Source organism: Anopheles ziemanni, chromosome 3 (genome assembly GCF_943734765.1).
Source record: "Anopheles ziemanni chromosome 3, idAnoZiCoDA_A2_x.2, whole genome shotgun sequence".
Lineage (NCBI taxonomy): Eukaryota > Metazoa > Arthropoda > Insecta > Diptera > Culicidae > Anopheles > Anopheles ziemanni.
In genome coordinates, this window is record NC_080706.1 from 82,267,868 (window position 1) to 82,374,885 (window position 107,018).

Genomic DNA, 107,018 nt, shown 5'->3' on the forward strand with positions numbered 1-107,018 from the left:
TATTGCATGGTGTGAGAACGGGAAAACTATAGAGCTCTCCGTTTTACAGCGTCTAATATCGTTGTTCCGTTTCTTCTCGCCTGGCGCCTAGTGAGATGCACTGAATGCATTATTGTGATTTCACTTTGATTTCATTCTGCTATGTTTTTCCCAACATTTATCCCGTTACAATTTCTAAGGAAATTTTACTTATTTTTTAAATGGACCCCGAATTCTAAAAGCATCAATCGCAAACAAGTATTTAAACGTGTAATCGGCAATATTCAAATAGTCTACAACACGAAAAAATCGTTTTCGATCGAGTAAAACAAACGTACTACATGTGCACCAGATAGCTGTGGAGTTGAGCCGGTTAGTACTCGACTCAAAAGGGAGTTTATTAATGTTTTTCCTTATATTATTACAATTTGAATTCCCACTAGAAACAGCGATTTGTCCCATCTAGCCATTTATGTTTTTTTTATATTAACAAGTTACATGTTTTTCAATGTAAGTAAAAAGGTTAACTAATGATTACGTACAACGGTTGAAACACTGGAACGAATCGACCGCTTTGTAAGAGGGCTAGCGATTTTACTTGTGTCTTCATTCTTAGTAACCTTAATGAGATTATTCTAACCATACCAGTTTTGCTAGTAAAAAACGAAAGAACAATCAACTAAGTAAGAAAACTGGTTCAATAGGTATAGAGGCTCATAATCAGCCTCAGCACGTACTTCTATCCAATTAATCCGATGGAATCGTGCTGCCAATTTTCATGCATTTTGCCCAAACCCAAATGTTCGGTTTCTTTCATATGATATGTTTGAAAAATTCATTCGATCATTCGATGATTCATTCGATGGAAGTACTTCTTAGGACTTAGCTAGGAGCGTCTAAAAGGAGGTATAACGTATAGGTTTCGCAAGGAGTAAACATATCCTTGCTTGTTTTATTGGACATAGCAATGAAAGATAGAAATTTTATTAAAGGTTCAAATATGTTGTTAATTTGCACGATTTAAAATAAATTTGCAACTGCATAACTTGGTTGTGTATTATATCATTCTGTTATAATGATTTTTTTGAAGGCCTCGTCACATATGATGCCAAAAATCCTCCTAAGTATCTTCCTCTCGAACTTGGCTAAGGGGATTTCGTCAGATTTGGTCACAGTCCATGTCTCGGAGGCGTATGTGAGCACTGGTACTATGTATGTCCGGTATAGTCCCAGCTTCGACTGTCTTGACAGCTATCGTGAGTGGAAGAGTTTTCTCAGACTGTAATATGACCTGATCATCACTGGGAGCTGCTAAGTTATGAGTTGTGTAATTAGGTAGGGGTTTACGTTTTATATGTTATTTTGTGGTGTATAAAATAGGTTACTTTAGATAGTTAAGAGGAATAGGGATGATATTGGCGAGGTGAGTATTGTTCAACCAACGACTTTAGTGGTGTATCTTATATCACTTTGAGCGTTGGGGAAATTTGAGAAGGCAAATATTGCAAATGAATAGCAAGAATTACATGAAGGTTATGGAATTACTTTAAAAATATTTCACTCGCCTGTTTTGCCCTAAAAAGTTGACTATTCAGCAAAATAATGCGGCAGTCCGTACTGGTAAAGTAATGAAAGATTGTTTCAATTACAGTAAAGTCAATCTCTTAGGCTCGCCAGCTCCTTCATCGGCATAGGGCATGCTATATCTATATAAAATTCAATCTTAATAAACTAAGAAAATTAACCGTGACATACCCAGCGTGAAAAGATGCATTGTGCTGATGTTTCTATTTTTTGATATAGTTTTATGATTCATGTGATTATTATAGTGAACCTTCAAATTTAAACCGAGGAGTTAACGATGTTGGCCCCTGCGCAACTAAGTGGCAACTGATAAGCATTATCAGCTGAGTCAGGATGGAAGTTTCGGAAGAAATTATGCGACTAATAAGAAAAAGCTCTTACACCAACTTTGACACTTTCTTTAATGTATACCGGGGCTATGCCAAGCTTAAGATTGATTACAATGTATTGAGTGTGTAGAATAATTTCCTATTCCGAACGGTACAACATGTTACGACCTAAAAATCAATTTAATCCTCACGAAAATTTTAAAATCATTAAAAACACCACCGCGTCCACGATGAAACCAACAATCATAGCTTTATAGGTTGATAGAAAGACCTTACCGGTGATAAACACGATCACAAACTGAACCCCGCCTAGCGTGCATCTTATCAGCCCGACAGAGGCTACAACACATTTCGGGGAATTCCCTGCATGATGTTACTTTTCGTACAAGGCTGAACACCCAAGCGACTTGAACTTTGAACACCCAAGGGACTTGAACACTTAACATTGCGATAGTTAATCGGTCCCAATTTTCGCAAGGACCCAATCCATGTAGTGCGATATGCTCATCGCTGTACTCGTTCTATTGTAGTGAATTCCACATTTGGGGCCCGAAGTGACCACACCGACCACGTACATCTTCTTATCATATAGCCACACAAGAGGAGCACCGGAGTCACCATTGCACACATCATGCCCTGCTGTCACACCAAGCGTACACATAGTTTTTGAGTTCACAGAGTTTTCACATTCACTCCCAGCAATGACATTCAGCCTGACTGCTCTTCTAGTGTGGGATAGTACATCTGGGTTGAGAAAGGAAAATTTCATAACAAGAATTCCATCAATTTTAGCGCCTCTGGACGACTTACCGCCACCAATGTCACCCCAACCGAATGAAAGTAGACTAACACCAGTTCCATCGTCTGTTCTCGTCGTATTTAATGTCTGTTCGTCGTATGCAATGTTATGAGGCAGACAGATTGGTTCTATTGCGCGGGCAGTCGTGTTCAACGGTTGATCAAACCGAATGATAGCAATGTCATTATTCTTTTCATTGCTGATATACTCATCGTGGATGATAAACTCGCTTGGTTTCCGCAGCAGACACGTATCCTCCTGTAGGCATTTGTCCTTCTTTTGCAAATCATATATCCCAAAGTACATGGTGACCCTGGAAATGATCGATCGATATAATCGGCGCAGAAGCAGGACTTCTCTATCAATTCTAACTTACTCATCCTTTAGCTTATTGTCCAGACAGTGCGCTGCCGTCAGCACGTGACGATCAGTGATCACCGACCCCACGCACCGGTCGCTACCTTTAGATCCCAAGTCCAAGAACACCGACCATCTATGGACAAGTCCCCGGTCCTCCACTCCACCCCGAACCTGATAGGTGAGCTTAGGTAGCCCTCCACATGAAGAAGGGAGTACATCGGGCTTGACAGTCGTCGTTGGAGTAGGTGTTGGAAGGGGGAATGCCGGCGATGCACAACATACCTTAAACAATAACAAAACATCAAACCATGAGCAAGCACTACACGACTACGCAAGCTTCACTCGGATAAGAAAACACCAATACTAACCAACGAGTCTGTGTTGGCTGTTTCTATGGAGCTTTCGCAACATTTCAAGTGGGCCAACAATTTTTGATAATCCTTCGAATACATTGTACCGGTACTGTTCGCTAAAGCGTACATTTCAGGACATTCTTCTAACGGAACACAACGTCCTGAATGGGAGTTTATCGTCGAGCACGGTTCATTCCTTAAGCTCGTACATTGCGCACACACCATCGACAATACAAAAATACATGCAATTGGTGGACCAACGTGCATTGCTACGTAAATGAAACGATCTATGGTTAGACCTATTTCAAACACATTCGAACTCAGACTGAACTTTTTGTCGGAGCCGCTTTAGAACTTACCCGGTTTAATCAGTAACTTTGGCGCAAACCACAACCAGTACCACACACTGATTCACGCATTATCAAATAAACTGCGATTGGATGAATATTTCTGTGTGATCGACTCACTGAAACAAATACTAACACACAGCAAAACAATCCTTATAAAGTGCTTTGTTCATTAATGTACGGATTCTCTTCATAAGATTCTGTATGAAAGTGTATATTGGAAAATAAAGTTCAAACATAGAATAAATGCTGTTCTATGTGCGAATTATATTTTATGGAATCTTTTTCTATAAATCTTGGTTGTGAGAGAAAGAAACCCAGACTTCCACAACATGAGTACCACAATCACTTTCAAAATGGGCTTATCGTCGAGTATACGGCGAGTACAACTATAATTTGGGAAAACCCAGCCGATAAACGTATTTCTCATATGTTCGGGTTTGCAGTTCATTTTCAATACACTAAGGGGTTTGGAATTTAGCTTACAACGCTAAATTCAACAGCCATTATTGTCCATGTACATGTGCAGTGATACTCAGACTTTCAATGTATTATTCTCGAACAACAAACAAAATTTGGATCAAACTGCGAACGGCTCTCAAAATTAACCCTGATCGTGAAACCTTGTAAAAGTTTAGCTATTCGTTTTCGGATTCTGTCCGTTAATTTTTGAAGGTTATCTATTTTGATTTAGGTTGCATAACCAGCACGCGAAAAACATTCTTTTTGTATTTGTCAAGGAACTTTAGACTATTCCGCTTAAGCAATAGTTGGCAATAGTTTCCAATAGATATAAGCCTCCAATTTCCCCAGGGCCATGTTTTCCACGCCTAGAGCAATGGACTCGGTGCAGTGCAAACTTAAGCGACTCAGAATCGATCCGACAGCTGACTTATCTGACACCACTATCACCTAAAAACCCGTGAGCGGACTTGCGGCATGCACGCAATCCTAGAAGTGCGATATACTCGGTTTTTAAGGTTGCATTCCACACATGGCACCAGAACTTACCACACCGACCAAGTACATGCGTTTATTATACAGCCACACAAGAAGAGCGCCGGAGTTTCCATCCTGTCCATTTATCACACCAAGCGTATACGTAGCCTTGGAGTTGATAAAAGCCTCGCATTCGTCACGAACATCCCAGCTAATTGCTCAGATAATTAGTTGCCGTAAGGACGTGATGATCTGTGATCAACGAGCCTACGCAGCGGACTCGCCTACCAGTACCTAAGTCCAAGAACACCGACCATCTATGAACAAGTGTGTCCATAGAGCAGAGTTCAAATTTTCTTAGCAAACCAAGGCAAAGCTTTCAAAAATTATACGTGACATACCCAGCGTGAAAAGATACATTGTGCTGATGTTTCTTCGTGTTCTATGCGGGATTACTCGATACATTATTGTTGTTACTGTGAATACTATTGCGATAAACGGCAACTGAGAAGCATTATCTAATACGAGTATTGAGAAAACACTCTTACTCCAACATGGACGCTTGCTTTAAGCTATAGTAGGGCTATGCCATGCCTAAGATTGGTTTCACTGTATTGCTCGGGAAGAATAAGTTCCTGTACCAAGCGGTAAAACATTGTATGACCGAAAAATCAGCCAAATTTAACCTTTTGATATAGTCACACAAGATGAGCACCGGAGTCACATGCCATGCAGTAAATCTCCAGTTTGTAGACTACAGGCACCTTATATCTAGGGGTATTCGTGGGAGCCGCTTTAGAGTTCAGCCGATCCAAACAGTAAACTTGGGATAATGTAGCAAACGAGGCAACCTCATGCACGACTCACCATAAACTGATGCATTATCAGCCATGGATTGTCTATAAAACATCGACTAAATAAATATTAATGTTGAATCGACGCAATGAAATAAATGCCAACACTAACACACAAACAAAAACAACACGACCACCACAAAGTCCCTCGATGACCACTGGTGGAGCGATTCATCAATAGCACAGCCGAGAGCAAGAAGCATCGCTTCGAGGAGTCGGATGAACAACTGATGGAGCAGCTACCTCAATCGGGGGAATCACCGATCTATAACACACCGTCTTTCGGTCACAGAAACTCTCTTCGTGTCACATAAAAAAAAAGTTGATGATGTGCTCCCACTATATTTGGACGAAGTCACTAGTCCCATCAAACATCAGAGACAAAACAAAGCAGCTGGTAGTAATGGGTTGGTAGCGGAACTATTCAAGATAGGTTCGGTAGAGCTTGCCGTCAGTATTCACCAGCTAATTGTGAAAATTTGGGATCAGGAAAGGATACCGGAGGATTGGAAGCTGGGTGTCATTAACCTAGTGTACAAGAAGCTTGACAGAATGGATTCGAGCCATCACAGTCCTTAATGCTGCCTCTAACATCCTATCCCAAATTCTTTGCAAACCCACTCCCTTTGCTACAGATTTCATCGAAAGCTACCTAGCTGGGTTTGTTGGAGGCAAATTCACCACCGACCAGATTTACACTCTACGGCAGATCGTCCAGAAGTGCTGAGAGCACCAGATCCCGATCCACCACCTCTTCATTGACTTCAAGGCGGCCAACGATATCATAGACAGGAAGGAGTTATGGAAGAGCATACGCAGACCATGATCATAGCTTTCCCCAAAAAGCTTGTACGGCTGGAGGCCACAATGGAGGAGGTGCTGTGTGAGGTAAGGATTTCGAACATACTATCAGATCCGTTGGAATCTCACCGGGATCTGAGGCAAGGTGATGATTGGGTTGATGATTGATTAATGAAAGGTACCTGCTCGACGGTGGCTGCGGAGCAATGTATCAGTGGACGGCGACGATCTTGAGGTATTGTAGAAGTTTTGCTACCTCGGCACTGTCGTAACTTCGGATAACAACGTGAGTCGTGAAATCCGGAGGCGCATTGTTCAGCGAAATCGTGCCTACTATGGGCTACACAAACTCCTGAGGTCCAGATGGCTTCTCCTACGCAAGAACTGTGCCATATACCGCACGCTGATAAGACCGGTCGTTCTCTGTGGGAATGAATTCTGGACCCTGTTCACGGACCGAAGATCCAACGAGCCCTGCACGACTAAGAGGCAACTATAAAGTATTATCTGCTAAACCAGGATGGAAGCTTCGGAAGAAAAAATACGTGTAATGAGGTAAAAAATATTCGTTTTTCATGTGGTATGTTTTTATGGTGGGCAAATCTTTGTGCCTCCTTCAAATCGTCCACGATTGTTTTTTTTTCTTTTTTAATAGGAGTTTCCCGTTGACAAAATATTTTGAACACTGGAAACTGATTACTAATCGAGCTGAATTTTACTCAAAATCCAATCCGTGTATTGCTGCACATTGGTGGAAACGACCGGAAACTTATTGCTGATCGCTCCAACGCCATAGCTGATGACACCGATCAAGAACCACCTCCCGCCCTTATGGTACATCAGAGGACCGCCGGAATAACCCGCGTAGGCATCGTGCCCCGAAATAGTAACGGTACAGATATTGCGCTCCGAAACATCAGCTATATCGGGTTGTCTCGAGGGCATATTGCTGAAACGCTCCAGGCAGTCTTCGAGGGAAATACGTTGCAAAGTTACCCAGAGCTTTGTGGTGCTCAATACTCCTGTGAACAAAAACAAAAACATCGCAGACCAAAGGGTTAGTCGTAAATAGCTTAGTGTTTAGATTGATCTGACTTACCTTCTGCGTTGTATCCCCAGCCGAAACATCGGAGCGCGTGTCCGACGGACGCAACCTCGTCGTTAACAGGGTCCATCGGTACACAGATTGGTTGTGGCAAGCTCTTACTCCCAAAAGGAACGCTTTCGTTGAGGCGCAGCAGGGCTATGTCATGGACGAGACTAGTTTCACTGTAATTCTCGTGCACTACTACTTCCTGAACGAAACTAGGTTCCACGTTGGTCAGGAGTTTCCCAGATGAGTCCTTTGACACGTTATATGCATTTACGAAAAGCGTATATTCAGCCGGGCTGCGCCAGAGAACCGGGAGTAAAACGAGAGTTAGATTTTCTTTTCCCACAGCTCAGTGTTTCGGATGAACCTACTTCTGGTCTGGGGCGCAGTGAGCTGCAGTGAGGACGTACTCGTGTGTAATCAAGCTTCCAACACACCTAAACTTCTTTCGCTTGCCGATCGCAATAAATACTCCGAACGAGGTGGTTAACGAAGATGCCCCCTGGAAGTCGTTTCCATTATCTAAACGATTTTGAAGGCACAACCCGTCGGAATACGGGGATTTCTCGGGGCTTGGAGTATGGATTATTGCTGGTGGAGCAGTCGTGGTGGACACTAGGACAATCTCAGAATTTGCACAGCAGAATAGCTAAAGGGGAGAAAACTGGTGATTTTCTAAATAATATAAGTTGTTTGTGCAGCAGTAATCACATACCCCTGTTGAACAGGCATTGGAAGCACTTATTAATTCATTTATATCTCTCGGACTGAGAACGGAGGCATCTGTTAGTGACTTTATTCGCGGGCAGATTTTATCAATAACACAGCGACCAGCTGTTCCGAATGACGTTATGCACGATTGTTCTTGAGATGCACTGTTCGCCATTGCCATAAGCACAAACAAACACACCAACATACACATCCATTTATGTACAGCTGCGTGCAACATGTTGATAGTAATTGGATCTCAAGGATTATGGGCAATATAATTCCTTAGAATCCGCACTTCTACTGACCCTGTAAGGTTTATCGGGATAGGCAACCGGAAGGTATAATATTATACGTTGGTTTTGCACCGGCCACTCCGCCTTTGATCACTTAAAATCACATCATATACTAAACCCTTGCGCAGTGGAACTGAACCTTATGTTTACTCCTGTGTGTATGCTGACCGTGTTGAAGCCCTGTTTCAATTGGGTGTATGTTGTACACCCCACAGCTTTTGAGTGAGCGGTCGTGTCTTTGAATTACACGACCACAAACACATTCCCGGTAAGCACGTTTCTTATCAGCTCTACACGGTAGAGCAAAGTCGGATTTCAAGGAATTCCCTGCGTGCCGTACATTTATTTTCGGAAAACATTTGGGCTCAACGCTGTGGTAGTCAATCTGTCAGTGATGCTGAGAGTGTTATCAATTTAACGCATTGCATTGTGGTAAACATGAGCTATTCGTCGATCGACGAGTTCTACCACAAGCCAAATAAATGTAACGAGTCATCAGCATAGTTCCATGTAGTGTACCCATGTAGCAATAATCGATGAGCTGAACATTTAAACGAAGAGCTGAACGCCAAAGCATGGATTCGGAATTGGACTTGTTTGGCGAGCGACCGTGGGTAGTTTCGGATTGAGCTTCGGCAGGACAAGACCGGTCAGCGATTGTAGCGCCACATAAGCCCAAGAACATTTATCATCGGTAATCCATAGCAGCGCTTCCTTCGATCAAACACCACCAATCGTATCGCTTAATGATATAAATAAATAAAAAAAAAATAATAATAATAAATAAATAAATAAATAAATAAATAAATAAATAAATAAATGAATAAATAAATTAATTAATAAATTAATTAATTAATTAATTAATAAATTAATTAATTATTTAATAAACAAACAAATAAATAAAAAAATCAATAAATTAATTAATTAATTAATAAATACATAAATAAATAAGCTATTAGACGAGGACTTTATCTGTCATAGTCCATTCTTTATGTCATTCCTCTTACGAGGACATACCTTCCTCAAAATCGGAATCGGGCACGAAGTGGCGATTTATTTACTTTTTGCACTGTTGTTTGTAACAGATTTTGTTCATTACTCTAGGATGAACAATATGCTGCATTCAAACATGAAAATGATCAAATAACTGTAAAACCCATTTTGTGGAACTTTGAGTTATTACACGAGCGGGTATAATTTTTATGTCAAACGCCCTGCCACAGCCTACTTTGACAGTAAAAGTCTGGGCAAAGATGGCAGATAAAATCCTTGTCTAATAAGGGCATTTGAAGTGGATTTTTACTGCCTGGAAATTTGCAAGGATCTTGCTTGGAAATCGTGATCCGTCCGAGAGTCATTAATGCGTTGCATCATCGGTTTATGGCAGTGACTTGGGTGGAAGCACGCGCCATTGATTTTATTTTATTTTTTTCTTTTTGTTTTAGGTTTGATTAGTTCTTACGTTTTGGTCTAATCCTTATTACTTCATTGGCTTACATCCAATGTGGTCGCATACTTTTGCCATCTTGAACGTAGGGATCAATCATCTTTGATCTATTACCGCTCAGAAGTTCAACGACCGGCCGAAGGGATGTTGTTTAACATCATTCACTTCTCTGGAGACCCTTTGCAGAGGTGGCTTGAATGGAAGGTGGAAATTGAACCGGGGCGAAGTTTTGCTCACTAGAAGAAGATGTTTTATTCCATCGCCAAATCGTATCGCCGCCCTTTATTCCACGAAGAGATCTCCCTTTTTTCTCGATCTAACGCGGTGCCAGCATGTCCCGGTTGAATCTGGGTGCGATTGCCAACGTTGATCCTCCAAAACTCCGACATGGATCAGCCGGGGCGTGGGCATCCTCCAGCGAGGTGCCGATCTCACGAACGATGGTCTCGCTTTGATTGTATGAAAGTATGTGCGTGAGAGTGTGTGTTTGTGTCTGTGTGTGGCCTATCTGCTATGACCGATCGCACCCATTCGCCCGGGGGTGCACGTAAGGATGGTTCCGTTTGTTTGTTTATTTCGTTAGTACAACCCGATCCATCTTTCATCCCATCATCGGAGGTAAGATACGGGACCTACACTGGCGCTCCAGCTCGAAGTTGCAGCCTACATTAACCGATTATCGGAAACCACTCTTGTTGCACACTTGCTCGCCTCGCCTGAGTCCCAGGTCCGGGGTGCTGGAACCGATCATCGGATCTTATCCCTCGTTTTAATGTGACTTTGCAAAGTTCATCTTCCGAGGACAGGAACGGGTAACGCAATTCATTAAAGAAGAGGCAGAGCTGGGGAAATGGACACACATGGCTTCGATGGACCGATCATTGTAGTCGTGTATTACTTTGCAATATCCCACTTCCATCGGGTACAAGCCAGCATTGCCAGAGGATCTATTATGTCTATTGGAGATCTTATCTAGTCGTGGGTGCGCTCGTCGTCTTCGTGGACAAGTTTATTCGCATTCGTTTGCTTTAAATACTTTTTGGCACAAGTTGTTCTCACTTATCTTCAAGCAAATAATTTCTTTTGATTACTTCAAATACCATAAGTACCACAATAATTTTCACCAAAGATAGGAACCCTTCTCTCGAGCGATCAGACGGAGCACATTCAACGACGCGAATAAAATCCTCCAACAGCCGTTCTTTCTCGATGGCTAGGGCACCTGATTTGAAAGTTCCGACTCGATTGCCTCAGGCTGTGCCTATATTTCCTTTTTTTCCTTCATTTAAACCAATCTCAAAAAGTGGGTGGAGACTGCAGATATGCACGATCGAAACCCGATCGAGTAGTGTGGGCAAATAAAACTGGAAGACTCAACAGAAAAAAAACGAAACCCGATCGGTTGGTATAATCTTCCGATCGCTTGGATTTTCTTCAGGCTGCGCAGAAGGCAAAAAGCGAAAAGGTGAACTACAGACACGTGGAACTGTTGACAATTTGGGATATGTGGGTAACTAACATATTCGTAAAAAATTCACACTTATCTTTGTAAAAATGTAATAATATAAAAAACAACAAAATTATGTTTGAACGCTGCAGGTAAAATATGCAAATTTATGCTTTTCTCTGTGAAAGATAACGTTGTTGGTGTTTTTGAAACCATATCTTTACAGACATCGAACGAAAATAAGATAAACTGCACCCACAAAAAAATCAGATCTAATATAGTATCCAATATGTTGCTGGTGTAAGGGCACCTGCAAGAAAAGTCCGACCCAAAGGCCCGTGAACCGATTGCGTGCTACTAATCGGCGCCCTGCTTTTTGTTGTATTTGCGCAACTTTGTTGGCCGCACGTAAACTCGCACGAAGGCACTGCAGCGCATAGGAATGTCGCTTTTGCACGCACGGGAAGCTGTACAAAGCCCTACAGCATCGACCTGGTCGGCTCCCCGGATTTATGGTGGCTTTCGTACCCTCCTTCCGTACGCTAATTAAGCGCAAACAGCCATCAAATTATCCCCACCTGGTCTGGGCTGGGCTAGACTCGCTCGGTTCGTGGGCTAGGATGGATCGGTGAAACAGAAAAACTGATATGCAACCCAATCCAACAATCCTACCAAACGCGTATGCCCTCACACTCTCGCAGAGCAAGTACATGTGACCTGAATTTGAAACGGTAACCAAATTTTCTAACCGTTGTTACGCTACCGAAACACATCGACCGGATAATAATCCTTGGGATTTTCGGTGCTGCGCGTTAGGTAATGTTTAAACGACGTTGTCTAGACCACAAAAGAAAACTCCTCGCATAAAACTCCTACGTAAAAGAAACAAAGTGTTTTAAAGAGGGTCTTTGGATTGTTTGATTAGCGTATTATTTGAGTTGAAGTTGATTTTGGATTATATTTGACTTACTCTATTTTAAATCAACCGATTTGTATGACCGAGTATAACTAGATTTTCAAATTGTGTCACGAATCTGCGTTGATGTTTTCGTTGTTTACGATGCCATATTTTGTTTTTTTACCTGTCTCAATCTATCTAAACTTTCTATATTTATTGGTTTACACTGTTGTAGAATCTCCGAATTGTGCTATTGAATAATATTTTCCATGATTGTAAATTCATCCTTGATTCAAAAACGCTACGTCTATCATTTATTATTCCAGTCCATTTATTTCTTCACACAATAAATCTTAAATGGAACATGCAATATACAAGATGTCCTTATCTTTACTTGACATTGTTTAAACATTTTTAACATTCCAGCATAATACATCAACGATCATTAAATCTATATAATAACTTCTTGATGATAAATTTCTCTCTAACCCTTCGAATTGTTCCACTTCTTAAGTCATTAGCATCGGTATTTTTTTAAATCTCTCATCGAAAAAACACACATGGAGGACCTTAGAGGTGCATCCATAACCGAGAGGCTGGCGGGTAGCAACATTACCGAATACCATTAGCGTAAACGTTACCAATTTTTCCCGTGGAAAAGTACCCCCGAAAGTGAAACTCCCTTCACCACGCGCAGACTTCACACCGGGGCATTTCTCCGGCAAATGGTTCGTTGCCGACGCTGACGACATGTGCGAGACCCGGTGCAGTGCGCGGCGCAGTGGGTTCCGGAGCGGAAAATTATGCTGAATGTCTGTTCTCAAACAAAAACATACACAACATAAAACATCCCCAGTTGCGCAAGAGAACCTCCAGCGACACTTCCAACGACATCGCAGGAGCACGTTGGCCCCGAAAGTGAAATCGGCCACGCGACATTGCGTTACTCTCGCGATGTACCTACCTAGTAATTTCTAATAATAAAACGAGTAATGACACCGCCTTATAAACGTCCTAGCAGCAATTGGTTGGACAATTGGCACTATTAGTAGCAAACAAGATGGGATATATTTATCGAATTTGTTTGAATAAAGCTTTGCTAAGTTAAAACTCGTCTTCACCTTAATATTGAAATGAGTCATGGGGTCCGGCCTAATAAATATCATATCTTCAATCTTAACGCTTTCCCAGCAAAAATTTGCAATAAGGTATGGTATATGAAATGAAAGCGATATTTGAAAATATTTTCAAGAGCAAAAGATATATAGATACCACCACGATAAATAGTTGGAATAATATACAAAGTTGGAATAAAGTACAAATTTAATGAAAGTTCGCCATCCAGGAGTTAAACAAAACAAAAAGAGAAATTAATGTGAATGATTTTCAATTCCTCACAATAATAAAATATGTTACTGTAATTCGTGAAAGGAGCAACCCTTTAGAAAATATATAAAAGCCAATAAGCATTGGAACGCAAATTTCCTCACGATTTAATCGACTCTTACTGAATCAAAACCACCTCCTGGGGCGTACAAAATGGATGGTTTCGATGAAAAACATCGGATCCGTTGAAGCTAGCATCCAACAAACCAATTAAATACAAGAAAAACCATGCTTGGGAAGCATTCCAATTATGAATTAAATTAATTGTCGAAGAATAAGCCCCGTCTTTCTAGCCGGGCCTGTTGGAATGAAGTTTTGGTGTATCCCGTAGCGCCAACAGAAGGAATTTACCCAAGGAACTGACGTGCGATAACGATGTTCCAATCGAAATCACCAAATTGATGCCATTGAGTGAAGGAATACATCGAGCTGCTCAGCAGACGGGAAGACGCCGTGTTCTTCGGAACCTCGGAGGAGGTCCTTTAACAAATGGAACGTTAAAAAAGGACATTTACACGGTCCTGCATGCCGAGCAGTTCTCACGGATCAAAGCGAATGCAAAAGACTGTCTTCGCGGCTCACTCCGTGCCATTCGACAATCGCGTCCTGGCGAGGACTCCAGCCGCGACAATCGCGAACTCTCCGTGGCATCACTCTTTCAAGTTGTATCCGTGGACCGGTCACGACTGCGTCACGAAACGTCAAACGATGTCCTTGGCGAAGGGAAACTTGGGAAGTAGAAGTTCCCCAGCCCGAGCGGACGTGAACAAGCCCTCGTCCCTCGGTGGGAATTCGATATATTAATTTTGCGTGTGAGTATCGAAGGCCAAAGACCACACCGAGCGCACGTAAACAGGGCTGGACGCCGTACGGAAAGGACAAAAAAAAGTTACGCTCGATGTGAACCGGCAAACGTAAACATAACCTCAACTGCATTGCATCGATTGATCGAAAGCATATCGTTCGATATCGTGAGCAAAACTGAGCGAACAGAAAACGAGGACCTCCCCGGTGCGTGAACGTCTTCCTGTGAAAGAAAAGGGGGAAAATGCGAAAACGCACCAGATCCGTACGGTTATTCTGGAGCGCAACCAAGGACGACGGGAAATCGATCGAATCTTGAAACGTTTCCCCTCGGACGGAAGCAAGTACGGATCCGCCGTCGGACTGCATCGGATGCACAGCAGGAGCCAGAGGGCTCATGAACTGGAACAAACTTAAGGCGGTTGCGTCACTTCCCATTCGGTGAGGGTCTGAAAAGGAAGCAGAATAAGCCAAACCCGCGTTGATGCTCGAGCTGGATCGATCGGTGCGCTGCTCTCCGTTCGCTACAGGACAGTGCGGGAAATCGATGGCACCGGACTCCCGGACCGACGTAAGACCGATTTCCCCCGGTGGACGGGAAAAGCAAAAGCAAAACCCCCGGTCACACACACACACGGGGACAATAGAATTTATTTTGCCCAAATGTCAACCGGGGCGATACGTCAAAGTCCTCAAGAAGTGAAACTTGAGAATCAACCCGAGTCATCGAGGACTTGGTGGTTAGATAAGCTTTAGAACTAGAACTCTCGACCTCGAACGCAAGGATCCTTGTTCGGGATCAAACCACCGCCAAGTGACCTTTCTCAGTTTTCATTTCTTCGGCGCATAGGTTGGTGCCTTGTTGGTGGGCAAAATTTTTGCGGTTAATGTTTGGGGTCCCGCATGTCGAACTTGAAGACATGAGTTTAATGGTCATACAAAGGAAGTACTGCCAGGGGATGGAAAAGATGAGGATGAGATGAGGAAACGATTTACTAGAAATCAACAAGAAGGGAATAGTAGGGATTTATTGGATTTTAATTTTTTCCCATTTAATTTCTAAACATGTTACAGTCATCTCCTTCAAGGAGTGAAAGGAACTTGAAATTTGCCTTTAATGCGATATAATTTGTTTCATTGGTAAGTCAAGTGGTGGTAAAAAAATGAACTATCGAAATTTTGCGCAATCATATTCCATAGACCGGATCCTTTGTGTACCGGGTGCCCATGTATTGATGGTATTGATTAACCATTTTCACATCAACGGAAAGATTTATCACAACACGTATTTGTTACTTATTTAAACTCTACGCCTCTTCAATATAATTTTTGTTACCTTTTCTTGATGTTCTACAACAAAAGTACGATAATTTTGAAATACATCCAGTACATATGTTTCGGGGTACATCCATCTATAGTTCTCTAATTTTTAATAATCTTCGCTGTCAGCATTCCTCGACGACTAATGAAGGCGTTCGTTGTCCATGTTTGACTTCTATCATAATCGCCGTTCCATCCCTTAATTAATTGACGTAATCACGTAACAACTCTACATTCTTGTTCGAATTCCACCTAGCTCTGAAAAAGATGTACAACTAGAAATCTAACACTAGTAACCGTTTCACCAGCGTTTTTCGTTCTATTTCTGGTGGTGGAATTGATGGCAGACATCTTGACTGGGACTTGCACTAATTGCAAAATTCTTCTTGCAAGCAGGCCTCCCAGCTTGGGAAAAAATGAAGCTCGCTCGAAACGCCGCCCGTCTTCAGATCCATATTGAGCGTATCACGGAACGGTGTCGACCTAAATTCTCCGAATGGGAAGTTGGAAGTATAAGGCTAGCAAAAATAAATAAATCCAACTCCGAAGAAATTACCACCCGGTAAGTGTTGCACTTGGTCTCGCCATCATCATCATCATCATCAGTGTGGTCATCTTCGATCTTTCCCGTCGGAAACGGAACCGGGTGGACAATTCGAATTCCGATCACGCCGCTTGATCGGCATTATTGACCGCGCGTTTAAGAGAAAGGGGTTCAGGAGGGTGGGAGTCTGGAAGGTAGCCACGACCATGGACACACCTCATTCGGTCCAGGGCCGATCCTTCCGTAGATGGACGACTCATCAGGAAGGGGGATTTATATTTTTTTCCCTGCACTTTGTCTGACCGCCAGGATGGTGATTAATCGTCGGTGAACGAAATTCCTGTGCGCTTCGACATCCAAAGCAACCGATCGATGATTAACGCCGCCCGATCGGGGCTTAATTCCTCTTTGCTATGTTGGATTAACACATGGTGGGGTGAGTGGAAAGGGATTGGTGAAAGCAGAATCAACAGAAACCATTGGACGTCTGGAGCGTGCCGGTATTTTTGCTTCGTTATAAATTAATTTAGCAAATATCGTTAATTGGGTGTGGAATAGTTAAGCACAGTGTAGAAACGCTCAATATACTGTGAAAGTGTGTGATTTAGACGGCCAGTCAGATTGTCTAGCAAACTCTTTGAAGAGATTTATGAGATGACTATTAATGTTTGTGAAGGCTTTATCGATATCAAGCTAACAAAATTGTGATTTGAATGAAATTATATTTTTGTGAATAGTTAGTTAAATATTACCAGCGTAAATTAAGTTTTTATCTTAAACACTTGAAAACCCATTTTATTCATCTGGAAAACTCTGCAGACTAAAATATTGTTGATTTTTTCATCACTTTCCATTACAATATCAAACATATTGAGCTTTGATATCAAAGCTGTGCTCAAGAATGAGCTTAGTAAAACCAATTATATTTTTTGTAAAAACTTCTCACTTGAAGTATAACAATAGTTGTAAACTTGTAGTAATTTTATTCCAACAGAAACATTTATCGAAATGTTGGTGTGGAAAGTACTTTTACAATAAAAAATAATAAAACATTAATTTAAATAATAACATGTTGAATATTATAAAACAAAATAATAGACTTCAAATGGTCTTATTGCTGAACTTGCACAAATAAAAAGCTTAATCTGAATAATGATATGACACAAATAATGAATTTAAAATGCAATAATCGTGTATGTATTAAAATTGCTTACAGTAACAATCAACAGGTTTGTACAACTAATCTTCCATGAACTCAAAATTAATAGTTTAAATTAAAAACAGACAGAAGTTATTTTAAATTCTGACTCTATCAACCAAACGTGATACGAAAATTATTTTAATTTAGCAGACTTGGAAAGAGAGAAGGTTCCTTAAAAGAGTATAACTTTCAACAAAATAATCTAAATCATCTCGTAAACAATGTATGCATAAACATCATACAACAATTATATCACTGATAAAACAAAAACTAACTACAAACTCGTGAACAACAAAATAGATGGTTTTATAAATCTTTAAACCAACATTTTCAAAAGATGTGCATTTCCTGCCGCCGTTCGTTAAGTTCTTGCAGACCACAGCCGGAGTAAAGATTACTGCCAGAAGATAGCGCTAAAGTAAATTGTTCATCTTGAGCTGGACCTATCGTTGGATTGACCAAGGACCACCGAGTGCGTGGGTGGCGTGGAGTTCGTTTGATCGCATCCCTTCGAGCCTCAACCAGGCTCACCAATCGGACTGCCCTAACGGAATCGATTACGCTATCTATCCATGGGGAAGGCAAAAAGACCCAACCCAAACCATGCACTTGAAAAACACCAGCCCGTTCTTTCCTGAGTCGGGCGGACGCTCGATTATCACCGTCAGTGCATCGGATATAAAATAATTACTTTGTTTACTCGAGCCCATCGAACCCGTGGCCCACGTCGCCCACTAAACGACTCTATCTCGGTCGACCGGTCTGCCGGGGTCGAGTTTTGGCTGGAAATCAATCGCTCATCGAACTCATCCGTCCGGTCCGGAACATGGTATGCTCGATATTCAACCGACATTTGAGAAGCCGCAGGAGAAGAACGCCGTCTCCGCCGAGAAACGCCCCGTTTGCAATGCAGAGTGGGTTGGTTTTGCAGCGCATCGGTTCTGAACCCTTGACTAGCTTTGCGCAAACCAAATCACTTTAAGACCGAAAACACATTTTACATTTTGTTTCTCGAGAGTGAAAATAATTCGCTGTGCATAAATACTACAGCACTGATGTTCAAAAACAGACACTTTTCTTAAGGGTTCATCCTATAGTTAATTGATTCGTCATTGAAGGGTTATAATACACCAACGATAACGAAGATGAGCACGCGCATTACCATGGCTCACCATAAACCAAGGGCTACCCTCTACCTCAACTTGTCCACACTTTCCTATCAACCCGGTGGTCGTCCTGGCCTACGCCTGGCGCCTGATGCCGGAAGATGGCGATAAGAAAGACGCCAGCAAATCGCCTCTCGACCCGCAGGAGAGGAAAAGAAATGGTCGAAAAAATCCTTCCTCACCATCCAGCCATAGCGCACCGGTAAAAAAACCGCTGGAGGAAAGATGAGCAGAAATTAATCTAGATAAATTACTTATAGCACTGCGAGGGAAAGCACAAGTTACCGAAACTTCCTCCCCGCGGCGAGAAAAGATATAAGCGTTGGTAGATGCAGCTAAAATTTAATAAAATCTGCCATCGAAAGTAAGAAAGAATGTTGTCGCACTGTATGCATTTTTTGCACATGACGAAACTCAAGGTTTTTGTGTCGCTCTGAATTATCGACTCACGGTAATGGAAATGAAAGGAAAAGAGAAAGTCTTCATTATACTGACCATAGCTATACATACATTTAATCCTGACTTTTCACAGGTCGTATTTCGAGGATGTGTTGTTTGAAAATGATAAAATAAGCACCACTGTCCTGCTTCAAAGTTCTACGATTTATACATTACGAAAAACTAAACATTTTCTCAGGAGGTAAAAATTTCGACAGGCATGTGATTTATTCGTATGTTCATATTATCATTTCTTCCGTACGTATAGCTGTGATGTCATAAAAATGTAAACTGCGGAAACATTTGTAAAAATAGTGTGTCAATTTATTAGCAGGAGGGAATCAAATTCCACAAAAGTTTATCAAACTTATCGTTGAAATTTTTTGTAAGGTCCGAAACTGCGTCATTGTAAATCAAACTCATCATTTTGCTAGTTGTTCAACGTTTCAGAACGGTACAAAAAAAAATTGACAGTGGAATAAAAATGAAGTCAAAGGAAATCCAACTCAATAATTTATCTCCCGTCACGACGCTCAAAGGAAGAAAATCCTCAATAAATCTCACCCAAAGGCCCCTTCATAGCAAGCCAGCAAATGGGACGGTTGCGAAGAGGTAGCACGTGAAAGGAAGCGATCGATGCATCTCATCATCATCGAAGATCGGAATCGCTTTGAATCCGTGAAATTTGAATCGTCCTGCTGGTTGCATGTCGTAAACTGTCAAAGCGACTACCGGACGGTCAAGAAACAGTTCTCGCTCCCTGTTAACGTCCTTTTGTTTTATTATTCCTGCGGTTGGCAAAAGAGTCCCCCCAAAAATCAAAGCCTTCCGAATACCGCTTTGATGAATGGGTTGAGTGTTGGAATGAAACGTTTATCATCCTACGATACCAACCGCAGATCGAGCACCGTTCCCGGTGGTTTGGTGCATTTTGTCGGAATTTGTTCGAACGCTATTGAACATCGATCTCCAGCGGATCAGGAATCGAGTTCAAAAATAAACCGCAAAGAAAAATATTACCGCCGTGCATATTCACCAGGCGCGGTTGACTTGTCGTAGTCTCAACGAAAGGCTAAAAGCAAATCCCATAAAGTTTTCTAAGGGTCGGTGGGTCTTTCAGGGTTCCTGCCTGCGCTGTCTTGTGGATGAATTGTTTTGTTTGAGGTTTTCATACTATGCATATCAATGCGTATAGCAAAACATTAAAAAGGCAAATATAACATGGTATGAAAGTGTTTATTTTGTAGTGCGAGTATCGCTACTTTATTGTACGTGTGCTTGTTAACCAAGTGCACCTGCTGTTTGTTGAGAGTTGTAGTAAATGTACTCCGGTCAAAGAACCCCCTGTCTTACGTTGAAAAAAGGTTTACCTTTTCTAGAAGTTATCGATCATTGTACATTGAATTTTTATTTCAAAACAATATTTGCTTTGAAATGCAAACGTACCAATAAGAGGTAGATTTTAGAGACCATCATCAAGTAGTTTTAATTGATTGCAATGCATTAAGAGGCAGCTTTACTTTCATGGGTGAAATACACTGCAGGTTGAATTATTTGGGCACCCTGCAGCGCAGAATATAAATGCAAGTGACAAAATTCACATTGGAGATGAAGTAAGTTTGCATTTGAAACGCAAAAATGTAACTAAAAACATAACTTACAGGGTTTTTGGAAATTTAAAAAATCTCAACTGCGAGAACTGTACAAAATTGATGTGCAAAATAGGCCTAAAATCTAACAAATAACAAACAAAACGTAATTTAGTCAAATATGAAAATTTCCTTGAGTTTGTTATTTTTTTTAATTTTAGCGCAACAAAATTGATATTTGAAAAATCGAACCCGTAGCATGTAAATTGTATTGAGAATAGGCGGGATGTTTAACGAAAACCAAACAATAAATCATTAACCAAATTTGAGTTGCTCAGGTTCCTTTTCAGATCGAAAGTTCCCAATTCACCTGATCAACCATCTCCGGATTGAAGAGTAAACCAAAACGTTTACATTTTAAGATTCATCGATTCTACTTGTTCTACTTGATTTCGGCTTTGCCTTTACCCCCATTCGGGTTTGTCGTCGCTGGTGAGTTAAATTAAAGCAACATATTATTTTTGCTCAGCTTGTTCGTTGCTTCTGGTTCTCCAGCAAATTTCTAGTATAATTTCATTCAGTGCTGCAAATGTGGTAAGAAAAGAAACGACAATTTTTGCGACAATGTTTCAAACATTCATTTGCCTAAAGCTGCCCCGCATCATCCCCTAACAGTAATAATAGAAATAGTAGTTCTAAAAGCGATACAAAACTGCCTCGGAAATGCATCCCCATGCGTTGTACAGTGGGAATGCGTTTCCGCGTCCATGTCAACCTATTTCATTTGCGCACCATCTATATCTTCTGTACTAACAAGCGTTCATGTCTTTTTATTGTACCTATTTTCATACCTACTGCTCCTCTTACGTCGCCCTATCTGAAATTTCTGGCAGGATAACGTTTCGTTCGTTCGTGCCTGGAGGGCTTCGATTCTGCTCCCTGCTAGTTCCCATACCTCCCACACCTGTGCCACGGTTTCCTTTCCCTAGTCTGGTCACAGTCATCGCCTACCGCTATTGTTAACATCGAATGTTGTTAAGTGCATCTGGTTGTGTTTGTTAAGTTTGTATAAAACAGCTAACATCGGTTAAAAACTAGGAAAGCACATCCATCTAAATAAGTCCACTCCGGGCGAACCACAGTGCCACGAAAGATAACCAACCACCCGGTCGCCCGGTGGTTCGTTCCGCCTCGAACGTCCTTCGTTGCGGTACGGGATTTCGTTAATGGACACCATTGCTGGTCTACGTTTTTCCCATCGTAGGAACAAACGTCCACTGCAGCCGGCCCGCTGAGCTTTCGTGAGTGTATTTGTGTATGTGTGGGTGTGCGGATGTGCTCGAATGTTTCGGTTTCTCTAACGGAACTGTCCTGCAGTCGTCGTCGAGCCGTGCGTCTTTCGTCGTACTGTTCATCTATGCATCCACCGCTCTAGTTCAGGCGCTCGAAGCTCACGATGAATCCTTTGGCCGCTAGCACACCGCGACACTTAATGTGAACCTGGTAGCGGGACGTCCAGCCAGCACAGTAACTGCCGAGTTCCAGGTCATTCAGAACATCTCGGGGTAAAAGTTCTAGAAAAAAGAAGATGAGATTGATTATACACGTCGGTTAGCTTTATTTTGTAAAACTAACTCACCTTGCGGGTCACTGTGCGTGAGGAGTTGAATCTCGTTCTGATTGCAGTACACTTGCAGTTCGGGCGGTACGACGCAGCACGCGGCCAGATTAATTTGAGCGATCGATGGATGTACCGTCGAGGCGTCGTACAACTCCTTCAACGAATCGGCGTCCAGATCGGCAATGCCCAGCTGGCCAATCTTCCCATCGCTTGCGTAACGCTCCAGGATGGCCCACAGCTTCTTGAGGTTACCGACCGCATTGTCGCTACCGACGGCCCACTCGATGACGCCCTCCTTCACTTCGACCTCCTGCTCTTCGTCCCCCGCTACATCACCATTGCCATTTGTGCCCGCGACACCAGTTGGATGGTACGCCAGTATCAGGTTGTCCAGGTAGGACACATTCAGCGTGGTGAACAGCTTCTCTACCGCCTCGGTTAGCGCCGGTTCCGAGAACCGGTTGAGGAAAATTTTCGCCCCGATCTTAATGTCCGCTCGCGGATGTTCGCGCACCTTCTCGAGCAGATCGTTGTTCCGGCGAGTGATCAGACGGCGGTGCTGGTCGTTTTTAGTACTTTCCGCCGGCTGCAATTCAACCACTTCCGCTTCGCCGAACGTTGACCGGAGGCAGTCGGTGAGCTGGAGAAGAAAAGGCCGGAGGACGGAAAGGGAGACATAGTTAAAATCTATCGAAAAAATATGCCCTGGCAAAGGGCCCAAACATGTCGGCCCTGTGTCAATCCCGGTGATGGAAGGTTGCCGGGGAAATTTATGTTTTATAAATAAACCGTAGGACACCTTAAAGAGAGATGCATTAGGCATGCATGCACGTGCTTTGGAGCGAAGCGCGCCAACTAGAACGACGGATGAGCGACAACCTTTTTTTCCCGCCCCGATCGAGCTATTAGTTGAAGCATGTGACTTCCCTTGATCGTATGGTTGCGTTATGTTGCCAAAGGGAAACGCCGCAAAATTGTTTTACGTCCCTGGACACTAAAAGGTTAAGCACCGATTGATCAATATCGAAAGTTATTTAAAAAATCCTCCAACTGGTCGGCGCAAAAGAAGTGTAAGAAAATCTACACGTACTTTGCGCTGACTGTGACTGACGCATGATATTTCACAACGACAAAACATTGCGCCATACGTGTATTTAAACCTTCGTTCGGAAACGCAAAGATCAAATATCAAATTGTCAGATGTAAGAAAAAGGGCACACGGTTCGAACCCAACCGGCAACCTAAATTGCAGCATAAGCAACAGATTTACCCGTCATTGCCGTTTTGCCACAAAACACGCCCCAGAACGGAGAGGTTCTACCAACGGTAATTGCTTTACATAAGAGTGGTGTAGGTTGTTTTTTTCATATTCAAAACCGATGCAATCAGCCTTAAACGATGGTTGAACTATTAACGAACAGTAAAGAGAAATAAATAAGTGCAAAATGCTTTAACCCGTAGACCGTATGTCGAATACAGCTACAATGTTGATCAACAAAACATTTTTCATAAGAAACCTTCAGTACATTTTTAACTTGGCGACATAAGACGGCAGTTCTAGTGTCTCCAAGAAACACATTACTTGCGAGACCTTGATTTAGATCGCCTCCTAACAACGCATCTAACCTCTGTCCGACCGCGAGCTGACCTCAACGCTGTTATCGCACACTGCTTAAAGAAACCATCTACAGAATTGGACCGGGTAGAATAGAATAAAAAAAAACAGCGGAATAATTTAGTGTACAAGCAAAGCACTCACGACCCAGTTAGGCCGAGGGTTGCGTTTTACACCACGCAAAAATTACTCATTTGGGAATTTCTTTTATTTTTACATCCTTCCGAAGCAACGGAACAGTAAGCCGACTTCTTCGTGCTGCCGTATAATTAGTACGCAGCGTTGCATTAGGAAAACAATATGTGAAGAAAAGTGGATACGGCACATGGCGACCACAACACGTCCCGTCGTCCCATGTCTTGCGTGTGCGAGATGCTGTCAATCTCGGAACGAAACAAAACACCGTATTTTTTTCGTTTCTCCTCACGGTAGTCCCCGGCACCAGGGGACATATTTTTCTTCACCCAATCATCTACTCAAGCATCAGTAAAAGTTAACCCTTCAAGGCCAACATAAATGCACTCAAAACATGTTCAAGTTTAAGTTTTTTTTATAGAACCAAAATTTCAGGACTTGTAGAAGATTTAGACAAACGTTGCACTCAATTTAGTTTTGACGTTTCATGTATCTAGATTTTCTTAAATTTGTTCGTTTACTAATCGAAAACCAGAAAGATTTATCGATTCTTCGATATGATTTTAATTTATAGAAAAAAAACGTAAAAAAATTCTAATTTTTAAGTAGCACTATAATTCGATCACGGTAAAACATGATTATCTAAGACATCACCGTTCTTATTGAACAAGACATTAAAATAAAATACAAAAGGCATAAAAATATTACACATTAAATGAATAGATTAACGTATTTTTCTCATTCCCCACTCAATTTATCACAACCTTTGTCACTAACGACAATAGATACGGAAATGCAATATAATCATTTTGTAGCATGACGACACATGCCGAAAAGATTACATTCAATACACACTCAGAATTTACCAGAACGGTTGCGGTTACGCTCATAATCCGGTCATCACTCGGTCCCCCACCGGGTGCATTACGTACAAGAGATGGTGGCTTACAAGTTGATGTCATTTTTAAATGGTACGATTATTTTTTTACCCGTTCCACCCTCTTATCATACCATTCTTCCTTATCTGAGTGTCCCGTTGTGCGATGGCACCATTCGACCGCCTCCGGTGGTACCATTTCCTTGTCTCATTGGAGGAGTGCAAATAGTCTACCACCGGAATGCATCGTCACGTTCCATGTAACTATAGAAATTGGCGACACGTGACGAACGCTAGATATCACCGGTGGAGGCGGTAGAGCTACAATGCTAGAATATTCTTTCACTGTCTCATGAAAATGTTTAACGCAGAGAAAAGTCTTTATCGATCCGTAATTTCTGGTTTTAGGTCGTTAGAAGGAACTAATGTGAGATACATAAAACTGTTGGTAGTTTGAAAAGCCCGCTAGGGTAAATAATCCAACCCGAGGATATTTATATGAAGTACACCATCCGTCCGATGCAAACAGCGTATTGTTCATGCTTGAGATTGCAGAATGAGAGCAGGTGCAAACATTGCAACGATGTAGATTGCTTGGTGTGGCATGTGCATATCATATTCATGAGCTTTACAGCTGAAGCAGGAGTGTGCTGCTCCATTTTAGACAATCCCATTTTTTCTCGTCATAGTAATTGGAACAAAATAATAGAAGTAATTTTTTCAGAACCTGTATCTATACAGTTTCGTTTCAAAATGGTTGGTAAATAAATGTCTCCTGGTACAAACGTGGTAAAGAATGGGCTTTGAGAACAAAAATGATTCTGTACTGCGGTACGAGAAAGATCCAAACTGTTCCCTTACATCCTTTGTACCATAACGGAAGCCTTGTGGTGACGTCCGGTGCAACCGGAAATTGATGCCAACCCTTGTGTTTTAGTAGAAGCATTCCTGGGAAAATAGTGCGACCATTCTGGAGAATGCAAGCATACATTCATTTTTAATGCCTGCTTTGATTCATATGCATTTTTTTAAGGTAACATCCCTTGTATTTTCCACATGACATGATGACGTCGCAAACAGCGATGACGACATGCCCGGCACCGACGAGGACGCCACAGTCATTCTATAGGACCATTAGAAATGGTTGGCAACGTGACATCATCGGTAGGGTTTCGAAAATCTGCAAGTCACGGTGAATCCATGGTTTCACCACTTTTCAACGGTTGTGCAATGGAGAACATCACAGACACAAAAACAACCATTGACCTTGATCGGTTGCGATTTCCTTTCTCGCCCAACCATGATTCTCTTGAAATAAAAAAAAACATGTGTAGTGTAATCGAACCCGAAATACCCACTAGAATAAACATCGATAAATCGAATCGTTTCAATACCACAAGTTCAAGCGGAACGAATGAGCTCACGATCTATTTCTTTCGCGCGATTATCAGGCGCCTCTGATGGCCATGATTTCATATCAGGGACTCGAATATTTCCATTCCTTCAAGTGTGTATCTTCACACCAAATGGAAAACGCAGATCGTTGTGAAAACGGGAATAATGTTATAGCAATATGCCACACTTCTTTTATAACTCATCAATGTCAAATCAATCAGTCAGTACTAATGATCATTGTACAAGCGTATCGATTGGACCTATTTCTGTAAATAACACAAACATTCCCGAGCTCTAATTGAAATGTAAATGTTTACAACGTTCAATCGTGAAATCAGTACTGAAATCAATGACCGAATGTGTTGGTGAAGAACGCGTGTGGTGTGGTAGCTTTAATTTATTTGTATTACAAACATTACTTGTTACAGTGATAACGATGAAACCTGGAGGAACAACAAAATGACTTAAATGTTTATCTCTTCTAAACTCACCTCATCGGTTGGTTTTTGGCCAGCTTTTTTGCGTAGTTCGCTCACATTCAACACGTTACCGGTGCTGACGATCACGTTCACGTCCTTCAGCAAGTGGGACAACATGTTGCACGTCTGCTGAACTTGGTTCTAGGGGTTAATTTTGTAATTTCCTTCCTTCCCGATGGGGAAAACCCGATGTATCAGAGGTACGAAACCGTAGAATGATTGCGAGGAGCCGTTCGTTCCTCGTATGTTAGTAGCAAGCAGTTATCAGCTAGACAAATCTATCATTCATTGATTTCCTCGCGACCGTGAAGCCAAAAACCACTAACTGATGGATGTGTGTTCTCGGTTGGCCTTGACCGATGATCGCTTTCCGAATACCAAGAACAGCTGTCCGACCACTTTGGCGGACGATGTTGATTGCACACACGCTTCCCCGGACTTGCGCTACAGCGCGATAGTACTTCCGATAAGGTGCTACGAGCACAAATAGAAACACAGGCGGGATCCGGGATGGTAAATCATAAAACAATGAGGAGCTGTTTGAGGTGAGGAGTGATTTACACAGTAAAAATGATGTTCAATTGTAACAACTAGCTTTAACACTAGGATCTGCGACGTTCGTGCGTTGTGCCCGTTTTATATGCAACCTCGTGACTGACCCGGCCTCGACGGTGGTTTAACAAACACTGCTGGGAAATGACATGTCAACTAGTGTTGGCAGAATCAGGATTCGGAAGATTTGAAGATTCGATCCCTAGACGGATTCCAAAGATTCGAATCCCATTTGACGGATTCTAAAGATTCGAATCCCATCTGGCAGATTCGATTAGGATTCGAATCAGATTTGATTGGTTTGGGACTCCATATTGATGCGATTCTGACTTGTTCCTAAACTGTTTGAATCGACTCACAATGATTTGAGTCGAATTAGTCACATAACTAGTCGATCTAGAGACAATGTAATTGATTTAAGTTTACTCAAATCGAACGCTGGGTAGAATGTCCAATGGACATCGATTGAGTTTTTTACGCGATTTACAAGTTGGGCTCTAGAAAAACTCTTGGAACCTATTTTTTACAAAGAAATACAGTAGAATGTCGATTATCCGAGTTGTTCTAACCAACCAAACCCATTTCTTCAGGACCAGACCATTTTTACCGGATTCTGAATCGGGGATTCAGATTAGGATACACAATTTCCAGACCGACATTGATTTGTTTACATGATGATGATGATGATGATGATGATGATGATGATGATGATAATGATGAGTCTCACCGCTTACCCCTATATAGGTTTGAGAGGGACGAAAGTATCTTGCGATATTAAATATAAATCATTAAACGAGAGGGAGCATTGGGGCATTTATCTCCAGAACAATCGCATCCAACTCTGCTCCATTCATGCAACGGTCACCATCGATTGCACAAGGGGGTGCATCTTAGATTTCCCAACTGGCAAAAGGGGGCCATTTTTCGGAGTAGGGCAGGTATTTTCGCTCAGTTTTGGTTAACACCGCCAGCTATCAATGGTTGATAATGTGGTGAAACCCACCAGTACTGCTTAAGGTCAACAGCGCTGACAATTGGACGTCGATGCAAGCTCTAACACCCTTGGGCGTCGATGCAAAATCCAACAGCTGCACTTTTCTACCAATCAATATATCATATATATCAAAACAATAAAACAAACAAAAATATTTTCCTGCATGAAAATAATTATTATGGGAACGAAAAGATATCCTGAACTCAGCTCATATAATCTATTACGAATGGGTATACGGTTTTTGCGCGTATAGTCAAAAATAGGTATTATGAACGCACAGTCACGGCAAAAGCGTTCTCTTTTGAGGCGTCCCGCAAGTATAAAGAGAGTTGTTTTACCCTTCTTTTCAGAAGTCGGTTTACGCCTAGATTGCATAGGAAATCTGCTGCAAAAGAAGGGGTAAAAGAATTCTGAAAAGAAAAGCGGGCAGTTCTGAAGCGAATTCTTTTACCCCAAAATAACACCAAAATTTCTCGTTGGGTATCCACTGCTTGGACTGTTCCGACTGTTTCTTGGATTGGGATTTGGATTTGGGGATTTGGTTTACCCACCACTAGAATAAAGCTGCAGCGCGCCAAAGTGATTACTATCCCCACCTTGGGACTAGGTGTGCTGCCCAAGATTGCCAAAACGAAGCAACACTTGCCAGTCGAACGAACATTGCTTGGCTTAAGTAACCTTGGTACGATTGAATAAAATGACAATCGACCAAACTCGTCGAACGTGTGTATCCAAATCGATGGAGCCATTACTTTCTGATAAAATAAAAATTAAAACAGTCCCAACAACTCAGATTGGGATGATTCAAAACACGGCGGTGGATGCAATAAAGGTATTGTAAATAATCTAAGATGCCTTTTAAATTTGTGAACATACAACTCACCTTCGTTAAGCTTGCGACAGTAACGGCACCAACACATTGAAAAATAAAAGCAGCGATTGGATATCAACGTTCAATTCTGCTTTTCGAACTGTAGATCAATCGAGGCACTCCGTAGCGGTCGATCTCTTCGGACCTCAGTTGTTAGCCGCGAACAAAGCAGAAGTATTGTTTCGTGTATGTTTTTTTTCTGACGCTTTGTGTTGGATTATTTGGTGAAGCTGCAAAAAAACGGAAAAACTTAATTCCTACATTGGAGCATTTTATTGGGTCGTGTGGCATAAGTTGGGCATCAACACTGAGACGAGTAAAATACAATGGCGACTGCTAGCATCGTTAAACTGCCGGATCTGATAAACAGATGGATCGAAGTACAGAAGAAAAGCTGTAGTTTGGAGCGCACGGAGGTAAGCTGAAAATATAATAAAGTGTTGAAATTTAAAACTATGATCGTGAACTCTGGTCGTTTTTTCTACGTTTGTGCTGGAACAAATCTTTGATCGCTGCGACAATGCATCTGATTAGTATTCCCTCACTGTGCTGTGCTTCCCTATAAGGAGACAGGTGTATAATGTCTTTACCAAATAACTGTTTCATGCTTTCCATTTTCAGCCACTAGACATTGACGCAATCAACTTGACGCTCTTGCTCAAATCGATGGGGCTGAGATTGCAGTACCTGGATTTTGAAGCCGACAAAGGCAGCACCGACAACTTGACGGTCACCATCAAGTGCAACCGATCCGGCATGCGGGCGGACCTGTCGTATGAGCTGGTTAACTGCAGCTGTCCGGAGAAAACAGATTGCGAAAGCTCCTTCTGGGAAGTGCAGGCAACTGGGCCGCAAGTTTTCTCAAAGTTTAAGAACAACACTTCCTCCAACCTGCTGCCGGACGTTTCAGAAAGCTGCGCGCTTGTCTCGAAGGCGATGCTATCGAATTTGCTTGACTTTTACCAGTCCAGCATTCGCCAAGTGAAGGAGGGAAAGGAGCAAGCAATGCTGCATTCTCCTCTTAAATCGCCCCGTGGGAAGGTATGCGTCACTAGTCCAGGTTTAACGGTGCAAAGTCCATTTTCAACACCACCGGCGGAGGGAAAATGTCTGTCGAGAATCGAAGCTACCAAAGAGTGCGGTTTTTCGAACCAAATTGATAAAATACCGCAATTGGACGTTGCAGAATGCAGCGACAAGCAGCAGCAGCAGCAGCAGAAAGATACCGAATCGAAAAACGAACCTACTCCGAGGAGGAGCGCGTCCTGTGGATTGTCAGAAGGACAATCTGAAGCAAAATCAAATTCCTCCGCCGAAAGTGTCGGCATTAACAATAAGACTCATGAAATAGCACACTCAGAATGTAACTCAGAAAAGCCCGTTGTGGAGGCTGCCCAAAGCCCCGAGCATACTAGCGTTCCGGACGAGAAAGCTTACGAAGCCATGAAAACCCTCGTCACTTCGAGTCCAAATGAAAAACGAGTTCACTCTACTCCTACTCAACTCGAACAGCAGCATGATCGTGATCTTAATGTAATTAACTATTTGAAGCAGGCGCGCTCGCAGATCGATATGGCACTGCTGCTGATGAAACTGAACACTACGCAGGACATTACTGATGGTTCGGCAATTACGATCACGCCGCAGCATACGACGGCAATTTCAAGAAAATCACTATTAACACCCAAATTTCTTCAGCCCCGATCTAGCTCCTTACTGAGCATCGAAAGACGACGCCCACCGGTGGACATCGGTGCAAAAAAGAAATCTTCCTCTAACAGCTCACTTAGTTCCACGGCCAAATCATCGATCAGTGGTAACTCGGGAGGTCGGGCCGATACGCCTAGGCCGTCGATCGCACAAGTTAAATCAGTTGCCACGCTTCGTAAAACCGTCTCCATGCCGCACTCGGGAGCTCTGGGATCGGCAGGACAACTACCTCCGACTGCTAGCAAAAAATCGACCGCGAGCACGCTAGGTACTCTTGCCGCTCAGCGTAAACTCCTTCAGCCAAGCACTCCAACTTCGACAGGCAGACAAATTCCTAAACCACCAATATCTGCTCGACCAATGTCTAGCTTGGCTTCCGGACTGATTCAACGTTCATCAAGCGCTTCAAATATAACGAAAAAGTAGTACCAGTTGTGTTCAACCGTTTTCAGTTTGTTGGCGGTGTAATGAATTACATAAAAAAATAATCAACTCTGTAATTTCGTAACGAATAAATATTTCTCTCACAATCCAAAGCTTATTTTAAATAGGTCAGAATTGTAAAATAAAAAATCATTTATGCAAATAACAATTATAGACCTCGCTCTTATTCACTACAAGCAGTCGATATTAACGCCATTTTTTTCAACCTCGAACATATGAAAAACGACGTTTTATGAAACAAAAAGTAAAAGGAGGTTTTCTTTAATTTTTCTTTATACAGTCTCTTACAGGTAAAATTTTGAGTAGTCACCAGCAATTTTTTAAGTTTTTTCAGAATTTTCGTTGTTGTTTAGTGCAGAAATTTTTTTACTTTTCATTTACTTTTCTGCTAAAAACGGTGCAAACAAACGATGCTAGTTTAAAGTTTTTGCCAAGGTTTTTTTAATCAAGCGCTACGTTATGTTGAAGCTTTGTTGGACAAATCTTGTTTGTTTGGTTAGATAGTTTTGTTGTTCTTTTTGTTGTTTAACGAACGAAAAGAATGTCAAAAAAGAATTGGCGCTAGACAGACCGGCTGTTCAGTGATAAAAGTAACCCCATAAATTCGTGCGCTTCAGATAGCGTAGCGCGTGGATATAAGATCTCAACAAAACGTTCCATAAGCGACAGGTTTTTGGTAGCAAAATGCCGAAAAACAAGAAAGCAAGTTCATCCGATTCCGAGTCGGGCCCAGCGGATGTAAGCACATGCACTTGAATTGATCTCATTGAGAATAGAAACGATAGCATTTTCGTTCGAATTTACTTGCAGCCTACTCCAGCGAAGAAAGTCAAACCTACCAATGAGTCCAAGGAAGAAGCCGAAGAGGGCTTCCCACTAAATGACAAGCGGCGGGTGACGGTCAACGAGTTCAAGGGTCGGGTGTACGTCAATATTCGCGAGTATTACGAAAAGGATGGTAAAATGTTTCCCGGCAAGAAAGGAATCAGTTTGACCGTGCCCGAATGGAAGAAACTGCTAGAACATGCCGATGCCATCAACGATAAGACGAAGAAGTTCTAGACTGGTCGTTGGATAAGAGCACCGTTTGCTTTCATTCTGACAAACATGTTTGTTTTGTTAATAAATACCCTCTCAGGGCAACAGGTGTTGTAAGTTGTCTTCATTCATTTATTTTGTACATCCACTGTATGCTAAATACTATCTTTCTAAATAATTCGTTTCAGCCTCGATTCATGCAGGTTACATGATGTCCATTGGTAAGATAAACGCAGTATATCCATAAAAGAAATGGATTTGACGTTGATACAGTTTTCGGTAAGTCTAGCAGAGTGTTAATTTCGATTATGCGCATTAATACCCCTGATACCGCGATACGATATTAACCGATTGTAATCTTGGAATACATGGCCACTAGCCCGCAAATGATAAGAATAATGATAAAGGGCAACCATGTCTTAAGAAAACCACGCACCCCTACATATTTGCCTCTGAAGAACATCCAGAACGCTAAAACCACCATGTTCCAGTTGGTGTACTCTTTGTATCGCATCAGGGCGAGTGCCATTCCGACGTGCGAGTGACAGTTGTCGCAAAACAGATTGTGCATCCGGGCACCATACGTTGCCGACGCTTTGATCACCGACTCGTCCCAGTTTTGTGAACCACCGAAAGCGTTTGAGGGATGAAGTCGCAAATATCGTGTCGGTCGTCCGAAGCCCATGTTGTCCTCGGACACGTAGTACGGTCCAGCGAAATCTCGTATTACACCGTTCGACATTGCAATTCCCATGTGGCCGATGAACGGGAAGAACCACGTGAGCACTGGTATCGGTGTCCATACGATACAGTACGGATATTTGTCTTCAGCAAAGTTGATTGAGGGCAAAACCATCCCGGTGGATCCTCGGGAGAGGGTTTCCGAGGTGTCACTGTCCAGGGACATATCTTGGTTGCAGCTCAGAGTCGGACCTTTTGTGGGCTGTAAAATAAAGCGCGAATGATGGTGTTAAAATGTATGTTAAAAATGGTGGAATTTTAAGATTCTACTACCTATATTTCGTCAACCAATACCGTATCGATAGAAAAGGGAATGAGATACAAAACAGAATTTGTTTATGTTCGTTTTGCAAATTTTCATCCACAATTGACGTTTCGATAGCGTCGTGTAAACAGGAAGGTTGGTTTCTTCATCGATTAAAATCGGGAGTCGCCATAAATTTATTAACGACAATTTAACGCGATCATCGATTAACATATTCGTAGGCCTATTCGAATTGTCGGTTGGTGCAGCTTAGTGCATATGAGAGCACACCAAAACAAAATTGAATACTTTAATGAAACATAATTGTGTTAAACAATATTCTTTGAATTATTCACTACAAAGCTGTTTAGTTTATTTCTTTATTTTTCTCTCACCCCTGCTGAAATGTGTATGTGAATGATTATCCAAAAAAGTAGTTCAAGTAAGATGACTCATCAAGGCTTTGATATAAAAATATTGACAGAATTGCTCAAGTTTTTAAATGAGTGCCTTTTACCCAATGTTACGAGTGGTTTCGAGTTGCCAATTGTAAGTATCGAGGCCCAACAATTGTAGTAATCAATAAAGCTCCACGAATAGATTAGCTCACATTGCTTATATACTATACTCGAGCTCATAGCGAATGTAATGGTTTTTTGGATCGTTGGCAACTCGTGGGTAGCAGGCGACGATCGCATCCTGTGCTTCGATATATAGCGAATTGTAAATCTTCCAATAGACATCGCGTACCTTTCGAGATGGATGGAACAGTCCCTGGAGCGTGTACTGAAGGATCCTTGTAGGGCCAATTGCAACCAGCAACCCTCCAACCGCTTCTCTGAACGCTTGCACCATATGCGGTGACGTTTCAAAGATGTTAGGCCACACATAGTTGAGCAGGTGGTTTAAGACGTCGTCGCATCCGAATCCGTACACACCAAGTGCCATGTGCTTGATGGTGGTACAGGCAGTCTGCCGATGTACCAGATCGCGTTCCATCAGTGCCTGTTCGAGCAACGGACAAACGGTATAGATGTAGTCCTTGGCCGTCTCGCCGATGTACTCGAAAAGGAAGGAGAGCGACTTCAGTACGCCGTTCTGCACGTTCAGTTCCGGCACGCGGTACTCGTTCATCAGTAACGGCAGCACGGTGAATGGTTGGCATATTTCGGCGACGATGGCAATAGCCACGGTTGTGCAAACGCGATTCTGACGCTCCTGCACTTTGAGGTTGTTGAGCAGCGTCACCAGAACGTCGTGTGGCCCGATTGCTTTCGTGATGTACCCAAACGTGTTGACTGCGGCACGCCGAATCGCCTTCTTGTGTGCCTTGAATAGGTCCAGCAGATCAAAGCAGGTGCGCATCCACTGGCGAGCCGAAACGTACTCCGCCCCGCGATCGGCGATACGTCCAACCAGATAGACGCAATTCTCCTGTACCTTCTCGTGGCGGTTCTTCAGGATCGGTGTGAGTCGTGGCAGCAGATCGTTGATCGGTGGCGTCATGTTCGACATGCCTATTAAATTCACGATTTCCTTCAGAGCGCCCAGAATCGATCCGAGAACCTCCGGGTACTCCTCTCCGAGGGATTCGTACAGCACCTTTCCGAGATGGCTCATTTGCTTATCTTCTTCGCACGTCTTCATCACGCCGGCGATTCGCGATATCATATCGGCGGCCAGCTTGCGCACTTTGACTGATTTGTTGTTCAGCAGCCAGAGGATAATGCCACAAATCTGCGGCAGGTACGGCTTAACCCGTTTGCCCAAGAGGTTCACGATCGTTTCGAATCCGTTTAGCATCACCACGTCCTCGGTCGTTTGCTCCTGAATCGCGTACAGGGTGCCATCGATAAGCTGCTCCTCCAAATGTGAATCAAGGTCAGCCGCACCAATTTCGGCTATTATCCTTGTGATCGTCTCCATCGCCATCTTTCGATACTGCTCGTTATCGTCCTTGAGATCGTTCACTATACGGTCGATTACCTTTGATGCACCGACCTTATTCGCGATCTCCACCGTCGTGTCAACTAGTTGGAGGTAGCTGCGGCGAGCGAGCGCCATCCGATGCTTCTTCCAGAAGTGTTCGAAGAAATGCGACAAGATTTCCTCGTTGATATACTGCGCATCGACACCGTCAGTGGCGCAGCACTGTTTCACCACCTTCAGGACGATTATTTTCACCTCCTCATCAGGCGATTGGAACTCGCGGATAAGAATGGGTATCACTTCGCGTGTGTAATAGTTCGCGTACTCAGCGTCCATTAGCGATATGAGATAGCCGATCACCTTCAAAAATGCCGCCAAACCCTTGCCACTCTCCTTTCGGATGCCTCTCCACAGCGGTTTCAGCACCGAATCGAATGACTCGATGCCGTACGGGGTGGCCGCTTCGGCGAGCGCCGACAATGCCAGCGCCGTGATGATGCGCACCTTCGGCTGCTTATCCACCAACCCATGCTCTATAATCTCGACCAAGGACTTCAGGTGGGGCAAGATGGCACAGCCCATCATGATGGCCATCTGCTGCACGATCCTCATACCGGTGTGACACGCTTGCCACGAATTCTTGCTCTTGCACACCGCCTTAAGAAAGGGCAGCAGCGAGGTAATACCGCATGCAGTGGCGACCACCGCGAAGGCGCGAGCCGTTGTGTTGCGCACATACTCGTCGATGTTGTCGATATCGGGACGCATGGTGGATATCATCGTCGCCAGACCTGCCGCCTTCGCCAGGTTGGAGATGATCTCGCGGCCCACGACGCGCGTGTAGTAGTCCTCGTCGATGAGCAGTGGCTCGATTACGACCAATATCTTGTGCACGTAGGGGCGCACCAGGTCGTCCAGCTTGTACAGAACGCGGTCTATTACTTTCACCAAGTAGTGGCGCTCCTGGTCCTCCAGGGTGGGGTTCATCAGCATCGGCAGAATCTGGTTGAATAATGGTCCGGCCCCAAACTCGCGCGCCTTGTCCGTTATCTGCCGTAGAGCGACCTTGCGAATAGGTGCTATTCCGTTCTTGATCTTCAGCAGCAGCTTTATGATCTTGCGCTCCTTCTGCTCTTGGAGCGTCAGTGTCTCCTCGTCTACCTCGAAAAGCAGTTTATCGAAGTGCTGTTCGTCCTCTGGCTTAATGTACGGTAGATTGCCTTTTGGCTGGTTGTCTATGAACTTGGCCGATTTGTTCTCGGTCTGAATAAAAAACCCGGTCAGCGTCGGTGTAGTAATAAGGTGGCGTTCCGGCGGAATGTAGCCAAAAGGTGGTGGCAAAATCTTGTAGTCTTCCGGGAACATCAAATCCAGCTCCTCGTCGGTGAAGGGCCAATTTCGTTCATCGATTTCCTTCTCCCAGCGATACACCTGCAACTGCTCGACCGTCATAGCTGCTAGGTGGCCAGGCGTCGGCGTTGCCATCGTCATCGCTTGGTCTCCCACTGGAGTAGAGCCGCCTGGTGTAAGAAGCGGCGTCGCGTACGCTCTGGGTGTCATCGCCAACGTAGACCTCATTGTGGAGGGTGTCTCGTCCCAACGTGAGGAGCGTTTTGAGGTGGGGGTAGTACCTTCCAGCAGTTCAGCTCCCTCCCCGCTCATGCGTTCAGCACGGGGTGTTTTACCCCACGAATGTTCGGCCGTTTCGCGCTCCGTTTTTGGGGTCTCTTCCCAACGGCTTTTTTTGCGACGGCTCGTGGGGTTCTCGGTAGACGTCTTCTGATCAGCAGCCGCAGCCACTACGTTCGCATGTACCGGAGTCGCATCCCAGACGCGCACCTCCTGCGTCCCACTCTTGTGTTCCGGCGTTTCATCCCAACGATGCCATGCAGGTGTTTTCTGTAAAAAGAAAAAAGTTATATAAGTATTCATATCTAGTAAACATTTTCTAAATGCGTCATGAGCCTCTTTTTTCACTACCAAAGTTTGAAAATCGTGGTTTTTCTGCATTTTCCAACAAAAGCTTGTTATTTCTATCTTTGTAGCTGTTCATTTGAGAACATGTATTTACATTCTAAAATGTAGAATAATATATCTATATTCTTAAAATGAACCTTTTCTGGATACTGAAATTGAAAAAAAATTGAATTCGTTTTAAACTGACGAAATCTCACGTATTCAAAATATTTTTTTAAAATACCCTTTTAAATTTTTTAACTTTGGCATGCCTTAAAAATGATAATAAGGCTTCTTTTTAGTTAAGTATCAATTTTTTTATGTGATTACCATTTAATGATAATCACTCATTAACATACACAAATTTTGATTTTTGCTAAAATGTTCGCCTCTTATCCCACCGTGCGTGGGTTCGAATCCTAACCGAGACCGAAACTTACCCTGTACAAGAGGACTGACTATCCGCGTACTTAAAAGAAAATAAAGTCTAATAAGCCATTAACGGATAGGCATGACCGAACGATCGGAACGGACGATCGTTTAGCCAACAAATAGAAGAAAATCCGGCTCGGTGAAAGGAAGAATATCTGGTACAAACTATATATTAGTGACGGCTGAAGACATCCATCTTCAAGAAATAAATACTTAACGACGATTGTTTCAAAAATGCCACCCAATCACCTAAATAAACTTACCTCGATTTCCCATGTCGCCGATATCGGCATAGAAGACTCCTTTTGCGGTATCGAATGCTCCTCCAACGCCTGATCCAACTGCGAATGTTGCTTATGAGGTCCTTTTGAACTAATTTTAAGCGTCCCGTCCTTCACTTTCTCTTGGATCTTCCTACGGAGCTGGCAAACGGTAAGCGAAAGGGAGTGTGGAATTAATTGAACTATAGATTTATCGTCCGAGTGCAAATATACCATACCTGTTCTTCTTCGCCTTTCATGATCTGCTCGCGCCTAATTTCCATATATGTTCGGCTTCCGACATCAAGCGTTTCTCCACCTGATAAAATCGAGGAAAAATCATAAGAATTTTAGAATCAGGTTTTCTAGTGTTCGCTCTTGCCCGCCAATATGTACCATTTGCAAACGGATCAACTCTCTCAGGCGAAATAACCAGACGTCGACGCTTCTGGTGGTATTCATCTTTACTTTCCGCTACCGTGGGTCTTCTGCGGTCTGCAAATGGGTCGTAGTCTTCGGCCTGCAAAAAAAATACGAGCAGCAGCGTGTATATACTTGTTTCCTGAAAATGCGTTTTGAGAAATAGAGAATGTCTTCTTACTTGTGCTGCAATTTCGTTGAGCAACGCCGGTGGAGCCGTAAGACCTTTGGCACCGTTATTCTTTCCAACTGCTAGTAGCTCGTCCTCTTCGTCGTCAATATCGTAATTCGGAGTGATCGATGGGACGTATTCGTCATAGTTGTTCTCTTTATAAAGATCCATCGCGTATAAATAGTTCTGTGCAGTTTCGTTAGCGAACTCCAAATGTTACTTCTGAAAATCTGAAGCGGAACACTGGAAACTGGTGAAAGATGTTGAAACTAGCACGATTTTTTGTTTATAGTAACAGGTTAAAATGCTATTGCACAAGCATTTGCCGTGTACCGCATTGAGCCGCCAAGTCGGCTCTATAAACTTTCATGCGGATTTGAAATATTTAAACTTATTTGAAACCGTTCGTTATGGTTTCTATCATTTGATAAAGGGTAGGTGGTATTAATATGCTTCAGTTTTTGCAGTTTTAATGTGTTATTGGAAATGTTGTGAAAACGGTTTTGTTATTATCGGTCCGTCAATTGCATTAAAAATTTTGAACAATAAGAAAAATACATTAGAATGAAATTTGTTTTAAAATCTATAAAACTACAAAAATTGTCTATCCAAAAAAAAAAAAATGCTTCTCCTGTTGATGATTCATATGGCTTTAGTCACACGAAGATGAAGACGGTCGGAAAGAATTCCCCACACAACAACCTTCACTGCACTCTTTTTCGTTGTCACGCACAGCCAAGCCGTGCTCGGCATGCGGATGGTTCCCAAACTAGCTTCTTCAACGCATTAAATTACAGCTCACCCTGCAAGTTGTATTGTAGACCTACAGTAGGAATTATTTTGATGAATTATCAATTCATCACAATGGCGAGAAAGGACACGATCGGCATAATATGGAACCGGCGTGGAGGTCAAGTTCTGCAAGTGGAGTTTGAGTTTGCCTGTTTGCTTGTGCAACACGACGCTGGCTGCAACTCGCAAACGGAACAGACCAACAGTAGTCTCCCGAGGTGGAAAGGAAATTAATTTTTCCTTTTTTCCAATTGAACACGATCGTATTATGATTAGAACGATAAAGTTTTATGTGAACCAAAAAAATGTTATTTTCGACGGAAAATTGGTTCTCGTAGATGATGATCTACGTGCGAGGGTAGCACCGAGTGGATATAAGTGGCGAGCATGCATATATTACTTTTATGGTGCTGTTGCACGTGATCTGCGCACATCCACCTTCCAACGATCAATGGTACTACCAGTCAAGTGTCGCCAGACGCACCCAAGGTGCATATTAAGCAGGAAGATATTGATTCGTCCACCACCGCGGTGTTTGAGTGAATCTTCGGACGAGTTCTTCCGAGCGACATTGAACGTCGGGTGCACACTGACCTACCCTCACCGATCGTCAGCTGATTGTATATGAATTTTTAAAATATAAAAGTCTAGTTGCCACCCAGAACGACCATCAGTCTTCGCCGGAACGTAACGTGAGCTGCAATCGGCATCGGAATGAATCGTTACTGCTTTCTGATAGTACTGCTTGTCGCCACGGCGGCAGCCCAGTACCCTGCATCCGGTTGGCGTCCGGAAGGGGCACAGTTCCGTCTTCCGGCAGAATACGGCGCTCCGTTGCTGCTTTTCCAACCACAGCCGCAACGAGTTCAGGTTCAAATCACTCGTGAAGATGTCCGTTTTGCCGGCCAGCAAGTTGCAGAAGAACAACCAAGCACCACCACCCCCACAACCACCACAACCACTACCACCGTGGAGCCCGTGACCCAATCTAACCCTTCCACGACCGCCACAACCGAGCAGGTAAATGCTTGTTGAATGTTTTCTATCCCTTTACTAACCGGATCGCCGCGGTGTTTGCTCCTCAGCCTGAATTGGACCCACTGAAGATTCAGGGTTTGCCGTCCGATCAACCAAGGGACTTCCAGCAACGTGCAAATCTTCGCCAACAGCCCGCCGCCATTCGTCAGCTCCCGACAAACTTTGGCCAACGTCAGTTCTTCCCTATTAGTGGCCAGCTGCGTGTCCTTCCCCCCGTCGGTACCAACGTATTTCAACAGCAGCAGCAAGTTGTCCAACCTCAGACCGTAGAGCAGCCGCAACAACAGGCCACTCCCGCTGAAACTTACGGACCACCGGAACAGGAACCAGAACAGCTCCCTGTTACAACCGAGCAACCGGACGTACAGCAAGAGGATGGCGAAGATGATTACGACGGCGATGAAGAACGCGGCCCAGTAGTTGCTGTTGCTAATGCCTTCTCCGGACAATACTATATCCTGGCGCCAGATAACACCCTGCAGCGTGTCGTGTACAGCACCATGCAAACAGATGAAGACCGTCTGGTGAATGGGTTTTCGGCTCAGCTGAAATACTCGCCAGTCGATCCGATTCGCGATCCGGTTTACACCTACAACGAACAGGGACAGTTGATTCGAATCTACAAGAAGTGAAAACGCAGCAGCTTATTTAGCAGTTGTATGATTTGGTTCTCTTGCGATTCGTCGATTTTCTGATATTATGTTAGGTCCCAAATTAACCTAGTGGCATATTTGTACATAAAACCTTCCGCAAAATTGTTGTATTTGTTACATCGTCGTTAATGTCTTGAAATAAAACATTACTATTCGCATACAAAGATTAACGAAAAATAGGTTCCCTGAACCGGCACTTTGAGCTCGATGCTATAAATTCTCTTTGCATTCGATTGATTCGCCAGGACTAGTAGTACTCGAAACTGTAATATAAACCACAAATGTCAAACAACTATCAAACCAAACATCGTCGCCCATGTGTACCTTCGTTCGCAGTTGATTTTGCCGGTGTTTGGCTCGTTTTTAAATCGTTTCCTGTCTTGCTGCCAGGTTTTCGTTGGAGTTGCGACAATGGAATCTAAAAAGGCACTTTCCGAGCAGGAACGGCTCGAGTTAGCCGCACGGCTGGATAAAGATCTTGACGCTTTCATCAGCTCACTGGAGAAAAGACGTTACACGGAAGGATGGCCGGAAGACCGCTGGGAGGAAGAAATGGCCAAGCATCCGTTTTTCATGAAAAAATCTCCCGAACCGGGCGAGAAGTTGAGCCCGCTGATGGAAGGGCTGGCGCAACTGAAGTACGATCCCGAGGAAAACACGGAGCAGGAGCTGGCGGACACTTACAAAGAGGATGGCAAGTTTTACATGCAACATCGTAAGTTCCGGCTCGCTGTAATGAGCTACACAGAAGCGCTGCGCTATAAAGTTGGTGATGCGTCTTACAAAGCGACATTGTACAATAACCGGAGCGCTGCTAACTACATGCTACACAACTATCGTTCCTCTCTGCAAGACGCACAGAAGGCTGTGGATCTTAAATCGGATTACGATAAGGCGCGATGGCGAGCGGCACAGTGTGCTTCGGCATTGGATCGATTTGAATTGTGCGTGGAATTATGTGACACGATACTGCAGCGGGATCCAACGAACGGCCAGGCTATCGAGCTACGGAAATCATGCCTTTCCCGCAAATCGGCAAAACAGCGGAATGAACGTAAAGAAGCACGACAGGAGCGAGAAAAGGAAGACCAATGGAACCGCACCGTTGCCGAGCTTCGCAAACGGTCGGTAAAGTTTGAGGAACGCAACGCCCTGGAGGATGAGCGCAAACTAAAACCACGACTAGCACCGTTGGAAGATTTTACGGTATCCTGCGACAAAGATGGTATCCTCTACTGGCCAGTTGTTTTCTGCTATCCCGAGTTCCAAACGACAGATTTCCAGCAACAGCTTTCCGAAGACACCACGTAAGGCAATTCTACTGTTCTAGTATACCCAATCTTTACTGTTATTTCTATACTTTTTCAGAATGATCAGCGTCCTAGAGCAACTTTTCGAGGAAGCACTAGATTGCGACAGGCAAGGCTTATACCGACCAAACAAAGTGAACGTTTACTACGAAAACAGGATACTTGGATTTGCATACCTTGTCGATACGAAGAAGACGATCAAACAGATCCTGACGGAAAAAACCTTCGTCGTTTATCAGGGAACACTAACGTTTTACATTGTGGTGAAGGGTTCTGAACAGGAACAAGCATTTGTCAACCAAACAAGGATACCAGTCAAAATAGAATACTAGAACATGTAGCGTTTCGCTCGTTTCGGAATGGAAATTAAATAAAAAAAAGACGATACAACCTGGTTCATCATTAATGAATTACACAATGTTTTTGCTTTTATTCGTATTTTTTTGTTTCTTTTAATATATTTATATATATAATATATGCGCTTTTATGATTACTTTGAAGAAACGATTAATCAAAGGAAATAAAAAGAAATACAAAATCGATGCTTTCTAGTAAAATCACAATGAAAGATAGCAGAACCGTTAAAGGTGTACGAAACAATAAAAGAAAGCACTACTGTTTCTGGTGAGTAATGTTGCGATTTGCTTCCTTTTCGGCCATACAGGAACTACCTACAGTAATCGAACAAGATGTGGGGGATGTGCGCGGCAAATGTTTAGAAAAAGTTAACTGTTATATGTTAAGTGAATTGTAGTGGAACAAACATAATTTAGTTCCAGATGGAGATGTTGAAGACGTGATAGAAAAGTGAAATGGTAATAGTCTTGAATGGCTGGTAAATAAATAACGGCCAATGGAATACACCTTTGTTTGCGTTGGAATCTTGGCTAATCCTAAAGGCAAAGGATGGACACGCTATGAAACGAACTACGGTGAATGGGTTAATTAACGAATAACAGGAACAAAGTGCTTCCAGAAACTAAACTGGTGTGATACACGTGTCTCATGTGACACACGCAAAAGTAGTTTGCATGAAATTTCACAGCATCTTCTTGTCGATAACACCGCTAGCGATCATTTTCCTTATCATCTTGGTCACTCTACCACGATCAAAGCCGACGATGATCGTGGACGAAGTGTGTCGCTTTCTTCTGGTTTTTATCCTTCTGGAAAGATTTTAAACCCTTTTGTTTCAGTTCGCTACGATATCTCTCATTTTTTTTTGCTTTCGCTCTGTTTTCCTAAGGTTTCGCCATTTTAATTGTTTGGTGTGTGTTTAAATGTTGTTATTGAAATGTTATTGTTTTAGCTCCGAAAACGAAACGTTTTTTTCTATTTTGTGTTTTAATAAGTATTAATTTTTCTAACGTTTTCTCGCACACCTGTTTCGTTTAGTGATTGTTACTTTTTACGCAGGTCTTTTCTTTTAAATTTCTGATATTTCTGGGTTTGGGGGTTCAGCTTCACAGGAACACATTCGTTTAAATTCTATTGTTGTTTTATCCGAGGAGACCTCGGAAATAGAAAGAAAAGGCTTTCTGAGGACATGACTCTTCTTCATGTGTCTGTGAATAATTGAATACTACAGAGATTTCCCTTTTTCTGCAGAAACAATACTTCAAACTTTATATAACAACGAATTCTTGTATATGTTCCTTATGTGCCATTTGCAATGCTGGACGTTTGTCCATACCGTGCATGGATTTCTTATATCGTTCGTGTCCTGAACCGGATAAAGCGCCGAATTCATAACATCCTACTATTGTTTTGGCAAATGCTCCTTCTTTTCGTATAGCGAACCGTTTGCTTCTATCTTAGATGTCAGCTTTGTTATTTGAGAGTATGCCGTTGCATGATCTTGTTTGTTATTCATTTTACTTTCTAACAAAAGTATTTGACTTCCTTCCTCTATTTCTTTCTTTCTTTTCATGCTTAATATTGAGACCAAAGGGATGCTTTTCCCCGCCAATAGAGTTTCCTTTTCTTTCTTTTGTCTGTGAAGAAATCCTCCACTAACTAGAGCCGTCGCGAGTGTCGTCTTTGTCTGGGTGTCAGATGTTTTTTTACATTTTAACTTTAATTATAAAATATCACAATGGTACATTTTTCCTCGCCTCTCGAGTTCATTCAGCGTTTCTAGCGTTTTCACAAAAATATATTTACTTTAATATGTTAATACCCTCCTCGGAAGAAACGTGTGACAATGACCTTTGATGGCGTTTCATTGCCAGCTAGTGGGTGGCAAGCGGATTCTTTCCTTCTATTACTTTCTCTCTACGCCTTTCTTTCTGCTCTGCTTGCTGCCTCCACCAAAAAATATCACCAGCGAAATTTGTTGTTTCATCTTCGATCAGCAATTTGATGTATAATTCTTTTGTTGATGCCATATTTCCAATCATTTTTCGATAGGTTACGTTGTTGCTGAACGCATTTGTTTCAGTACAGCATCAACTTTAAATACTTCATTCCCCTCTTATTGTTTTTTTTTAATTTGCTGAATCTTTGGGGAACACATTTCAGTTAAACACATATTCCCTTTTCAAACGCCACTTTCCAGTCTCAAATTTAGGAAAGTAGTACCTTGTTCCTGTCAGCTGCTGTTCTTTTCTTCTAAACCCAATGAGATCAACGGGATGTGTGAGTTATTTCTAGTAGAATATTTTTGGGCTCAGCTTTTTGACGGTCACCAAACCGACCATCATTCGCTGAACGGCATCAAATTCGGCGTCAGTTCGTACTATTCTTCTGTTTCTTGGCATCCTAGCAAAGTAACATGTTTAACCTTTCTCGCTTGTAACTGTCCCCCGTCTTCCGTTTGCTGCTATTCGTGTTGTGCAATTCTTGCTGCGCTAGCATCTTATGTTTCTTTTTGTGAAAACCTTATTCGCTTGTTTCTGTTCCCCAGAGACCTTTCTGAAAGCCGAAAGAACACTTCTGCTTGTTCTGGAGCAGAGGATCGGTTCTTTCACCGCTTTCGCATTAAATGTATTATTGGCGATATCTTACTGTTTGTTATGCATGTAAAATACATCGTAACTCACTCTATTTTTCTGCTGGCATTTTTTCTCAGCAGACCATTAAGACACACATACGCACCCGCCGCATGCTTCCACATGAAACACTGATTGGTTCTCTTTAGTATTTTTGCTCCAATTTCTTGTGTTTTCAGATAGTTCTTTGCACGGTAATTTTATGTTGTCATGTTCTTTAATCCTGAACAACTAAGACCTGCATTGTTTGACGGTTCTTGAACGTATTTGTTTATGGTGCAGCATAGAAGATAAAACAATTGCTACTTGAAAAAACACGCTTTGAAAAATGTTAATATTACTAGAAGTGACATTTTGTTTTCCTTCATTAGTCATTCGATCGATAGGCAGCACAAACCAGAATCGTAGAAGTTCATAAAGTTTTCCAATCAATCAACGGATACGGATGTATGTCCGGGGGTTTATGTTTTGCGTTCTCTTCAAGGGATCGTTGCGAGTAACAGGTATTACGCATATCAACTATGACAGTTTCATCAAACGGCTTCCTTTTCACACGTTTGTCCACTTTTATCACAATCGAAGGAATTGCGGTAAATTTTATTGTTGAATACCGGACTTGCTCTATTAGGGTATTATCGTGCCAGTGGTTGTATTTTGTCCACTTAAAATCAGTCATATAATTTCCCCGCGTTGGAGGTGAATTATAGCTTGAAGACGTGTTAATACCTGTTATCCCAATTTCGTAAGGAGCGTCAGCAACGAACTGCGCCAGTGTGTGGTCTCGATGATAAATATTTTCTTTTGACATTCTTTTTAGTTTAGTTGCTATGTAGTTCCAGATAAAAAAGATACTTAAATCCTAATCAAAATTCCCCTAAAACCCTAGGCATGCAATCGATTATTTTGTAGCAAAAGATGTCACATGTTCGGGACAAGAACATTTTCCAACACCCCTCTCTATTTCTGCTGCTCCCTCTTTGCGGTTTTTCACTCTGATACCAAAACGCGAGTTTCAAAAGCGGCACAACATTCGCCTTCTGCCTCTGCCAGCATCATTGGATTTTGTGTGTAAATCGTGCTTTGGCATGGCCTTTTCAGTTGGTTTTTATTATTTTATCCTTTTTGTCGACGTCCTCGACCGATCGTTGCTGTTTTGAAAATGTGCAAACTAAAGAAAAAGAATCATGCCAATTCGAAAAAACGTTAATAGTGACATCATCGGGATTATGATAGTAAAATTTGCCCGGTTACCATTTTTTTGCAAGGCTAAGACATTAAGTTTCATTTTTGTTTACGTTATCTTCAATTAGCGCAACATTATCTTATTCTTATTAATGTTATTATTATTAATGCAGCAAGTTGTAAAATTACTCCATCACCTGCTTGGATTTGTGTCGATCCTTTTAATAACTCTTTTTGTAAAGATTAATAAACTGAAGCTCGAAGCAAACGAGTCGACCAGATTTTACATATCCTGTACGCACTCGGTTGTATATTATGGGATTGGAATGGAAGGAACAAATTTAAGAAATTGTACGTTCAAAACCTCTTGTGTGATTCGTGAACATTTTTCCAATACGGCCTGACATTTTTGTTTTGGAAACTGAACCATGGACCATACCCTAATCTACACGTTGCAGGTTTATTCATGAACGAGATGATCTTGCTTCGAGCGCAAATACAAAGATAGACAATTAGTTGCTTTGCCTTCTATTCCCATTTTTATGTGGTGGAAAAAGGTTACATCGACTTATCTATTTTATCGTGAACTTTATGCTTAATATAACATTGTTTCTTCATAGCGCACACAAACACACTTATGCTTAGTAGTTAGTATAGGTAGATAAAAATTGATGAAATAAGAAAAGTAACAAATTTATCATACGACAATTTCATTCTACTTTCTTCGATTCTCTGTTGTTTTGCTCCATTTTTCTGGTTCACACATGTTTTGTTTCTCGCCAACACGTGTTTTATTTTGCTTTAAAATTTCTTCAAATGGTTTTTTGTTTTTGTTTAGCTCCTGTTTTGTTTTTGTCATGCTTTGCACATGTGTAACAAGATACCTTCGAAGCGATAATACTATTACACTTGGGTATGGTTTTGTTTGTTGCTTCCCACTTCCCTGTTCCCTATAACTCTCTCGTTATCATTTTCAGTGGTTTTGCGTTTTGAACTAGGACTTTTTAACTCACGCGATAAAAAGCTTCATGTTTTCGGGATAAAATAAGCATTTTGTAGCTATCTTAACATCGTTCCGTGGCTTAAACAGTGTGTTTCAGCAGACTAAGTAACGGAATATAGGAAACGGTGGCGACTGCAGGTAATGTTTACTCTGTTTAAACATATGAAAATACTGGTTATCACTTAGCACTACGCCGTATGCATCTGTCTCAGTGGGGAGGAGACATTTTAACATTCCATGGTTTTGATGCTATTACCCCACGTATGATATAAGTGAGATTGTTATCCTACTACCAGTTCTTCTCATAAACGATCGAGACTGCCGTACTCTGAACGTTGTCAGATTTTTGCATCTTTCTTATTGTTTCGGTTTTGCATGATGGAGAAACCCATGAGTTCTTTTACGTTTCGACCATGCAATGTTTCATTCTGGTTATAAGACAAACTCACCAATGCAAAAATGTATTCATTCCATTTTCCTATTTTACTTCTGCATTTTCAGTGTGTGAAACAAAGGTGAGCATTACGCTTTGTCCACCTGCGTTCGCTTCTAAGTGAGTTTGCGTTGATTATTCTACCCCAAATAATTGCTGAATATGCCCTGTATTAATATTCGTAATGAATCTACGATTCCTGCAAGTAGTGAGCTCACGACTTTCGGTAGTTTTATTACAGTGAATTTGATTTTTTCCGATCGCAATAATTATTAAAACGATGAAACTAAACATAAAACTAAATGTTTCTATGCAAGGGAGAGAAAAATATGTATTGAGCGAAACGTAACTTTATTAGTGGAATAAACATAAGGATAAAAAAGGTCGTTATCCTTGATTTCGTGGCAGACTCTAGCATCACATCCGACAAAAGAACTCGGCCGATGTAAGAACTGACGTTGGCGAATTTTGTCACCATTATGTATGGTTCTTCCATACATGTCCCGCGGCTGGTGCGATGTAAGCTCGCGTGCGCCTCCCCTTCGTTTTGTTCTTTACCTACGCGTTACACTTTGGTGGGATTGTTTCGTGCTTTAGTCGTGAATTTCTCTCCTAAGCAATCAGTCTGTGAGAAATTGTCAGTTGGACACAAAAGAATTCTCCGATGCCGAAAATAAATGGCGGGATGGGATGTGCATTAAAAGGCAAGTTTACTCAAACTGAAAATAACTAACTAAAAACTATGTATGTTTTGTGCCTAATTTGCATTCGAAGGATAAACTTAAAGGCGTAATACAAATCATGTACGGCAGAGGCCGGCCTGAAAGCAATAGCGACAAACTCATTGCACTCATGTTATTTGTCGTGTTTGGCCAGGAAAAACGTACCTCATAAAAAGCATTACCTTTCTCCTACATGGGGTTTCTTTTCTAGGAGAGCTTTGTTCTAAGGAACGCGAGATTCGATCACAGTTTACAGAAGGCATTTCTTACTTATTGGTGGTAATGTTGCCCCGTGTTGTCACCTTCTCCTTTCTAATAACCTTTGCAGGTTTCATAAATAATTTGTCCCTTTTGTTTCTTTGCATCATTTCACTTGCGACATCACCACCATTTTCCGTGCATTCCAGACAAGAGATACTTTGTAATGCATCTTTGGCTGAAAACCAAATGTTGTTTAGTAATACTTTACTTTCACTTTAGCGGGCCTGAAGGATCCAGAGAGCCAAAGTAGAATATCACGTTAATGCTGCCCATGGTGCTTTTTCTATTACTAGTCCCAGTTCGACCTGACTAGAGTAATATTCGTCACAAATGAATGCCACTACGCCATGCGCTGACACCAAAGCATAGTTTGATCATAATGCAAACGGTGTCAATTGGTTGTAAAACAAAGAAAAATCGCAGCAACGGGAACGAATGGAAAACTACGATTAGAGAATGAATGCTTGAAAACAAAAACGTTGAACGATTGACCACTCTTCTCTCCCGTCACGCAAACGCGACGAGAAAAATGATCTATATTTCCCCTTCCTGCTTCAAGGGCCAATCATCAACACGAGCAGGTACACACTGACTATAAGGAAGGTTCAAATATCGTTTGCTTACTACAACTGATGGCAACAACATCGGAGTGTGCGGGGGAATGTATTCATTTTCTTTTGCATATTTTTGTTTAGTGTTGCAGCAAGGAAATCGTTTCCCTGACTTCTTTATTATTTTTAAGCATCTGATCTTTCTTTAAACTTTACCACGCTTATCAGAGGGATGATGAGATATTTTTAAAGAGTCTAATTTTACTCAAACTTTCCTCCAGTTGGAGAATATTGTTGAAGCGTAAGTTTGTGTGCTTTCAAAGCCTGCAGGCCAGGCCTATGAAATGACTTACTTTTTCGATTTTGTATGTTCACATAAGCTGTTTAGCTTTATGCGGGAGATTCAGTTCGTAAACAAATAGTAACCGCAATCGTATCCCGGGTACGGTGTGATAACGGGGAAAAGAGTAAACTAACTAGATTTATGTTTTGGCAATCCGAAACCATCTCATCCCATCATTATAGCCGAGAGTAATTGGTGTCGGCTCATTTTTCCCCAAATAAAAATGCGCGTATGCATACGGCGGCAACATGGTCCACATCCAAATCTACACCATCCGGTCACCAAGGACCGCCGCCGGACAACGGAGAAGAGTAGTGAGAGAGAGTGAGTGTGAATAAGTGGCAAGAACCAACAAAGTAACACCCTTCTTTCAACTTCTTTTGGCCACCTGCAGTAAAAGGGGGAACGGCGGTTCGACTTAAAATGCTTTTCCACTAAAACAATCAGCTTTTGGACGTTTTTGTTCGAGAGTTACGTTGTATATTTTCGTTTTTTCTGCTATTTGTTCCTGACTTCTCTTGAAATGATCTAATCGTCGGTCATATGTTTCAAAGCGTTCGCTTTTCTCTGGTCGCGAGCCTCTTTTCCGCTGTTCGTAGAAATTCGAATGAGCTTTCGTATGGATAAATTGTTTTCTATACTACCGACATGACCATATAAACAAAAAAAACTGGTGTACGTGACCGCACACCTGACAGAGATCCACCACACAAAAACTTTTTTTTCTCTCCCTCTGTGCGGCGCTGTCTCTATAATCATGCCTTGTTATACGTTTAAATGGGGATTATTATACTTTGTTGATAAGAAGGAAAACACGAAATTCAAACTAACCTAAGTAAATCTTCTCTGTAATTTACGGTCCCAAGAAAAAAAAACGATTACAATGTATCTGTGTATACGATCTTTGATCAGAAGAATCAGCAACGCAAGCTTCGTATCTTCCCGCATATCGGCCGGTCTGTCTGCCTTTGGGAGACTGGGCTACGGTAGAGTTTAAATTAAGGTAGCTAAACTATGGCTCTACCACAGATGTGTCAAAGCCCAATCAAAGAAAACTTAAGTTGGGGACCCTCCATCAGTTTTCTTACGGTGCGTTTTTGGGATTCGCTCCGGCCTTGGTGCTGATGTTTTTTTTAAACAGAGAAGAACATTGTTCGTGAATCTTTTACAGGAAAAAAATAAAGATTCAACATACATGGTTGTTGCGTCGAAAGAAATATTCGATTCGATGTGGGTATTAATAATAGTAGTAGTAGTAGTAGTAGAGATAGATAAATTAGGAAGATGCTAAAAACTAACCTTGCTTTCTCTCTCCGATCGTGTATGGATGTTGTGTGTGAAGATGTTCTTCTAGTACTCGTTTCGTAGGCTCGCTCTACTGCTGGACCGGCGGAACAACCGGGGCCGCCTGTGCCTGTGGTGGTGGTGGTGGAGCCGTGGCCGCCGGGTACGGATAGTACGTGGCGGTGGCCGCCGTTATCGGATAGGAGGCCTGATACTGCAGACCGCCGGTCGGATCGAATCCGGTAAAGCCGGCCGGCGCTGCTGTTGGGATGGTTTGGCCGGCGGCGGCTGCGGCTGCGGCCAGCTGCGGATATTGATGGTTCGGATTGCCCGGTCCGGCAGCGTAGCTATTGTTGTACTGCTTCGGTGGGTACGTTCCGCGTCCGTTGTTCGGTTTCGGTGTACCGTCCATGTTGAACTGGCCGCCGTTCGGGTTGTACCGGCCACCGGGCTGGGAGCCGGGTTGCATACCGACCGGGCCTCCCTGGTGTGCCTTGTTCTGGTAGTATCGCATACCACCGCCCGGAGCAGCCGCAGCCGCGGCCACAGCGCCAGCTCCGCCAGCAAACAAGGTGGCCGTGTAGTCGTCATACTGGCCCGGGTAGATATTCTTCGGATGGTAGGCGCGCATCTGCGCCTGTTGCGGCTCGTACATCTGTTGACCGGAGGCGACGGCTGCCGCTGCTGCGGCGGCCGCGGCCTGCGGGGACTGTGGCGAGTGCGACTGGTAGCCACCAGGGCCGCCCATCATCGCCGGTCCACTTGGGCCCTTGTTCCAGTTGTTCTCACCGCGGTACATACCACCGTCGCGGTATTTGTTCGGTGGTCCACCGAACTTGTTACCGCCACCCATCATGCCGCCGTTCTGCATGCCACCACCGTACTTTGGGGGTCCACCGAATCCACCACCACCGTTGAAAGGCGGGCGACGCTGGTAGCTGTTCATGCCACCACCGTTTCCGTAGCTGCCGCGCGTCGAGTAGCGCAGTCGACCACCTTTTCCGCCCGGGGCCGACTTGGCCATCTCAATCAGCTCTACCGTCGGCTGCTGGCCAGCCTCTTCCAGAACCCCGAGCAGCTCTCGTGCCTGGCGTCCGTTGTTTGGTGTGAAGAATGTGTACGCAGTGCCGTACTGCGAACAGCGTCCCGTGCGCCCAATACGATGAATGTAGTCCTCCGATGAGTTCGGGTAGTCAAAGTTGATGACGTACTTGACGTCCTCCACGTCGAGACCGCGTGCTGCCACGTCCGTCGCCACCAGGATCGTGCTCTTGCCGTGTCGGAAGTCTTGCAGCACGTAGTCCCGCTCCGATTGGCTCTTGTCACCGTGGATCGACGTCGCCCCATAACCGTCACGCACAATGTTCTTCAGCAAGTCCTCGACCTTCTTCTTCGTCTCGACAAAAATGATGATCTTGTTCGAAGCGTCTGAGGTGGCGATCTCCTTGAGCAGCTTCAACAGCTTGCTCTCCTTCTCGTTTTCCTCGCACACGTCCACGATCTGGTGGATGTTGTGGTTCGCCGCGAGGCTCAACGATCCGATGTTGATTTGGATGTATTCACGCAGGAAGTCTTCGGCCAGCGTTTGCACCTCCTTCGGCCACGTTGCGGACCACATCAGTACCTGACGGTCCGGCCGAATTTGTTCGACGATCTTGCGGATTTGGGGCTCAAAGCCCATGTCCAGCATGCGATCCGCTTCGTCCAGTACGAGGTACGTGCATCGGCGTAGGTTGGTAATGCCACGCTCAAGGAAATCGATCAACCGTCCCGGAGTAGCAATGACTACTTCAACACCGCGTTCCAAATCGCGAACCTTTTGTGGGAGAAAAACGGAAACGAAAAATTTACAAAAGTGCAATCCTTTGATAAGGATGTTAAATCAATCTTATTTTTTAAGGTGGGGCATAATATGAATAAAACAAACCAATCAGCTTCGTAACGATCTTTAAATTTCTCGACTTGTAGAATCGCGTTACATTAAAGGCAATGTTTTAAATGTTTGATCATATAAAAAAATTGAACTTTTTCCCTCAATTGAAACGAGTTCAATTGGTATAAGAGTGTAATCCAATAACTGAACCATTTAGTTCCACTTTTGAAAGTGAAATTAATCAAAATCAGAAAAGGAACCAGGTGGATACTTCTCTGCTATATGAAGATTTGAAATGTTGTGTATTCTACGCATTAATTAATATTAGTTTAAAAAGTAAAACAAAGTGTGACTTGCTGCGATGTAAATTGCGTCCGAGGAACTTAATGTTAAGCTTAATCTTCCGAAGCATAGGAAAAATTAATAAACTATTCGAATGATAGATGTTAGAGATTAACGAAACTCACCTGTGGTCCTTTCAGCGCTCCTCCGAAAATGCAAGTGTATCGAATGTTCGGCTTCGAGTGATTACCAAAGTCCCGCACCACGGTCTGAATCTGCTGAGCAAGTTCGCGTGTTGGTGCAAGAACCAGCACGATCGGACCTTCACCGCGGCTCAGCGGCTTTTGGTGGGAGATATGGACCAAGCCTGGTAGCATATACGCCAACGTCTTGCCAGAACCCGTCTGTGCGATACCAACCATATCGCGTCCACTCAGGGCAATTGGCCAGCCTTGCGACTGGATGGCGGTTGGCCGTGGGAAACCTTGCTTCTTGATTTCGTTCATCACGTACTCCGGGAAGTTGCCCTCCTCAAAGTTCTGACACGGATGCGGCACATTGTTGCCCATGACCGTGATCTGCATCTGTTCGCGGAACGCCTGCACCTCCTCCGTCGAACGGCCCATCACGACCGGGTGTGGCACGTAGAAGTCCTTTTGGAACGGTTCCAAGTTTTCCCACATTGGCTTCATCAGGTTCTGTCCCGGGTACTTGGCCTTCAGCGACTGAATCTTTGCTCGGTCGTCTTTGTTGAAGCCGTTGTAGTCCGAACGCGGCCCGAAACCATTACGGTTACCCATGCCGCCACCATATCCGCCACCCATGCCCGGGTTCGAGTTATGGTACTTCTTCGGTCCACCGAATGTGTCGAACGGCTTATCGTCGCCGTACGGCTTGCTACCACCGGGACCGTACATTTTCGGGCCACCAAAGTCCTTCTTCGGCATCATGCCACCGGGCTGGCCTCCAAACACTCGACCAGCAGCGCCACCAAACTTGTTAAATCCTCCCGGGCCACCACCGTTGACCGCATTCTGCTGGTACATTGGCTTGGGGCCACCGAACGCGTTCGCGTTGAACGGCGGAATCGACGGTGGTCCTTGTTTGTTCATAAAGTGCGGAGGCTTGCTACCCGGCTGACCGACGTAGAAGTCGTTCTTTTCCGGGCGAGGCCCACGGAATCCACCCTGGTGCGGTTGTGCTGTGCCTTGGAATTGCATGATTTCTTTTTTCCCTTCTTTGATGGCCTGACTTACTTTATAAAAAATCAGAAACTTCCTCAAAAGGTACTATTTGCGAAAATCTAGCTTTTATGCAGCGAACAAATTCTAATGCTGTTCGCTTTACTTGTGCGCAATCGATTATTAGGTTGTGGTGCTCTGCTTTGGGGCCGTCGTTCTTCTTCCTAGTTTTTCCTTCCTACTCTCTGCCGTCTCTGCAACTAATGTACTGCAATGGCGACATGTTGGAAAAGCGAACCCTAAGCACGGTGAAAAAATTTTCAACTCCGGTTATACTCACATAAAACTTCTTCGATGAGGTTTCCGCACGCTAATTCGATAGTTTTATGTATGGGCTCTCGTTTAAACACCGTTTCGCTGCACGGGACACTGGAAAATTGCAAATATTCCAATTTTTCGTTTCACACCATACTACGGAACACCTTTACGACTCGAAGAGAGAAAGCAGAGAAATCAAAGTTGCTGGATCAGAAGGTTAGCTTGTCGGTACTACCGCTTGACAGTCAAAGTTTGACGTTTCCATCGCATCATACTTGATTCGAATCGTCCGTTGTAACAGAGTACCGGAAAACAGCGTCCGCAATAAAAACGAGTAAATTGGTTCATCATATGTTTTTGTGTATTACAAAACATTGTTTCATAAAAATAAGTTCGAGGAACATAGCTTCACACCTTGATCTTCGAACTGAGAATTTGCCACGATTGACAGCAATGGAAGCACGTATGCAGCCGTATCGCCTACCCAAAACATAGGTACGCAGCCAGCTGACTGCTGCCAGAAAAGTCAACAACAAAAAAGTGCGATGATCGCATTGTCGGTAAGTTGTTGGCATCGACCGATGAAAGTTTGCAGCTCATCCACCGAAAAGTTCCGGAAAGTAAACAGCCTATGATGCAAACAAATCGTACCCATTAAAATCCCACGATTGGCATGCTGGGGGTGAATTTGGTAAACAAATAAACAGTATCTAGAAGGTTTACTACGAATAGTACATCTTTCGCAATAGTTTGTGTTCCGGCAGGGCACTCCTTCCCGGAGCGCCCGAGTGTTTTGTACCATTTTTCTCCCGGGTGGAGGATAGTTGAGCATTTTGTCTGTGCGCTGCTGTAACATGGTCGTTCATCGAGCAGCATGGCTGTTGCTATGCCACCGAAGTCAGGTGACTTATTATTGCTCGAATCATCCTAAACCCGTGGCAGGCATTGAACTAATTCGATCTTCTCGTTGCATGCTTCTTACGAACACCACAGCTGCATCTAGCGCCAATGAGAAATTTTTCACTCGGCTGCTCAAAGATGCACGCGTGGCTGGATGGCGTTCCTGCTGGGCAAAAGTTGCACACGACAGGCATGAGCTATGGCCAAAGAAATTTCTCCGTGTCACGCATCGTCGATCGCAATCAGTCGAAAACAACTGACGATATACCGGAAAAGGCTGAAGGTGAGCGTGTGAAAACGGTTACACCAACGGAGCAGCAATCAACCCTAGAAATCGATACGAAGCATGGCAAGTTACTGGTCAAAACAACGATGGCCGATTCAAAATTGCAGGAAATTGTCATCGAAAAACCAAAAATTGAGTCAACAGACAATGCCACGACAGCCGCGGGAGCATCGTTGCTAGCTGGATCAAACAAAACTGAGCTTTCCTCGGGTCTACCCTCGACACTACCGGTGTCACTTACCGAAGCGGAGCTGAAGGAACAGTTGGCGGAAAAAAATCGTCAGCTAGCTAAGAAACGTATTCGGGTCGATTTTTCCCGTTCTTCGCTCGAACGAAACTTCATCACTCCGGTGCGGGCCTTGTCCGACTTCCTGCTGAAGCCATCCGACCTGGAAACGTTACCAAAAACAAAACGGAGATCTCCGTACGAGCAGGAACCGCCAATCACGGTTTACTGGCGGAAGGATGTCGAGGCTAAGGCGATAGAAGTGTGGGGTTCTCGGGAGAATCTGTTGAAGGAATGCCTGAAGCGGGAAATCGAGAAAAAGATGCACCAGCAAAGTGAGTTTCACGATTTGGCGTATCTTCACAGTGTTGGTATTGAATAGAATTAAAGTTCCGCTTATTGTCTGTTTTTGCAGATATTTTTACCGTAAAACGTCGACTACGGGACTACCGTCGGGAGATTGGAAGCCGCACCAATGTCGTCGATTCCGAGCCGGGACTGTTTGGAAAGTCGGGCAAAGTGGTCCTGACGGCCATTGCAATGTAAATGCTCTCCCGATAGCACGCGTTAAATGTTCCAATTCTAAATCTCCCTTTATTAATATTCGCTCAAAACAGTAACGCAACGAATTGTTTGTTCAAATTTGGCGCCTGGCTGTACACCGGCTCACACAGTATGTTTGCGGAAACGATCCACTCGCTGGCGGACACGATCAATCAGCTCATACTAGCGTACGGCATCCACAAGTCCACCCAAATTGCCGACTCAAACCATCCGTACGGGTACGCCAATATGAAGTACGTTTCGTCGCTCATTTCTGGAGTCGGAATCTTCTGTGTCGGAACAGGCTTATCGTTCTACCACGGCATCATGGGACTGGTTGATCCGCATCCGATCGATGATTTCTTCTGGGCGTTCTTTATCCTCGGCGGCTCACTGGTGTCGGAGGGTGCTACCCTTTTGGTAGCGATCAACAGTTGCCGGAGCGGTGCGAAGGCCCTCGGCATGAGCTTTAGGGATTACGGTAGCATCACTAAAGCTATTCCAATTGTTTTGTTTGTAATGCCTTTCTTTCGATGATCGTTTACAGTCGTACGTGGGCAGGATCCATGTGTGAACGTTGTACTTACGGAAGATGCCGCTGCGGTCATGAGTGTGGTGCTGGCCGCGAGCTGCATGGGTCTTTCGACCTACACAGGGTCGCCCATACCGGATGCGGTGGGATCACTGCTTGTCGGCTGTATGCTAGGCGGGGTCGCATCCTTCATCATCTATACGAACGTGGCAGCCCTGGTCGGCCGCTCGATTCGGCAGGAGAATCTCGACAAAATTAATGCCGAGCTGGAGAGCGACATTATGATCCGGGCGATCCATGACGTGAAAGGAATCGACATGGGAAACTCGTTGGTTAGATATAAGGTAAGCAACATTTCCGGGATCCAATGTTGTGGGTGGCTAATGTATCGTTTGCATCGTTCCAGGCGGAAATGGATTTCGATGGGCGTGAGTTGACGCGAGTGTATTTGGATAAGCAGGACTTGAACACGCTTCTAGAGGAGGTTCGTACGTTCCAGACGATCGACGAACTAGAAGCGTTTCTACTGAAACATGGCGAAAACATTGTCGATCTTATGGGTGGTGAAATCGATCGGATCGAAATGAAGCTAAGGGTAAGGAAGAGCCAAGAAGCAGGCCCATCCATCCGTTCCTTCTATCTTCTAGAGCTAACAGGATTATTTTCTTTTCATTCGCAGAAGAAGTTTCCCGAAATAAGACACTGTGATTTGGAAATATTGTAAGCTATAAAAAAGTCGTTTGCTTCCACAATGCATACTTGTGATCACGGCACATTCGCGGCCGTGGCACCATAAAGTCGTCATACGGTAAGGTTAACTGAAAACTGTCCAAGAGCACACGCTGCTCATAGGTGTGTAGGTTGAGGTACAACTTTATGGAAAAACCACGATAATGAAATAGATAAAGTTTTTAACGACGTTCAATTTCGTCGTTCGTTTTTAGACAATATTGTGCTACATTTCTAGAGTGAATAAATGCAAAGCAAGATAAACCGATATATTAAAGTCTTACTAACGTCAGCACTAATCCTAAAAAAGAACGGAATGTAACGACCGAACCCTTACAGGCACAACCACAACAGACTTTTAATATTTTTCGAAACATCATTAACCCAAGAGCTTATATAAGCTTTAATGAAAAACCTGATGGGTTTAAAAACGATTCAATTCATTTATTTATATATATTTTAGCCAATGAAAATAAGAATCGCGATAAAATGTATGTATACTATGATTCTATTAAAAAAAAGAGCCTAACAAGTAATTTTGTCGGTAAAAGTTGTGTATTTTCTACCAAAGGCAAAAACATTTTTTTTTCATTACGGCTTTTTTGATCACTTTTATTTCAAAACTCCATACCTTAAATATCGTAAAATTTCAATTCTTTCATTTTGCTCATAGTTTCAATGCAATATACTTGTCCTTTTTTGAGTCTTACCGTTAACGTGTGCCTTTAAGGGTTGAATATTGTCCTAGTCACGAGATTGCCGATGGAACCAACGAACCGAATACTCTTAATCATTATTTTGTACGTTTATCTTTTTGTGTTACACTCACGAATTTTTACTTGATAAAACTAAACGTTCTTTTCTAATCCAAGCTGTAGCACCTTAGAAAACGAATTCACTAATTGCATCAACACGTGGCAAAGGTTTCTATGTTGTTGAAAAGAGAATACTTTAATGTTCTTTAAGGTTTACTTAAAATAGGCCGGCACGCGGTCACCAAAATTGGTGTCAGTATTAAACGATTGTTGCTTTGTGAAATAAAATGAATTCCCTATCGTCAAGTCTTCCGATATATCCTAATTATCGCACAATGGCACTTGTTTGAAGGCTAGAATGCAAGTGATCAAAAATGCGCGACTCGTTTGTTCTATTTCACTTCAGAACACTTACATTTTACAGACTTTTAAATGTTAAACGTAGTTCTATACGTCATGGTTCGTCATATTCAAAGCGGACAACTTCCGGTTCTAATTCGTCACCAAAGTTGTGCCACGTATAGTTCCAGTGCTGTGGCTCGCCGCGTGGATCATCCTCGAGATTTGCCGGTGGAACCGCGGTGCTATTGTACGCCAGCAACCGTGCCAATAGGCTCTGAACGATGTCTGGATGTTCGTCAGCGAGATTGTTGTACTCGCACGGATCGCTTTCCAGATCGAACAAGCATACACCCTCCATAGGCTTACACTCGTTTTCCATGTTGGCCCCATAGCCACACGCGACGGTTGCGGCACGCCGTAGATGGATAATTTTTTTCTTCGACGGCATACCATCGTACGCTGTCAATATACGGCCCACGGGACTGTTCAGTACGGCGTCGATCTGGTAGGCAGATTCCTCCCGAGTACCTGACGGTCCGTACCATCCGTCCCAGCTGCCGTTGTAGTGCGAACCCTTCAGGAGCTTCCATTTGCCAATCCTTAGGGCCGCACTGCCCCAGATGTCGTCTATGTTGTGCAGTATTTCGATACGCCCTGTCGGCTCACCACTGCTCAGCTCGTTCCATACACTGATACCGTCGAGCTCGTCCGGCAGCTCACTGTTGAGAGATAAGGAGAAAAAGCGCATGACCCCATTAACCAATGTCCCGATACGATGCATCCTAGATTCCAACCGAATCATGTATCGTTTTACCTAACATTGCCCCCAGCGGCTTCGTACAACGTTGGAAGCCAATCGACCACCTGCATCGTTTGATGTGACACGCGGCTCACGTTGCTCAGCAAGGGACTCCAGATAAAGCCGGCTCCACGCACACCACCCTCCCAGAGTGTATTCTTGACGCCCCTCAGGGGCCAGTTGGATGCGGCATTACTGTTGAATCCGTCCGCGGGCCCTCCATTATCGGTGCTGAACACGATGATCGAGTTCTCCAGCATGTCGCGGGATTTCAGTGCCTCGACCAAACTACCCACCGTCCGATCCAACTCGACCATCATGGCGGCGTACTTGCGCCGGGCATAGTTTTCGATTTTCCCCAGCTCCATGACGGTGCTGTCCGGTGCCGGAAGGAAATCGTACGGGTTCGCCGAATGTACGGCCGCATGCGAGACGTAAAGGAACAACGGTTCACTGGTGTTGTGGTTCTCCACTATCCGCACGGACTCGGAGCTTATCACGTGCGTGGTGTACTGTCCATGCAAATCGTACGCCACGTCATAGCCCCGGCGCATGTCGAGTCCCCAGTGCCCATGCTCCACGGCCGTGTGGTCGTTCATATGATGATGCCCGGTCCAGAATCCCGTGTGGCTATCGAACCCGCGCTGCAGAGGCGTATACCGAAGCTGATAATGCCCGAGGTGCCATTTGCCGACGATGTGATTAGTATACCTTTTGGAAAACGAGAATCATCGAAAGGAATTTTTGTGGACTATTTAACTCGACAAGGGGAGGACTATTTAACTCGTCAGCATTTACCCCAGATTTTTCAGGTACTCGGGAAGCAGTGTCTCCGACAGGGGCAATCCTCTCGGTTCCATCGCGTACAGTACGGTATGTTGCATACCGGTATGAATCGGATACTTCCCAGTCATCAGTGCCGAACGCGAGGGCGTACAGATAGGATTGACGTAGTACCCGTTGAGAATAATGCCCGCGTACGCCAGTGCGTCCAGGTTGGGCGTGGGAATCTGCGACGATCCATGAAATCCGACATCGTTCCAGCCCATATCGTCGGCCAAAATAAAAATTATATTGGGTGATTGACCGCTGCTGCTGCTGTTGCTGCTGTTATTTTCCGACGCTTGCACTATTTGTGATGATAAATGATTGAGGATAATGAACAACAGGGTGGTGTAAAAAGTGCACGATTTACGGTGCCACCATACTGGCGACGATCCACTGAGCATTTGTCTCCACGCCATGTGTTCCATGTTGAATCGCGAAGAGGAAGTGACGGATCGCGCGGGAAAACCACGATAGATTAATTCGGTTCGTTATCTTCGGCACCCACTTCGACGCCACGGAATGCAAGCCCTTCCGAAGTTATAGTTTTCACTAACTGAACAATTCTCGACTGAGAACTGAAGTGCAAACCGGTTTCGATCCTTGGGACCGTTGAACTGGAACAATCTCTATCTCCACTTTTTCGTTGCCAAATTACATTCTCACTTTGCCGTCCGTTTGCGGCCAACGGGACGACCAAAATCACCGAAACTCGTTCCTCTCGGCACTGATGGACTGGTTTCGTCCGCGGACCGATTGATACTGAACTGTTGATCACCTCCCCCCGAAGTGCCGTGCCGGGTGTAGCAAACCTTGAACGACAAACGAACGCGTGATTAACCAACTATCATGCTGGAGCACCCCTCCATGTGGTTCACATAATGTCTACGTTACCGAGCCGTCGGCAAACGACAGGATACTACATGCTAGCCATTTACAGTGTGTACACAGCGGCGTACGCTAGGCAAAAAGGGGAGAAAGAAGAGACAACAATCGCTGGCGTTGTTTGCATATAACTTTTTTTTGTTTTGGTAATTACGTTATGTAGTGTGAAATTCGAGAGTTGAATTGTATCAGCAAAGTGAAGATAATTATTGTTGATCATCATCATACAAAGTGAAGAAAAGTTCAGAACATGTTTTTGTCATTCCCAGGAAACTAAAAACATGCATGGTGCGTTAAAATTGGGAAAAAAGGTGCCACAGCAAATAAGTGCATAACGTTTAAAATATACCACGTTGGGTTATTTAATTTGCTGAAGCAACGTTGGCCTTGAAAATTTGAATTTTGTTTTACTGTCAGCTGTTTTTGACATTTGATTCCCGGTGCTTTCTTTGTTTATGTCAGTAGACGCGCGTGAAAATGTTGGTCAGACGGGTTTTACCATTTGTTGTACCATCTCGAAGGAAATCAAGTTTAATTCCATTTACCCGTACGCTATCAACGGAAGTCAAGGTTGGTTTCTGGGTAGGAGAAAGTTATGCCAGACTCATCCTTGTCCTTAATTACATATTTCGTAGGCCACATCATGGCCAAGAAAGGTGTTTTCTGGAGTGCAACCGACCGGTGCACTGCACATCGGAAACTACCTTGGCGCAGTGAAACGCTGGGTGGAGCTGCAAGAAGCCGGTGAAGATGTCACCTACTGCATCGTGGATTTGCACTCGATGACTATTCCGCCGGTAAGCGTTTGGTGTGCGTTTTGAGGATGGTGCTGCGGTGACTATTCTCGGCCTTATTTTTATTTGTAGGACCCTGACACGTTACGTCACAATACACTGCAAATGACGGCCACGCTGCTAGCGTGCGGAATCGATCCCAACCGGGCAACCCTGTTTCTGCAGTCGGCCGTCCCACAGCATGCCGAACTGTCCTGGATTCTTGGGTGCCTCACGACGATGGCTCGGCTGACGCATCTTCCCCAGTACAAAGAAAAATCGGCCAACATGAAGGAAATCCCTTTGGGACTATACCTGTACCCGGTGTTGCAGGCGGCAGACATCATGCTGTACAAAGCAACCCACGTACCAGTGGGCGAGGATCAGATTCAGCAGCTGCAACTCGCCCAATCACTTGCCCGTGCGTTTAACAACAAGTACGGCAAAACGTTTCCACTATGCGAAACGCTCGTAAACGCCGGCAGTCGGTTGAAGTCTTTACGTGATCCTTCGAAAAAGATGTCCAAATCCGATCCCGATCCGAAGAGTTGCATTATGCTCATGGACCCGCCGGACGTGGTACTGCAGAAGGTTAAAAAGTCGGTCACCGATTTCAAGTCGGAGGTCACGTTTGACCCAGAGGAACGACCGGGTGTGTCGAACCTCGTTACAATACATTCGATGGTGAGTGGCAAAAGTACGGATGAGTTATGCCAGGAGGCAGTGGGCAAAAATACCGGTCAGTATAAGCTGGCGGTGGCGGAAGCATTGATTGAACACTTGCGACCCATTCGGGAGCGTATTGAACAGTATTCCCGTGACGGCGCTTATCTGTCCAGTGTTATTGAGGAAGGTAGCGAGCGGGCGAGAGCAACCGCGGAACGAACGATCGATGAGGTAAAGGAAAAGATTGGGGTAAACTGTTTCAATGTAGGACGGTTACGTTGGCATGTACGGCGTGAAAATAAGTAAATTAGGCAGTATCCTAGTTAATGATATCCAATAAAGTCCATGGAATATGTAATAAAACGGATGTTGTGAGTTTTAAATATTTCTATACGTTAGTTTTTACACCTTCTATAATGGTGCTCAAACTGGTTGGATAACTCTGCTGCTGTTAACTGTGCAACCATCGCATTCGTGCACGGCGCATTCGTTCATTTAAATTTAGAATAGACCGACTATTAAATAGAAACAGTTTAAATAAACTAATTTAAAGCTTTGATATTTTTCGTTAAAAACTTGCTACGACCAATTGACAATCCCACTCATCAAAGCACGCTTACTATTCTTAGCAACAAACAGTTTTGGTTGGAACTTCGGTCTTGTAGTGAAAAAAGGCTAAACACAAAAAATCTAAGCTAAATTATTAATCGAAGAAAAAACCCATACCATGGCCCAATCGAAAGCGATAGCAAAATTCTGGATCGCCACAAGTAATCAGATCGAGCACGTGCTGTCTCATGAAAGGCTTGTGCAAACGGTCGAGCCAACTAAAGACGTACGGGTAGTTCACCGGCTTGTGTCCGATTTGTATTGTCGCTATGTGGGTCTGTGCCGAAGTCTGGATCGGTGCTTTGATCAAACGTTGCAGGTGCAAAAACGGCAAGTCATTAAGGGTCTACTGGAAGCCGCCAATGTACGAATGCTCGAACTCAGGACGAAGCTACAGGATATAGAGCTCAGCGAGTTTGTCTACGTAGATGGGGCGCTACAGGAGCTTCATTTGATTCCGGACGATGTTGAGGCCGTTCGTCCGTGCTATATGTCCGCCAAGCGGCCAGTGGAATTACAATCGTTGATCGATTCGCGAAGATTGAAAAAGATCGATGGAGGGAATAGCGACGAGGAGGACAGTGAGCTGAGTGAGAGTGACCAGGACGTGGAAGAAGAGCCTGAAAACCCCATGCGACCGGCGGTGAAGCGTGATCGAAGGAAGGAACGGATTCAGGTTGCACTGGCACTAATTTTGGCGCATGAAAAAGCTCGCCAAGCGAGGGTGCGGCAGACTAACTTTCGTCTCCATCCCGATCGATACTACCCGAAACCAATTGACGAAGAGATCGAGGATATTGAGTACGATTTTTCCTTTCGACCGGGCCAGCAAATGCTCTATCCCGTCAAGCGTACCGTATATAATTGGGATTTTCAAATGAAGCAGAAAAATGTGGTCAACTTTGCGTATTACACACCTCCGGGGTACCAACCTCCGATCACAACCGAACTTGCTGCAAAGGATACTGGTTTTAAGAAGGCTTCAAAGATGCCTCAGGTGGGCGCGCTCGAAGAATGGGCTGAAAGTAATCGTCTAGAAACAGACAAACGGCAACGTTTGAATGATGCTGCAGCCACAATCCAACGCTGTTGGCGTCGGTATCACACTAAAAAGGTAGCAAAAAGGGCACGCTATGAAAGGTCAAAATTCCTAGGATTGTTTGACGCACTTGAGCCAATCGAAACCAATTCTACCACCGTCGACGAGATCCGTACAGCTCGAAGCGAAAGGAAGCAAGAGTTCGATCAGGCGTTTCTTGAAGCAATCGCGGACGAAAAGGCAAGAATTCTGCGCACACGTGGGGCAGCTCTGCTGGAGGATATTGGTGACGCCGTCAGGGCTTGGTTTCGTCAGTGGTACGACGAGGCCCATGCGTTTGATGTAATACCGGAGCTTTTTGAGGGTGGGACGGTACTTATCGTGCGCGGGGAAACTCTCACCCCGTTAGAGTACCTCGAGCAGGAGCGCCAAAAGCAGTTAGACAAGTTAAAGTCTGCCGAGCAGCGAAAGAAGGAGGCCGAAGCGGCAAAAGCCGCCAAGGAACGGGAACATTCGAAGAGACGCGAGGAAAAAGAACGTTTGAAGGAGCTGGCCCGGGAGAAACGTGCCCGTGAGAAAAAGGAGGGCAAAACATACGATTTCACTGAACCGGAGTTTGTGAGCAATGCTTACGGTAGGGTACCTAAAAGGGAAAAAAGTCTTCTTCCGTGCAAGTCAACAGCGGACATACTCAAATGGGAATCGTTTTTCCTTTTCAGTAACGCTGGAAGAAACGATTCGTCGATATCGGAGGGACTGGGAGTTCATCAACGAGCTCGAGGAGAACTGTGACGACTTACCCATAATGGAATGGATTACATTGGAAAAAATGGCCGAAGTTCATCAGGAACTGCACCACGAAGTCCACGCGTTACTTAAAGCGGAACGAGAGCTGCTTCAAATGGCCTTATGCAAGGACGAACGGAAAAAGTACAAACCACCGAAAGCCAAAAAACCACCACGTGCGAAAAGTAAAGGTAAGTCAAAGCGAAAGGAACCCCCAATGGATACCGCAGAATGTCGTACCGTAGAGTCGATGTTCGATGAACTGGTGGACAGGAATGTCCTAAAATCTTATCGCTCGCGAACGCTCGAGGATTTTGTTGGCGACATCAGCTATTGTGCCTTCGAACGACGCAATCGGTTGGAACAGGATCCATTCCCGGGAATGGGAGAGGTTCGAACAATTCTGCGTTCTTATCTATACGGCATGGGTCCACTGTTGGTACCGAAACCGAAATCAATATGTCTCCTTGGCCCCAGTGGATACGGAAAAACATTGCTTTTGGAAGCGATTTGTCACGAGACCGGATCCGTCCTGTTTGATCTGGGCGTGGATACGTGTGGTCCCATTCCACCATCAGAAGTTCCGGCCTTCTTGCAGCTTGTACTCGCGGTCGCCCGCCTTGTTCAACCGTCAGTGATCGCGATCGAAGGCATACATCGAGCGTTCTACAAAAAAATCCCAACGCACGAGGAGCAAACCGATCCAGGAAAACTTGGAAAGCACTTGTTCAAGCTGATCGTAAAGCAACTAAAGCCGGAAGATAAGATCCTGCTCGTTGCCACGTCCGACGCCCCGTGGCTAGCGAAGGTGGCCCCATTGAAGAAATGTTTCGAAAAGTTCCTACTTCTACCACGACCGGACTACGGTTCGACGGTGTTACTTTGGCAATACGCACTGCGCCGCTTTGGGGTTGGGGTTCCGCGAGACATTGATCTTTCGGCGTTGGCTACCGTTACGCGGGGCTGCTACTCGGCCGGGCACATTTTGCACTGTACCAAGGAAGTGCTGACGATTCGTCGGCGCATGCAGTTCGGACGCAAACCGCTGGAGGTAGCTGAACTACTGGAACATTTGCTAGAATCTACGGGAGTGTGCCCAGTCAGTGAGAAAGAGTACGAGAAGTACGTCAAGTGGCACAGCAAGGTGGACAAGCTAGCGAAAATGCGAACCAAATTAACACGCGAACGACAGCAGCTGGCCGAGCAGACCAAAGCGAAAGAAACTGGCACAAAAAAATAATGGATCGTGATACTCTTTATTTCTTGCCACTCATAATTCGCTGACCGGGTTTAAAAGCTTCTTTTGTGTTTCTTAATTGGTAGGTTTAGACAAAAATAAAGAAAAAAAAACAGAACAAATGTAAATATGATAGAAACCAAACACGACCTACATAATAAATTGAATGCTTGTTCTCGCTGGCACGTAACACACCTGACCGACAGGCTGCTGAGCATTTACAGGTAGACCAGGAAATCTTTCTGGCCAGTGACCGATTCGGCAAACAGTCTGCCACTCTCCGTCGGTGCGCCAAATGCGATTTCCTCGGAGCGCATCACGTACCCGAAGATGTAGTGCCGTTTGATGGCCGTCAGGAGCGTCCGACCGACCCCGAGTCGTCGATATTTGGGTGAAACCCAAATCCGTGATATACCACATCTGTGGGAAAGTAAATACGGAACGAGTTGTTTGAGTACATACATAAACGTTACGGAGTCAAAAGTTAGGGAGCATCACGGGGCACTTACTTGGCGGGATAGAACTCGGTCGAATAGCAATCGATTGGGGCGCCGTGCAGTCCGTCGATGGTGATCATCCGGTTGGCATACTGCAGCGGCTGGACCACGCAAACACCGAGCACCGTCGAACGAGCAATGGCCAGATATACGCAGCCACCCTCCGGGAGTTCACCGTACGTGGCGAATCCCAACTCAGTATCCACTACCTCCAGGATAGATTGTACCTTCGCGAGCCACTGCCGGCTATCAACCTGCGATACCACTATGATTCGGCCCGTAACGTCCCATTCTGGGACCTGCGTTACGATGTGTTCGTTGGACCAACCGGCAAACGTGAGTTTCGCATGGGAGCGATGGAAATTGTCATGGATTAGCTCCTCCTCTGGTTCGTGTCTTGAGTAGGTGAGGCCACATTCCGTGCACTGCACCGCACCGTACGCTCGCTGACCAGCATCGAGTTGATACTGGTCCACACCGGTCCCGTGCCGTTGTTGTTGTTTGTGTGCGCGATCCTGCTGCCGTAGGGCATGAAACACGTCCATCTGGGGCGGATCACTCGTGGAAGATTGCTTCTCCTGTTGCCACAGATCCTTCACTCGGTCACGGTAAAAGATGGGATAATACATCGTGCTGCTTTCGTTGGTTGTGGTGGTGGTGGTGGTGGTGTTCGTCGTTTGCAAAGTATCTTCCATGATCCACTGGGTTTGGGTAATCTGCGGCACTAATTTAGGAAGCATTCAGTATAGCAAACAAAATAACAATACAGTGGCTACCCAGAAAACTAGGTTCGTCGTAATAAATTAATATAAATACTGCTGAGTGGGTGAGGTCCTCAGTTTGCGTTAAGCCTGAAGTTTTTTTTTACATTTTTCGCATAAATTGTTTGGTAAAAGATCTTAAACACAACAAGTTTTCGATAAAACAATCACCAAAACTGGGTAGATTTATGTGCCATCAACAATCCAGCACTAAGTGTACGGAGTATCGTCCCAGCAGGTTATCTCTAACTCCGTATTGAGTAATGCGTGAATTGATCTGGACCAGGCACAAGCAAAAGAATGTCCTTTTATGCGCCAACATAGATCGCAATATGGCGTTTCTTATCTAATGTTTATGACCGCGTGTTTCAAACAGCCATTGTAACAAACGGTGAGACAAAGTCCCAGGGTATTGTGTGTGTCAGCGAACGTTATGTACCAAAACAAAAATTGAGTCCATTTCATGTTTTGGGGAGTATGAACAATTTTTTAACCTTCGCAGCTATTCTACATGGACTACAGGTCACGATGAGGACATCGTTAATAAATGTCGTACAATCTGCTGACTGGGGGTCCGCGACAGCCGAGCGGTAGCGCCGGTAAGAAAATCGGCCCATGCAAGATGCAAGATGATGAATATATATTTTCAAATCAAAAGATGGCAAAATAATCCATGCACTGCATACAAATATTTTATGACACAGATTTGTTATAAAAACACAGTTTTGAGAAAAACAATAGTAAAACAAGACGGATGTTATACATACGGTATACCCACAATAAGCCGATCTTATAAAAAAGAATGATCGTGCAATTGAAGAATGTTGATTTTCGAATGAGTTCGCTATAGAAGCTCAATCCGAAAGCAGGTCTTGCGAGCATAAGGATTGAAAAATGCAATAAACAAATGGAAATGGTGTGTTGAGTGAAGTATTAGAAATGTGAAACCAGAGGTCTTAATAGCAAAAATAATTTAAATACATATTTTCATGTATTTATGCTTGTATTGTGCTTGCCACGGAGTGTAAAGATAAACCACCCTTCACTTGAGTCTTTGCAAGAGAATACATCTCTAGATTCATCTAAGCTAATATGAACATTTTTAAGAGCATAGAAACTTGGAAACAGTTGAACTTGCTGTGCAAAAGCAATGAAAAGATAATATCCATTTTCACTCCTGATGCAGGCTGCCATTGCAGAAACTATCAACATAGCGTCAAAACAACGCCACTTCTACATTGGGTTATATTTATAATTTATTTGGGGGTTGTTGCCATAGTCCTGCAGGAACAATAAACTTCTTACAAGATTGCTTGCAAAATCTCAATGTGTTCCATACACTGGAGGAGTGTGTGAAGATAACGTGAGCGTCGTTTAGTGACTCCGTCCTAAGCATTAGAATGGGATGTTTCGTCTCTAAATTACTTTAAAAAAACAGAAATGATGTTAAAGTTCATTTCTTTGTAATGTAACAACAATAAAGAAAAAATTGAGAAAGTAAATTATTTTACACGACAACGTATTGCATATGACATTTTGAACATTGAACAGAAGCTTAACTCCAAAATATTATCTACGCTACATTATTTACCTGATTATTACTATGAATAATGATCACAATAATCACCAACCCATTAAATGAGCTTAGTCCCAATGAAACTATATATATGCTACATAGTATTGATATGCTATATAATGTTAATTAATTTTAGTTTACTTATATTTACAATTCTAAAGTTACAATGTTTTCAAACTTCTAAGTCGGTATAAACAAATGTGAGTTAATCATGTTTGTAAAAAAAGCTGGACTTACAACCATAATCGGCACAGTAGTCCACGTTCATAGCCGAGTGAAGATTAGCATCGTTTTGTGCAACCATCTGGCTGGGATCATCATGCCGCACGATGATGGTTTGACTGCTGTGCATCGACTCCTCATAAACCGTCATACTATCCATTTGTGTCTCATCTACGATGTAATCGTCCATCGTGACGTAAATCACGTTCGATTGGATTGGTATCGGTTCGTCGTCACCGTAATTGATCGCATCCTCGTTCTCAATAATAGCTTCGTGCGGCTGTTGCTGCTGCTGATAGGCATAGTCCTCCCCCTCTTGGGCGTAGCTCCCACGCTGGTCGAGTCGGTTGATTAAATCATCCACCTCCTGTTGTTCGGTCTCAAAATCAAAGTAATCCTGCTTTTCGAAATCCGTCCTGCGACGCTTGGGAGTCTGGGGAAAGTCGATTAGCTTCCGCTTACCACCTTTACGCACCAGCAGCGAGATAGAGTTGAAGTGATTGTACACTTTACGCTGATTACGGGACCCACTGCGAGAGCGGAAGAATTTACGGTTCTGCCCTTGGCTCTCTTCCATATCTGAATCTTCGTCTTCCGATGAGGACGAGTCAGCTTCTTCTCCGCAGGATTGGGTCGCTTTGCTCAGATCTGTCATCGATCGTGTCATCGACAGTGGACGAGCCCGTTGCAAACGGGTTTGACCTTGCTCGAGCATGTCTTTCACGCGCTGTAGCTTCTGGATGAAATCATCTTTATCCAACTGTTTCTCCCCGGTGCCTTTCGGTGTTGTCGGGCAACTTTTCGTTCTACCGGCAATCGCACGATTTTTTTGCGATTGCTTACTGTTTTGTTTCTCACGTTTTTTCGATTCTTTCTGGCTTTCCTTCGGAGACGACTTCTTAGATGGTTTACGTATCTTATGGACAACTCCCCGCTGACCAAGGCGCGGTGCGTTGGATGAGAACGATTTCGAACGTTTGCGCATAGAGCCCAGTTTGCGGGGAGTTTTCCCGGTAGGGACAGTTGGTTTTGTTACGACTGCCGGCGGTGATACTTCTTCCGCGGTGCGTTTCACCTCCGTAGCGGACACCGAAGTGGGCTGGTCAATATTTTGTCTGTTTTCACTCATCGAAGAAGCATAGAACGATTTTGTCGGTATGGTCTGAATATCGTTGAAATGTAAGGCTGTGCGCGCCTTAACAGCGGATCGAGTGGAAGTATGACAACGGTGCACCGGAATACTGGTGTTGGGTGTGGCATCATTTGTACTTTTTTCTTGTTCGTTCGTCCTGCGAAACGAAGGTTCGACTGATCGCACTTGCGAACCTTTTTTCATGGAATTGCGTGTCGTAACACCGGGCGTCCGGAGTGTCCGTTTTTCTATTAGATTCAGGTCGGAACTCATCTGGACGGATAAGGAGTTAGAATTGCTTTCATCGAGAAGTGCACTCTCCTCAGCACTAAGCCGCCCGCTCGGCGTCGCCGGGATGCTGTGAAACGAGAAGCGTGTCTCTTCATCGACCGCGTGCTGATTTTCCTTATCATGCCCCTCCGTAAGCAGCTCGTAGCGCCCATTGTTTGTATACCGTTGGGCGAAATCGGGAGACAAGGAACGTTCACTTTCGGGAGATTCGTTGCCAAAGAGATTTCGGAATGATGTGATGTTATTCAGAGTAGTGTTTGCTGTAATTACAAAATACAATCCATTACAGATTGATATGAAAAGTACATACAGCTGCGAGGTAGCCAACCGTCCTTCATCGTGAACTGTGCTAAGCCAACTTACGTTTAGCAGTGTTTCGGTTACTGCCAAATCGAAGCGGAGTAATCGGTCCCAAATCAGATTCATTGCTATCATCCTTTCCAAAGAGAGATTTCTTTCTGCTGGATAATTTCGGTGTTCCAGCGTGTGGTCTTAGAACTCGGGTTACCGAACGCGGAGTCTCCATTTTCACCAACTTTCATCGAATATCGTTCACATTCAATCGTACCGACTTCAGATTGATCTTCACAAATTTTTTTTTACATCCTTTTATTAAAACTCTGCTTTGACGATGCAATAATTACACTCCAAAACCAACGCATGTTTCGATGATTTCGCAAGTAAAGAAGAATGATCTCATTGTGAATGTAAACAAACGCGCTGTATGTTTTGGCGGTATATTTTGACACTTACAACACTACTAGTTATCCCCGTTTGATATCAGAGGGCGCTCGCATATGACAATTTGATAACTAACAGCAATACTGTAAGCTTGCAATGTAAATAAAATTTCTTAGCTGTTTTTTTTTGAAGATGCACGCTTTCATGAATGTTAAACTTTTGGTCCAAATCAAATATTCTTTACGTTCGTTAACGTCAGAAGAAACTTATAACTAAACCGATTCAGACGAACTTATAATAAACCACAGTTTGATCTTGAGTCGCATGCCTTTGGTTCGTATCGCACCACATTCGCGCTTTATCACCTTTCCATGGCTTTCACCTGCTCCTCGACATATTCTAACTTTTCACCCGCCTGCTCGATAGCCTCGTACTGGTAGTTCAGGTGCTGGAAGATGATTTCCATCTTCTTGAGATTCTGAATGCTGTTGTCGACGGTACTCTCATGATACGCGAAATTCTTTGCTGCCTGCATTAGGATTTCGTTTGATTTAGACCCGCGCACGATCTGACGAGCTACTGACGATGCATTGTTAACATTCACTGCGACCCGTTCGGCCAGCCGCCGTTTGGAGTCACTGAACAAATTTTTAGCGCTGCTACTCGATGCGGATGCCATTGGTTCAAATGCGGATATACTGAGAAAAGAAAAGACAGACAATGAAACAAGCGAAAAAGAGAAACGAATATCTAACTTATTTGATAAATTACCTTCACAAAGGAAGTAATTTCTCACGTAAATTCTCGCAAAACGTTCACGCCCAAATCTTTCGACTTTGTTTGGATAGAGTATGGTTTTGTTTATATTTTTTTCAATGACAGATCATTAAGTGACAGCTTATTTTTGAGCAAGAATGCTGTTAGTTTCAAATATTTAACCCTTAAGTGAAAATGAATGAATTTGAAATACTCGTTATTCATAATAGAAAAAAAAGATTTTTGGGTAAAATCCCAGATGAAGCCCCCTCGGCTGAAAACACTGTCGTGGTTACACCATTTGTGAGCGAATGTAAATTAAAGATATGCGCTGGGTGATACGCATGCCGTTGTGTGAACCGTTTGAATTAAAAATGTGTCGTTAAATTAACGATTATGTTTATACTGGACAGGATGTACAACATGAACTACATCATGCATTGCATGATTTTGTTAGAAAGATAACAGCATACAATTAACTTAAATTTTCTTCGGTAAGTAGTTGTAAGTATAGTTTATAGAGGCTTTGGGCCGTGTGGCTTCTTTCGCCTCTTTCGGTTTCTTCGGTAAAATAAACAAACCTCGGTTTGCAAAAAATTTCAACAGACAAATTTTATTAAATAAATAAAAAATTAAAAACAGGAACACAATATGAAAAAAACAGGTATTTAAAGATCACACATACAATAAGAAGGAAATTTTAAGAAAAATGGTCACCGATGTGACATAACTGGCTTATGTTTCGGACTTTTTCAACCAATCCCATAAGCACGATAGGAGTTGCAGTTACAAGGGGATGATTGTTTCTCGCTGCTTCTGCTGGCCTATTTTCAAATGAGTACGTACTTTGACTTTTGAACTCCTTTCACGGCGTTTAGAGGTGGTATGATAAATCGACCTTCCAAATGCCGCGGTTGGTCGTAATCCTTGCCGGTTTAGCACGACAGGCTGTCGCTGGCAACGTAATGGTGGCGATGATCGATGATTGATGAAAGGGCCTTTCTCCTCTGGCAGAAAAGGGAGGAATAGTAAAAATGGTTATTGTAAATTTTGTCCAACCACGACATGATCAGCTGTTTGGTGTATGAATGTTGGTTGTTGCTCCTGATTTTCCTAAATAGGACAAAGTATCAGACGCGCGCATGCCTTCATAACGAAGAATCGGTCAACAATTACGGTAGCCTAAAATTTCACAAGTGAAGACTGCGATGGTGAAACTTTAATGGAGTTGTAGTATGCAAATGTGCACTAGACTGGGCATTCATAAAATAGTAAATTAAAACAACTAGAACTAAAACTTAGTTGTGTTATACGGGATCTGCAAGAAGAAAAACTACTACATTCACGAAAGTTTCTTATATAAACCATTACATCTTCAGTCAAAATTTGGTTTTTGACTGCGTGACATAATTGTACTTCTTGGACCATACTGAAGAAGGCAGGCCATCTGGAAGTGTGAGTTTATGTAATTTACTTTCGGTTCATACGCATTTCGGCAGTTCAGAACTAAAATACTGAAACATTAATTATTAACTATGCACTTATTATGGATTCTCGCACGAATACGAATTCTCGAATAAATTGATTGCCAATGAAATCAAGAAACAAGTATCTCTTTCAATTCAAGTTAAACACGCCATAGACGGGAAATTCCAAACAATAACAGTTCAGTGATATGAGCAAGCTCTTATGCCTTCTGTTTGTCCGAAGTATATTTTTAAATCAATCAAAGTCGTATTTCACTTCCGCTTTCTTAGTAGTTCAAACAAAAATTATGCTGTGTCGTAATTAGTAACTCACGATGGTATTTATTCAAAAGCAATGGCTTTATCTCAGCTTTTACTTTCCCAAGAACCCGTCCGGGGTCGTGTTGCACGTAATACGCGTCTCGTAGGGTAATTAAGAAATTTATTCGATAAATACATCGTGCTATTGCGCCAGATATAAGCTATTTACAGGTTAAGAGGCGTGAATCAATAAATTAGGGATCATGAAACTTTCACACTAGGGTAAGCTTTTAGTTATTAGGATGACTCAATCTATTTATTAGGATTGCTTGCAGTAGATAGCTTTTGCAAGATGGCTTTGAAGTGGTTAATTTTTTTTTGCAAGAATTTTCATAAATTGGAAAGCATTCATCATTCGAGCGTGGACTGTGTTTTACGTAAAACACGTTTATTTACACTAGTCAATTTGTTTTCAGATCGCTTGAGGGGATGCTTTCATGATGTTATTTTTGTACATCGCAAACATGATCCATGTTAGGGTTGCAATAAAACAAAATCACTAACAAATGAACACATTTGCTATGCCTCCACTCTTGCATACTACGAGCAAGTGACATAAGTTCAGCATGCCGTTCGTGTCTTCGTACAATGATATCAAGCAATCAGTTTTCTTTTCCATCGCACTGAAAGGCAAATTGCTCTAATTTTTCTTGATGTAAGTATCACACGAAAAGGGTAAAAAAAGTATAGCAGAACCCGAGGGCAACGATGCACGAAAATTGTCCGAAAAAGCGAAAATTGCAGCGCGCACGTGGTGCATCGCCTGATGGACAATTATGAGGCTAACTTAAGCTCCATTGCACGTTGGCCTACGATGTGACATTGAGCATAGCGTGCTCAGCCAGGACGCACTGGTAGAAGCCGTTAACACTACTGCGGGTGCTTAAGGTTTTGCGCCATTTTGTGCTGGTGTTTTAGGTACGGTTCGGGGATCGTTTGTTCGTTTGCTTCGCGTTTTGCGTGACCGCGGCACTTGCTGCCCTGAATAAGGTTTTACCCACACGAGACGTCCATTTTGCATGACATAAACACGGTCAAAGTAGGAAGAGGGCATACGCTTTACGGCTGGGAGTGAGGGAAGCGCAAAAAAGTGGCAGAGAAAGGATGCGGAGAATGGTAATGGTGTGCCGAGCAGAACATAATGGAAAGCACCCTTGCGCCCAGCAGAAGGTGATTATTATCGAACAAGCGGTATCTATGTCACGATAAACGATCTCCCGCCATCAAATCGCAGCTCGAGTCGAGTCGAGCACCACATTTGCACATGCACCCTAGGGTTTAATATATGCAAGTAATTGAGCCACGAATGAAACGGTTCGATATTAGATAATTTCCTTAATGGAGCGGAAAATTGTCATCGGAATGCGTAAAGGTGGTAGCTGAATTCGTTCGCAAAACCAACCTATTCGACGTTGCGATTAAATAATCAATCAACCAGCAGTGAAGTGTAGCTCGAGAATCAGAGACGCGAATAACATGAACAAAACGTTTTTATGAGTATAGGAATGTACGCCTTGTATTGTTGTACGATGGTAACCATCCGATGGTGATGGAGTCGGTTCTTCGACGGATAGCATTTTAATTAAACTTCAACGTCAATGCTTCTGGAATCGATTTTTTTTATCGCACGTGGAAGATTAGATGCAAATTAAATAAATAAGAGGAGAGAGAACTGTTTAATTACAGTGATTGTTACCAGCTTTCCGCCTAGGTAGAAGAACTGCAGATCATGACGCCATTTGGGGTATAAATCATTATGCATTCTTCAACGGTTTCCGAGTGAAACCGATAAGCCCAGCCTTTTCCGTCGTTTGATTGCAGATCGTCGACTGCAAGTGGAGGCTGCTTGCAATCTTCGGATCCGTTCGGGCTGTCAGAACGTGGGGGAGTCCTTGGTCAAGGCGGAGCTCATCTTCCTTCTCCGTGCGGTCAGTCGTAGGCCAATTTACGAGTCGGGCCCTCGACTGGTCCCGGATGGAAGATCGTCGATTGTGGAGATCACGCTTACCGAGCGATAAATCATAAAACCGGCGTTTGCGGTTGCACTTGCTGCGCAGAGAACGCCTCTCTGTTGGCTTCTTCCCGCTTGGCAAAAGTTATCGGCCCAATCAAGAGGAAGACCCGGCAGACCTTCGTGCGGATGATCGATCATGGCGGCATCGATTATGCTCGAATCGACCGATAATTCAACGAGTAATCGAGACAAGTGAAAAGATTGTAATTATTTGTTTTTAAAAAGATCGTATTGCCCGAATATAGCGTTATTGTAAAATGATATCTCTAAAACTATATTATAAAAAATGTGTATATGTTCTGATTGCTGTTATTTATGATTGGTTTAAAACTAAAACTATATTTCTTTTATAACAGCCCCATCTTCTTCTTCTTCTTCTTGGCGTAACGACCTCTTGGTCATGCCTGCCCGTTAAGGGCTTACGAGACTTGTTTCCCTGTTGTAGTACGTGGATAGTCAGTCCAGTAATCTCGTACCGGGGAGGGTCCGGTCTCGGTAGGGATTCGAACCCACGCCGTCGAGGTGGTGAGCCCCGGCGCTCATGGGCCGATTTTCTAACCAGCGCTACCGCTCGGCTGTCGCGGACCCCCTATTCAGCCCTATCTGAACAAGTTTTAATTTTCGAATTTATTCGTCTTGATACACGGACTCATACATGATTATGTTCAACACATGTACAAAATCGATTTGTCGAAAGTGACTGAATTTCTTTTAAGAGATTTAGTAAAACGCTACCAAAATTAGCAGATAATTGAGCAATTATCAGAAATAAAAAGTATGTTTAAACATAAAATACTTTACCGTTCTCAAAGCTACTTCAAAACTTGCAGTTATATAGCAATTAACGGTTATCTAATTTCAAGACCTAGATAATTTGAGGAACGTATAAAATAGAGTTAATTTTATTCAACACACTTAAACTTTGTGCTAATCAAACAGGTTCAGGGATTTCAAAGGGTGAAATGCTAAACCTGACCAACTCAGCTCAACGAGTTCATGATTCGAGCAAGATAGTTTTAAAACCATCCTCAATTGTTTACGGTGGTCACCTAGTTTCGTAAAATAGTTACATGTAGTTACTTCAGTCTGCGCGTGGGAAACTTCAGCCCTTACGTGGAGCTTTACGATGTCCTTTAATTGCACTTTGCGAACCGTTTATCTCCCGTGCTAGATCTGGCCTACCATAACGAGATCAATTTTGCCCATATCAGCATACCGTCAATCAATTATACATGCACAATTTGCCATACGGCAAAACGGCTATCAGATGAAATCGAGCGGCATGCCGACCTACCTCGCAAAGGTAGGCAGCAAGAGTTTGTCATTCGATTCGCAGCTCCCAACTGCCGGAGGTGGTCCTTGTTCCGGCGCACAAGAAATGGCAATCGGTAGGAAACGAATTTTACGACCGTGGGACGCCTGGGATCGCTAGGAAACGAATCTGCTCCGCCGGCTGAGTGGAGGTGATCGTGAAATCACTCTCGCTTGGCTTTCGACCACGCTCGGGCGGCGATGTCTATAGGAGGGCCAGCCGGCTCGGACAATCGTCGCCCACCCGAAGGTCGGAATCGGCGTGTTCGACCGTCAAAAATCGTGCTCACATATGAATGGCCGGGGAACTACTGCGGCAAATTGGCTCGGCTAATTTGTTCTAAATTGAAAACATATTATGTCATGGCAATAATTGGAGTGCGCTACTACCTCCTTCCCGGAGGCGGGGAACGGGCAAGCCCAGAGGAAGGCCCGACTGGCAGGGAGGATAGTATTGATCTATGATTAATGATCCGAGGGATTTGGCTTCACCATGCGTCACCATCCCTGGTCCTTGGACTTCGCTGAGCGAGTCGAGCGATGAAAATGGTTCTGACACTGACTTTGGCAATGGGCAAGGTTTTTTTTGTTTCTGTGAGAACGCACCACTGGCCCACAAACGGTCGATTATTTGTGTGGTGTAGCATGTAAAGAATTCCAGACCTCAGAACTTGGGCTGAACGCAAACACGTAGACACACTGCTCTGTTGAAGTGGCCGAGGGGCAGACCTTTAAACTTGAACTTCAACAAATTCGAAAGAAAAAAGTGCACCACACCATAAGCCGGATGGGAATGGTTAGCCCGCGGAACAAGTGCCCACTTGTGCGCTAGGACCGCGACTCGCGGATCTGGGGTGAATTTTTGGGGTCAACCTTGGCGGAAACGATCAAGCTGTCGCACGGCAGGCACTGAATGGGGCGTAGCTAATAATCGGACGGCAAGCGGACGACGACGTTGGTCTATACGACTAACGTGTGCAGATCGAAGTGTTAATGGGGATGCATGCTGCGTATGTTCCGGCCGGGGGTCGGGTACGCAGCAGGTCCATTTGACGACACGGGTTTGATTGGCGATTCGAGCCACTCACCGCCTTTGGAGGCGGTTTCACCTTCACCGTGTGCAATGTGCCCACGGAAAGCCTTGGCAGTGACAGAGAGCAGGATTTTTCGGAGTCGCCGGGCTGTGACGTTTCGCTTTGTTTGCGCGCTTCACAAGGACCCGGCTGAGGGAAGTGTTGAGAGAATCCTTTTATGGCCGCGTGCTCGTGATTGCCTCGATTGAAGCGAAAATTGTTTATCAAAGGCTCTTCAAGTACAATACCGATCATTTGGAAGATATAATTTGCCGATTTCATCCTTCAGAAGATCAAGGTTTAACCTAATAATATTTTGGAATGGATTAATAAGACATTCAGATTTGTGTCTAGGAATGCAAGAACAAGTCTTCATTAATTCAACTTTGCAATTTTCAGGCTCTTGCAGATGGGGAAAAGTCCGTGTATTATCGTGTAAATGTATCATAGTAGTCTTTGCAGGTTATTTTCGTCAGTTACATCCGAAATGTCATCGCAGAACCTGATCCGTCCCGGTCTGACGACACCTTTCACCGGACATCTGACACAAATAAAATTGCGATTGCGAAAGAAAGTGCCCAGACTCACCGCAAACGATGTCCGGCGTGAAAGAATTCCCTACTACGAGGCCATCGCCAGCGAGCTGTACGAGGAAGGGTATGTCAACGCGGCCTTCCTGGTGCTACATCTGATCGAGTACGAGGACCAGTACGTCCGACCGACATCAGACCCTTCGGTTGAGGACCGGCGTCTGCGACACTCACGCCCATTGCTGGATTTTTTCCGCGACTCGCTAGCAACGGCCGAAGCGAACAAGCAGCTGGAAAGGTTCGACAGTGAATTGAGTGAGCTGCTGACGATTGCGAGGAAACTGGTACGGGATTCCGAAAAACATTGGTTGGCGCAGCAGTTCTTCCTGATCGCACTGGATCGTTGTATTGATTGCTGCCCGGTGGGGCGTGTTAAGTGGGATGCATTGGTGCGGTACTACTATGCGGGGTTTCTCATCAAACAGCGGAACCATCTGGAGGCGATGAAAATGCTGGAACACGCAACGACGTCTTTGGAAAAGGAGAATATGGAGGAAACGTTGACAACTTTGGATGAGAACGGCGAAAGGTTGATCGTCGCCATCAACACTCTACTGTTTGACGTCAACCGGCAGCTTGCGGAAGACTGCAAAACGGCTTCAGCGTGGATACAGGAACAGTACATCCGTGACGCTCATACGGCAGCATTGAAAAGTAAACCCACGAATTTTACAGCTCGTTGGATAACGTTCACAAATTATCATCTTGCTTTCTAGCTTCAAAACCGTCCATCATGGCGGAAGCGCTTTTTGCCTATGGAAGGTTCCTATTCTCGAAGGGCCAGTACCGGGAAGCGCTGGAAAAGTACAACCAGGCGTTCCAACAGGCTGAACTGGACGGAAAAAAAGAGGAACTCCTTTGCTCCGTAACTCTTGCCCGGGCAGCGACCTACCATCGGTGAGTAGACGCGGTTCCGCTGCATGGAAGCATCATAGATCTAGAGGGCATGAAAATGGCAAACCAATCTCCATCGTTTGCTTTCCCGTGGGGTTCTCTATCTTATCAGGCTTAAGCAACCGATGAAGTGTGAAGCAATGTTTCAGCTCGTCGATCGGCGGACACGAAGCGAGCAGGTGCCGGTTCCGTCGCTATGTCGAGCGAACTACTACTACACGGCGGCCACCCTGGAGCTGGAGGATGACCCAAACGAGCCGGAGCGGATCGAATGGCTAGCGGACCGGTTGCGTCAGGCGGCGAACACTTTTCGGCACTTCGGCCAGGAAGATAAGACCGTCGCGGGCCGCTGCCTCGAGGCGCTGGTGCGCGGGGAGAGGACTTTTGGCGTATACGCGACCGAGCTGCTGCCAGCCGCCGCCAGCACTTCCGACGACGCACTCTTTCGAGTGATCGATTGGGTTGGCTTTTAGGTTGGCTGAACCATTCCAACCGGGACTCGCGGTCGCGGTTTGGGAGTTGTTTTGTCTACGACTTTACGATCGCGACCAGATGTCCATCCAGAGTGGTGGGCAGTAAAGTTCCACTCCGTGCCAATTAATTAATCAAATAAGATCAACACCTGGCACAGCGGGAACCTCGTCGGTGGAACTGTCACTTCAAGTCCTCGAGCCGGCTAGTTCTGTGCGTGTTGGGGAAAACGGTACCGGACCTTACCTTTCGCCCACTCGATTCATCTCTAATGTTTGGAATCTTTTTCTTCACCTTCGTTCCTTGTTTCAGCACCAGCACCTTCTGATACCATCGAAATGCCGCCCAAAGTGGCGGGTCATCGATCCGACGGGGTTCGATCGGGTTCATGCCACCCGCCGTGCGCTTTCCTCTTCCCTTCCCCGGGACAAACCGATGCGAGCGTTTGGGTTTTCCTTCCTAACATCCTTGACGACGTTGGTGGCATTTTCTAAGTTGTCTTTACTGTTCCAATTAGCATCGTGCCGGCTTGGAACGATTCCGCTTTGCTAATTTGTTCTCTGCGGCGTAGGCTGAACGGTGCTGATGAAGATGATGAAGTTTATGATGTTGATCGCGATTTCCTCCCACCTCCCTTCTCCTCGTCACAAGGTAAGTTTGGGATTTGTAATGGCCGGAATGTGATGGCACGGAGCGATGATGAATCAATCCTTCCCCGTCGTTTTGTTTTTAGAACGCGTCCGTCGTTGGATACAGAAGAAGTAATTAGCAGATTTCAATCTAATGCGTTTTGCTGCGAGACCGGGTGTCATATTGATGGGATTTATGTATCCGCCGTAAAAGGTAGGTACTGGTTACATGTTTTGCTAACTATGTGGAATGAGAGAAAATTTTAAGTAACTAACCAAACTAAAGGAAAGCAACGACACACAGTTGAGTGGCTCGAATTTTAATTTAGACACGGTTAAAAATAATCACATGATAATTTCGTCAATGAGTTTTCTCCATTTATCGCAGTCTGATTGTCCCTTCTGTAAAAGCAAATCGTTTATTTAAAGTAAAAAAACAAGCAAAGGGGCTATATTATGTCATCTCACAAACGATCACGCCGTGTGCATTATCGGTCCTATATCGAACGTTCCCGTCTGGAGTGGCAGTGTGGTGAACATTGGTCACCAAACTCGATCACGCCCTGTCCATTCATCGCATTTTCGAGTCGTTGTCATGTTTCGCGTCGCGGACACCACGCTTTAGCGGAGGTTTATTTTTACGGTATTTATATCTGTGTCCCCCGGTGTCCATTACGGGTGAGGGTGCAGTGTGCGCTGTTACGTATTTCCAGCGTCGTGAGCGAACCACGTGGCCAACAACCGTGGTCGCTGCATTTTCAATGCAGTGCGCCAACTGCATTCGCGTTTGCAAGGGCGCTCCGAAGGGCGGCAACGGAGGCCACACTATGCCGTGGCACTTTTCGGTTTCTTTCGCCTCTTCAGCCGCTCCAGTTATGCTGAATCGAATTATTGTTGTGGGGTGCATGGGCCGGGTACGAAAAGAAAGGGAAAACAACTCATAAGCAATGTGCAATAGTGAGCCGCAGCGCAAACATTAAAATCACGACCGTTTATGCGCGCCCTGTAAAGGTGACCGATATTCGGGAACCCTGGGCTGATCCTCTGGGAGGGGCTGAGGTTAACTTCTAGAAAGCCTGTAGCCTCCCAAACGGTAACGAATCCCTGCATGAAACGCTGCTCGTAAGTTTCAGGATTATGTTTCTTTTATTCACCGCGCAACTGGGGGCATTGGCAAAAAAAAAAATTAAAAAAAAGTAGAGTCCCTATTATCCGCGGTAAAGAGTAGCAAAGTAAATGCGAATAGACCAATTAAGAGGATAATGCGCTAAAAGTCCAAAAGATAAACAACACAATATAAATCAACACTTGACTGTTTCATCGAAAATACTAAAGTAAAATTTCCACTTTTGGTCTGCTTAGTGGAGGGTCACCACACAAGAAGTCGTTGCATTCATTATATTATTATATAACGATGAACTTGGTATGGCAATGTAGAGTAGCTGTCTGAGCATGCAATAAAATACATATTTTTGAGTTTGTTTTATGTTTTCGCTGAAAATTATCAACTTCCTATTTTTTGTCGCTATTTTGGGCCACTTGGTTTCAATTTTGGCACATCTGTGTACCAGGTTTTGTCCACATGTGTTGTGTGGTGTTATTAATATGAATGTAATAAATGAATGTTGGTGTGTTCTTTAAATTAACTTAGAAACTGGTATTTACTTTCACCATTGTTAAATAAGAGAGATTAAATGTTTAATCTGCTATTTTAGTATCCAATTTTTTGCACGATGAACGCAGCTGTCAGTGTAAGAATGCATAGAAATTTCGTTTCAGTCCAAACCACATTTCCTTGCACCTATTTTGTTCCACTTTTACATCGAAAGTAAAATAATTTTTCGTGCTCAAAAAATTCAAGTAACGTTGATAATTCATAAAAAACACTCTAAGTTTAATAAAAACATTACTTCCGATTTTTTACGCAGTGTTTGCTTATACTTCAATCACTTCAAATGCTTTTAGTTGAAATCTGCAAATAAATTTTGTTATAAAATACATCTTACTTGCTGGAACCACATAGTACCAGCAACAATTTAAATTTCTGTCAACCGGGATAGGTTTAATGGGTTAATGAGATAAAAGTAGGTAGTCTTTTTGTACCTTGTCCACCCCTATTCTACAAAATGTTATTTTACTGTAAGTAAACGGTACGTCTATAGGTTCTAAGTGATGTGATCAGCATTTTAACTGTTATTATGTTTCTGTTTAGGAAATCATAAAACGTAGTTTTTTTAAATTCATTCATCATCGAGCACATTTAATGGTACAAATCACAGCGTGGTGTTACTAATGTGAACATCAAAATAATTTGTGTAATAACATAATAGTACATTTTCGTTTACTAAAATTCTCAACAATCAGAATAGCCGGAGCGTGGGATCCAGTTCCGATCAAGAGAATGTTCCCTATTCCCGAGTAGATTGTCTGTCCACTTGCAAGGTGACAAAGTAATGTAAACCGTGGTGAAGAATCAGAAAAAACTCTAGTTCAGATTAAGAAGAAGATGAAGATCGGCGACTTGCCCTTAAAGATTTGTTTGTGTGTTTGTTTTCTTTACTGTCGATATCTACCGTTCTTTCGATCTTATCTGCCGTAGAAATCCACCTTAATTTTAGTGCAAATAATCCTTGAGCAGTTAAATCACGATAATCGCTAGCGAACGAGATTCCCTTTCCAAAACCAGCCCCACCCCTGCCAAATGTGTGGGAAATAGTATTCGTGATCGGAAGAAAATCGCAGAACTAAAATTCAACCTCACTCGAGGGCTCGATTGTAATCGAACGTAACTCTCTGGCGGGTATTGCTTTCTCGACTTGCCGTAAACCCCCATTTGCTAGATGAAACCTCCATGGTAAGCGTCCGGTGCTTTGGACGCGAGCCAGATATTACCGGTATTATTAGTCTTATTGGCTCGTTTTACCCCCAAAACATCTCATAAAAACGAGCTCGCCCGAGCGCGATGGATGGGGTTGTTGAATCTTATGCAAATTTATTCAAATAAACATCACTCACCTGCCGGCCCCGGTCACCTCGGCTCGTCCCGCCCGTCCATCCTTCGCCACGGGCTTAGATCTCGCGAGAATCGGGAGACCTACCATCGAAACCGATCGCCTCGGAGACGGCGGTTTGTTTTTGGTGGTGGTATTTTATTTAACGCAAAATTCAAAGATGGTACCTTCCCTGAGCCGCTCCGGACGCCATTCGTCCTGCCTGGGGTTTATCAGCATCCTCACGGACTCGAACTGTTCAATTCAGTCGGCTTCTTATCACCGCTTTTTGGAGTTTGGTGCTACAAAAAGGGGTTGTGGTTCGATTATGTGGTACGTCTTAAGGCTGGAAACGTTTGTCGTTGGTATTAAAATCAGCATGGACTGCGTAAAAGAAGATCTAAAGCAATTTATACAACAGACACACACAAACATACGATCGATGTTGGGAAACACAACTGAACCTCTCTACCAAAGGAGAACGATTTGAGCGATTTGTAAAATAATCTCTGTAACTTTTCGTTTTATTGTGAATTTTTTAATGTTTTAAGTTCATTGATACTTTTTTTCTTCACTTATTGGCCAAATAAAAATCTCCGAAATGGATTCAGATAAATGAAAAATAATTTCCCCTTCATTCAAACATGGCAGCCTACAAAAAGGACATGCCACGGTTGGGGTAAAATTAATGGGTTAGGATAAGCAACCAAAGGATAACACTTCGGAATGTTGCTTCATTGGAGAGTGATTGGAGCAAAGAGGTGCGTCAGAAGCACCCTTTCCTGCAATGTGAACCCTAAAGTTGAGGCACCGATTCTACCAGCGATAGTGGTCGCCACGTTGTCAAACCGTCGCCAAAATGTCTCCCGATGACTGATTTCTCAGCCACATGTTGTGACTAAACGCTGTCGTTGATGTGCTGTAAACTTTGTCTGAAACGTTTTTATGCTATCTTTGTATCTTTTTAAGGACCAGTTTTTTATAGCTCCCGAGCTTGGCGCGGGGTTTTATAGCTGGTATGTGGCGAAGGAAACATCATCAATTGGCATTTGACCACTTCTAAGAAGCCCTCTCTATTGGTCACCCTATGGGTTGGATTTTCCCTGGCTACGCCGGTCGATTGGTCATCTCGTTTGGTTTTTTTCCCCCGCTCGCTAAGCTTTCTTCGAATGTTGAGCTGCTAGTTTTCATCGCATCATCTGCGCCGACAGAAAATGTGCATCATTTCGCAGAATTAATTGTTCATCCACAGAGAACCACCGGACGGCGATAGCTGGAGCCAGTTTTCCCTTTTGTGCTGTGGTGTGCTGCGGGGCAGAAGAACATCCCGTCGGCGGCAATGTTGGCCGCGGTGTGATGATGCTCTCCCCATGTTGGGGGAATGATGTCATGCTGTGACAGTGCGGGCAACATTTTCTGAGCCAGCGAGTTCGCTGTTTTGTGCTGTTTTGTTCTTTTACTTTTTGACTGCTATGTTTTTTCTTTGTCGTACAGTAAAAAGAACCGTCGAAAAGGGAAAGAAGTGTGGCCGCAAAAGAGAGAACGAAGGATCGAAACGAAAGCTTATGCGAAAGCAATAAAATGTTTATCAGCTTCATTTGCATAAAAATAATTCTTACCGCTCCGCCGGTGTGTGGTTCGTTGCCTTTTACTTGTGGAAGTCGTGGATCTCGTTGGCTTTCTCGCTTTTTTTTTTATTTGTTTGGTATTCGGTCATTCAGTTCTCTTTCATTTGTAATTTGAATCTGTTCAAAATCGGATCGGAAAAATTTTTCTCAAGCATGCTAATTTTTTAAGAAAATGCTTAAGAATAAATTTCAGTCTCATGTTAAAAATTATCACTAACAAAATTAAGTTTGGTAAATCACCGGATTTTGAAATGATATTTTTTATGCTCCCAGAATTGCGAAGAGTATTAGATAAAACAATGTTGTGTGATACTCAATGCTCCTTCTTTCCAAGAATCACGACGAAATGCAACTTATCCATTGGTGGAAAACCAAAACAAAAACAAAAATACAGCTTGTGTCGTAATGGAATCCTAATGAAATGTGCAATTCTTAGGAAGCTAATTCTTAAGAAGCTAATGGTAGCAGTAAACCAACTGTATCTAGTCATAAATCCATCAATGGGCAGAGCAGCTGACAAATTAGTCGAAACTGAGATTTAAATGCTGTGCCAATGTTGCCGTTAGCGGACGAAGGCGCTTTTCTAAGAGATGAACAATACTACTAGGATCAGGAAACGAACACCGGCAGGTTGATGGATGACGGAAGCGCTTTGTACAAACGACCTAGCGCACCCATATCGATGGAGATCGGTTGCGATGCAGGTATCACCTTCACCTTTGGAAGCCACATCATTTAAATACGGGCGGAAGTTTGATGAACGTAGATTTAATTCATGTTGCTCGCCAGGCAGCCGAAACTGGGACGGTTTGCACTAGAATATACGAGCGATCGAAAGAACTGAAAAACTACCGCTAGACCGTCTGAAAATCGTCTCAAATCGGCGAAAAGATTAGCTTTTGATAATGAATGATCAGAATGCATAATTATATACTTTCTTCGAAAGCGACTAATAATCGAGTTCGATAGTGAAGAAAGAAAAGTAACAAACATCTACTCTGATTTAAATATATTCAGATCCGTTTCCCATGCACCACTCAATTTTTAATATTGGTCGGAAAAATTAGCCTAAAACTTATTTCTAAATCAAAAATATTGGTAAATCCGGGAGTAACTCAAGCTTAACCCGGTTTTCCTCGAAACAACCAGTCTTAATTAAGAATAACGTCATTTGTTTATTGCATTTACTCCAGTGGCTTGGGAGCGGAGACAATTCTTCAATGTGTTAAATTTTCTGAACTTTTATAGTCTGACGCCTGTAACAGTTCATTTTCATAAGATACCGCAGCTTGATTGGATCTATTATTGACCGTAAAAAAGACCTTGGGAACATTATACACTTATTGAACTGAGTTATAGGAAAAATAAAATTATTTTTATGCCACAAACTATGAGCTAATAACCCATTTGGATCACTTACCGAAAAGCTCCGTAAAGAAAACAATCCTAGGGCAACGTGTTGAACTGCTTCCTTTATTGGCTGCAGCGTGAGTGACCTGTTTCCAGTGCCTAAAGGACTCCAACAGTGCGGCGTTTGATGTTCGCCAAATCGTGACTTGCGAAAAGGTGCGAGGATGGGGTTAGTATGCATACCGACAGCTTAGATTTGAGGCGCAATAATGATCTCGTTATGTAAAGCTGCTTGTTTTTCTCGCCTCCGGTGAGAGTGTCACACCGCGAATGAAATTCTTGTGAAAGATGATGTTACCGGTTGCCGGTTTGTTGGCCACTGAAGATGGCGTCACGTGGTGCGTCGCATTCGTTTGGGTAATGGTGCAATGCCAAGGACTATTTTTGCGCACCAAATGATTCTTACGTAACCGCATGTAGTGTGTTTAACTCCATTCTGTCCTCGATGTGCACAGTTTAGAAAATTGTTATTTGTTTATTGGGTCATTTTCCGTGTTTTCTCAAATATGCTCGACTTCGCTTTGGAGTCAGAAAGTTTCCATTTATGCGTTGTCAATCGCTGTTTGTATTTAGTGTAAATTAAATTGTCAATGCTTAGCGAACTATTCACCACAGAGTTTAATCAAACTGGCTGATACTTTTCAACAATGTTCTCGATTAATAATAGAATTAGCAAATGTTTTAGAATGATATTCCAGTCAACAACAGAAAGGCTGCTTATCATACAAAAATCTAAACCGATTCCCTCCGACATAAGTGTAGCATGAATACAATCTGATGCCAGATAGATAGCTTACTAATTGACTCTGAAGTTATAGATAAAAACTAAATTCTTAGAACCCTTACAGAGGGTTTTTGGTGTTGATTATGATTTTACCTTGTTTTAAACGAGAAACTCTGAACGAGATAGGTTTTTTTTTATAGCAGGCAAGAATTTATAAAAGTCTCTAAAAATGTTTTTCCTCTTGTTTTATTTAACTGCTGGATTTAATCTAACCCTGGGATGGCTTGAAATGGATGTTATGTTTTAATATGCATGACATTTTAGAACAATTTTACTATACAATAACAGATTATCATAAGCTAATGAAACTACTAGGGACTTAAATGTTTCTGTTCGTTTCTAGTTGATAGTTTAAGATGTGTCTATTATCACGGTGTCATGTTCCGTTGTCGGAAGTTTACACACTATCGGATGCACGCTAAAGGCCTTACCGTGTGCGATACGGAACATGATTGGTTGGTATCGGTAATTTCTCGATATTTTTAACAAGCTTACCTCACATTGATGTGTTTATTTTCGCTGCCCCCTCGGGACTTGTGGTGAGGTTAGGGGTTGCTTATTTTTTTCCTTAGCCAATCTCGTCGCTTAATGCTGATTAATCGCCTACGCGCCACATTATTGCATCGCGATGCTTCATTTGTCACCGTTGTTGTTGCCGCATTCTTAACCGCCTCGAGAGATAACCTCCTGTTCGTTCTTCTGTTGCGGGGATCCTGTGAGGAAGCAACTCGTCGTAGTTGGTCTTATGCATAACACACGCTATTTTGCGCCAACCATCCATCATCGATCATTAGGTTTGTGCTAATGGGCCCGAGATACATCGACACCGCGCGGTACCCCTGGGTTGTTCCAGTGGGCGCCATACATCATCACCGAAAACCGCTTTCGATTTCTAACTCACACGCCGCTGATGTGCAAGCATGCGAGCATATGACTTACACTGAGGCGTTTTCGCGATTTGTCTATCGGTTTGTGGCTGGTGATATCTTCCGTTCCTGGCTCGAGCGTGTTTGCCAAATAGTCCCCACAGGGGGTCTTCTACTTCCGCCAGGCGACGGTCGGGTGCGTGAACTGCGTCGCGGAACGGTTTGACCGGTTTGGCCTGAGTTAACTGGTCATCGTAGTGGGAGGATTCGTTTTCCGACCACCCGAACGACCTTCATTAATAAACTACTGATAAATCTTGATAAGCGCGAATTAATCATAGCAACCCGAGCCGGGTCCATTAGAGACAAAATGGCGATAAAGTTACCGGATGGAAGCGATCGCCCCGGCTTGTGCGCGACGCTCGAAATGGGAGACTCATGTTCTTGCGCCGTTCGCCGATTTGCATGCCGAGAGCCAGCCACAAGCGACGCGATAAGATAATGTTCTATCGGCGGCTCCCGATCGGATCGAGCTGGCGATGCACTTGCTGCACTTGCACTTACCGGTGGCACGAAAGGGGCACGTATTCATATTTGCGTAATGATGTGCAAATGTGCCTCCCGGGCCACTGCCCCGTGGCTGTTCCGAACTCCGAACGTTGGAGTGAGCACAAGTCTGAAAACACACGACTTCCTGGGTTTTGTGAAACAAATGAATCTTGTTTACGCCCTGGCGTTGGCATGGGCGAGAAACTGTGCAACAAAGGCACGATAAATCGAACCGATAAGTAAAATCTATAACATCTCTATCAACTGGTTGATTATTTAATGTTACTCTTCTAACGAGAAAATGTTAACTGTGCCCTTAAACTGTAGTTACAACTGTTAAGATCGTGTTCTATAAAGTGACTTTTGGGAAATAAGAATTTCTTTTTTCTTGTCTGACCCTTTCCACTCGAGCGGCGCCGATATGGCGCCCAGCAGTAGCGTAGCACCGACTCGAGCGCCGCTGCTACAGCGCCAAGCCGGTTGAAGCTGGTGAGCCGATCAAGTCTTGCAGTTCTTTTATTCTACAATCAAGAAGTTTACAGGCTGACTCCTCGAAATTTGATTTTATCAATCTTGTCTAACAATTCTCATTCAATAGTGTGAGTAGAGAAATTATATAGTTTTTCTTTACAGATTAAAATCCAGATATAAAATATTCGGTTAAACACGTACCCCGTTTTACAAAAACTAACGGTTTTTATTGGAAATATTTTGCAGCTTTTTCAAATGTATAGAAACACTAGCTGACCCGTTTGATGTTGTTAAAAATTGGTTTAACGGTCACATTATATTTCTTAAGTACATTAATTTCATTGTATTTACACTTTTTACGTCGTAAAAAGCTTATAGTGAGGCTGCTAATGATTATCATCCTTATTTTGTTAATAATCAAGCAGACCAATTGAATGAACGATGTTTTATGTACGCCTGGTAAGCCATGTATGACGTACATATTAGTTTTCTAAATTGGGTTTCTATTAGAGCTTTTTAAGAATCTGCTAAGGTGTATTGCCGATGTCTAATAACTGTTTGGAGAAAGTAAAAGCTGATGGATCCTGTAGCATTTGGACGCGCCTGTTTATGCTTAGTTAAAGTTTTTCAATATTGCTCCACAACACCGATGAGTAAGGCAAGTTCAGGTGATCTTATCAGCATAGGTGGATCGTGGCACTACGGGAAGAGTTTGCCTGAAATCACCTGAGAGGAGAAACACAGTACAGTTGGTCTCCGCAGTACGCGAATGTTTGGGACCGAACGCAATAGCGTATATCGATTCGCGTATTGGGGATTTCCTCTGCCATATAGTTTATACTTCATATTGAAGAGTTGACACTGAGAGGGAACCGCTTATTTAACATATCTTTTATCCAAATAACTAATAAGTGTTCCATTTTTTCCATTGTTTCATTATATCTCTGTTAAAAAGTGCATATTAAAAACTTCATTCTACCAAAACAAAGTAAAACTGACTAATAGAAGTCGAGCAACCCTATGGGCTGTCAGTTGTAAAAAAATCTGTATTGAGAATTCGCGTATATCGAGAATAGCGTACTGCAGGGATCTACTGTATTACTGGAACAATCTTTATTACACTTCACGTCTTTGAGTGTTCTGTACAGCGCCTCAAGAGAATGCTTCTTTGCCATGGTGCATTCTTCCCAGATAATTATTTTTCACTGTTGCATGACCTAGGCCATGAGTGATTGATTTTTGTTGTTTCATACGGCTTTTGTGTTCCTATTGATGTTTCAAAATATCCTAAATGATGAATGCGTCGTTCTACCTCCATTTCCAGCTACAATTCCAGATGAAGCAACTGGTATTGCAATGTCATTGTTTGCTCGTATTTTGGAAAGCAAGAGCGATATGAGAAATGTTTTGCCAGTTCGGACTGGGGCATCCAAAAAAAGATACCACTTTGGGGGGCATCCAAAAAAAGATACTCCCGTTGATACTGCCATGATAATGCGTTCGTACCCAAGTAACATTTTAAGTTTTATCATGGTTCTAACGATGTTGTTCATGCTCATCATTAAGTTCCATTTTAAGAGTAAAATATCTTAAAGGCTGTGATAAAACCTTCATAAACCCGTTTTAAGTGTAAGAGGGCCCACTCTACAGAACGTTGTCAAAACCATCCCTTAAAACCTTTTCTAGACCAAAAATCACTGATTGGTTTAAAGAGAAGGTTTTAAGAAGGACTTAACAGCGTATTTACAGACTCTTCAAGTCTACTAAGATTTTAGACTTAATGATCGGTTTTATAGCTATCCTCAAAAGGATGTCAAAATATTAAAACTATTTTGCCTGCTGGGAAACCTCTAAAAAACCAATTGGACTTGGTACACCCATGTTAAAACATTGATAAAACTTGTAAAAGTCTATTAGGTTTTGGAAATGTTACTTGGGTAAACATATGCTTGTTCATCAGTCAATATTGATACGTTGTGAGAAACGATATCCAACATGACTGCAATATTATGCTGCAGTTCACGACTTATTTCAGTGTCCATCAAATTAAATGCACTTCGATTCGGCGAACCTAAAACATAACAATAACTTAGCGGTAAATTTTTAATTACCATGCAACGATCCTCGATACTAATCATAGCTTGTCGGACTAAATTCAGCGACATTAATGTTTGAACATACGTTTTGTTCTATCATGACTATGCGCCGCATTTTGTCCTGGTAACAGTAAAACTTACGCCACGTTGGATTGCATGTAAACGTGACGAATAAGCATGCTCGTCCCTACTCGCGAGTTCATAGCCTCGCGAGTGGTAACTATACTGATATTCGTTTTCACAACACTGGTAAATGAGAAGGTTTTCTCACTGCTCTAAGCAACAATAATTTGAACACATATTCTACTACCACCAATTAACAACATTAGTTATTATTACCAAAAATTAACAAAGATTTTACTATCGTCACTTATATGAAACGACTTGTTTGAATTAAATTCACCACTTTTGTATTAAACTCACCACCACAGTATGTCAAAAGGCATGTTGCTGTGTCCGTTTATACTTGTTGTAGTTCACTTTATGTGTCATTGCTGAATGTAAACAAAACAAACAAACCAATTTATGACGATAGAAAATTGTAATTAATTAAAAAAGTATAAAATTTACAGATATGAGACATAGTTAAAAACCTATTCTCATACCTAAGGAACGTGTGTGCAAAGTTTGAGTTTAAATGGTTCAGTCGTTTAGGAGGAGTTTGAACACTAACACCGTGACACAAGAATTTTATAGATATAGATTTAACAGGACATGTCAAAAACACATTGCTTGCATTGAAACTGCCTATGCTTGATATATTCCAAAATTCTGTTGGTTTTATGCAAATGCATGCTTGTTTCCAATTGATACTCTTCAACTCTGATTATATACTGAACCATCCTTTTATTATTTCGTCATGGTTCTTGGCGAAATGTTATGTTTATAGGATGCAGTAAAATTTTCCATTATTGATCGGTTATAATTTATTACTTGTCGATCTTTCAAAAAAATCGATGAAGTCTATAGAATTTTTGTGTAAGGATGAAGGGAACCCTTGAAGGTTCTGGGCGAGCACCGCGGCCGCTCAGTCCGCGCACCGTTAAATCCGCCACTGCGTTTACCAATGTTGTCAATTTCGATTCGAGTTGCTGGTTCGCGTAGGCGAAAACGATCTCGAGCGCGAAGGGTTAATCGCGTCGAAATATGATAGTAGGGTTAAATATTTGCAGTACTTTGAATGTTTAAATATTGGGTAAACTTGTTTGAAAAATTGTCTTTTACACTGAACTGTATTTGATATTTTTATATCCAAAATATCGTTTCAGATGAAATATTTAAAAAAGATTTTTTTCATAACAGCAATGCCACACATGATTTCAATACCAGAAGTTTCCTGACAATCCTGATAAATTATTATTATCTGATTCACGGATAAGGATCACGGTCTATCCCGATGTTATAAAATTTTATGGCACTCAACGATAAGAAAAACTACTACATTCTTTAACTGCTCGGTAAGAAGGCAAACCATGAATGGGGAAAATTAGTTCATCAAATGTACCGACTGTTGAATTATTTATCAGAGAACAAAATGTGACGACTGTTAAAATACCTTCTAAATGACTATGCGGTTGAAAACTTTTTTGTACTTATTGAAACCAGTAAGTTTTCCTCTGGTAATTTCTTTTTCCGGATGAGTTTAGTTTTTCACAAGTGAATGATGGTTACAGCTACAAAAACAACGCCAGGACGAATTTATTTAAGCATTTTAATCTACTTGGGGTACGCTTACTTCAAATTTCCTTAAGTACCGATGGTTACCAAGAGTAAACCGGTAAACATAGTTGTCATAATAATTCCAAGGTAAATTTCATTTTCTAGTTCAAAGGGACAAACTAATTCGCTCTCTTTTGAATGAGACTTAACTCGTCTGGCCTGAACAAGCCGTGGTTAATTTATTAGCATTATTATTGCGAGCCCTTCTTTCTACTTATGCTGATTTATGAACCTCCTAGTGTGATCTGTTACGCAACGGAGGAAAGTTCAATCCATTCACATTTCTTCTACAAAGCTCAGGCCCTTCATCCCTCATATAGGTAGAGCATGCCGGCATGGGACATTTCTTTGATCTGCACCATTCCGTGTCACCCGGGTCGATGCATTTCTCCTCCGACACACAAAGGATGTGTGTGTTCGAGCGCATTGGGTGACGTATGTCTTAGCGAGCCCCGTGGGACTTAATTTGAATGCTCCCTCACCGTGCAAATGTATAATACGACGACGACGACCGGCTGAGACTCTAATTCGATCAATCATTAATCATGATGTGGTTATGCTGCTCTCGAACGCTCGTTGTCCTGCGGATCGGAGTGACATAAAATAATCGTGTGCGTGTATGTCGGCGTTGGCCTAGCATCGACTTCGAGCCCATTTCGTGCATTGTCGTTGGATGTAATAGATTTAATAATTTTCTCCCATCCCGGCACGCCACAGGGCAGCATTGGAATGCCCTGAACCAGCCAGCCACATAGGCCACCCGGTGCCTCCACCCATGCGCAGGAAGGTGGTAGGGAACAGCCCTCTTTTATGCTAATCGTAGGCACCATCGTCTGGCATCGGCATGCCGGGCTTTGCTGGCGGGAGACAAATTGAGGTCCAGTTGACACGGGCCGACTTCTGCCGCGTTGCGCTTCTTGCACAAGACTAGATTAGTATCTCGCGGGCGTTCCGACGGCACTTATCGTGTCGATATTTGCGGCAAACTGTTTCGCTTTACGGTTCAGGTTTTCTCCAACGGTGGAAATCAACACCACGCTCCTCCGAATGCGTCAGCATACCGCAACTGCCTGCGAAGTGCGTCAAATACCTAAAATACGGTCTATAATTTGGGAGCATTAATTCGCAGCGTCCGCGTCCGTGGTTTGGTCGCGCTGCAAAAGCGTTTGCAAAATTGAAAAAAATACGTTCCGCCCGATCCTAAATAAACACTGTAATTTATCGGTGTGTCTTTTCGGTTTCGCTCGCAGGTGTTCCAACTTCTGTCGGTTGTTGTGTGCATGCGAAAATGATGCTGTTTGTCCAGACCACGGGACGGTAGGCCAATGAGAACTATAATTTGTGCGAATCGTTGCGGTTTACGTCCGAGTTTAGATTATTTAAATGATGTTCAGAAAAAAAAAACAACTTGTCAGCCCAAATGACATTCTTTGGCAAAATTACCCAATCATTCAGTTTTATATCGTCACATTCACTGATTTACGGGCCATTTCGTTTACGAACAGCCCGCTTCCCCTGATTTAGTGCGTGTAACTAATAGATCGCTCGCGTCAAACTCCCACCGCTCATTCCTCCCACACCGGCAAACCAATCGATCGTGATCAATTTAATGGTCCCGTTTAAGTCGGCCGTGCCGTAAAAACCCATCACTAAAACGGCGCCACTCATCAATCGGCCGCATCGAGACACCCACCCGGGAAGACCGCAACGGGAGCATGGCCCGAGGGGTCGGGCCTTACCCAGCGACGGGAGCGAAGAAATTGGATTCACTTTCCTCCTTGGTGCGTCGCATGTTGTCTTTCTCGCTTCGGCCGAAGAAATGGCAGCGGATGGTATTATGCCACAGCACGTTTGACGAGCGGCAACGGTCGGTGTTTCGTCTCGCCAGCCGCCAACTTCGATGGATAATCGACATATTTACTTTCGACCCCGTGACATGTGCGCGCCCTGTGTTTCTTGTCGTGCAGCTGGGTTGCTTTTCTCTTGGCGATTTTTCTTTCTTAGTTGTCGGTTTTCAAACAAGAGGTTCCATTACACGACTAGTAAGATGAAGGCAAGTGTGAAATGGACGCTGGAGACGCGATTCGATTTATTTATTCCCAACGAATCGGCGGGCTGATCGCGGCTGAAAAAAGGTACATTCAGGTAAAAGTGTTTAATATTGCTTCACTTCCATCTTGCTCCTTACGTAACCGACGTTAAGCCACCAGCAGCAGATCGTACCAGTTTTGCTACAAACAACAGTGACTAAGTTGTTGTCCTATTTTCCCTTTGTATTAATTTTAAGACGATTTTTATTTTCTCATAGTAAAGGAGACCACACGTTCCAGGTAGTTTACATCAAATCTTGGCTGCTTTAAATGTCTTGAAAAATACAAATTCCCGGCTTCTCTTATTCGATCGGGAAAGAAAAAGACATACGGTACCGTGTTGCTGCCCTAGCGACAAGACTGTCGACAAGATTCGGAGATTCCGATGAAGAAACAGCGATAGTTCAGCGGCTGTCAAGCACAAAGCGACAGTATGCAAAACCTGAAACAAGGACGACGGAGTAACGGAGCACCATGGGATGGGGATAGAAGGTGTCCGGCGAATCTCTGGATCGTATTTCGCCCGCGCAAGTGCTCTACCATCGGCCAGATTTCCCGTCAGGGGCTGGAAGCTTTTATCCCATTGCTCGGACACGGTCCGCTTGATCGAGAATCTTACGTATGCTTACGTGCTGGATTCCGAGTATCGAGCATGTTTCGGAGATGCTGCGATATCACGTTGATGTTGGTGCACGAAAAATTGACGGATAGAGAAGAAAGGGTCGGCTTCGGTGAAAATGGGAATTAGGGAAATTGAAAATTAATTGTTTGGTCGTGATGTTTGCTATTGCCCTGCGGGGGAGTTTACCGCTATGTTACGAGAGTTTTGGTGCATAATGAGTTGCATAATATACTGTATTTTATTGCGTTGTTAGTAAAGCAAATTGACATCCTGTTTGAACAATAGTCACGATTACAATTTTATATTGTACAGAGTATATGTACTTGTTATTTTAAATAAAGTACAATTGGAATAATTTTTACCATACACTTGCAATTTGTTCCTGGACAAACGAAAACTGTAGTAATACAGGCTGACTTATTTATGTAAAAATTTTACTGAATTTTAAAAAATAACTAAATATGAAATTTCGTAAAAAAAAGGCTATGATATAGTTCTATACTACAATATCAATCTACTTTTTCAAATTGACGCTTTAAATGTTTACTCAGTGTTAAGGTTTCCAGAAACTATCAATTATATTATTTAAAAAATGCAGACTGATTGCTAAAAAATATAAAATATAATTTATATCATCCGGGTTGAAATTGATTTGACACAGTTGTTGATTAGCAGCTAATCGTAGATACTTAACAGCAACTGCATAAAAGAATACATAATCCGGAAGTAGTTTAATTAAATGCAATAATAAACACATTTTAAAAGGTTATAACAATCATAAGCATCCCTATCAACTAGAATAGAGAATAACATAGAAAATAGTTGTTAATCTAGTCCAAGTACAGCACTGTATTAAATCAGGCAGCAGGCAAAGTTCAACGCGCTCACGGAAACGCGGAAACAGCTCAATATCAGTTTCCTACTAGCGTCTCGCTCACCGGGAAGATTTATCTTGCGATTACCGAAAGGTTAACAAGGTAGTGCGAGAGTGACTTCGATGGAAAATTGCAGGCCTCAAAGCCCAGCCCGGCGCAAGGTGGAAGTTCATCGTGCATTGCATCGAGCGTCGAAGGAACGCAAACTTAATTAAGCTAGTGCCGTAGCAGAAAAGCTTTGCACTATTCGTGCGCGCCACAGCAGAGCGTTATGAGATGTTGTCTGGAAGCGACGAACCCCATACCTATCGATTGTTTATTTCGTTCGCAAGCTCCTCGCACACCTGTCCCGGAGGGAGGCTGTAGGTGTTGAAAGATTTTATTTATTTTGTCTGCTCGCTCGTGGTTCCCGCATTGCATCGGATGCAGCGATGCACGCATCATTCTTCCATACGAAAAACACCACCTGAAGTTACCTTCAGAATCCCATCGAAAGAGCATTTCCCACAGCACAACCGTGTAATTTGAGTTTGAGCTGCCCGTTTAATGACAGGCATTTCCACAAAAAAGAACCGATGCGAAATGGAAGCCACCCTGGTTGCACGAAACGGTAGCGGTGGCCTTCCAAGCGTCGTCGTCCGGAGTACCTCACAGCATTCGGAGATCTGACGGTGGATGGATTTTTGGTTTATGCTTTATCGTTTCGACGAAAACGCAACACGCGTCTCTCCGCGAGCGGCAACAATATCGCAAGCAGACAAAATTAAACACACAGGAAAAAAATAAACCAAACAACAGCAGACAACAACACAATCCGCATCGGTTGAGCAAATTCGCAGCCTCCTCCGCTTGGGATGGTTTTCGTTATTTGCGTGTGTCGGCCGCTGGAGCATTGCATGCTGTGGGGGATGCAATTTCGGCCGACGGCGTATGCTGCGGATTAGGCAAAATCTTTGCCACTTGGTCGCCGTGCGCGGTGGATTTCCGCCGTTAAGTAAACCGTTTGCAATGCAGCGCTGCCGTTTTCCACTGGAGATAAATTCGTGCGTATTTCCTAAGCTGACAAGAAGTGGCGGCCGAGGGACGCTGGTTCGTACGCGTTCGTGGGTGTAGATCATTGAGGTGAGTTGCAACGGTGGAAATTGGTAAGGAATTTCTGAAACCGTTCCATTAGACGCGCAGTGCGTTGGTGGTACATGGTGCAAGTGTTAAGCCGTGGCGTCGTGGTTGAAAATTAAACAAACAAATTTACGATGTTCATTGGAGCCTTTTCCACCGATGTCAACATACAGATCTTGCGCGGAGGATTGTTGCAAATAACACATACCTGATGTTACATGAAACGATGGTGTTATAACGTATTATTAAATGACTTCATATGTCACATGCGGAAATATAATTTATGAATCGTTCCAAATGATTGAAAACATAAAACACTGATCTCGATTATCTTCGGTTTTGCAGTAGATAAATCACTTCTCCTGTTGGTGTGTAAAATAAACCAAGCTTTAACTCGCGTAAAGTATGCTCCAATTGCACCGAACTGCTAACATGTTCCACTTTGCAGGGGGTTCCCTTTCACTGGGCGCATTGAAATCTTTTGATCATTGGCAGCCGCTACGTGGGTACGAACGACCGCGAACGATCCAGCTGGCCAGCAGACGAACGTACCCCAAGCGACCGATAATTTACGGAACCGGAAGAGCAATTCCCGAGCGCGATCGCAATCGCAAAAGAACGCCGTTCCTAACGCGGCCGGTTGTAGCGGGTAACGCACGTTCAGGGGGCTCGATAAAGTGTAACAATAAAAAAAATTGCTCACAAAATGGAGCTCAGCGTTGGAGGGCCATAAATTTTCGCGCCATTTTACGCCGGGTCGGTCCCGTGGCGGACCCGTTGGAGGCGAAAGTACATTAAAACGTCACATCATAAATTGTTTTGTAATGAGACCATGATTAGATTGTTGGCCCGTTCGCCGTCTGCAATGATTCACCGCTCGTTGCGAGTGTGTGTAAGCATAGCGTGGGACATATGTTTCAGTTATTGTGCATATTGGCGTCAAAATAGTGACAGCTTCGAAATGGGATTTGGTTGTGTGATCGGCGGACGTTCGATCAACGAAACTGTTTTATGTATATATGACTATGATCGGTGAAGGTAATTTAAATAGCAAAAAGGTAATAATTAATTTAACCCAAATAGTGGAATAATAATAATAAAATCACATCTGATTTCTGTACGGTAAACTAATGAAATTTTCAAGTGCTAAGCACACCTTCAAAACGCTAGTAAGCTGCCATCAAATACGTTTAAGCCGTATGTTACATCATGTTATCGTTTGTTAACCCTATCTACCTCTGACTTCGGCTCTTCTAACTCCGGCAGCCGCGATTGAATCGGCTTTAGGTGTCAACGAGCTTTGCGCAAAATGAAAAGCGATTATTTTCACACAAATTTCACGCAGCTTACTTTTGCTTCTTTTCCCTTCCAAAGCCAAACCAAACGGATCTTTCACCACGAATAGCTGCAGACAGCTTGACGATTATTAGTGGTGCTAATCCCGGTTGGCGAGGTCGTGATTGTCACCGGCGTTTGCAGACCTCGTGAAATGCGCCAGTGAAGGCTTTGGCGGGAGGAAAATTACTAGGTGTCCGTAGAGAAATTGGGCCCATGGTGGATTAATAAGTCGGTGAAGCCGTTGACGTTCGTTTTGTAGCGGGAATTATACTCGATGATAAGTCACACAAGTTTCACACGTCGAAAGTAAAAGCTACAGCTCTTATTGGAATGATAGCTTTGCGTAAAGTGATAAGATCATGTCGAATATTTGCCTGGAATGTCTGGTTGAGGTATTTTTAAATAGATTTTTTACCATTTCGTTTGATTATTTTTTCTATCCTCAATTTTAGAATTAGAAATATGGAAACTTCCTTCATTAATCCCATACCACCATTTTATTTATTTACTAATCATATTAATCTATCTTGCAGTTCACTTCTTAAATACTGTATTTAAGATTTCCTTACCATTGATCTATTTCTTTTCCGTCCGCTATGGTATTAAATTGGAAAGAAGCTGTAAGAAAGCCCATTAGCTATTGGGTTACATTTAACTTGTTCAGATGTTCCGGAAGTTCGATTAGGTAATGGAGCTCGACTTTATCCGGGAGCTAAGTGGAAGCGTGCACATTTCTCATTTTCTAGCGCGTTAATTTATTAGTTGGCCCATTCCATGCTCCCGCTGCCAAGCACCGTACGTCCTCCCGGTCCTACGATCCTCTCTCCAGCGCCGTCGGGCTAAGTGAGAAAGTGTTTCTTCCATGTTTGAGAAATGCCGCTGCGTTGGAGTTAGTTCATTCTCCACCCACGAGATTTTGAATGCACCGTTTCCTATGGTTTTACCTAAAATAATAGTGAATGTTCGTATGATTTAACTAATTAACTCGAGCACTGTTCGCTTCTCAAAAATAATTAGTCGACTCGCTTTGATTCTATTCCAAAGTTATTTTGATTGTTTAGAGGCATGAAAGTGGATCGAAGATCGCTGAAGATCAAGTACGTGCCACGTGCCAAGGCTTGCCATTAACTTCCAAGGCTTTGCTTTGATTCCGTCGTGATTAGCGAAGCGTTTCTAGTTCCAACCAAGGACAGATCGAAATTAGTTTTGCTCAGATTAAGGTGTGCGAAAGAAATTATCTAACCATTCGGTGCCTTTTAAACTTTTAGCAACACCATATTTTCCACCAAAGATGTCAAATCCGGTAGGATCAGTTGTCTAGAAACTTGATGGTAAAAGACGGGCAATAGAAAGGAGCGGGACTTTTATTCCCTTTACTCCGTGCACTCGTTCTTTCCACTCGAGTGCACTGCATCGAGCTGTGCATAAATATGCGCTTCCGCAGCGTTGTGCGATGAGGCTGATCGTCACGTTGTCCACGTCGATTTTTCGAACTGCACCGTTTGGCGGCTGAGCGAATGCGACCAAACGAGATGGGAAAAGAGACTTGCTGGATGGAGGGTAATGAAATGAGACCGCAGTTTGTGGGTGTACGGTGATCCATTATCCGCAATGGTTGCTCTAGTGAACCCATGCGCTGACGTAACTTTTTCGCCAAAGGGAAGCGATCGTGCGCGGGGATTGGTGAAGGGAGCATAAGATGTTTAAATGATCTGGAACGGAAAATCATTCGACCGGTAGTGAAATGCGGTGGCTAAGGCAAGCGCTTAGATTGATCTGCGTGGGCGAATGCGATTTTTTCATCCTTAGAGTATGCAACGAATATCAGTATGAAAATTAATATAAATATAAACATAAATTGATACCGATAATTATTTTTCAAATACAAGTAAGTTAAATTGCCACTTTAATATTTTTGATTATAAAAAAATAACCATACTTAATCGGAGAAAGCGCTTATATATCCGCGAAGCAGAAATGATCCTGCAGGCTAAAAACAGAAAAACCGTTCCCTCCGTATGGCTTTCCTGGGAAAAGCACCCGTTTCTTCATCGTCACCAACGCCAACCGTCCTTCTAATGGGTTGCTGTAACGCGATGTGGCCTAAGCTAAGCAGAGCAGAAATGCCTCGGAGCCTTCGGCAAACAAGGTGACCACGGCAGCCTTTATGGCACATTGATTGAACCAAACCGGAGCCTTTTTCCACTTCCTGTTCAAATAAATGGCATATCTGGTAAGGTGCTTTCCGAACGGCATGGGCTCTCGGAAAGAAAGAATCGACCCCGGAGGGTGGCTGTTGGAATAGAAAGGATAAACATGCTGGCGCTCCATAAAACTGCGAGCGGCGTTGGACAAATTTCCTTTGTCACGAAAGCGAACAAGTCGTTGACGGTACCGGGACCGTACCGTTGGTACGCGAGATTTCCCTGTCGTTCCGTCACCGGCGGCCACCAGAAGCCGGTTGGGGCTTTTCGATTGCGGAAGTCTCTGGCCCACCAGTCGGTACGAGCATTTTGATGCGGGTGGCTATCGGTGCCGTGCAGGGATTTGCTGATTTGCCCTGCAGAGAATGCACCGAAAGGAATTGGCTGCGTTTCGTAAATGATGACCTTTGTTGCGGGGGTTTCTCCTGATCGAACACTATCTGAACGGCACTGCAGCTCGTGAAGGAGGTCGTCGGGACTACGTAAGCACTGCGAGATAATTTGGGCCCACCAGTGAAAGTGCATTCATTTGAAGCTTAAAATAAATGACAGTCTGTTTTTGAGTGCATTCCATAAATTGAATGCATTTTGTATAATTCTATAATAATTCTCCTTGAAATAGAAACCATTTTTCCTTGTTTGGTGCATTTTAACTCGCAAAATCATATTTAAGAAAGAGAGAACTGAACAATTTTTGCAGCAAACAAATGAAAAAGGTTCGTTAGACTGTCTTTGCTTCCATGCATTGATAGTTAGATAATTTAAAAAATCATTGAAATTCTTCCATTTCGTTTACTATTTATTAAAATGTTGAACTATTTTAACAAATATAAAAATACTATTAAAGTTATCAAAGCCTTCTACAACTGTTTAATTGATATTTTAATAACTCTGAATTACAGTCAATTATTGTAATACTTAGTCTAGTTGCTTCTTTCAATTTCCAAATTATTTCAATGATATATTTCAGATTCTGGCGCAGATAAAACATACTTTAGCAAAATGTGTTTTTTAGTTTAATATGTGAATAATCGAGAGTCAATTAATAATTGAAATTCAGTTCCGCAAATTAAATGCATAAATTGAATGCATTTTGTATAATTGAACAATTTTTGCTGTTAAAAAAGGTCTTCAGATCGTTTAATTCTGTGCCGTAAGACTGTCCTTATTTTCATGCATAAAATTCTTTCGTTTACTATTTACTAAAATGCAAAACTTTTTTAACAAATTTAAAAATGCAATAAATGTTATCAAACCCCCAAAGAAATGTTTAATTGATAATTTAGAACACTGAATTCCAGTAAATCCGCTACTTAGTCTAGTTGTTTATTTCAATGAAATATTTCAAGTTTTAGCGTATAAAACCTACTACAACAATGTTTGGTTTTGGTTTAATGTGTCAATTAATTCAATCGACGGTCAATTAATAATCTGAGCTTGAAATTCAGTTCCGTCCATAGCAACACCTCAAAGTAGATCGGCTTACAAATACTCTAAATTGCACAACTTCTAACACGATTGTGAAAATAATCCTATTCCAAATCAATGCTGCAACAATCTAATGGGTTCATTATCGCCGACTGAACAGATTCGCAAGTTGTAAACAAGTCTGATCGAAAAGGTCAAGTTTAAGCCTTACAATAAACGTGCGTACTATTTTTCCAACGATTTCAAAGACTTAATGCTAGCATAAAGGGGTTCGATGATTGCTTCCTCGTGCCTAAGACAAAGGTATCAACATAAGAATCTTAGGCATCCGATTAGAATTTACTGAGCCGTGGTTCTTTTCCGTGTTTGTAACAAGATTGACGTGCCCCTGGGTATTCGAACGGTAGTGTTAACGATAGTCTGTATATTTATTGGTGTTTACTCACACGCTCACGAATTGGATAGGGACTGGCACTGGTCCATCTCTTAGATCACCACCGTCCTGGCCGGGTGCTGTTAATGCTCGTCGATGGTTCATAAATTCATCGCGAAAATGATCACCTCAAATGCCAGCTCTCCGCGAGACTCCGGAAAATGATCCAATCTTCACCTCCCGAAAGAGACAGGCTAAATTTGACGACTTTACGGCAGCCAGCATCATCATCATCATCTGATCATGATCGTTGTTGTGGTCATCAACGTTCCGCGTGCTGCCGTTTTGGAGTCTGAGCTGAACATCAACAGCAGCACCACAGAGAGTGGCCAAGATGTCACCGAACCTTATCGGAGCGCGAACCTTATCCAGCTGGAGATAGGCCGAGCAGGTCTCGTCGCTTGAGGATGAATCATCCCCCGAGACTGACCGAATCTTCCAGAACGAGCCCCCAGCCTGTGGGAGACAGACTGTCGGGAGTTTGAGCCCGGGACTGGGAACAAGCTCGAGTCGGTCAACGTCGGACTCGGTTGCGGGGGCTCGATCGTAAAGATCGTACGGATGGTGATTTGTGTCGAGACGAGATGGGATTCCGTTCGGTTTCTTTCGCAGAACACCCTTGCCGAAGGTGTGTATAGGCAGACTCATAAAATCAGTCGTTGGAGGAGGGCACACTTTTCTCATTTGGAAACGATCGCCAATTAGGTCTCGCGACACTCGAGGCAAATGATTTTGTGTTCGTCGCTTGGTCCATCCAATTTTTGACGATTTTTTCCCCAACTCTTCGATTCATCCAACTTCATGACTCACCACGTTGGATTGTTCGCGCTGAGGAGTCGGAAACACAAAACAACACTCTCGGTGTGTCAAGTTGATAACAACACGATGGTCCGAGTCGGCACCGGTGCGATTGCTGGCATCGGTAACCTGATACCCTGCTCGATAATGGGCCCATCAGACTTACAAGAATCTACGTGAAATACTAATAAAACGATTGACAAACCGGCCCCACCAGGGTGGCACGGTTCGCCGGATGGGTTCCACTTACCCGAGCCATGCTAATGAGCGAAGTTTGCGAATGTGTCTGCGACCAGTTTCTCGGGTTTTGCACCCAAACCCTTGGGCGGAAGCGCGACATGCCCTTTCGGACAATGCGGGCGCTCGATGGCCATTCGCGCAAAAAGAAAAAGCGTAAAGATTGTGTCATCACGATCGGGCGGCGATCATCGGGACATCGGTGACGTGCTGGCGACGTTCGACGCTCGGGAGGAAGTTTGCGACTCGCTGACCTACACCGTCGCCTAACCACAGGACGCAGAATCTTGCATCCGATCGGATGATCAATGTTCCACTTGACCCAACGCTAACCTGCACGTCCTCTGCGTGGCAGAATACGGGTGGTTGGATTATGATAGCTTCATTTAAAGAGCTTCAACGTTTCTCCACACCGGCAGTAGGGAGGCGTCATTGTAATAAACTTCAAATGGAGGTCAACACTAGACGGAGTTGAGCGCACAATTGGGTATGTTTGGGTTGACTTTTGGTAATTACAATTTTCCCCTTTTAGTTCTTCTTGTAGTTCTTCTTGTTCATAGAAATCCAATTAGATTTGTAATGATCAGCCCAATTATATTTGAATCTCTCTTCAAAATATTATCGTTTTAATCAATTGTCGCTCTGATGAAAATAATAAGAAGCAAATGTATTTCCTTGCGATAGAGACAATTATACTTTTAGAATTCATGTGAATATAAACAATGAAAAGGACAGTACATATAAATTCTATTCTTCTCTGTATGTTGCGATCACTTCTAACGCGACCGTACTGCTAAAAAACCGCATTTTTTCCTAACACTCTTCACTCTTATTTCTGTAATTTATTAACAACTTTATTTTAAAGTATTCGTTCATTGCTCATTTAGGCAGAATGAGATGTGTTAGCGCTAGAGTTGTGTGATAGACAATCACATTCATTAATCTGAATGGCTCGTTGCTTCTTCTTAGATATTCATTAATCTTTGAATGAGAGATTCAATAATTCGAAAGATTCATCATTGTTTAAAATACAGATTAGTTAAACCAAAAAAGTAACTGAAATTAGAAGTGTATATCCTCCTTTTTGATGGGGTAACCCACACTAATCGAAGAACCATAAAGATTCTTTAAAAAATTGCCATTGAAATTCATGAAAGCAGATTCATAGATCATTCTGGATGAATCTTCGGTGAAAGATTCATATGAATGAATCTCTTCAAAGGGTTGATAAGTCACAACTCTAGTTAGTACATCCTAATTTCGAATGGTGCCTTGTTGCCGACGTGGTAACGCTAGTATCAAACGAAGCACCCGATGGCTATCGATTGGACAAAACAATTTGCATCGATCACGATCAATTACGATGTGTCGTTTCTAGGGGGGCAATCTTGGAACGTCCCTTCCTCTCGGAGGACGTCTTCGCCTCTCGGTCCCGCTGTCACTCGCTGTAGTTGCTTGATCTGCCACTATCGGAAGGCCTGCGGCGGAAGGCAAACGTCGGTGAAGCCCCCTCGAGGGCACTTGCTCGATAGTTAATCGATTTATCTTCTCTGGAACGCTCCGATCCGGGCGGACATCTGATGGCCACGGATGCCGCGCGGATCGCACGAAGCCAACCGGAAATGACTGCCGGTACCCGGTGCCCTTTACGGTGGGCACAGAAGGACAGAAGGAACCGTAAATGCCCCCGGATGCGACCCACCGGAGGGATGCGAACGACCACCCGATTTGACCCGGCGTGAAGTGGACGCAGGGCGCAGATTCGGTCAGGGCCATCGCTCGACAATCTCCACCCGGATCGGCCCGGTGCGTTCGCGTGCCGATTGATCGTCGATTGTTTCGATACGGTCTTTTTTCCACCCCTTCGTCACGCGGCTTGGAAATAACAATAAAAGAGAAGTTAAATCCTTCGCCCGCATCGCAAGAGATTGAAGCTCCTACCTCGTCGGTTCAAAATAGCC

The 107,018-nt window shown here is 43.4% G+C and overlaps 16 protein-coding genes across 17 annotated transcripts; 8 read left to right on the top strand and 8 right to left on the bottom strand.

Moving 5' to 3' along the window:
- Positions 1–2,346: 2,346 nt before the first annotated feature.
- LOC131285626 (clotting factor B-like) lies at positions 2,347–9,989 on the bottom strand. Its single transcript, XM_058314485.1, has 6 exons — positions 9,940–9,989; positions 7,445–7,734; positions 7,065–7,367; positions 3,068–3,152; positions 2,703–3,004; positions 2,347–2,636 (listed from the first exon to the last, which is right to left on the bottom strand). The coding sequence occupies exons 1-6, from the start codon at positions 9,987–9,989 to the stop codon at positions 2,347–2,349; spliced, it is 1,320 nt and encodes a 439-aa protein (XP_058170468.1).
- A 10,981-nt stretch (positions 9,990–20,970) lies between these two features.
- On the bottom strand, positions 20,971–27,130 carry LOC131286438 (glutamate--cysteine ligase regulatory subunit). Its single transcript, XM_058315386.1, has 3 exons — positions 26,817–27,130; positions 22,322–22,943; positions 20,971–22,256 (listed from the first exon to the last, which is right to left on the bottom strand). Exons 1-3 carry the CDS (start codon positions 26,919–26,921, stop codon positions 22,114–22,116), a joined length of 870 nt encoding a protein of 289 aa, XP_058171369.1. The 5' UTR covers positions 26,922–27,130; the 3' UTR covers positions 20,971–22,113.
- Positions 27,131–29,514: 2,384 nt separating this feature from the next.
- LOC131286746 (uncharacterized) lies at positions 29,515–31,461 on the top strand. Of its 2 annotated transcripts, XM_058315743.1 has the most exons (3): positions 29,515–29,637; positions 29,843–30,362; positions 30,408–31,461. In XM_058315743.1, the coding sequence occupies exons 1-3, from the start codon at positions 29,548–29,550 to the stop codon at positions 31,355–31,357; spliced, it is 1,560 nt and encodes a 519-aa protein (XP_058171726.1). In that variant the 5' UTR covers positions 29,515–29,547; the 3' UTR covers positions 31,358–31,461. The 2 variants fall into 2 exon arrangements, with proteins under 2 accessions (XP_058171726.1, XP_058171725.1); XM_058315742.1 differs by having other exon boundaries at positions 29,843–31,461.
- Positions 31,462–31,915: 454 nt separating this feature from the next.
- LOC131286494 (RNA polymerase II transcriptional coactivator) lies at positions 31,916–32,530 on the top strand. The gene is made up of 2 exons (XM_058315454.1): positions 31,916–32,113; positions 32,186–32,530. The coding sequence occupies exons 1-2, from the start codon at positions 32,060–32,062 to the stop codon at positions 32,435–32,437; spliced, it is 306 nt and encodes a 101-aa protein (XP_058171437.1). The 5' UTR covers positions 31,916–32,059; the 3' UTR covers positions 32,438–32,530.
- A 9-nt stretch (positions 32,531–32,539) lies between these two features.
- Positions 32,540–33,352, bottom strand: LOC131286495 (transmembrane protein 222). The gene has a single exon (XM_058315455.1). It carries the CDS (start codon positions 33,318–33,320, stop codon positions 32,757–32,759), a length of 564 nt encoding a protein of 187 aa, XP_058171438.1. The 5' UTR covers positions 33,321–33,352; the 3' UTR covers positions 32,540–32,756.
- Positions 33,353–34,013: 661 nt separating this feature from the next.
- Positions 34,014–38,738, bottom strand: LOC131285627 (splicing factor 3B subunit 1-like). The gene is made up of 5 exons (XM_058314486.1): positions 38,577–38,738; positions 38,372–38,495; positions 38,215–38,294; positions 37,979–38,137; positions 34,014–37,226 (listed from the first exon to the last, which is right to left on the bottom strand). Exons 1-5 carry the CDS (start codon positions 38,736–38,738, stop codon positions 34,014–34,016), a joined length of 3,738 nt encoding a protein of 1,245 aa, XP_058170469.1.
- Positions 38,739–40,073: 1,335 nt separating this feature from the next.
- LOC131288608 (putative mediator of RNA polymerase II transcription subunit 26) lies at positions 40,074–41,029 on the top strand. The gene is made up of 2 exons (XM_058317755.1): positions 40,074–40,379; positions 40,445–41,029. Exons 1-2 carry the CDS (start codon positions 40,074–40,076, stop codon positions 41,027–41,029), a joined length of 891 nt encoding a protein of 296 aa, XP_058173738.1.
- Positions 41,030–41,056: 27 nt separating this feature from the next.
- On the top strand, positions 41,057–42,744 carry LOC131285628 (DNA polymerase interacting tetratricopeptide repeat-containing, protein of 47 kDa). The gene is made up of 3 exons (XM_058314487.1): positions 41,057–41,064; positions 41,296–42,357; positions 42,419–42,744. The coding sequence occupies exons 1-3, from the start codon at positions 41,057–41,059 to the stop codon at positions 42,690–42,692; spliced, it is 1,344 nt and encodes a 447-aa protein (XP_058170470.1). The 3' UTR covers positions 42,693–42,744.
- A 6,451-nt stretch (positions 42,745–49,195) lies between these two features.
- Positions 49,196–61,148, bottom strand: LOC131285629 (arylsulfatase B). Its single transcript, XM_058314488.1, has 4 exons — positions 60,694–61,148; positions 59,911–60,606; positions 59,236–59,815; positions 49,196–49,696 (listed from the first exon to the last, which is right to left on the bottom strand). Exons 1-4 carry the CDS (start codon positions 61,146–61,148, stop codon positions 49,643–49,645), a joined length of 1,785 nt encoding a protein of 594 aa, XP_058170471.1. The 3' UTR covers positions 49,196–49,642.
- Positions 50,899–54,955, bottom strand: LOC131287361 (uncharacterized). The gene is made up of 3 exons (XM_058316403.1): positions 54,806–54,955; positions 53,470–54,733; positions 50,899–52,945 (listed from the first exon to the last, which is right to left on the bottom strand). The coding sequence occupies exons 2-3, from the start codon at positions 54,502–54,504 to the stop codon at positions 51,221–51,223; spliced, it is 2,760 nt and encodes a 919-aa protein (XP_058172386.1). The 5' UTR covers positions 54,505–54,733; positions 54,806–54,955; the 3' UTR covers positions 50,899–51,220.
- On the top strand, positions 55,340–58,244 carry LOC131287362 (proton-coupled zinc antiporter SLC30A9, mitochondrial). The gene is made up of 7 exons (XM_058316404.1): positions 55,340–55,685; positions 55,777–56,530; positions 56,611–56,737; positions 56,813–57,219; positions 57,286–57,614; positions 57,677–57,865; positions 57,950–58,244. Exons 1-7 carry the CDS (start codon positions 55,638–55,640, stop codon positions 57,992–57,994), a joined length of 1,899 nt encoding a protein of 632 aa, XP_058172387.1. The 5' UTR covers positions 55,340–55,637; the 3' UTR covers positions 57,995–58,244.
- Positions 61,149–62,082: 934 nt separating the features above from the next.
- LOC131287667 (tryptophan--tRNA ligase, mitochondrial) lies at positions 62,083–63,397 on the top strand. The gene is made up of 3 exons (XM_058316739.1): positions 62,083–62,175; positions 62,241–62,402; positions 62,472–63,397. The coding sequence occupies exons 1-3, from the start codon at positions 62,083–62,085 to the stop codon at positions 63,348–63,350; spliced, it is 1,134 nt and encodes a 377-aa protein (XP_058172722.1). The 3' UTR covers positions 63,351–63,397.
- A 374-nt stretch (positions 63,398–63,771) lies between these two features.
- On the top strand, positions 63,772–66,718 carry LOC131289860 (IQ and AAA domain-containing protein 1-like). The gene is made up of 2 exons (XM_058319198.1): positions 63,772–65,326; positions 65,412–66,718. Exons 1-2 carry the CDS (start codon positions 63,772–63,774, stop codon positions 66,716–66,718), a joined length of 2,862 nt encoding a protein of 953 aa, XP_058175181.1.
- An 11-nt stretch (positions 66,719–66,729) lies between these two features.
- LOC131285631 (N-acetyltransferase eco) lies at positions 66,730–72,017 on the bottom strand. The gene is made up of 4 exons (XM_058314490.1): positions 71,558–72,017; positions 69,787–71,454; positions 67,225–67,936; positions 66,730–67,135 (listed from the first exon to the last, which is right to left on the bottom strand). Exons 1-4 carry the CDS (start codon positions 71,718–71,720, stop codon positions 66,934–66,936), a joined length of 2,745 nt encoding a protein of 914 aa, XP_058170473.1. The 5' UTR covers positions 71,721–72,017; the 3' UTR covers positions 66,730–66,933.
- A 36-nt stretch (positions 72,018–72,053) lies between these two features.
- LOC131288218 (BLOC-1-related complex subunit 7) lies at positions 72,054–72,569 on the bottom strand. The gene has a single exon (XM_058317335.1). It carries the CDS (start codon positions 72,552–72,554, stop codon positions 72,237–72,239), a length of 318 nt encoding a protein of 105 aa, XP_058173318.1. The 5' UTR covers positions 72,555–72,569; the 3' UTR covers positions 72,054–72,236.
- Positions 72,570–79,303: 6,734 nt separating this feature from the next.
- LOC131288853 (uncharacterized) lies at positions 79,304–80,773 on the top strand. The gene is made up of 3 exons (XM_058318033.1): positions 79,304–80,060; positions 80,123–80,303; positions 80,413–80,773. Exons 1-3 carry the CDS (start codon positions 79,304–79,306, stop codon positions 80,771–80,773), a joined length of 1,299 nt encoding a protein of 432 aa, XP_058174016.1.
- Positions 80,774–107,018: the final 26,245 nt, after the last annotated feature.

What these genes read in the sequence shown, in the direction of transcription:
- LOC131285626 (XM_058314485.1), bottom strand. Translation starts at nt 9,989, where the DNA reads ATGATTGATCCCTACGTTCAAGATGGCAAAAGTATGCGACCACATTGG. An exon ending in AGTATGCGACCACATTGGAT is followed by an intron (nt 7,735 to 9,939) that starts GTAAGCCAATGA and finishes TCTCTGGCGCAG; the next exon opens with CCCGGCTGAATATACGCTTT. An exon ending in GACAATAAGCTAAAGGATGA is followed by an intron (nt 3,005 to 3,067) that starts GTAAGTTAGAAT and finishes GATCATTTCCAG; the next exon opens with GGTCACCATGTACTTTGGGA.
- LOC131286438 (XM_058315386.1), bottom strand. Translation starts at nt 26,921, where the DNA reads ATGTTGTCCCACTTGCTGAAGGACGTGAACGTGATCGTCAGCACCGGT. An exon ending in GCCAAAAACCAACCGATGAG is followed by an intron (nt 22,944 to 26,816) that starts GTGAGTTTAGAA and finishes TTTCTTCTCCAG; the next exon opens with CTCACCGACTGCCTCCGGTC. An exon ending in CACGCACAGTGACCCGCAAG is followed by an intron (nt 22,257 to 22,321) that starts GTGAGTTAGTTT and finishes TCTTTTTTCTAG; the next exon opens with AACTTTTACCCCGAGATGTT.
- LOC131286746 (XM_058315742.1), top strand. Translation starts at nt 29,548, where the DNA reads ATGGCGACTGCTAGCATCGTTAAACTGCCGGATCTGATAAACAGATGG. An exon ending in GTAGTTTGGAGCGCACGGAG is followed by an intron (nt 29,638 to 29,842) that starts GTAAGCTGAAAA and finishes TTCCATTTTCAG; the next exon opens with CCACTAGACATTGACGCAAT.
- LOC131286494 (XM_058315454.1), top strand. Translation starts at nt 32,060, where the DNA reads ATGCCGAAAAACAAGAAAGCAAGTTCATCCGATTCCGAGTCGGGCCCA. An exon ending in CCGAGTCGGGCCCAGCGGAT is followed by an intron (nt 32,114 to 32,185) that starts GTAAGCACATGC and finishes ATTTACTTGCAG; the next exon opens with CCTACTCCAGCGAAGAAAGT.
- LOC131286495 (XM_058315455.1), bottom strand. Translation starts at nt 33,320, where the DNA reads ATGTCCCTGGACAGTGACACCTCGGAAACCCTCTCCCGAGGATCCACC.
- LOC131285627 (XM_058314486.1), bottom strand. Translation starts at nt 38,738, where the DNA reads ATGGATCTTTATAAAGAGAACAACTATGACGAATACGTCCCATCGATC. An exon ending in TGAAAGGCGAAGAAGAACAG is followed by an intron (nt 38,138 to 38,214) that starts GTATGGTATATT and finishes ACCGTTTGCCAG; the next exon opens with CTCCGTAGGAAGATCCAAGA. An exon ending in CGGCGACATGGGAAATCGAG is followed by an intron (nt 37,227 to 37,978) that starts GTAAGTTTATTT and finishes TTCTTTTTACAG; the next exon opens with AAAACACCTGCATGGCATCG.
- LOC131288608 (XM_058317755.1), top strand. Translation starts at nt 40,074, where the DNA reads ATGAATCGTTACTGCTTTCTGATAGTACTGCTTGTCGCCACGGCGGCA. An exon ending in CGACCGCCACAACCGAGCAG is followed by an intron (nt 40,380 to 40,444) that starts GTAAATGCTTGT and finishes TTTGCTCCTCAG; the next exon opens with CCTGAATTGGACCCACTGAA.
- LOC131285628 (XM_058314487.1), top strand. An exon ending in CAGCTTTCCGAAGACACCAC is followed by an intron (nt 42,358 to 42,418) that starts GTAAGGCAATTC and finishes ATACTTTTTCAG; the next exon opens with AATGATCAGCGTCCTAGAGC.
- LOC131287361 (XM_058316403.1), bottom strand. Translation starts at nt 54,504, where the DNA reads ATGCAATTCCAAGGCACAGCACAACCGCACCAGGGTGGATTCCGTGGG. An exon ending in GAGCGCTGAAAGGACCACAG is followed by an intron (nt 52,946 to 53,469) that starts GTGAGTTTCGTT and finishes CTCCCACAAAAG; the next exon opens with GTTCGCGATTTGGAACGCGG.
- LOC131287362 (XM_058316404.1), top strand. Translation starts at nt 55,638, where the DNA reads ATGGTCGTTCATCGAGCAGCATGGCTGTTGCTATGCCACCGAAGTCAG. An exon ending in ACTCGTTGGTTAGATATAAG is followed by an intron (nt 57,615 to 57,676) that starts GTAAGCAACATT and finishes GCATCGTTCCAG; the next exon opens with GCGGAAATGGATTTCGATGG. An exon ending in GGATCGAAATGAAGCTAAGG is followed by an intron (nt 57,866 to 57,949) that starts GTAAGGAAGAGC and finishes TTTCATTCGCAG; the next exon opens with AAGAAGTTTCCCGAAATAAG.
- LOC131285629 (XM_058314488.1), bottom strand. Translation starts at nt 61,148, where the DNA reads ATGGAACACATGGCGTGGAGACAAATGCTCAGTGGATCGTCGCCAGTA. An exon ending in GAGTACCTGAAAAATCTGGG is followed by an intron (nt 60,607 to 60,693) that starts GTAAATGCTGAC and finishes GTTTTCCAAAAG; the next exon opens with GTATACTAATCACATCGTCG. An exon ending in GCCGCTGGGGGCAATGTTAG is followed by an intron (nt 59,816 to 59,910) that starts GTAAAACGATAC and finishes ATCTCTCAACAG; the next exon opens with TGAGCTGCCGGACGAGCTCG.
- LOC131287667 (XM_058316739.1), top strand. Translation starts at nt 62,083, where the DNA reads ATGTTGGTCAGACGGGTTTTACCATTTGTTGTACCATCTCGAAGGAAA. An exon ending in CGCTATCAACGGAAGTCAAG is followed by an intron (nt 62,176 to 62,240) that starts GTTGGTTTCTGG and finishes CATATTTCGTAG; the next exon opens with GCCACATCATGGCCAAGAAA. An exon ending in ACTCGATGACTATTCCGCCG is followed by an intron (nt 62,403 to 62,471) that starts GTAAGCGTTTGG and finishes TTTTATTTGTAG; the next exon opens with GACCCTGACACGTTACGTCA.
- LOC131289860 (XM_058319198.1), top strand. Translation starts at nt 63,772, where the DNA reads ATGGCCCAATCGAAAGCGATAGCAAAATTCTGGATCGCCACAAGTAAT. An exon ending in GTTTGTGAGCAATGCTTACG is followed by an intron (nt 65,327 to 65,411) that starts GTAGGGTACCTA and finishes TTTCCTTTTCAG; the next exon opens with TAACGCTGGAAGAAACGATT.
- LOC131285631 (XM_058314490.1), bottom strand. Translation starts at nt 71,720, where the DNA reads ATGGAGACTCCGCGTTCGGTAACCCGAGTTCTAAGACCACACGCTGGA. An exon ending in CTACTGTGCCGATTATGGTT is followed by an intron (nt 67,937 to 69,786) that starts GTAAGTCCAGCT and finishes TTCCTAAATTAG; the next exon opens with TGCCGCAGATTACCCAAACC. An exon ending in ACCGAGTTCTATCCCGCCAA is followed by an intron (nt 67,136 to 67,224) that starts GTAAGTGCCCCG and finishes ACTTTCCCACAG; the next exon opens with ATGTGGTATATCACGGATTT.
- LOC131288218 (XM_058317335.1), bottom strand. Translation starts at nt 72,554, where the DNA reads ATGGCATCCGCATCGAGTAGCAGCGCTAAAAATTTGTTCAGTGACTCC.
- LOC131288853 (XM_058318033.1), top strand. Translation starts at nt 79,304, where the DNA reads ATGTCATCGCAGAACCTGATCCGTCCCGGTCTGACGACACCTTTCACC. An exon ending in TCATACGGCAGCATTGAAAA is followed by an intron (nt 80,061 to 80,122) that starts GTAAACCCACGA and finishes CTTGCTTTCTAG; the next exon opens with CTTCAAAACCGTCCATCATG. An exon ending in CGGGCAGCGACCTACCATCG is followed by an intron (nt 80,304 to 80,412) that starts GTGAGTAGACGC and finishes CTATCTTATCAG; the next exon opens with GCTTAAGCAACCGATGAAGT.